The 143440-nt window shown below is 41.1% G+C and overlaps 8 protein-coding genes across 9 annotated transcripts in view; 6 read left to right on the top strand and 2 right to left on the bottom strand.

The window, feature by feature from the left end:
- Window positions 1–2999, bottom strand: part of LOC110966512 (synapse differentiation-inducing gene protein 1-like) — a 7510-nt gene extending 4511 nt beyond the window's left edge. The window contains exons 1-2 of the mRNA XM_022215903.2: window positions 2287–2999; window positions 82–575 (exon numbers count right to left, since the gene is read on the bottom strand). Coding sequence (XP_022071595.1) covers window positions 82–507 — 426 coding nt within the window. The 5' untranslated portion in view covers window positions 508–575; window positions 2287–2999. The remainder of the gene's footprint in view (window positions 1–81; window positions 576–2286) is intronic.
- Window positions 3000–22909: 19910 nt separating this feature from the next.
- LOC110966511 (RAS guanyl-releasing protein 1) lies at window positions 22910–42379 on the bottom strand. The gene is made up of 17 exons (XM_022215901.2): window positions 42026–42379; window positions 41247–41422; window positions 34870–34975; window positions 33255–33317; window positions 33038–33169; window positions 31476–31629; window positions 31128–31301; window positions 30197–30313; window positions 29838–30113; window positions 29367–29447; window positions 27571–27675; window positions 27283–27392; window positions 26761–26905; window positions 26605–26641; window positions 26085–26216; window positions 25118–25443; window positions 22910–24119 (listed from the first exon to the last, which is right to left on the bottom strand). Exons 1-17 carry the CDS (start codon window positions 42157–42159, stop codon window positions 23985–23987), a joined length of 2403 nt encoding a protein of 800 aa, XP_022071593.1. The 5' UTR covers window positions 42160–42379; the 3' UTR covers window positions 22910–23984.
- A 2381-nt stretch (window positions 42380–44760) lies between these two features.
- On the top strand, window positions 44761–48418 carry exd1 (exonuclease 3'-5' domain containing 1). The gene is made up of 11 exons (XM_051953544.1): window positions 44761–45060; window positions 45201–45266; window positions 45356–45389; window positions 45476–45552; window positions 45631–45710; window positions 45815–45901; window positions 46020–46124; window positions 46213–46299; window positions 46361–46540; window positions 46621–46812; window positions 47529–48418. The coding sequence occupies exons 1-11, from the start codon at window positions 44931–44933 to the stop codon at window positions 48153–48155; spliced, it is 1665 nt and encodes a 554-aa protein (XP_051809504.1). The 5' UTR covers window positions 44761–44930; the 3' UTR covers window positions 48156–48418.
- Window positions 48419–69267: 20849 nt separating this feature from the next.
- Window positions 69268–77103, top strand: LOC110966506 (delta-like protein 4). The gene is made up of 11 exons (XM_022215897.2): window positions 69268–69718; window positions 69817–70068; window positions 70631–70688; window positions 71202–71465; window positions 72869–72929; window positions 73598–73728; window positions 73861–74030; window positions 74287–74506; window positions 74602–75328; window positions 75439–75547; window positions 75679–77103. Exons 1-11 carry the CDS (start codon window positions 69665–69667, stop codon window positions 75682–75684), a joined length of 2052 nt encoding a protein of 683 aa, XP_022071589.1. The 5' UTR covers window positions 69268–69664; the 3' UTR covers window positions 75685–77103.
- A 1195-nt stretch (window positions 77104–78298) lies between these two features.
- On the top strand, window positions 78299–80219 carry LOC110966507 (glutathione-specific gamma-glutamylcyclotransferase 1-like). Its single transcript, XM_022215898.2, has 3 exons — window positions 78299–78680; window positions 78900–78935; window positions 79480–80219. Exons 1-3 carry the CDS (start codon window positions 78510–78512, stop codon window positions 79897–79899), a joined length of 627 nt encoding a protein of 208 aa, XP_022071590.1. The 5' UTR covers window positions 78299–78509; the 3' UTR covers window positions 79900–80219.
- A 20895-nt stretch (window positions 80220–101114) lies between these two features.
- On the top strand, window positions 101115–102263 carry LOC110966513 (rho-related GTP-binding protein RhoV-like). Its single transcript, XM_022215904.2, has 3 exons — window positions 101115–101343; window positions 101422–101480; window positions 101552–102263. The coding sequence occupies exons 1-3, from the start codon at window positions 101184–101186 to the stop codon at window positions 101999–102001; spliced, it is 669 nt and encodes a 222-aa protein (XP_022071596.2). The 5' UTR covers window positions 101115–101183; the 3' UTR covers window positions 102002–102263.
- A 1303-nt stretch (window positions 102264–103566) lies between these two features.
- LOC110966509 (zinc finger FYVE domain-containing protein 1-like) lies at window positions 103567–114203 on the top strand. The gene is made up of 11 exons (XM_022215899.2): window positions 103567–105036; window positions 105135–105639; window positions 107328–107542; window positions 107759–107865; window positions 107967–108075; window positions 108183–108280; window positions 108505–108622; window positions 108761–108931; window positions 109153–109333; window positions 109447–109560; window positions 111718–114203. Exons 1-11 carry the CDS (start codon window positions 104527–104529, stop codon window positions 111948–111950), a joined length of 2361 nt encoding a protein of 786 aa, XP_022071591.1. The 5' UTR covers window positions 103567–104526; the 3' UTR covers window positions 111951–114203.
- A 227-nt stretch (window positions 114204–114430) lies between these two features.
- On the top strand, window positions 114431–134812 carry LOC110966510 (zinc finger protein DPF3-like). 2 transcript variants are annotated; one of them, XM_051946202.1, is made up of 11 exons: window positions 114431–114547; window positions 120922–121082; window positions 122689–122796; window positions 125008–125135; window positions 126428–126523; window positions 126701–126761; window positions 127230–127271; window positions 127876–128016; window positions 128435–128548; window positions 128871–129626; window positions 132799–134812. In XM_051946202.1, the coding sequence occupies exons 1-10, from the start codon at window positions 114516–114518 to the stop codon at window positions 129029–129031; spliced, it is 1044 nt and encodes a 347-aa protein (XP_051802162.1). In that variant the 5' UTR covers window positions 114431–114515; the 3' UTR covers window positions 129032–129626; window positions 132799–134812. The 2 variants fall into 2 exon arrangements, with proteins under 2 accessions (XP_051802162.1, XP_022071592.1); XM_022215900.2 differs by having other exon boundaries at window positions 128435–128581.
- Window positions 134813–143440: the final 8628 nt, after the last annotated feature.

The following is a 143440-nucleotide window of genomic DNA, read 5'->3' as shown; positions in this document are numbered from 1 at the left end:
TCTTAAAATACCAACAAAGCACCGCACACTTCTATCTATGCAGACAACACATTCATATTTGGCTCTGGTGTGACCTCTGACCTCGTACTCAGGACCTTGCTCCTCCTCCACCTCGTACGACACCGTCTGGATCTTTACATCCTTCTCTCCTTGTACGCAGTCCACTGCGTTTTCCGTGGCGACGCTGTCCGGCACAGCGTCCTTACTCTCCGTGAAAGTGGTCTCAAAGCTCTCGCTCTTGGAGTCCTTGCTGTGAAGGCTGACGTCATCCTTGTACAGGATGAAGTTGGGTCTGTAAAAGGCCTCCACTGCTAGATGGAGGGAGGTTGCATCCAAGAATTGCTGAGTCTTATGCTTGCCAGTGGCCCCAGTGTAGTAGTAGCCGATGAGGCTGTCCTGATGAGGCTGACTCGGGTAGTCGCACTGGTAGCCCTGGTAGTCGTTTGGGACCACGTGTCTGCTGGTTTTGTCTAGCAAGGGGTTCTGGAGCTCGCTGAGGCTCTCCATGATTCTTTGCTTTAAACCTCTAGTGGATCAAAGGCTGGAGTTCCAAAGAATGTCTGGCAGTCTGGGGGCTGGAGAAACAGGTCAAGCAGAGTTACAGTTACAACTGATTTCCTCTTTCTTTTTTCAAAAAAGAAAGAAAGAACAAGCATTCCAGTTACATTAAGGCACATTCTTGGTCCTCAAACCAGTTTTTTTTAGTAATAAGCTGCCCTTTAGGACAGGATCTGAGTGCAGGATATAATTCATATCATTTGGCAATCAGCATTCCTCTCGCAAGCTCTCGCCTGCCTGAGCCGTAAAATCACCATCTGCTGTATGTTCAGACTGTTGCATCTCACACCTTCACTTTCATGTAAACATATAGGGAAAAATATATCTTCTCCATGTCACGGGTACCTATACTGGAAATCAGAGAAATTGCGGCAGGTGCTGCTGTATTTCACAATGCATACTGATGAAACCAGTCAGAGAGCTGGCCTCGTTGACTCCTTCTGAACGGTTTTGATTGCAACTCAAAAATGAGGTTAGGATCAAATAATAAAAAAAAAAAACTAGGGTATTATGTGAAATAAATAAAATAATAAATAAAAATCAGTAACTCTGTCGGGAGAGGCAGTCACTAAGGCAACAAGTCCTCCAATGAGAGGGAGCGTGATCTGAGCATGTCCAGGTTTTGATTTAAGAAAATTGACTATCTTGTGTTGCAAATCCAGCCCCAATGGTCAGTCTCTGTTGGCCCACTGAGACCACTTTTAGTGTATGACTAATGGTGAAATAAGACAACAGCCTCAGATGCAGATGCATTATATTTTAGAATCAGTAGAACGCAGCAAATCAAGTCAGAGCCATTTCATGCTTTTACGTTGAGAAACAAGCCACGGGGTTGAAAAAGGCAAGAAAAATTCAGTGATTTTCTACTGATTAGGAAAAAAATGAAGAATGTCAAGATTTGATTTATGAGGTTTGGGAGGTGAGTGACTTGCACAGAATAAAAGATGAACAACGGAGGCTGGACGAAATGACAAGAATGTCATCAAGTCTAATGGCTTAAAGTGCAACAACAGGGAAACATGCAACCTTCAGACTTGGATTAACGCCTCTGACACAGACTCAGTGAGTCCAAGTATTACTGCATGCATTACTTCCTGCATATGCAATGTTTTTGTGATTCCCCAGAGAAAACATGCAGATCTGCAGCAGACCTCTGGACCCTTTGACCCCCATGAGAACAAAAGCTCATGCAGCCACAGTCGGTTTCACAGTTATTTACCATTGCGGAGATGCATGAATAATGTGGGCCACTGGCTGAATATAAGCCCACATACACAGACACATACACAAACACACACATATACACACACATCTCCAACAATGTCCATTCTAACATGCTTCTGAGGCTGAGCAGCTCTCCAGATAACAAGGAATTCCATTACACACTACATTAGACAACAAAAACCACATCCCACATCCACAAATAATTCATGTGACAGTAGATGAAGTGCACTTAGCACATGTGAGTATGAAGACTCCACGATTATTAATGACCACGATCACACTGAGCGTCTCTACCTGCTCTTTGTCTGGTTTATCTACTGCACTTTATGGAGACTCTCTGTCTCTCTTAGACGCGCAAACAAAAACACCCCATTTTCCTTCTAATTAGTGGCATCGCACTTGTTTTTACTTCATGTAAAATCGCTAAACTTCATTTTCAAAGCTGGGGAATTCATTACATCTGATAGGATATTTAGATAGATAGGATAATATTGGGGATCTTACCTGGAGTAGAAAATCCTCCTGTAGGTTCGCTCAGCATCGTTCCTTCGGCGCAACTGAGTCGATGGAGACGGACCCACCTTCTTACTTCACATTATCAGTTTTAGGAAACCTGCCAGCGTCGCACAACATATGGCATCCCTTTATAAGGAAGTTATTCCGCGTGTGAGAGAGTGGACTTTGCTCGCTGAGCTCTGGATGCCATGGCACCGCCGCTGCGTCTGACAGGTGAGATTTTACGCACGGTATCTCACTGAGCTCCGGCTCCAAACAACTCCGACAGAGGCGCCGCAGCTGACTCCAGCCAACTGATTGGCTGTGTGAGGCGCGCTGTAAACTCTATTACCCACCACGGATTTGACATTTCCCCAACTCAACTTGCCCCTGCTTGGGCATCTTCCTCCAGTCAGCGTCTCGTGGTGCTGGCTTTAGCCCCCCCTCCAGCATCACTGGCAGTAGAGGTTCTGTTTTGCCTCGTTGCATAAGCAGACTCCGTTCCAGCCGGATCCTGAGATAGAAATATGCTTCAGATCACGTGAGGAAACACTTTGCAGACTCATTTAAAATAACTGTGCTGCTTATTGCTTTCACAACCTATTTGCAAGTGTTATTCTTCCCCACTGAGAACGCCCACTGAATGTGGAAAACACAGAAAACCTCACAGATCATTTTTATGAAGCCCTCCTTCTGCTACATGAATATTAGGCTTCCGTTTCCTCAATTGCTTGCTGCTTCTGGAAATCTACCTCAATTCTGCCTCCTGTCCTTTCCTGACAGTGAACATGACTCTAGATTCAGATGTAGCTCAGGAGTAAGCCACTAGTAAATTCATGGCACATTTATATTTGATTAATATTTCAGATTAATCCCATGCATTTATCATGAGCCTGCCTTAAACCCTACTCTGCTGAGCTGCTTATAATTATATGCTGCAATTTGTCATTGTAAACACTATTTACATAGCATTAATATAGATGTGTTTCCAATATAAGCACCATGAGTGACATAATAGATTACACACAGCAGAATTAGGCCTAATTTATTTTGATCCAATTGGAGAATAATGATAAGATGAGAGCTGCAGCGTTTTACAGGGATGCAGAATGTGATTTAATCTTATGTAAAACACACTGAAAACAACATCCATCAAAAGATTTTGATGCAACGCCAAAAGCTAAGAGACTGATGTACTGCCACTGAACACTGGACACATATCTTATTCAGAAGGAGCACTCTGTTCCACAGGCCCATAAAAATGTCTGGAGTTAATAATGTGCAAGCCCAGGCTCTGTCACTTTCACTAGGAGATGCATTAAGGTGCTGATGGACACTTTATGGGGGAAACATGGGGCTGCATTTATAAGACTGGGCGCACATGAGCCGCGTCTCTCCCAGAGTCACCTTGTGTTCACATGCACGAGGCGACGTGGCATAACAGCCCGGCCATCTCCGTGATGGATACCACTCCCTCAGGAGACAAGTATATTAGAAGAGGGGGTGAGCAGGGGAGCAGAACCTGAAAACGTTTATCCTCCTCTTCCTTCTTCCCTTCTTTCTTTTCTCCCTCTCTCTTCATTTGTCTTTATGGCAGAAATTACAGAGGAACATTTCCTAATGAGGATCGGAACAGCAAAGAGTGAAAAATCCAAAATTTTGAGACAAAACAAGTCGAGCTCAACGGTGCCACATTACGCATACTTTATGAGAAGAGAAGATTTCTGCTCAGACCGGGCTTTTGCCAGCTTTTCTGTAGATGGACTGTGAATATTTATGGTCCTCACTGTGCCCCTTTCTTCTGCTCCATTTTCCACTCTATATTTAGGCACTGTGTCACTACAGAGCAGATGCACTATCTGTCAAGCGTCTTTTCCTCAGAGTCTTGCAATTTTCAAGAAACAAAAAGGTTATTAGGGCCTGCATATGCAGGTGTGTGTGCGTGTGTGCCATTAACTGACTGAAAGCAGAACAGATTATGTTTTTACAGTTACCTCTCACATTGATTTTCCTCTCACCTCTGTTTGATATCGCAGCCAACTCTGACACCATGAACTTTCCTAAGGCCCATTAACCAGCGTTAATCATTTAAACACTTTTGGGAATTAATCAGCCTAATCCGATTGGCAGAGAAAGTATCAAACCACTTAATGTGATCTGGCCTAGAAAGAGGGGATTTAAGCAGCTTTTCCCACATGGTTGTTCTGCGCATTATTCCCTATTTGATTAAAGCGTATGCCAATAGAGCACCTCTGACCACTGAAACAGCCCATGGGACTAATAAGAGGGAAAATGCGCCTGTAAGTCTGTTAGAATATTTATTAGTTTAACTGAGACATATTTTTGCATTTGCAGCTCTAATCCAGACCAACAGTTTCACTCTTCACATCAAAAACAGACGACCGGTATTTGATTTTGTGGCTATAAATGATTTTCTGCTGCTGGTGTTCATTGCAGACATCAGGTGCTGCGTGAGGAGCTCGTCCATTTGGCCGGAGAGGTCAGTTTGCAGAAAGCAGTAGGACTTCAATCCCTGCAGTGAAGGATTCAGGTGCAGGAGCAGCAGGAGGAGGATACTCGGGAAGGTTTTGGCAGGAGCAGAGGTTGGAGCTCCGTCCAGACCTGGAGGCAAACTGCTGCTCAGACTGAAGTAGAACAGAAAGACACAGCTAAACACCGCCTCACATTCACCACCTGACTCAGGGAACAATGAGCTGGCCGGCAAGCTCACGACAGAATCGTGTCCTGTTATGGGCAGGGAAAGCGAGTACGTGAATTAGAAGTGGTGATGAATAGGAGAGTGGGTGGTGAAATAGACAGCTGCTGTTTCTTTCAAAGGAGCAGACTGAGCACAAGAGTGTACAACAAAAGCTCTTTTACACAGCTCTGTTTATTTACCAATAAAATGCTGCTATCAGGCATCCACAGAATTAATTTCTGAAAGCTGTGTTACAGAACTTTACTTTAGTTATTTGTTAAGGTCTAATGGTAATTCCAGGCACTGTAGGACATTAAAAGAAATGGATTTATTGCCCTCTTACATCCAGAGAAAATGAAAATGAGCTTGACTCCTACAGTAGGTTGTCATAATGAAAAACATAATAGTCAGTGAATGCCAACATTATGAGAGGCAATTTCATTAAAGTGTTAGAAAGTTGCACAGTATGTGACTTTTCAAGGTCCCTCTACAAATGTTCAATCAGAATATTAACAGTATGTGTCTGGAAGTTGGCCCACGTCTGTGTGCCAGTGGAATAGATGTGCTGGGAGTCCCAAGAGACCGGCAGAGGCTTTTGTCTTCACAATTATCTAGCACACAAATGCAATATGTGTCGAATTAGCTGAAAAGTGTTCCATCAGGAGGCGAAAGGTCAGAGTCTGTCATCCGCAGTTTCAGACAGAAATACCACTTTGTGGCTTTACCCTTCACCTGTAAGCACACGTCCCTTTGGCTGTGCATGGAAAATGCAAAGTGTGCAACTTGGGAGAAATCCAGTCAGGAGTCGCAGTTGTTAACGTCAATCATAATTGGACTTCCTCCCACAGAAGGAAAGTGAACGAGGACAGTGGGGAGTTTCTCATCTTCACAGATCGCTGGCAGTGGTACAGTAACCGACCGTTCCACTCCAGAGAGACGCTGTGTGCAGATTAATGGCATTCTCCGTGGCGAGATTTGAAAACTTCCATTAATGGAACACCAATGATAATTTATTTGGACAGCCGAGCTGCTTCTCTGTGAATAATGAAGTGGCCTCAGGATCATTAATATGATGGATTCCCTCTAATGTAGCGATGCTGTGCCAGGAGCAGGCTTAAAAGAAAAGGAAAAAATATCAAAGCTGTGTACATTGTTTGTATTATGGAGCTGTACACTGAATACATGCCATGCTTTGGTACTGACACTGCATCCTTCTTTAAAGGTCTTTTAGAAAGAAAAACCCTCAGTGGATTATCGTGTGAAACATGAGCAGTCCTAATGAGCAGCACACGGTTAGACCTGTGGAGTGTGTTTGCCAGGTGATGAGTCAGCCAGGCATGGCAGCTCGCTGTATGACTTACTGGGATGTGGTTTTATTCCCAGTCTATTCCATCAGTCCAATAAGAGGAATTACTAATTATGTGTGCTCAGCCCTGCCAGAGCGGTTGCCCATGATGCGTCCTGGGACCAGCCTGCATATGGTGGAGCTTTCCACTTTAAGAATTTCCATTAAAACTATGAAGCCATTTATTAACCAGCAGAGGATTTAGCATTATGTCTTCAATATGGCTCCCGGCAAAACAGAGCTGAGACGAAGCCAGATTCCCCAGTCTGTCAGCGGTTGTGGGACTGTTGGGGAAGAGTTATAAATAGGTAATCGTTTAGGAGCCACTGCAGGTTAAAGCAAGGGAGATCGCTGGGGTGAGTCATCGGCCTGTCTCCTTGCATCAAATCAGCAACCTGGTGTTTGCACCTGTCACTGCAGCCTGGACTCAAAAACATGAGTGGCTCACATAAGCAAGAGCTGAACTCTGAAAAACAGAATTTTTATAATTACAGTTGATGGAATGACGGTGTGGAAGGCATCACAAGACCATAGAAAATATCACAGAACCCTGCGGTTTCCTCGAGCTCCACTCAGTGTCTTGACATTTGAAGCTAATTGCTTTGGTTTTCTGGCCACAGCTGTACTATTTTGGTTCATGCTCAGCACTTTTACAGACTTGTTTATGACTTCAGCAGACAGCTATTTTCTGCAAAAAAAAGAAAAGTTTTAAAACCCACTGTGTGCTACACCAGCAGGAAGCAGCAACAGTATTAGTCGTTCAGTACAGTGAAGCGTTTGGAGCTAAACAGACAGATATTTCTCTCAAGGGTAGAGACAAAAACAGAGCTAGAAGGAGGTTGAATTTTTGACACAGCCACAACGAATTCTGTCAGCTTCGCGATCACAAGTTTAAACTGCCTCCAAGTCCCACAGCATCTGACACTGCAGAGAAACCATTATGTTGTGCAGTTTTAAAAGCCTAAAAGCGGAATTTTCTGCTTTATCTTAACTAGCAAGCTTACAGTTCCCCAACTCTACTGCGCCATCTGCACTTGTCAGGGCTGATAAAGATTGTGCTTTATTTACGAATGCCTTAGTGCATTTGATGGAAATAAGAATGTCCCAGGAAGACTTTATCAGTAAATTACGTTTTCTGCCACATATAAAATCATCTGGTGCGCCTTGAACAATAAAGCTAAAAAGCTGATGTAAAGATTGTCACAGATTGCATCATTTCCTGCAATCTGATGTGTCTCAAAGTCATATTCTGCTGAAGTTTAAAAAAAAACCCTGTAAAACTAATTATTTCACTTCACGATGCTTGCATTTGTATGCACCGTAAAACTCCTCCTCTGATTTAAATCAATAGACACACATTCCCTAATGTTCCTCTTTAATGTTCTTCTCTGCGCTGTAATTTCAGGTGGGTTTATTATCTGAGCCCTGGCAGACCGCTGTGGGTGCCCTTATTTAAAAAGCTATTTTCAGTGCTCTCTGTCACACCGGCTGATGCTGCGACTAATAAACAATATAACCCTGGGATTCCTGCAGATGTTAAAAGGTCAGGAAGGACTAGTTGTTTGTGAGCGTTGGCCTGTCTTTGATTTTCAAAAGGCTCTAATAGACCCTCAGGAGATGGGCGTCTTGTTTCCACAGTGAAGGACCAATCTGGACATAATTACAGGCTGCCAGAAATCTATGATGCTCTGCCATGCGATCGTTTTCTGTGTCAGTGGCATTTGAAAGGCCGCTCCAAGGATACGTGTTGACCTGGACAGCGTTTTAAAAGAATCAGTGCTCACATGTGTAACCCCTGGGAGAGGAGTAATCATCAGGATCTAAGAGGAAGAAAGAGGAATTTCTGTAACTGCTCATCCGTTGGAGCACTCCGGTTCCAAGGCTCTTTTAATGACTGGTTTCCTCTACTACATCACTTTGGTCATTTATCCCCGAAAGGACGTGTGCTGCAACAGAGTAATGGTCTGAAAAGCAATGCAACAGAAGGGGGTGTAGCTGATTGTGTCTGTGTCAACCTGGTTGTGGTCTTATTTCATGACAGAAATGATCTCATACCCCCTAATGAGAGGAGTAATAAGGCATAAAACAGGCAATAAGATCAACATGACGCTAACACGGCTGTTGAAAAATTACATTACGGAGAAAAAATGTCTTTGTTAGAAAGATTACTGAGAGCTTCTGCATGAGCTGATGAAACTATGGATGATACTTGACAACGTCTGCACGATAATTGACATTGCTTTCCCTTGTTAGGCTGAATAATAGATGCCTTGCTATGCATAATTCATTGAAATCCAGTATTTGTGGATTTATTTTTCATCTGCTTTCAAGGCCGGAGCTGTCACACCATTTGCCCGCATTGTTTATTCTTCTCTTCATCAAGAGAGAAGGTTTTTTATGATGGAATGAGAACATCACAACCACAACTGGAACAATCCACAAATGGAGGTCCTGCTTAGTTATGTTTTTGAAAACTCTTTATCTGAATTGTAATCTGAATAAATACACACCCACATGCTAACCTGTGCACCCTCTTGATAAATGTATTAAGGTACATTGAAAAGTGACTCTAGAGATGCTGAAGTTAAGTCAGTTTAACACTCGGGACTGCTGGAAGTATACATATTTTATTGGCATATCCATATTTTATTGAAGTACTCATTATGGTGAGTGATGGCTTGGATGGAGATTTAATCAGGTCCTCTTTAATCTCTCATTCATTTCATAATGACCTATTTTTTCGCTTGACATTGAGCCATAGGTGGACGTGCTGCTTGACTGCAGAACCACAAACAGTCAATAAGAAGATGTCACGAAGATTTCTGCTTTGCAAACAACTGATTAAAAAGACAAGGAAAGAAATGTGAGATTTTGATGTGTGTGTTGTCTTAATCGGAAAACCCAGGACGTCCCCTTCATTTCAAGCACTGCAACTGAATACAAACAATATTATTATTGTTGGAGATGTTTTGCTAAATCAGTGATGCATCACTAATTACCATTCTTGGGTCTGTTTTATTGCATTCATTGTACACCATCTCTCATAATATTCAGGATTAAGTTAAATCAAAACCAAGACTCTGCAGCCGCTTGGTGAGGCTGTACAGAAGTGATATATATTTAACCAAACACTAATGACTGCATGTTAATGTAATCACAGTGATGATGATAATATGCAGATGTAATAATGCAAATAACACTAACACGCAGATGCATTAATGCTAATAATACTAACATGCACTTGTAATAACACTAATAATACTAACATACAGGTGCACTATTGCTAATGCTAACATACAGAGGAACTAATGCTAAAAATTCTAACATGCAGGTACAATAATGCTAATCACGCTAACATGCATCTAATGCAAATAATGGCAGAGTACAGGTGCATTGATGCCAATAATGCTAACAAGTAGGTGTATTATTGTTGATAATGCTAACATACAGGTGTAATAATGCTCCTAATGCTAGTAACATTCCTAAATAAACTAATAATCCTAGAACACAGATGTAGTAATGCTAGTAATTCTAACATACAGGCATAATAATTCTAAAAATGCTAACACACATTTATAATAATGACAATAATGCTAACAATCAGGTGTAATATTGTTGATAATGCTAACACGCAGGTACAATAATGCTAATAATGCTAAGATGCATTTGTAAGAATGTAAATAATGGTAACATGCATGTATAATAATGAAAATGCTAATGTGCAGGTGTAATAATCCTGATAATGCTGACAAATAGTGTGATAAAGCTAATAATGCTAACAAGCAATGTAAAATACAAATAATGCTAACATGCGTGTAATAACGCTAATAATTCTTACATGTATGTAATAATGCTAACAAGGCTAATATGGATGTAATAGTGATAATAATGCTAATATGCATATATTAAAAATGCTGCTAACGTGCAGGTTTGAGAATTCTAATGCTAAGAAGAGGTGTAGTATCACTAATAGCGCTAGCATACAGGTGTAACTTGGCAAGTGTATTGCTAACTGTGTTCCCAGTCTCAATTTAGTGTGGTAGCATGTCAACATTTAGAATATTTAGGAGTATCTTTTGTTTGTTTTTTTACCTAGTCAAGATGTCCATATGGTGTTTCTTTTTTATGCTGGAAGGCACATCACGACTGACAAAAGCAGTCAACAACATTCAACCCACATTTGGACTTCCAGCATGAAACAGAAAAATATTTTTTCAGTGTTTGAGCAGTCATAGGTGAGCTGGTGTGCCTGAGGTGAAGCCTGTAGTGGAGGACTGGGTGGAGAAAGAGGTGGGTACATAATGGATGTACACATTTTAGAGGAGGCAACACTGTAGGGCTATGTATAAGGAATTTGCAGGTAGGAAGGGATTTTTTTTTAATGGAAAATGTCATTAATATGTAACTTTGACACACAGAGATGAGTTTTTAGGGTTTAATTCGCGACCACAGAGACTTCAGTAGCACTAAACACAAAGTACAGCCGTGTCTGATAAGGTTTTTAAATTTACATATGTTTCGTCGTATCTTAAGCACTAATATTGCAATTAATCTTAAAGGAGAAATTAGTGCCTATAGCAAATTTCATTGCATTCCATTCAGGAGATGTGACAACATTTCACTAAAACCAAAAGTCATTATGCTTCATCCTTTGGGAACCATAAAAACCTCAGCAAACATTTGGTGGTAGATCATATAGTAGCTGGGATATTTCGCTGGATTTCATGACACTCTTGTCACGAGAGGTGTTAATTTGGACCCACTGGTTGCAGTAGAAGTCAGAAGATAGCCAAAGATGTTCATCCTGCGAGCACTATAGCAATCCATCTGAAAGCTGTTAAGATATTTCCTTCAGAATTAAAGCAGTAGAATCCATAAGACCATCCTGCTGATGTGGTTAAACCCATAAGTAGAAGGTATAATTTGTTTATATGTAAACCTCCACTTGATCTCTGCGCAAATTGATGATAATCTTCATGACTGACGTGCACGGCCATCACAACACGGACTGGTGTTGTGCTTACACTGCATGTGCTATAAAGAGATTAGCAGAGTTAAACATTACATAACTGCAAGTGTCCGGATGACAAATAGAGTGGCTTCCTCCTACTATGTGTCTATTCAGGTGTGTGTGTGTGTGTGTGTGTGTGTGTGTGTGTGTGTGTGTGTGTGTGTGTGTGTGTGTGTGTGTGTGTGTGTGTGTGTGTTCTTGTACTTGCTACATTGTGAGAACCATTTTCTGCATTTAACTATCAAAGTGAGGACATTTTTACAAAGTGAGGACATTTTGGCCGGTCCTCACTTTGAAACAGCCATGTTTGAGGGTGAAGACTTGTTTTTAGAGAACAGGTATAAATTGAGGTTTGGTTAGGGTTAGGGTAAGGATTAAGTTTAGGCAATCAGTTGTGATGGTTAAGGTTAGGGTAAAGCTCTAGGAAATGCATTACGCCTATGGATGTCCTCATTAAGATAGAAGTACAAACATATGTGTGTGTGTGTGTGTGTGTGTGTGTGTGTGTGTGTGTGTGTGTGTGTGTGTGTGTGTGTGTGTGTGTGTGTGTGTGTGTGTGCGGTACTCTATATAAGGGATGATAGTTTCTTAAAATAGGTTGACAAAGTGACACAGGAGGTAACCATGGTTACCAAGTAGAGGAAGGGGAAAGGAGAGAAGGTGAATCTGTCGAGGAAACGCATAGGTTATCTGGGTTATAGTACAGCTAATTCACCAGAGATCCTTCCATTATTATGGCTGGCAATTTTCATATATTTTCCATTTTCCACTGCAGACACACTGCGTATGTGTGTACATAGCTGTAGGTTTGGACTTATAAACCCATGCAGAATATTAAAGTACAGAGTGCTGATATTAAAACTAAAGCCTCTGAATGGCAGCGTTCCATGTAAAGGTTCCTGTATCTGCAGGACTGTTCGCCAAGTTGTGTTGGCAAGCAAGTACATGACAAACAGGAAATCACAGAGACATCGTGTATGGAAGAGACACATTTTCATCGGGAGTGTTAATTTTTTTTTTGACAAATTGTCATTTGCTTTGGTAACACAGGATGAAATCTATCTGTGCAGTAACATCAAACAAAGGAAAATACATTCCCTTAAAGCTCGTGTCCGGAGTTTCCGTTTGTTTTCAATTTATGTATCATTTTTTAACAAAGCTTAAATGTGTTAGTCTAGTTCGATACTATAATATAATGTTAGTATGACGCGATATGAAAATTTGTTCATGAGCTCCGCCTTCCTCTCATTGACCCCCATGTTATTCCAAAAAGCGCCGGTCGCTGCCGACCAATCAAGTTCGAGCTTCAGCTTTGTCATGCTGTCAATCAACGGTTACGCGCACAGCAAGCAAGCCCATGCAGAGGTGGGCGAGCTACGCACTACGCAACCGCGCGCACATTTGTTTTGCTTGTGGAGGAGAGAGCATCAGGGCTCAGCAACTTCCAGAAAAGTTAGCAATCCCACGGCTTGTCAGGCCAAGAGACTGCAGGACGTTTTTTGGCTCGGGGTGCTCGCGTCGCTCCCCGACCACGGCCTCCATAGCCCGCCTGACGGATTCGTTTAGATGCCCGACCTCTGGAGGAAGATGTTGGGGCGTCTGGGACATACTCTTCGTCAGAGGAGTCATGCAATTCTGAACTCTAGATAGAAATAAATAAACAATGTAACACATATACACGCGTAAATGCACTAAGTTTGATAAACAACGTCATCGAGAGGGATACACGAGTGTAATCACATATTGAAACTTTACTCGTTCGTCCTAGCAGATTCATGTTACTTTGGTATTAGGACAAGTTAGACTCAATACAGAATTCTAACGTAATTCCTTTATTATTTACTAAATGTACTAAATGTAGAAGAGTGGAAAACAGCAAAACAGGCAAGATGCTGCAGCACTCCGGGCACTTCTCTCAGGTACTGCGCGCGTGCACAAATAAAGGGGCGAAATCAGAGGGAGGGTTTTGGGAGACGTTGCGATTCAAACTCCGGACACAAGCTTTAACACAGTAGAGAAGACTGATATTTCACTGGACATTCACAAACAGTCTGTCCATATGTGTGATCACACCACAAACCAAGCAACACCTGATCTCAGAACAACAATGACATGACAAGAAAGTGCAAAACAATCCATTTCTAAGTGATTGTATGCAATATCTGCAAAATTATGATACAACCCGTCATTTTAAAGAATATCTCAGTTTTTAATTGGTATTAAAACATACACTTTGATATATTTAATAATGTACTGGGTGCATTTGAAAAGTGACAAACTGCTGTTGGCCACAGAATTCTTCAAATGATACTCTGAACTGTGTCAGCTGCATTGTGACCTTGTTTTTGCTCATTATTTCTGTTGTCTCTTCTCTCCCTGTCCACCTCCTACTCCAGTTGTACAGTCTATGTAAGGAACTCTTGCAAGTAATTGCAACACTGCTCAAGTCCAAAGAAAAGCATCCTAAATATAGTTTTGTGTAGCATGGCACTGAGGTTTCACCAGGCAACAACAAAAACTACTTCAGTTTTGTGAGGCACAAGGGAGGAGAGGTGGACTCTTCTTGGATATGAGTAGCTTCATATCTCTACTCATCAAAATACCCCAAACTTTGGAGAAATGTCCCTGAGTTTGTGCAACCATTCACTGGTTCCTCTGGGACATGAGAGTTTGAAGTTTTCTGACATGTCAGGAGAGAGGTTCCCAGGCGATGTGATGTATAAATGACGAGCTGTGGCAGCAGCGGTCTGAGCTGTCTGCTCACATTATCTGTGGACTTCCTCCTCTCATGCAGTCAACGAGGAACAGGGAAGGTCGCGACTCAGTCATATTTCTGGATCTTGTGGGTCGACTGGAGGACTAGACCATGTGAGTGGATTCCTGCCGCAGATACTTCAGATGATGATGAACATCACAGCTATGTCTCTGTTTTTTCCGCTGATCCAGTCCAATCCAATTATACGCATAAAGAAACAAAAGATGACCATCGTTCACTCCTCATTATCCTGCTCTAAAGAAAACGGCTACAGTGCTAATGGTCACTCTCCAAGCACACCTGCAAGCAGGAAAGCATCAGATCACATTAATCTGAACAGTTGGCCTCTCCTCTGTGGGCCATCTGCTCACAGATGGTGGAGAGTTGTGTGTGATGTGTTTAACTTCTCTCAAGTTGACCCAAATTAACATTCGCTCATTGCACTGCTGACTCCGGGGATCAGCGAGGCGATCCTTGATGAATACAGTGATGTATGATGGTTGGAAGACGGTCTTAAAATAAAACGCAAGTCCTGCAATGGTTGTGCAACAATATTAACAGTTATTGTCAGGTGAATTAGAAAGGAATTTCTTTATTAAACCTTTAAAAATCCCTCTCTGGTGATTGATTTAACCCCTAAATACTCGTGTGATTTTTAGATTTTTTTTCATTAAAACTATCTCCTCCTGCCTGAAAATGGTTCGGACATAACGCTATAGAATGTGCAGATCTTTGAATCCTCTACCTCTGCTCCATCCTGGCTGCATGAGCACACCAGCTCACCTACAGCTCTGTTCTAATGCTGTTAAACTACTCAATGCTACACAGTTCTGCCAAATAATTCAACAATTGTTAGGTATGAAACCCTGAAAGTCTGAATCTGTGTTTGTCAGATAGTCATTGATACACTGTAGAACATCATAGTCTTTTCTGGTTTACTTAATGTAAATAGAGTTTTGCTCATTTCAGGTTAGCTGAGTTTATGTCTAATTGTGTAATTTTTGGGTTCTTTCAACTTGAGGCATTTTGACATAACATGAAAAGTTAAATGAATGAACCGCTAAGAATTAATTCAACTTGTTTAATTAAGTTTACAGAAAGCAAAACTAGCAAACAAGCAGACCTCTGAGGATACACTGTTAGAAAAAGAAAACCACTCAGACGCTCTTATTTTTGTAGTTTAAGAAAACAGACATGGTGGAAACTTGTTGTGTATTTTTAATTCATTATAAAGTTGATTATCCTTTCTTAAAATGATATAGGGATGAATAAAGTGATTCTATTCTATTCTAAAAAAAATCATGACAAAGATAAAAATGGAATGACTTTGATCTCGAAATGTAGACTTAACATTTATCTCAGTGTAACCAGGAGCAGCCCCACAGGTTGGGTTTGTACTGACTCTGGTCAACAATGGCTTCAACAACTCACACTACATGTTTTCGTTTCAGTTCGTTTAATACTCTCGTTTTATACTCTCCCGGCTCATGAGATTACTTTGAACTGATCCATCGACCAAAGCGCTGTTAGCTCACATCATTACGACAGCGGGGGAACTTGTGTTTACAAGCTGAATCAACTTACAGTGATATGTTGTTCACATTGCAGTTTTAGGATAGAAATCCAGAATAGAATTTAAAATCCTTCTTCTGACATATAAAGCTCTTAATAACCAATCTCCATCATATCTTAAAGATCTGATAGTACCATATTATCCTAGCAGAACTCTTCGCTCTCAAGCTGCAGGCTTACTTGTTGTTCCTAGAATTTCTAAAAGTAGAATGGGAGGCAGAGCCTTCAGTTATCAGGCGCCTCTCCTGTGGAACCTGCTCCCAGTTTGGGTTCGGGAGGCAGACACCCTCTCTATTTTTAAGACCAGGCTTAAAACGTTCCTTTTTGACAAATCTTATAGTTGGGGCTGACTGGGTGACCCACAGGGGTTCGGCTTGTGTCTTCATTTGCACAGCTGACTCCTTCTTGGACGTCCCTTCGTTCTGCCTCTAGTCATGCTGCTATAGGCCTAGGCTGCTGGGGGACTTTTCTTGACGCACTGAGCCCTTCTCTATCTACCTTTACATTTAATATGTATACCGTTATTGCAGTACATTCACTCTGTTTCCCCCTGTGCTATTTCTCCGAGTGTCCCTGGTCCCAGAGCTGGATGCTTCAGATCTGCGGTTGATGTTCCACCGGCTGGTCCAGTCTCCACCATGTCCACTGTGGGATGCTGCTGCTGACCTTCCTCCAGCCCTCTGCTTCCAACTCCCTTTTTCCACCAGTCAACTCTGCATTGCCTTCACTATACTGTTATGCTAACTTACATACTGTTTGAATTTTACTGCTAGCTATATATGGAGTATGTTTAATGTCAGAGCCGTACATCATAAGAGTAAACTATGAGTCAGTTTTCAATGTTAGCTTATACTTTGTCTGTGTCACATATCCTGTCATGCATGTATCCAAATGTGTGTTGTGTTTTCCGTGCTTTCCCACCCCTCCCTCTTCTCCCATCCCTCCCCCTTGCCCTCTTCTGTCCTTCTCAACCCGCCCGGCCAGCAGGCAGATGGGTCCCCCCTATATAGAGCCGGGTTCTGCTCGAGGTTTCTTCCCTGTTAAAAGGGTGTTTTTCCTTGCCACTGTCGCCTTTGGGCTTGCTCTGGGGGTCAGGCATTTGGGTTCTGTAAAGCGTCTTGAGACGAGTTGACTGTAATTGACGCTATATAAATAAAATTGAATTGAATTGAATTGAATTGAAATTCCCAAACATAGCATTGACTGCTTATTTTGCCCATGATGTGTCTTTTAGCATGCAAATAAAAATCCCCACATGAACATTTTACCAAGGTAAAGGGGGCTTGTAAAAATGCCCAAATGAAGCAGACATTTCAGGAGAGGCTGCAGAATGAATGCTTCCCTCCTGCTCTTTCTTCATTTGGAGGATTGTCAGCACAAATCAGCCCCCGCTACATACATCACCCACCAGCTCTTTCAAATCTCTGCAGACTAGCGTCCCTCTGTTTGGGTTTTGTCTCGTTCCAAGGCCACATAATAAAGCAAAAACAGCGGGGATTTCAACCAAAAAAATAAAAATGCTGCATTACAATTACAAGTTTCTTTCATCCGCAAGCAACAGTGCAGCCTCTACAGTACTGAGGAACTGACATTCAGAGAGAACATAGAGCAGACGTGGAGAATGAATGATACGACCATCTCTACTTCTGACCTTTAAGTGATGTATTGCCTCTGAGCAGTAAGTGATATCAATGGTTTTGTGACATTATGATGTGCTGGGCTCATATGATATGTCACCGTATTCTCCAGGCATTTAAGGAGCCCGAACACGTCCTTGCATCTCGGGTCACTGGAAAAACCAAGAGAAGGTGTTGAACCAGCAGCAACAAAAAGCAGCCTGCTGGCCTTCATTAAAGTCCTGTGGCTATTCCAGCCAGCAAATGGGTTGAATAAATGGACAGACTCACGCTGTCTCTGCAACAAACAGCTTATTATCCATAGATGCATTTTTCTGTGGCACAATGACACTCCATTTGACAAACTCGAGCACAGAGATTCAAAAGCTGTCGTTCCTGAAATGTGAAACTAATTTGGTTTGATGGTAGCATTAAAGTATCATGTGGTGAAATGAACATCACAGGCTCAGTGAGGTTCCCGGGTCGAAAATGTTAAATCAAAAGCCTGGAAATACTGCCCTCCTCTAAACATGTGCCTAATTAGAGAACTAATCAATCAGGGAGACGGAGCAGAATATGATCCACAGCTTGCTGCCAGTTTCCTCTAACTGTATTGTGTTGGATCCAATTTGTAGTTTCACTTGTTAGAGGGATGCGTTCAGTGGACAAACACGGAGCGGTTATTGCAGATGATCTATGTTATGTGCTATCACATGGTGTTAGACGTATTAATGTAAGAAAACAGCTCAAGTTATTAAATTTGCCCTCGTAGTTTTTATTGTATGTCTGCATTTATGAAATCCACAGTGAATCTGCTCCTGCTGGATCAAACATATTGGAGCAAACTGTGGCTGTTTGGAGACGAGATTTGCAAATGTACTGTCTACAAGCTGGAGAATGCAAATGGAGCGCAGCAGCTGTAAAGATCTTGCCTCAAGGAAAACAATAAAGTCCTGCTAGTACAAGAAGAATATCAGAGGAGGGATTAATTCTAAATTTAATAATCTCCGTTTAAGTGTACCTTGTGACTTTGCAATGAGGGGAATAGAAGCTCTAAAAGCTTGTACATAATTCTGTTGTAACACAAAGTCCCCAAAGACACATCTAAGCAAGTGTGGGATGATGTGGATTTATTGGTTGGGCAGTCTGGCACTTTGATCCTGACTGAAATTTCTCAACAGCTTTAAGTTGCCATGAAATTTTCCACTTACATTCATGACTTGCTGGCTTTGGTGTTCCCTTGACATCGGGTCAAACACTTCATCTTTCCAATGCTTTGGTGTCAGAACAAATAATAATCCAGCTTAGTGTTTAGTACTAATTAGCAAAAGTTTACATTCTTACTTGCTAAACCAAGAGGATTATCTCTACAGGGTAATCTATTATCAGTCAAAAGTCTGGAGACAGTTTCTTATTCAAATGTATGGCAAAATGTCTCCAAACTTTTGACTGGTAGTGTATATAAGTCAAGATCTAAATTCTGGAAAAGGGTTGAAAAGGTGCTTCCACAAGAAGCCCTCACAAGTCATTTGATCAACACAAACTTGGTACTTATGAAAAAAATTACTTTTATATTCAAATTTTCACATTGTTGTCTCTTTACCTGTTAAACACAACATAAATGTTAAATACAACATCAAGAAATTATTTTTTAAGGTGGTATAACTTCTGTTCGGTTCACTGCCTGATAAATTAACAAAGTTTGACATTTGGCTTTCCTATAACACATCTGACACTGTATGCTGCCTGTGTCCTAGCCCCATCACCGCGCATTAAGACATATACAAAATAGTCCCCAGAAAGTCCACTAGTGTGACGATTGTGATATGATTATTTCCAACTAATTTAGAACTGATAGGTTACTTTATGATCATTTATGTTTAAATTTCTGACATCTCAACAGTAGACTACAGGAGGGAGTGTCTTCCTTCAAAAATAATAATAGAAAAAAGATACAAAAAGCAAACAGCATTAGTTGTTTTTTGTTCAAGTAAATCGATAACCCTCCATAGGAATGCCATGTCAACAGTAAAAAATAGCATAGAGGCTTATTTAGTATTGTACAGATTTTAATGTTTTTTTTTTAAGATTTAAAATGACACTAAACTCAGACAAAAGACTTGAAATGAAAACCTGGTCAGGAAGGGAATTATGGAAATATTTACCTAAATATTACACCCAACTACTAGCATTAGAATTGCTCCAGTAGCATTTTATCATGCTGACATTAAATACCTAAGCCTAAATACAGCCTCGCAGAGCTTCTTGTTCGGTTCACATAGAGTTCATGTCGTACTTTTACTGCAATTTTCTATTAAATATCCTGTAGTTCTTATAATAGAAGTAAAAAAAAAAAAGATAATTGGGCTTAAACTGTTTTGCAGCACTTCAACATGATCAAGCTTGTGAGCTGTGCTGCTTTTAATGCATTAATTAATTTGGAAAAAGCAGAAAATTAGTTTTATAATTTGAGTATTTTATCAAATCTTTATTTAAAAAAAAGACTCTGCAAAACACAAGCTGTTCCCAATATCGGAACAAAATAGTGATCTGCACTTCATGTTCTGCTTCTGTATTGATAAGCAGCTCCATCAGGCAGGTGGGGAGTCCGACTGAGTCCCAGCTGCTCAGAGGAAACAGAAGGAAACGTCGAGTTTGGAGGCTTCTGATACAAGACCGGCTCAGACGAGTTCTTGATTTGCTCCAGCTTCATAGGGAATTCTCACTGGGGGAGACTCACTCTCCTCCTCTTCCCTCCCTCCCTCCTCACTCCCCTCTCCCTATCTGGTCCTCTGCTGTAGCCATTTTTTCGCTTCACTTTCCTTGATCTTGGCTATGAGTTGTTTCCCAGAGTTCTGCTGACTGTCGAAAGCGTGCTGGTTACTCCTGCACTGCAGCATCTGTTCTACACTCGGCTCTTGTCCGTCTGTCTTTTCCCTGCCTTTGTTTTTTTCTTTTTTATCGCCACCTGCTCCCTTTTTCATCAGTAAATCAGCTTCTTCTGCAGTATTTGTTCTGTTAGATAGTGTGCAGTGTAGCCATCAGCTCTTGGCATCAGACATCATGTTGAGGTTTGGCTTCTTATCATATTTTTTTACCTTCTAAAACATGAAACAAGACTTGGATTTTCAACAATCAGCTCCTCGGTTCCACTCAAATCGGAGCCAGTGTGAAGTGTTTATTTCGGGGCAATTACAACTTTTAGAGCTGCTCTTATTTTTTTTGTTTAGTCCTCCAACACTTTCCAGCAAAGTACAGCTTGAGGAGCAATAAGAGGGAATGAAAATCACTCGTAAATCACTCTGACAACTGCACTGGTGAACTGTGCATTAACATAAATCTCACATTACCTAAACAACATGTAACTCCAAGCTGTATCCTGTTTCCTTTTCTCTTATTGATGTCGTGACTAAGAATAGGCTGGAACACACTCTATGCAAACACGCACACACAAGAAAAGCAAAGAAAAAGATGTGCTTTTGGCTTTTAATTATATCATTCTGTTAGCTTGCGTCTTTATCTCCTGACAAAAAAATATATATACCTGTGCCAAAACATTGTCTGGTGTGCCAGCATGATGAATAATATGAAACCACTTCACTGGATATTTGCAGGATATGAATTTTCTGCACCCATAGATTGCTTTTTGTGTTTATGTGCACTGCTTTATTATGTGGAAGTCAGAGCCAGAAAGGTAAGCTGACGTTTCTTTGTGGGTACTTGCGCAGTCAACAACGCTGCCCACGCATTCATTACCCCTGTATCAGCTTCACTCTTTCCCTCTTCTCTCTCTATTCTACCAGGAACTGATAAGTGGATTAGTTTGTATTATGAAGCTCAAACTACACGATTGTTAAAGCCGCCCAAAAAGAAGGGACAGAGCCGAGCAGAGCAGTTTCTCTCTGAACTCTTCTCTCGTTACAACCCTCCACTATCATCAAGGTTAATTAAAAAATTTCACCACGGCTTCAATTTTCAAGCCACCTCCAGGAAAAATTCTGCAAAATGTTCTGTCTTTTTTTCCATCTCCAGCACCTTCACTTGGGTTTGTCTGTCTGCTCTTCCACAAGGGTCCTTTGGCCATCATTAGAACTTAATGAACTCAGCTTAATAATCAAGGGAATTAGTGGAGTTCTGCTGTGGTTTTGCCGTATCCTTAAGGCTTTTTGTTTGTGTGGCTGAAACGAGAGTCGACTTGTGTGTCAAATGCGTTGTGTTCTCTTTGTGTTCTCTGTGTTCCACTCCTGGTATCATGGGGACATAATGGGTTGTTCCACATCTTTCCCTAATTAGTTTTAGAGTGTGTTCATTAGACTTAGCAGATTTAGTTAACTTATGGGGATCTCACAATGGCCCGATTCCCCCAAGTACACCGATGTCTGGGTGATAAATCATCTCTGTCTGCCTGCTGTAATTAGGCCAACTTTTGAAGTGTCATATTTTGCTGTGAATGTATGGAGAGCAGAGTCATGCACTGTATCACTTAGCCTACATATGTCTTGCAATCTTCTTCAGGCTTAAATGCACAACAATTAATTACGTTTACACTCTCCGCTGGCTTTGTAAATGGATTTTAGTCTGATATATTTATCTTTATGATGACCATTTTAGTATGTCAGGGTAAATATATTTCTCCTCTCAAGCTTTTATTACAGCCATGATGGGGGAAAAATGCAACCTCTGCAAGGCCATCTTTAGTCGAGTTCAACACATGTTCTGTCTGTCACTTTCTGTCAGCCAGCCATGATATTGGAAATTATTCAGCATTAGGGTGCACAGAGCCTGGTAGACTTGGGGTGTTACTCCCCAGCAGCTGGGTGTCACATTCAAATAAAGTAAATTAGCTGTCACCAAGGCTTGGCTTGGGAGCCGCTGCTATGCCTCAGAGAGTATCCTGTTTCACTGCTCACTGCCAAGCCAGAGCAAGGCAACAAGTCATTATAGCAGCGCGAAATGAAGAAGCACAATATAATTTAAGTCGCACGGCTTTCTTTATCTCAGGATGAATTGCAGCCATAGTGGAAGAACTGCTGCGTCAAGAGTGCAGCAGTGTAAAATCACTGGCTGTTTACAGTGTGGCTTTGCAAAAATGTGAAGGATTAGGTGCTCGGTTTGAATCTTTACTCCTCCAAACAGCAGACAGGTGCCCTCTCATTATCTACAGGCCAACATGTACCGTGGAATTGGACTCATTACCTGCAGCAAAGCCCTGAGGACAGGGTAGCCTGGCACAATCTCCAGACAACAGGGTGACACAACTGTCTTTAAATATCATAAATCCACATTTCCAACAGTTTTTAGATGCTTTAAAAAACAATGTACTGTGCATGTCCTAAATTTACCTCTTAGGTTAATAAAAATTTAACCTAAATGTACAATACATACTTTATTATTTCAAGCAATCTCATTAAAGGTAACCACAGCTTATTAGAGAAAATGACCTGATTCTAACAATTTTTTCACTTTTTTAGTTGACAGAAATAGTCTTAAGTGTTAAACACACAGACAGCTAATTAGAGCGCAACATTTACAGAGCAAGAGCCTTTTGAGTGGATGGTAAACAATCATTAGGAAGGAGGCTTTTCGTCACAAGGCTTCAGTGACACCCAGTGGTCACATTGAGCAACACAGGAAATGATTTTTATATGGAATGTTCATTATTTATTAGAACAATAAGAGAACAATACTGAGAGAGAAAGCATGAAACTTGACATAACTGAGATGGCACTGCGTATACTTTGCATTTACAGTACATTACGCACGTTACAAATACATGTATCTTGACCCCCGTTCACAGTACAGCGCTGCTACAATGGACAATATAATAGTAAAATGACATGGCTGCACGATAAAAAAAAAAAGCATCAATATGAAGCCAACACACGTGAGCATAAATAATCCAATAAAAGTACCACTATACTGTACAAAATCTTCAGTTATCTCACTCTTCATACGAGCTGGGTAGTGTTTCAGACAATAAATATTAACAGAAGCACTGAAAACATCAGGGACGACGATACAAAGCAGCGACAGAGCACCCCAGCGTTCATCCTGCTGCTAGAATCAGTGGGCTCTATTCATTACGAGTAATAATAATAACTTACCTGTCATATGCCTTCTAAAAACTGTGCGGCTGGGCACATTTCACTGCAGCCTCCAGTTTCCATTTTATGTTTAACATAAATATCTAAGCTCGTTAACTGATCAAGAATTGATCAAACACATTCGGTTATATTTTTCGCTCTAAAATACTGCACTCTTTCATTCATGCGATGTCTTATTTTTTTACACTTTTGCCTGCAACTACCTTAATGGTTCACTAAATAAAGTGAGTAATGCTCATGCTAATAATCCTCATTGGGTAGAGGGGTTCGTTCTTCTCATATTAAACTCCTTTAAATACAACACAAGAGCCTTTTAGTTTTTCTTTTAAAATCAAATTGGTATACTGTCTGCGTACTGTAGCTGCTTTCAAAAAAATCTTCAAAAGTCCTCATTACTGGTTGTCTGACCTACTGTGTAACATTAGCATCCAAACACCTTGATTGTGTACTGTGTCACATTTTATATCACATGATTGCAAATTTCCTGGGTCTCATTATACTGACAAAATACCTGCACTGTTCATGACCATTAGATTAGGATTTGTACATGCTGCCATACGGGGGCAGCACCAGCCTCCCTGGAGAGTGTTCAGTGTATGTTTGAGTCTAAGAGGAGGAGTCCTCCTCCACAGGGTGGAGAGCATGTCTCTTCAGCAGTGTCTTTAGTATCTCCACCTCCCGCTCTGTCTCTTTCAGTTTCCTACGTAGTGTCTCGTTGGCTTTTTGGAGCCTCTGGTTGTCCTGCAGAAGAGACGTTAGATTAGTGTGACATACATTAGACGTGGTGCGTTTGAGCAGAGCACTACAAAAACCCAAAATCTTACCAAGTTTTTTTGTCTTATTTTTAGTCAAAATGTCTCATCCCACCATATTTAAGATAAATTCACTTAACAAGTGCCATTTCAGCAAAATGGAGGGACTTGTTTTAAGACAATGCATCTTAAATATCTTGTTAAGTCAAATAATCTTGAAATTACCTTGTTTTAACCCTCGTGTCGTGCTTCGGGTCAAATTGACCCATTTTAAAGTTTGAAAATGTGGAAAAAATATATTTTCACAGTGAAATCTGCCACATTTCCTAATTTTGGGGGGAAATTTTTGAACATTTTCTAGTGAAAAAAAAGAAATGTTAAAAGAAAAATGTTTCTATTAAAAACATTTAGAAAAAAATCAACCAAAATCCAGCAAAATTTGTTGGATTTTGGTTGATTTTCTCCCAAATGTTCTTAAAGAAAATATAACTGTAGATAGTTTTAAGATTTTTATTTATTTTTGAAAATATTTAAATTTTTAGATTTTTTTTATTTTTTTAATTTTTATTTCTTGCTAAATTTGGAATATTTTGAAATAAAACCGTTAAGTGAAACTTTTAAGGAATATTATTATTGTAGATTCTGCAAATTTTTGTAAATTTGGGGAATTTGTTGATTAATTTTTGGATTTTTTTCAGAGAAGGCAACAATATTTTTTTGAGGACAACAGGAGGGTTAAGACACCTAAGCTTGACAATCCTGGTAAAATACAGCTTAAAATAAGTTTTCCCAGCTAATTTTAAGATCTCAACATTCTAAATATCAAATCTTATTTCAAGAAGTCTTACCAAGTCATTTTTCACTTGTTCTATTGGCAGATTTTGTTTCATTTATTTCAAGGTAAAAATTCCTTGAAATAAGTTTTTTTTCCCTTGTTTTGAGAGGGGCATTTTTTCCAGTGAGTGTAGCAGCAGGCTTGATACTCACTGATTCCAAAGACTCATAGTTGGGTTTGCTGTCCTCCTCTGGTTCTTTAGGCCTTTGCACAACAGTAGCTCTGTTTTCCCACTTGGCACAGTGTCGCTGTTTCCTCTGGGGCACCGGGCTGGGACACGAAGTGAGAGGTGGCGGCGCTGGGACTAAGAGAGAAGGCTGAAGGTGGCTGGATTCAGCGGTGGTAGAGGACAGCAGAGGTCCATCTGTCTGGGTGCAGCTGTTTACTCTCCGGGGCCTCAAATGGGAGATGACCGGAGAGTCTGGGCTCCAGTCTTTGCTCTCATCAGGCGGGTAGGGGAAAGGACATTCTTCTGAACCTGGGGAGAGAAAGTCAGTAGTAAATATTGCAAATGAGATAAATGGCAAAAACCAGATGTTGCCTGTTCAGTCTTTTATCAAAATCTCAGCAGATCTAAACATTCCACTCAGTTCAGTATGTATTAAAACACAAGAACAAAATACTGCATCACTTTTAAGAAAAGCTGTCAAAATACAGCCCCCGTGTTTTTAAGATGTCTTTTGGTAAGTCACTTCATAGTAAGTAAAATCGAAAGTTCCCCTGCTCTGAATATAGTAGTTTTTATGCAGCAGGTGGGCAGAATGAGTATTACAGTAAGTGAAACTGTTTCTGCTGCCAGCTGGAGGGAAATCACCCTCAAAGCAGACCTTACTCTCCAAAGTTGTTTACTTCTCTGAAATCATGCAAATTCTGACTTTTATTGTTCTTCCTGGCCGGCAGTGATTACAGGAAACAGCACTGCTTGGTTGGTGGAGAAAAGTCTTTAAAAAGCCACCAGATGGCATATGTCAGAAATGTGGTAGTTTCTTTCCTGTTGTGTTCCTTGTTATTGTCTGCATGCTTCAGGTGAAACTGTGAGCATCTGTGGGAGCATATGCAAGAAGAAAAACCACTAGTGTGCACACAGCACCGCAAATTAACTCTATTCAACAAACCCACCCTCTGAGGGGCCCGTGGCGACAGGCGTGGAGCTCGGCGTCGGACTGTCAGTGGAGTTGCTCACTTTGGTGTTCTTCTTGCACTCGAACGCCACCTGATCCTTGCACAGCTTGTGGCAGTTCATCCCGCAGTCTGTGCAGGCCAAAAGAACACATAAGTCATAGCCGGAAATAGTCTAACTTTGACTAACTGAGCTTCTCGTCACTTCTCTTTGAACGCTATCTGTTCTGCAAATGCAACTCTCAGACCTGTGCATGCTTAATGTCAAGCAAACAAATACAAATTCTCAGATCTTCTAAAGGACGGGGGAGGGGGAAAACTGCGGTTGTGAGAGCAGACTCCTCTTTTTTTTCACGTGCTGCAAGGTTTAGCTAGCAATATGCAACTCAGAAACCACACTTCACTTCACCTGCTCCCCACAAGACACTGTGTGTACCTCTGCTTGTTTCTGAGCGTGACACTGACTGACATTTGGCCAGAGATAGGCACGCAATAGCAAAACTAAGAGCGCAATAATTACCTTTGCATCTGTAGCCTTGCTTGATGACGCCCCACAACTGAGAAAGGATATAAAGAGAAAACTTGAGTTCGTAAGAAAGCGAATCTGATGAAGCTTCAGAGACGTTTGTAAATTTGATCGCACACCTACATCCTGTGCGTTTGTGCGTCTACTTACAAATCCTGAGCAGTTGTCACAGAAAGTGGGTTTCATGTAAGTGGTCTCCTGGAAGTTGTGGACAAAACCGAGACCCAGTTTGGAGCAGATGACACTGGCCCTCATGAAATAAGCCGTGATCTCTTCTCTGCTCACGAGGCCCTCCCTGCACAGCCACAACAAATAAAAAATATACCGCAGTTTAATAGAGGAAATATGATGCAATATTTGCCAAAATAAATATTTAAAAGGCATTTTAAGATGTTATTTTTGTAATTTATTATTCACTCATCGCTACACTGATTTATTAATAACTGCACCCACTCATCTACCCAACTATATACCACTTTGCCATTGTGTAATCTGAAAACTCATTAACATCAGCTGTGTTGGTTTTCATGTCAATATTTAGAGGCGGCTTTATGGTTAGTTCTGCAGCTACTTCATGTTTCCTGTTGCTACACTACAAATACCACTTTTGCTTCCTTCACTCTGAAGTCACAAATGAGCTCAGAGCGGGTGCGTGACCTGTCTAATACTCACTTCTCTTTGTCCATGACACAGAAGGAAAAAGGAAAGCTAGCAGCAATTTTCTCAAAGTCCTCTTGAGAAATGAAGCCGTTCTCATCGTGATCGTAGTTCTTAAACACGGACTGTGAGAGACAAGAAGCAAACACCATTCTTGCTTGACTATTAGCGAACAATAGCTGCAAGAGCGGGCTGTCAAAATGGCAGCATGCAGAAGAATAGTGAAAATAGATGATTATGATTATATAACAGCATTACTGAGTAGCTATGCGGAGGCCACACTTGAAAAGAGGAAGCACTTACATCCACCATCCTCTGCACATGTTTGCTGATGGTTCGAGGATCAGGTTTTGGAGCCACACCGGATGCCCAGTCCACAAATACTGCAGGTCTAGAAGGGGTGGCTGGCTGATAGAAAATAAACTTGTCATTAAAATCAAGCCGGAAAAGGCAGATAAACAAATATAATGTTTTCTTAGAAATTATCTTTCCCAACATCTCTGCATAACTGTCATACAGACTGGAAAGCTGGGGGAAATGACTAACATCCAAATATTCCTTTGTTGCTGTGGTATCTGATCTGTTACATGTATTACTTAATAAGTTAGTAGAATGGAATCTGTTTTGTTTGTTCTAGTATTTGATATGAGTTGCTTGTTATATGTAGTGTCTGCTCTGGTGTCTCTGACCACAGATGGAACCTGCATTATATTCTACCCATGCCATGGGAAAGTGTTCTCCTGTTTACAGAGCCCTGCTGGAGGTGTTTTTATGAGGGTTCTTCTGTCTAAAATACTGATTTAGGGATTCTTCAGCTAGATTCCATTCTACTAACTTATTAAGTAATACATGTAACAGATCAAATACCACATTGCAAATATAAAAGTTTTACAGTTCAGTTTTTATATGGTTGAAGCAACTAAGTTATTCCATGCTAATTAGCTTTAGAGGTATGTGTATATATTTTTTTACTTTAGGGCAGAGCCCAGCTTGCTGTTTCCCCATGTTTCCAGTCTTTGTGCTAAGCTAAGCTAACTAGCTGCTCGCCTTAGCTTCACACTGACATAGCTTACAGACATGAAGATGACCTTTGTTGTACTCTAGACAATGGAAAGATCCATTTCCCACGATGCTGAACTTCTCATTTATGGATTACTCAACTTTGTGGAAATTTTGATTCCAAGGAGGTTCCCTATTTTCAGTCTTCAAGCTAAACCAACAGCTTCGTAGATGTGATAGTGGTTTATCAATGTTCACAACTTAGCACAAAAATAAAAGCAAACAATCCTGTTTTTTAACCCTTTAAGCTGCAGTCAATTCCAGTCATTTTCAGTACAAAAAAATCGCTAATATTCTATTTGTAAATAAAAATATGACGAGAAATACAGGGAATATTGGACGCACATCGCGAGGTGCATTTCCTTGAAAACGACCTATTCGTGGATTATATACCAACTTCAAGACATGTTTTGGACAAAATATGTTACTGGCTTGTTTCGTCTGGATGTCCAAGGTTGGATTATGGCCGATTTTTGTGGAATATTTTCATCTGTGTGTAATAATGAACCCGGAAATGTGAGTCGCGCTGTGTGCGTTGAAGCCGTGTATAGAGAATGGATGGATGGATGGATATTCGTTGTTTGTCGGACAAATGTGTTTATATTACCCGCTGTGGTAATCACATCTGAAAGTGGTTTATACCGGCGGATTCATGAGAATCTAAGCTTTCCATCGGCGTATAGTGTTTATATAATCGAGTTTGCAGCGTCGGTCAATTAAGCGAAATACTTTAGCACATCTCAAAGTGTACTGCGGGCGGGACACTGAAGCGCACTGAAGCGCAAAGGGTTAAGAAATGTTGAGGAGTTTCTTTGAGCCTTTACCAGCTGTGGTTCCACTAATTTTGACTGTTACAGCCAACAGAGTAGCCATTTTCCAGTCTTTAGGCTAAATTAAGCAGCTGCTGCCTATGGCTTTGTATGTGCAGTAGACAGAGCAAAGAATAAAATGAACAAGGGTATTTCCTAAAATGTCAAAAAAAATTATTGTAATTCCAGCTGATAAACAGGTGTGAAAGTGTTTTTGTTTCGATCACTCACAGGTGCTTTGCAGTTCTTGGGTTCCCGTGCATAAGACAGTTCATAAATCTCATCCTCTGTGTAGTAAAGGTCCAAGGACAGCTGTAGGAACAGAGAGAACACGTATCAGCACATGGGAAGCAAATACAAAGAGCTCGTTGTGCCTCTAGATTTCTCCTTGAAACATGTTTTGATGAGGGCAAACGCAGGTTGCGGGCTAACTATTATCTCTTCATGGGCATCTGTCGTTCAAGTATGATTAAAACAACGCACACAGATAACACAATGCTGCAATCTGAACTCACTCTCATTCACATTCAGTTTGTCACCCACACACTCATAGATCATAGGCTCTCATCACACCCACACAAGCACAGACAATCCGCATGCTGGAACACACTCATTTGCATCTGTGTTTGTGTTCAATCACATGAAACCACGTAATAATTTTAAAAGAACCCATAAACAAAGTGGCGCTGGAAGGTTCACTACCGTCAACAGATGAACCAGGTCCTTGTTAGCTTCCAGCCTGGGTGGGATCTGCTGCAGCAGGATCAGCTCGTTGATATGGTTATAGAGCGCCTGGAGCTTCTGGACATTCACCTTGTTGTCCTCCACGTAGTCTGACATGGCCTCATTGACCGAAATCAGGTCTTTGAGGTGGACGCCAAGGATTGGGATTTTAAAACCTGTACACCTGTGGTAAGCTTGCCTGTAGTTGTCATAGTTTCTGCAGGAGGACAGCAGGTCTGTCATCTCGTTTAATACCTGGGGAGGGAATTTTTTGTAGTGAACAACATGTTTTGATCTCTGACTTTGAACTGGATCTTTTGCGATCACTTAAATTTTACCTTGGTGACCTCACTGGGTACATGTGAGGTGGTGTCCTTCAGTCTGGAAATGGAGCTGTGACATAGCCCCCCCACAACAGCCATTAGTGTGTTGTAGTTGTGCATAAGATGTAGACTCTGGTAGACAAGCACAAAAAATACACATATCAGTCCACTGACGCACACACATATAAACACGCACAATTAAACTTGTTCCAGGTAGCCCTGGTTATATAATCCACAACACTGGCGTTACATAAGCCACTTATATTGTTGGCTTTTTCTTACTGCGCTCTGATATCTCACTCTTTTTGGAAGTGCTTTTCCCTCTCTTTTCAGTTCTCTGATTCGTGCTGTCACTAGAGCATTATGGTGTAAAATTCTTTTCCACACCCGTGGGTTTTGAGGTTGACAGCAGTGAGCAGCAGCAGACTGGTGCATTAGTGTTACAGTGCAAGAGGTCCTCCAGAGTACAAGCCTGTGTAACAGCTCCCTGAAGCCAGTGTATCACTTCTCAGCAGCCATGCAGCGTCACACTGGAGTGGTTTTAACAAGCGAGGCCTGATCTGTGGCTACACTTACAAGTCATTTCTGTCTTTTCCACTCCCATAAACTCCTCAGTGTTTAAGTGCGTTTCACTTGACGACTCCATTAGCTTGCATTCAGTTAATATGTTTCTATTGGTAAAATCTTTGGATTGGCTCAAAGGCTGCAGCAGGCTCCTTCAGAATCATTACCTGCTCTCTGTGAAGATGCATTATGCCACGGCCAATTATACAGGATCTATAGTGCTCTTTAGAGTGTCACAATAGTCCCTCTCTTATTAGTTAGATAAGATGTGTGAAAAATAGTACGTACACATTAGGCAAGAGGAAATGTGCTGAATATATTTTTAGGCTAAAATAAGAACAGAAACTATAAGTGTAGTGGTGGGAGTAGATTTAACCACTACCTGAGCCACGTGGATAAACTTTGTGAAAACCTCAGCTCTCAGCTGAGCGGTTGGCCGGCTCAGCACCATCAGCTGAACCCACTGGGAGATACCATTACACAGGGCGATGGAACGCTCCATCACAGGGATGTCCTTCATGCAGCAGCTGCGAATGTAGTTTTGATAGTCTACAAACTGGCAAAGAGAGCAGAGAGAGAAGTGTAAACCGCTGCACGGAAACTGCAAGGCATTTCCTGCATGGAGGAAATACTGACTGGCTTGTGGTTCATAAAGAAGTATTTCAAATGAACAAAGTGCAAAACATACAGATGAATGCTCTGGTAAGGTGACATGAGTGGGTATACTCACCGATATTCTGCAAAAGGATTTAAACTCCAGGAAGGTGAGATGTTCAGCCAATTCAATGGGCTCTAGGTGATCGAAAAGTAGAGAAACCTTCCTCTTTTTACTGCTGTTAGCTTTAATCTTCTGGCTGGCCTTCCATGACCAGTCCCGCTCACTTCTATACACACCAAGATACATGACATGACCCCATCAGAAGAGGATAAGTCACTGAATCACTTCATGAATTAAAGCAATAAGACCCAAGAGGCAGCCATTAAAGAGATATTAGAACAACTAAAGGCACTTAAGGCCTCGAAACATCTGAAAGGAAGCATAGTCTGTGTAACTGTCCCTGCCTAATAGCTTGTCTTTTCCAGCTCTTCAGTTTCTATCTCATTAATTTAATCATGTCTTCTGTCAATTTATCTGTCTCCTCCATCCGTCTCTTGTCCATCTTTTTGCCAGTGAAGATTCTCAGCCATCCAGGAATATCGAAGTGCTAAAACGAAGGCATCTGTACTTGCTGGAAAAGTCTCGCACTTAGATATCTCTTCCCACCACTCATCCACACTCATCCCACCCAGTAAATCAAAATTCACAACAAAATCTGTTATTTTGGAGCAAATTTGTTATCATACTGACATGATGCAGTCACAGGTGTGGGTTTGAACAAGTCTTAGTCAATCATAATCAAGGACCGGAATGATTGATTTTACATTTTTTGTTAGGTATGTGGGTGTTGTTTTAGTCCTAGTCAAGATGCAAACATTTACAGAAATCGTGCTGAAATAAATATGAATGTTTTGTACGCATCACATTTTCCAGATGACACAATAGTGCTTCCATTAACATTTCTAAAGATTCTCCACACTTTGAAAAAACTTCTTTTAAGTCAACAGTTAGGAGGTTCCAGCTTGTCAAATGTGAATATTTCCGTTTTTTATAGTCTTCTATGAAAATATGTTTCAGACAAAACAAGCATTTAGGCTGTGAGAAACTATAATTCCCTAAGAATATATGATCAAACAATCAGCTGATTGATTATGGCTGAATTCTATGATGAAAATTACAGTTTGCTCGGTCCGGTTCACACTGAATTATTTGGTCAAAAATTGAATTACAATTTTTCTGACAGATATTGCATTCAAAACACAGCATCCATGTCCGAACCACGTAGTATACACCGATCAATCATGAGCATAAACAAGCCCTGACGGTTTCAGTCTGCTGGAGTTGAATACAATTTAATTAAAAGATTAGTCTCTGTATTTAATAGCGGCATCTTGTATATTCTAAGGTGCACCATTTGCAACTTGCTAATTGCATTGTTTCAAATTGCGATTTCACACAAGAGTGACACATGGCAACATGAATGAAAAACTGGAACAAGATGACTCAGAGTTGGAGACGATATGAAAATCAATGTTTGCTCTGACTTTGCAGCTACTTTATAGCTGTAAAGTTACAGTGTCCTCAGTTCAGAGGCTGTGTTCTTGATCGTGACTGATTTCTGTACTTTTCGCAATTGAAACAAACAACTAAGAGTCGTGTCTCAGTTGGCCAGCTGGTCAGAGATTAACACTTACATCCATTTGGTCTCTAGGAGCGAGCAAAGACGCTCCTGTCCCTGCTCTCTGATCAGATCTCGGAACTCATCCAGGCTGTCTGTCAAGCTGTGGTGCAACCGGAACATCATCCAGAATTCCTGGATCCAATGCCTGGAGGTCGGAGAAGATACCATTGAGACTGATACATACAACACAAGTTCAATTAGATCCTCAAAATGATTGGTGTGGAGCTGACCTGATGAGGTAGCATATCCTCTGGCACTCTGCTGGCTGCTCACTGTCCACTGCCGTTTTAAATGTGAGGACTTCAGTTAAGGAGCTGATGAAAAATGAATACCAACTTGACTGAAGTGTGCTTTAATTGTCTAAAAGTTAAAGCTGGGATTCCGATCAGGATTCGGAAGCGTTTCAAGTTTGGCAACAGTTTTGTTTACTTTATCTTTCCAGAGCATCTGCTGATCTCCAACATTGTTCAAGACAGGTATGTTTTGAGTAAATAATGAACATATGGTTGATTTGACTGCGGAGCGTCTTTCCTGCAAACAACTCATTAATAAAAACTACAGCAACTAAACTAAAAGGCAAACACAAGTGACATTTGGTAATGTGGGAGGAGGCGACTGCATGAAGCAAAACTCTGATGAGCACCACTGAATGAATCATTCTGGCATACAGAGGTAAGTGAATAACAAAATGTACAAAGAAAACACACAATCAGTGTCTCAAACGCTGCCGAACAACTGTTCATGTGCATTGTCTGGTGGCAGGACTCTATAGATGTTTTCGTCAATGCTGTCAGCCCGCAAGAACACTGTTGGTTTCTGTGGTCACTCTGCCCTCCATTTTGCACCATGCTCGTGAAAACACTGCCCTATGAATTTATATACGGTACACACAAAAGCACACAAAGCCCGTTTTATAAATGGACTAACAGTATGGCTCTCAATTGCTAGAAATCGGCTTGAAGTGATGCACATAAAAAGGCTAATTGCGTCACGGGAGCAGAAGAACTGCCCACGCAATCCCAAGGCCAGACTGTGGTGAAGATTGTTAATGGCCCTGGTGTCTCTTTCCTGATCCGAACCCACACACTGAATTTATCTGATGCATCCTTTTGGGTCTTCGGCTCAGAATGAGAGGGTTAAAAATAGCAGAGGGGCCATTGGGCTGTGCGTGCTCTGACGTGGCTCTGTGTGAGCAGGGCCCTCTTTAAGCAGTGGAGAGTCTGTGTTTATATATAGTTGAAGAGGACTTGTATGTGAAAGAGGCAGAGGTAATTAACACCTGAAACCCTGAGGCTGCTCACCGGGCCTGCAAGCTCCTCTAAGGGGCTTTGTGACGCCACTGCTGTTTCCTGAATGGAAGCCTAGATTACAGGCCCTCCACTCAAGTCACAAGACATCACAAAAAAACATGCCTTTTTTTAGGTATGAAGTAGGGAAAATGAAATGCACCGAATCAAGCATTTTTGAAAGAGACCAGAATAGTAATAGACTCCCTGTTATTGAATCACAAAGAGGGCTCAAAGTGAAGCGAAGCTGCAGAGTGAAACCAAAAATGGTTAAATGATATAATAGATGTGAAGGGTTCACAGAGACTGACAGTAGGAGTAAACACGAACTGCCACTTGCCTATCACATTTTACACTGACAGCTACAGGCTGCATTGTGAGCCAAGTACAAGCTTGACTGCGCGTTGCTGTTGACAACCGAAGGAAGGGAGGACACAGCAGAGCCAGCGATCTGATCCCGTGTTCCATTTGCTGCTCAAAATTGGCCGGTCCTTTGTTTGAATCACAAGGCTGTGTTGTGAAAGCAGTTGCGGCTTGAAGATGGACTGTGGAAGGATATAGATCGATGAGTTTGTCCAGCAGATCACTGGAGGAGATGAGGAGCCGGTGCATGGTGAGGGTGATGTTCAGCAGGTGGCTGCTCCCACGTACACAACCGTCTGTGTCTGCAAAACAAAAATTGAGTTACAAGAAAACTAATTTAAGTGACATGAGAATTCCCCTGTTTGTGTTTTACCAGACCAGAATTAGCCACGATGCTACATGTTTGTGATGTTTTGTGCTGTTCTAATGTATGCGATGCTTGTGGCATGTTTTATGGATGTATCTTTTGACAAAATGAGGGAGAAACATTAGTAACTACATTCAGTGATGACCAACATATACTTGGTTGTTAGTTTTTAAAGAGTAAGTTTAATATAACTGGAATGACACAGTTTCAGCTTGGCAGGTTTGGAAGGAGCATCATCTGCAGAGCTGCAACATGTAGCTGATTTGGTCAGACTGAGTATTCGACAACAACAAAAATCTGCCATTTTGATCATCAACGGATCATTTATATCATGTCTATAAGAAAGATGCCACAGAATTCACTGCTTTTAAGTCCTCCATAATTATTGGCACCCCTGGTTAAGATGTGTTCTTTAGCTTCTAATAAATTCAGTTTTTTCTAAATAATATAGGACCACAAAGAAAATAAAAAAATAAAAATCAAACCTTTAATTCAAGTGCATTTATTCAGTCGGGGAAAAAAATCACACATTAAGAAATTTTTTTTTTTTACATCAAATCATGTGTGCCACAATTATTAGCACCCCTGATGCTAATACTTTGTACAACCCCCTTTTGCCAACAAAACAGCACCTAATCTTCTCCTATAATACATTTTTATACAATTTTCAGAGTGAGAGTATGCTTCTAAATAAAAATTGAATTTACTTTTAAGGTTTTCAACACATCTTAACCAGGGGTGCCAATAATCATGCAGGGCGCTGTATGTGTTTACTGGTTTGGATTGCTAACTGCACATCAAGACATTTTACTGTCAATCTAACCACAGACTAGTGTCTCTGTGGTCCCCAAGAATAAAGTATTATAATAAAATTACAACTTATATCTTCTCTTGACATTATGAGTTTTGCAATTAATATCATCTGGAATAAAAAACCCAGATTATTAACAAAGAAAATTACAGCTAATTTGCATGTTTGTTAAAAGAAAACACACAAAAACAATAGATATGTTTCTTTAATACAAATTGCAGCTTTTTATCCCAACTCCAGTCCCCCTTAATTCTTAAAAGCTTATTTACCGGCCTTTGAAGCTGGTACCAGTATATTTGTCCTCATTATTTTCTGACTGCATGTCAATCATATACATAACTCTTTACTTACCATGTATAAGAGAACATAAACATTAAATTTTACAGCCAGAAACCATTTTATTATGAAATTATGTATTGTGCTTCTTTGAACATCCTCTTATCTTAGTGAGAACAGTATTTAGGGTTATAGACAGAGCACATGAGGAAATCTGTGTCTGCCCCCTTCAAAATGATTCACAGAAAACCTACTAAAATACTAACAATCAGAACCCATGGCAACATGACCTCAATTAATATTTCCTTCTTTTAAAACTGCACGGGTGGAATTGGGTGCTTTTGACTGCAGCCCCACGGGACCCCAATGCAGTCATATTTTTCAAAAGCACTAATTAAAACAGAAACAGAAAACAATGATATTAGGTCACTATGAAAAAATTGATTTAAAAAGACATGAAAAACTGGAATGAGAGAACAGAACAAATCTGACATAAAGTGCAGCTCTGGGGTCTGTGTGTAACCCAGTGGGTAGGATTAATGTGAAATCGATCTACTTAAGCTGGGGGACACATTTTAGAGTGGACAACTCGATAGAAAAATAGGCAGACTAATAGACAATGAAAGTAATAATTAAAAGAAACACCCATTTCAGTCCTCATATGGACCAAGACGAATTTTAAAGTGAAAATTTAACATTTTCAGCCATAAATTCCCTAATGGACTGACTATATCTTGTAAATAAAACTATGTCCCTGGATAAAGTGCTTTTATGAGCTCTATATAATAATTTTCTTAACATTTTACTACAAAGCACATTTGATTTTTTTTTAATCAAAGGTCACACTGAGGTGAAACGTAAAGGATATTCCTCCTTTAACTGACAACATAGAACAAACCGCAAACATTATCTTGAAAACCGTAACATAGATGTACCATAGATAATTCCATCAATGGGGAACAGAGGCTTAGGTTAACCAAGTGAAACACCAACTGATGCTTTTAGTCACACTGTCGGCAGTCTGAAGATTTACCTTTTCCTCTGATTGTGTGAACCTCTGCGACTTGCTTCTCTCACTACCTTTTACGCTTCCTTTTTCCTTGCATGTATCTGACTTCCTCTCTTTGTGACCAGACCACCTCTCCTTATCTTGGCTGTTTGACTCCGTGCCACAACTGGCATCTTGAGACCCACGCAGACAGAGAGTTTCTTGTCGACCGCTTTCACAAAATTAGATTACATGTGTGCAAAACATTACATAATGTCACAACGGCAGATCTGACCCGTAATTGCAGAAAACGGCATTTTCCTGCACACTCAAACAAAGCGGCACACCACTTATCTCCTGCGAAACTTCAAACCACTGTAACAGGCAGTGAATTAGAGGTTGGCATAAAGAGGAAGAGCATTTAATTGCAGCTTTGAAAACATTATTTATATACTGTGGGACATTTTCGGCTGTTTTTATCTTTCTTCCCGCTCCACAGGCTGTAGAGAATGAATGCACCGTGCTGAAAATGTTAAAAACAACATTTGCAAATTCTCGGGCTGAATATTGTTTCCCTTTAAGCTTTACCAGTATCTTGACACCATCAAGGACATCAGGCGTCTGAGGACCCACTTTTAAACCGTATCACCTTGGAAATACCTCAGACACCATGGCAACATGTTTTCTAATCTTTGTTATCTGTAAGCAACTTGCCACTCCTGCTGCAGCTGACTAATCCAGCCCTCATATCCTGCATGGGGTGTGTTTCTGTTTGTACCACACAGCCTCTACCATGTAAACCCAGTGAATGTTAATGACCTCACCAGCCAAGTCATTAGGAGAATCAAAGAGACAAGTGAAACAAAGTCTTGTTTTCAAAATGACATACATGACAAAGATAGCAAAGCTTTGGTGCAGTTAAAACACCATACAGCAATAATCATGTCTTCTTGGCATCTCTGGTTAATGCAGCTTTAAGTTTGCTTTAACATAATTATCAGTCCACGCTCCTGTTGTGATTGTGAATCAGCCAAAGTCAGACCTACGGTAAATGCACAACAGGAAGTCGTGACTCTCCATCAGGTAAACAATTGCTCCATCCTATTTTTCACAACTTTCCAACCACTAACCCTCCCTGTGCAGGGTTAATTACAGGAGGAAATCCCCTCCGGACTCTCTGGTAGTGACTGGAAAATTAGGAAAGCTGCCACCCGCTACACTGGAACTGCACGATACTGGGCGGCGATAAACATTGCCGAGGGCATGAAGCACCTGGCCTAGTTTTAAGGTTATCTCAGACATTCATCAGCCGCTCCAAACCAGCACGTCACTTTTCCTTGTTTTGACAGAGCCTATCAGATGGGATGGTCTCTTTGTTTAAGAGGAATCTAAGTCCGATGCAGGATGATAGTTATCTCTGTACTTTGTGCAAAGTTCTTCAGAATAATCGGGATTCACAGCAACTTTACAGATAACAAGTTTGCATTCATACTTAACAACAGTGGTTTTCAACCACGGGTTTAAAAAATAGTTAGCAAGAGGTCAAAGAAGTTGAAACAGGTAATAAAAGATTGACAAAGGTAAAGAAGATATGAATAGATGAATAAGGTGGTTAAAAAGAAAACTAGAATAAAAGTCTGAAACTGATAAATGAAGCAACAGCAGTAATGGGGACATGGACAAAAGAGCTAAAAGTAATGAACAAACAAAAGAGCAAAATGTAATTGCTACATGTGTGAAATAGTTTAAAGTAAAACTAGCTAAAATATTCAGCTTTAAGTAATGGGTAACATAGCTAAAATGGCTAACTGTAAGTAATGGATAAACAACTAAAATCGCTAGCTTGAAGTAATAGCTACATAGCTAAAATAGTTAGTTTAAAATAATGGATAATTGGCCAAAATAGCCAATTTGAAATAATGAATAAATGGCTAAAACAGTTAGCTTAAAATAATGGAAGAAAGGCTAAAACAGCTAGTTTGAAGCAAAGGATAAAAACTTAAAATATTTAACTTAAGGTAATGGACAAATGGCTAAAATAGTTATCTTAAAGTAATGGTTAAATGGCCAAATAATTAGCTTAAAGTAACTGATATATTGCTAAAATAGTTAGCTTGAAGTAACGGATTAAGGACTACAATATTTAATTTAAAGTAATGTATATGGCCAAAAGAATTAGCTTGAAGAAATGAATAAATGGCTGAAATAAATTAGCTTAAAGTAATGACTAAATAGCCAAAAAAAATGAAATGAATTTTTTTTAAAAAAGGTTAAAGTGATTGATAAATGGCTAAATTAATTTGCTTCATGTAGTACTGAAGTTGTTAAAGTAGTTAGCATAAAGATATGGGTAACTCTTTAATTAATTAAGTCATAGATAAAGGATTAAAAGAGTAAATAAAGTAGAACTGGTGATTTAATGATTGCAAGGTCCAGCTTCTGTCACTCCATGTGCTAATGGTATGTATGCAAACAGTTGGAATAAATAATTACAATTAAAGGAATATTGCAACTTCAACTATTATATCCATGTTTGTGTTGTTAATTAGTGAATGTTTAAATAACCTTTTTTTTAAAGACACACATTTGTTGAACGATATTTTGTGCTAACAAAGATGTAGACCTACTTAAGTTGATCTGACACGGCTGTGGCAAGTATGTTTGACAAAAACAACAAAAAACTGCCAAGGCCGAGGCTTTTCTGTCAGGCCAACAGACTTCAATAAGGAAATCTACAGTAAAGAAAATGGCAAACATTTAGTGCAAACTAAATGTAACTTGTATCATTATAAATCAACACGGGCATGTCCTGGACACGGCCTGGTGCGGTGTGGTCTAGAGAGAGCGATGATGTCAACAGCTATTGATCCACACCTCATAGCGCTCTGCATTTCAAAGGTTGGCCAGCATCTGAGGACTACTGTTCGGGGAGATGACCTTTCGGATCAGCCAGGCTTGAAGCTGCCATCAGGTAATCCTTCAAATAGCTCTTACGTGCACTCTCACATTTGAAAAGGTGGCAGGACTCGCGGACCTCAGGGGTTCACCTGTGATGTGAGCCAGGAGGAGCAGGACTGTGCTCCATTTTATCAAGGAAAACCCCCAGTCATAACACACTGTATTTACAGCAAGATAGCATCTCATCGCATGTGCGCATGATTCTCATGTTTTGCATAATGACACTGACTTTCATTTATAAAGTAATGTTCCGAGCAGCGTATTGCTACTGTACTAGGGTTCCTTCACTCTTCTTCTGATTAATTCTGTTTCCTTCATGAATCTACAATGAGAGGCAGACTGTCATTAGTGCCCGCTCCTACCTCTCCACAGATAAATGTAGTTATGGGATGTCATTTTATGTGCAGCCCATTGTAACACTTCTCCACCGCTCTTGCTGCATTTGCGTAACCAGGCAACAGCAATTTGAAAGCTTGTCTCTTCAGAGACGCAATCACCATAACTCTGAGAGCACTCCAGACAACTTGATGGAGCCAATGATCTTTGCTTGATTGATCCAACTACAGCCTACACAGTAACGGCTGTGCTTTTTATTTCTCTATTTAAATAAACACTCCATATACAGTATCTTTCATCCAGTGAAAAACTAAAGGATGAAATACAATGTTGCTTGAAACAGAAGTGATTATGTAAAATTAGCAATCATGAAACAGGATTGTTTTTTCAAGGTTCACACGAAGTAAAAACACAAAATCGGACTGGCAAGCATCAATGGGAGGGATTTCATCTTCAAACCACAGCATCCTACACAGAGCAAAAATGTACTCAGCCAAGTTAAGACAAAGCATTACACTTGAAAATCCAAAGCACTCCCCCTTCATTTGTTAGAGGCCTGTCCAAGCTTGTTGGAGTGTCGCAATATGCCAGAGAGAGTGGTGGGAAAAAAAACAAAACTCATTCTAAGCTACAGCCGTATGTGATCTCGTATGTCTGTGTTGGTTTCTAGTGAAGCTCCTAGGCGTGTGTGATCTCACTTAAATTACCGTCCAGCTCCTTCAGACACCCATAGAATTAGAATATCTCTGTGTTGCACCACCTGTGGCCCCACTTTTCACTTGGCAGCATGTTGTAAAAACTCATCACTGGTGTTAATGCAGGTCAGCTTGTTCTTACCGAATAACTGCAGGCAGGCCTGGATGAGCTCCTCCCAGCTTGCCCCTTTGGTGAGGTGACCCAGAGACATCACAGATTTACCCGGGGCGGTCTGAGCCGGAGTGGGTTTGTGGAACCTGTGAGGGCGGCCTGGAGGAGACACTCTAGACCTGGAGGTGCATCCTGGCGTCATTCTCCTTGAGAAACACCAACACAAGAGGAGTGAGGGGGAGGAGGGCTTGCTGTAATGAAAGTGTGCCTTTCTCTGTTTGCTTTGAAGATAATCAGACTATGACTGTATGTACGTTACAGAAATCAAACCATGATTTTAAGAGAGCATAGCTTATCAGGCTGCATATATTAAATGATTGGTCGAATAGTCACAAAAACTGGAGCTTGTTAAGAACGCCCTATATGATTCTGCTATTCATTGTTCTCATTTCCTTCCTTTACTTTAGGGAAATACCAGCTGATTGCGGACATCCAGTTCAACCTGTTGAGTGACCACTAAACAAAAGGAGAATTAGTTTAACGCATATGCAGTTTAGGCGCAGCAGGTCAGAGAGAAACCATCCACCAACGAGAGCGCGTTTGTGCGTAAAAGACTTGGAGAGGCAATTTTTTGGCACAGTTTTGGCACAAATTGAGACACGCCTGTTTAGGGACTAGAATTAAAACAACTCTGATATCTGAAGCAATCCAGGTACTTCTTTAAATAAGTGTGCACAATTTCGGGCAAAACCCACTCCAGAAACTCCTCAGCAAAAAAAGAAAAGCGTGAAAAGATGATCTCGACTTACGCATCGTCTTTTCCTTTTTCGTCCGGCGCTATACTTTCGTTCTGGTTTTCTTTTGACTGGCATCCCATGGCGAGGTACTGGGCGACGAGCGGCTGAACTAGGCTGTCCATCTGTGTTCTCCTCGATGGGAGCATTTCATCGCTGTGCTCGGTTCGGTGCGCCTCCGCGGTCTCAGCAGCATTGTGCTGACTCGTCAATGAACATTACACAATTAAGATTCACCCAGCTTGTCTGTGAGTGGGCGGCCGCGCTGCTGTCGGGCTTGTCACTCACACAGAGTGGGCTCCGCACTTCACCAGTCATTATGACGTGCGTCTGAAGTCGTGCTCAGGTTTATTCTTTACAACTTTAATCAACTGGATCAGTCGGAGGTCGCCCAAGTCTCTCGCGATGATATGAGCAGGAGCAGTTTAACTATCCTCTCGTTCATTTGACTCCGTAATAAGCATTAATAATCTAATCATTCACTTTCCACACTGTAATCTGCACGCCTGCTCCTCTCTGAATCCCCAAATCTAATTATATTCAGCAAATAAATGTCATTATGTTCACATAAAACCCGGATCCATGTCTCCTGGGAATCCTTGACATAAATACATTCTGGATAATCTGTGGGGTGTGATTCCTCCTTTGCTTTACCAAAACTCTTTGTTTGTGCAGAACAGGAAAGGGTGGATCTTCCTTTAAAGATAACACTGGTTGCAGATTCAATCACGGTTTATATCTCAGGGATAAAGTTATTGTACTGTAGGTGGTCCAAAGATGAGTCTTTCTACGTAGTCTGACGAGTATTATCACAGTCATCCAAGAGAAGGTTAGGATTCATGTAGCCTCTTTAGCATTTTACTTCAAAGATGATTGTTTTACTTACAGTTGCTGAGCTTTTGAATATCACCATCACCTAAAAACTGCTATTTTCTGCTGTTTTTGAACATTTTTCCTACAAGAAAGAATGGAAAACACAACAGAAAAGGCATCTTAAACATTCTCTTTCTAAAAATGAAGACATATGCTTTCCCCTCAAGTTGAGTTCCTTATAGTTTTACTCTTAGTTTTACAGATAAACCAATGCTCTGCCTAAAAATGCATCTCATCACAGCTTTTCTTTGATCACAAAACATCGTTTGCTAAAAAAAAAACAACATGTTGTTGAATTAGCTCTGCAGCTTCCAATTTTTATACTTGACTATAACTGGGCATAACCTCAGGAGAACAAAAACACCACAGAACACAGTCTGTGATCAAATCTGAGACATCCCTGAGCCTCCTGCACCCCAGAACATCCTTCCTTTGATTAGGTGGCACCATGTGTGGTGTCTACCCCTGACCAGCAGTTTCATGTGTTGCCACAGGCAGACTGAAGTCATGAGAACCTGTGTATTAGCAGCTGGCTATTTGTGATAAGATAAGCACGTCTGTACCCTTTTCTGAGTCACTGCTGTTATCAGAGCAGACAGTGGTGCCTTAAGCCGGCCCCCATGTGGCTAAAGGCACACCAAAATCTGATTCCTTTCAGGTTTTTGTTAGAATATTGAGCCAAGAGCTTCTTATGGAAATGTACAACTTAGATTTTAAAAAAATCCACAGTTTGTATTGGTGTAAAAAGTGGGTTATACTGTGTTACTGTTTGGGATTTGTGGTACATGTACCCACTACCTCAACGTGAGCCTCCACTTTAGCTTTAGATAACCGCAAACTAAACCCTGAAAAGGAAAATTAAAAGGAAGAAAGGCAAAGGACATGCATTTCTACTTGAGGAGGCGCACTATTTCTGACACTATATGATTTGGGTGGATGATATTTCTACATCTGCATCCCAAATGAAAATGAGCAAAACTAGAAGAAAAAATACTTTAATGGTAAAAAAGAGAATAATTGTGGGTGGCATTTTCAGACGTCACCTTACTTTCTATGTACTGTAGACTATGTATATTGTCATTCTTATCATCTTACAATTAGCAGTCAGTCAGTCTCTGGTGTGGGTGACACACTGGTGGTGTCTTTCAGGGTTCAAGAGAAAGTGGCAGTGAAGGATTTGTTGCTCAAGAGCACATTAGTCCCAATATATATTCCTCTAAAGTTCTGCTTGAGGTCAACAAAGTGCAGTGACATATGCATACACATATATACTTCCCACATTTAATGTAACGTTTATAGAAACACTGACTTCAGAGATGGAAAATTACCAGACTTTCTTATTCAAGCCAGAAGAGTCAAAGACCTTGGACTAACAGTTCAATACTTGAGCTGTGGTCACCCCCTGGTGGATATATTGAGTTACCTGCTGCCTTTCTAGGAACACTCTGGTCTTTTACAGATACTGTGAATTAGCTGCTGCAGCCTTTATAGGAATACATCGATCAGTCAGTGGTGCATAAATGAGTAGACAGTACTTACTGCACAAGCTCTGCCTGCTCCTGTTGTTTCCATCGCGGGCGTCACTCTTTCGTCTCCGTCTATAAAACAGTGCTATTCGACAGCATTTGGTGTTTATGTCCGTTTTTTTTTTAAAGCAAAGCACTTAGTCGGAAATTTTCGTATTTGCCACAGTTAGCTTTACACACAAAATCACTAGCAGATTAGCGTTATACGAATTTTCAAAAGTAATATAAAGTTATATGATGTTATAATTTGCCTTTTTAACTAATTGTAACTGCATTTACTGTTTAATTAGATATAATCTGACCGTTTTTGCCTGAGAAGGTACAAATAAGAACTGTATTTGAACGCAACATTAAATTCGACTGTTTAAGATCAAGGCGAAGGTGTGCGCTAACAACAGCTAGCTAATGTTAGCTAAATGGCAACTCGCTACTGTTGTGACCAACGGAAAACAACATAGAGCCCGATATTTCTGAGCTAGCGCTGTTTTATTTCCTCGAAACAACTCTTACCTGACTTTAAAATGGTTATAGACGACGTCCAGTTCTTTTCCATCTTGAAAGGAAAACGCATCAAACTGACCCTCAGGACTGGGTCGTATTTGGGAGTAGTCCAACGCATCAATCCCAACAAAACCTTGGTTTTAGCTAACGGTTAGTAAGTTTTTATTAAACTTCGTGACCTTGTTTATTTAGCTTTTTCACAGTTCAATACGCTAAAAAATAAAGTGGATCAAGTAACTGGTTTCTATCTAAAGGCATTTGCTAATTCTGTGTAACGTTTGTTTTTGTAGTAAGTAGCAGTGATGGCTCCAGGTTCCCTGGAACAAAAGTGTTCTTTGGTCATGAGATTCTGAATGGTGAGTTCACTTGTAAAGACTGAGCTTTGGAACACTTCTTGTTTTCAGTTTTGACATCTGACATAACATTTGTATAATTAACCCAACAGTGGAATTTACTCAAGAAGCAAACCGTGACGATGGGTAAGTAAAACAGAGGTCAGCACTGTTGACAACACTGTACTGACTCAAACTTACAAGTAATCTGCAACATACAATATCCTGCACAGAAACACTCATCAGCACAAACTGAAAGAGCAACTGAAAGTAGAAAAGTTTCAGCCATACAGGAAGACAATCACATTGGGTGAGTTCAATAATACATTACAAACAATTGTTTTGAAATAGAGATTGCTTGTCACTGTCACGATGATCTTCTGTGCAGATGATGATGATGATGATGATGAAGCGGAATATATCAACTTTGAAGTCATCGATGAGATTCATGAGAAGTTTATACCCGCTGTGAGTTTATTTAACATTTTGTATCTGCTGCTTAAATCATGTAGATGCCCTTTTATGTATGTGTTTCAGTATGCAGATTGAAGTATTATGTTGTTCTCTTTTAGGTAATGCACATCAAGAGACAGCATGTGATTGGTGTGGGAGCTGAAGGAGTTGAGGTGTTTCAGAATGGAAGACTGTGTTGGCTGCAGGTGAGAAGATGTGATTTTATCATTTTGAGCCCTTCCTTTCCTTTTGATCCTTACTTTAGAACTTCCTTCCTCGCCACAAGAATGAAAAAAGTAAATAACTTGACCTTCATTCATCTAGATTGCCACTAAAAAGAAGGTGTACCTATTTGATGTCCTTTTACTTGGCGCTCGAGCATTTAAAAATGGGCTCTCCATGATCCTGGAAAGTAGGCACATCTTAAAGGTGAGTAGTATAAACACTTTAGAAATGCTCACTCACAGCGATGATTATTATTACTATAGCATCCGTATTGATTTTACATTTTGTACAGGTCATTCATGATTGCAGGGCCATTGCTGGATGTCTGATCGCTCAGTTTGGAGTGAAACTAGCCAACATCTTTGACACTCAGGTACATGTGCGGTATCTTAGAAGTTACATCACTGCATCTTTTTGCATGTTCTGTAAATTTAGTGCAGTGCATTCATTTCCTGATTTTATTTGAATGTTTTAAGGTGGCAGATGTCATGAGCTTCTACTCAGAGACTGGAGGTTTCCTTCCCGATAGAGTCAGTAGTCTCCAGGAGGTGGTTAGTCTCCATCTGAAGGTGCCGTCCTCCCAGCTCTCCACTCTTCAGATAAAGTCACAGCTCACCAAGGTGCAGCACACAGTCACAGTCATGATGGTTTTCTAAACTGTATATCTGGTATGTGTTAATCTGTATGTGTGTTTTTACAGGATGAGAGGGAGATTTGGTACAAGCGGCCCTGTCCTGTACCCCTGCTGAAGGTGATGGCTGTGTCAGTGATTCACCTCCAGCCTCTCAGACTGGTGCTGCTGGACGCGCTCATGACCGACTACATGGCTCTGGTGGATTCCTACCTCAACAGCAGCCACTATGAACCTGATGAAGTGGAGCATGTCAGCATGGTGGGTAATATAAAACCAATCCATTTTTTTGCTTTAATGAAAAAATGAATCGTCAATCTTAGAATGCAAATTTTAGCACAATTTTTTAGTTGTGGAAAAAAAAAATCATGTAATTGCCTGTACTATATTAAAAGTCGATAGTGTTTTTCCATTTTTAATGTACAAGTGTCACCATATGCACTATAATCAAATAAGTAAAAGAAAAACATCTTTTTTTTTTTTTGCCTGTGACAGCAAAACTTATATATTCCTTTCTGCTTGTGTACTTCACTAGCCTAACACTGACCTTAGTTTTTATTAAATGCTTCACACAGTGCTTAAATATGCATGCAGAACAGTTTTAAATGACTAATAGAATAAAAAAAGAAAAGGTATAAAAAGTACATTTGCTTGTAAAAAACAAAACAGCCCTGAAATTTCCATTTTCTCAGCCCTAATCTGCTAAAATAATTTTTAAAATTTAAACACTGCATTTCTAGCTCACACCAGTCTAACTGTAGTCTTGCACGGGTCTGTCATTTTATTTTCTCATGAACATTAGATAGGTTTAAAAACTGCATTGGTGTTTTGCTTTGATATGAAAAACAAAAAATGTATTTAAGTACGTGAACCTTTGGTTAGCACCTCTGTAAGAATCAGTCTGTTATGTGGAGTCAGTAATGTAAAAGCATGTTGGTGAGCAGATAAAGCTCTCATTTACCTGCCTGCATTTACAGGAAAGTGCTTTGGAGTTGCCCAGAGAGCTCAGGCAGCTGGATCTAATCCGTAGCGAGCGGCAGGAATGGGCTGCGGGCCACTATCCTGTCACAGAGCAGGGTCTGCTAGCTCGCTTCAGCCCCAAACCTCAGTCTTCATCCCAGACCTCACCCGCTGGAGAGGAACGTAGTGAGACACGACCAGACGCCCTTGAACCTGCCACTGTGGAATCACCCTCATCACTGCAAGTGGACCTTGGTATCACCCAACCAGCCATGAGCCCTTTGAAAGTCGCCCGTGTTTCTTCTGTGGATGTCCATGCTTCTTCCAACCTGGAAGCCCAGCCTCTGGTCCCAGCCACTGTGTCAGACCTCAAGAAACAAATGTCTCCGTCTGCAAGTGAGGACAGAGGATGCACAGAAGTACTAATGGATATGATGAGTAGAGGAAGGCCTTTTGGGAAAGAGTCATGCAACCCAACTTTACCTTCAGCAGGAAGAGGCTTCCTTCTCCAGATGCCACCAGCTCAGGTCCCCTTCTCGGATCCGAGGCATTTGCATTGGGGGCATCAGAAGTCCAGCTGGGATGAAGATGTTTCCTCCAAAGCCGAGACGTACACTTACACAGGAAACAATGCAGTAGTCTGACTGCCATGATGATGACCTTCCCAAGGACAGTCGGTCTCCTCTTCACTCACAGACATGCTTTACAGATGTTTGCTTTCATACTTTGGTATTCCCCAGAGTGACCAGTAGAGGTCAGTAAATATTCTATTTTTGGAAAGGTTTGTTTGATGTCGGGTGTTTCTTAAGTCATTTATGTTGAAACAACAAGATTCTTTTGTTTGTACTGCAAGTTTAAACACAGGATTTGTGTTGTTTGTTATAAAAGCTGTTCCTGTCTGTTCCTCTATGTGTGTTGCTCTTTGTGTTCTGCCACTAAATCTCTCTGACGTGTTCTGATTAAGTGGTAATTGATTGTACTTTTAACAGTAATATCTGCGTAATTGAAAAGAAGTGGTCGGCTCAGATCCTTAGATTAAAAAAGCAAAAATCCAAATGCCTGTTATTTTTCTTGTATAGTTTGTGTTGTGATAGGATGTCGCAATGTCTCAAAAGTGCCAGGAATTAATAGCTCTGGCTGGTGGGACACAAACTACAACCAAAAACAGCACAGCATACATAAATCGTAATGTGCTAAGCTAAGCGTGATTGATTGCCTGTACAGCTTGGCTTCTGTGTTGCAGTTAATTGATTGTGAAAAGCTGAGACGGGCATTAATGGATCTGCTGTTAATTGAGCAAAAACATTGCTAGCCGACACTTCTTTTGATTACTGATGACAAAAAAAAAAACATCAGACTTGGCACAGGCTAAACCGTGATGCTGACTCTGCAGCAGTTCAGATGTACTTGATCACAGGTGGGCAGCACCTGCCGTGTTCTACAAAAGCCAATCTTATCCAATTAATTTGCTGCTTGAGGTGCCATGCAGAGTTTGCAGAGGCAATACACAGCAATTTTTTGTTTTGTTTTTTTCCTGGATCATCGGCAGTAGTGTCTGAGATCAAAACAAGCCGTGGACACAACAGCAGGGCATCGCTGCAGCCTGCAGTGCAAATGGGCCCCCCTGTATTAATCAAATGTTATTGCTATGGTTATCTATGTGCAGAGGCTTGGGCCCTTTTCCAGAGCTTTCTAATTGAAAGCATGAAACAGATAATGTAGGATTTTAATTAACTGGGAGGCAGCCCGACACAAAGCCTTGCATCTCTCTTAGCAACCAGCTCCTCCTCAGCTTCTGCTAAACACAAGCAGGGTGGATCCGACCCATATGCCTCCCTTAACCCTTTGAAACGCTGCTGCTGCTCAGTCTGTGTGTAGGTGGCTTTAGCAGGGGACAAAAGGTGTAACGTATCGTCCTAATGCCGAGTCACTTGATGTTATCTTTGAGCTAATGCACTTAAAACATTTGAAAGTTAATGCTTTCCCACAGCAGGAGAGCACAGGGGATTCATTACACTCAACAGTGCTGTGTGGCAACAGAATGGGTGCGTGTTTTCTATATCTCAGCGGTGAAGTTGTGACGGGTGGGCGGATACAAGTCTCAGTGGGGCCATGGAGGACAGGCTCCTGTCAGTGACCACCAGATTGGAGCTCTTTTTTTAGAGGACCTTGCATTTCCTCTCCGTCACAATAATGCCTTATGTGCAGCACTTCCTGTTTCTCAGGCCTGGGAGGAAGGAACAGCGCGCTTGTCACACGGTAGTCACCGTTTCCTCCCTCCCTCCCTCCCCCTGCCCCGCTCCCCCACCCCTCCTCTACTACCCCCCCCAAACTTCAGACAGTGTTGTGTCCTTCGGAGGGGAAAGATGACTGCACCTTCAGCATCACGGCAGGATGCGGCCGGGCTATTTTTAGGGCTCCAGTCGGAAAGGTAGCGCACAGACATAAACACAAACTTTAGGATGTCCAGCTGTGTTGGTTTAGCATCCGAAAATGGAGGTTCGGCTGTGGAAGGCTGGTTATTGTTTTGACTGAGCAGCGAGAAGGCCTTGAGGTGTCTTAGAAATCAGCCGCACATAAACAACGATTAAATATCCGAACAGCTTTCCTACTGACAGTTACACACAAAATCAATCAAGGGGTGTCAGATTCTGTGCCATTATTCAGACACACGGAGTATCAACTGGCAAGAAAACGTCCCAAACGCGTGCCAGACTGCATTATTGATCGCCTGAGCTCGTGGCATCCCTGTGACAGCACCCTAAACAAAGGTGTTGCGTCGCCCTCCACCCCACTGCCTCACAGCTCCACAGAACAGGCCGGTGCTCCTAGGCAACCCTCCCTCCCTCTTGATCAGTGTTGGGCTGCAGATTTGTTCATAATTAATAGGCTTTCTTTAATTATTAAAAACGGAGGGATAATTTACTGAAAACCACTCCCTTTAAATGGCACCTTGTTAGAATTGTCATGTTGTTAGCCGGTTTGCCCTCCTAAGCACATCATTAAAATTCATAGATGAGTCTGCTGATGAAGCGCGTGCTCAGATCACGGCACGTTTCTCTGCCAGTGCTGAAGAGAGGGAAAGAGTTCAGACCACTGGGTTGTCAATAATCGAACTGTTTGTGAGCTTTTCAAATTTGCTCTCATGACTGATTCCTGCCACAGAGACAGTTTTCGGCCAATTATTTCCTCTGGGAGTCGGTTCTTCCTGAGGTGGCAGACTTGGCCTGAAGCGACTTGTTTGATTGGCTTGTTGAGAGAACATGATCTGCTGGTCTTACCTGAGTAGTGCGGTACAAAGAAACACGCTGAGAGGCAGCTCCACAACTGTGCCACAACAAATTAGATGTATGTCAACAAAATAATCTCAATTTCATTATTCATGTTACCACATGTAATCCCTTTGTACTTATGGGGAGGGAGGAATATAATCAGATATCGGGTTCCACCGCTGCCACTGAGCTGTGTCCCTGCAGTCAATCCTCCATCTGCTAGGAAAAACCTATTGTTGAATCCTGCTCAACCTCCCACCACCACCACCTCCTCTCTCCCCCTTTCCTTTTTCTCATGTTACAAAATGACCCTCTTTTGCTCTCCCCAGGCCATATTCAACGGGAGAATTAATATTTAACGTGAGAAAGGCCGACCTATCCAGATGGCCTCTCAAGTACAGCAAAAATGGGAACAAAACACAGCATCAGTATTTCAGCCGGCCTCACTAACGGTATGCATGTATCGCCGCAGTCAGGAAGCCTTACTCAGGAAGACCCCTCAGTACGTACGCATTCATTTCAAACACACACATACACAGATGCGAGGCACGCAATGCACATCTTTATGAACTGCTGTGCCGTGTTTACTCGGGCAGCATGGAGCATCGGGACCTGGAGGGCCTCTCCAAAGGAATCAGCCATACTGTGACCTTCAGCTGGGACAGACGAGTGCAGAAAGCGTCTGAGTGACAGGTGACAGAGGAGAGGAGAATGTGGTGGATGCAGAAAAAGCAGGACTTAGGAATGTCAGACCTCAGCTGGAAAGAGTAAACACATCACTGTGGTCCAGTCTGAAATATTTCACTAACTATCAGATCGATTGCATTAAAGTATTCATGAATCCTAATAACATTCCTAATGACTCTCCTATTCACTATTAAATAGCCCATCATAAAATTTGGCTTGCCAGAGGATATCGCTTGATGAATTTTGTGTTTTTTTGTGACTTTTCTGAGCACTAAAACACTCTAATCCAGCCATTCTTTGTTGCAAAATCGGTATTCTTCCAACCACAATCTTAGTCCAGCACGCAGCAGGATTTAACCGCAGAAACTTTCCATCACATCAGAGGAGCAGCTGAACGCGTCTCAGCATTTTGGCCGTCACTTAACCAACCGCAGAGTAACTGGCCTGACCACAGTCCCCGGGGCTCAGTAGCCGCACTTTCATTCACGGGAGATAATGACAAAACGAGCAGGATGTTAATGGTTTGTGCAACGAACGTGGACATGTGTCAAAGACAAGCATGCAAATTAATGATACAAGCCCCCCCGTCATGTCTCTAATGTGCGGGAATAATGGCGTTTTTAATTTCATATCACGTTGAGATCTAAATCATTGGCAGTATTTCAGCTTTGGACACATCTAGGTAAACGTGTGATTGATCTTCCCCAGCAGTATAAATCTGGAACACTCTTTTCACTGTTGGTCAACATGAAGGAAGATATGTTTTTAAAGGTGTTGTTAATACAATACTGGCAACCCCCTCGACTAAAAATGTCTTTGAAAAGATGGGCGATTAGGTTTTGGCAAGTTTGTCACAATTAAAGCTTGCATTGTGTACTGTTTATGTGTGTGTGTGCACAGATGAGGGGTGGTTCTAGCTACAGGGAGGAACTGGAAGAAGAAGGGGTGGAGGAGGCTCCCTGTAGCTGGCTGAATTAGTGCCCGATGGTTTGGCCCGGCAGCTGCTCTCTGGGCCTGGCACGCTGACAGCCGAGCACTGTGGTGTTGTCAAGGCCAACCAGCAGATAGTTAGGAAGGCGGCAACGCCAGGCACACCAAACCCGAACTCTTTCACCATGGCGGGCTTTGTCTTCCAACCGGCCTTGCCATACTTGTGTTACTTGTTATGGCAATATCGCTGGATTAGTACGAGATTAAGTTGGGTAATTAAAAAGGGCAAATTACGCTCATGTCATCAGGGGAAATGTAAATGCCACACTAAGCTGCTTCTGACATTTAGCTGTAATGAAAAATGTGACCGTTATGTATTTAGAGCAGCTGCTGGTTCAAAAACAGTCTGTTGTTGCATTTGCTTCTCTGTGTCCCGTCCAAGAGTGCTTGAAGTAAAGTAAATGTCCATATGATTCACTCAAGTAAAATTTGATTTAAACTGCTTTGTTAGGAGGCGCTCCACAAAAGCCCTAAATGGTAAATTAAATGTGATATACAAAGCAGGGCCATCTGTTTTAACACCTGTTTTTAGCTGCAGTAATATGAAGACCGTCTTGTCAGCCATATGCATTTTATTGATTTACAGAATTCAAAGTGTATGATGTTGGAGAACTTTCACACTTTGGTTCTGTTTGAATAAAACATTACATCTGTGTTCATTCTAAATCTAAGGAGCCATTCTCTTGTTGTTTCCAGTGCCATACATCCAGCCTCTTCATGCCTCTGGTAGGGACATACTGAAAGTGTCATCATGTATCTGCTGCAGGCTGCTAACGCTGTTTATTAAGTCTTTGACCACTCTTGTGTAGTAGAGGGTGTCACTGGTGGGATTTGGGCAGATTCTGGGGCCTGGATGGGCTTGCCAGGGGCGGCTGGGGCTGCCTTGGCCCAGATGCCGCGGCTTCTGTCCAGGCATGGCACTGGGATATCTGTGGGGCCCAAGCACACCAGCTGCTATCTCCGTGTAACAGACAGCTGTATCTGAATATTCATACAAAGTGCAGATTAATGTGTGTTTGTCTGGCCCCACATGGCGTGCCGTCAAACAGACCACAATGTGAAACCTCCCAAAGAAGTCATAGGTGTAAAAGCGCTACGTCCTCTGCAGCGTGTGAAACTCTCAAAACCCGAACTTCTGCCTGAGATGGAGGATCAGAACGAGGGGTTCAGAGTTGATCCAGGCAGCTTGGCCATTTCTTCCGTGACCATGGCGGACTGGAGAGCAGCTGCCCACCTTTGTAACCAGTGGCTACTCCTGTGGCTGTTATGCCTCAGCTTGTGTTGCGTCCAACTTCTCCTTTGGCTGATCCCATTCATGTCCAGCCAGTAGGAGACGAGGAGCAAAGACTCACCAACCCACACATTCACATTCAAAGCGATAGTCACTGTACCAAGCCGTGGCTTGATCAGCCCTGGCCTTCTTTGAGTCGTGTTTTGGAGGGAGTTTCGGTGGGTGTTTGGTCAAATAATCTGCTGGCTGATGGCAATGGAACTGGTGAATGTGCATTAGTGAATGTTTTGAGACTGAAGTTCCATAAAATGAGCAGATGGTCTTTACTTCCCTGCCTGAATAAGTGGTGTGAACCAGTGGGCACACAGGGGGAGATTTGTGGGTAAACTGTTTTAGCTCCCCTCTCTTTGTTTTGTAATGGGGAAGGCAAAATGGTTGCTAACTGCTGACAGACAATGACTTGGTCCTAATGAGCGCAAAGTGTTTTGGTGCTGCTGGTATAATGAGGATGAAGTGGAGGAGCTAATTATTGGAACCGTCTGAAAGTATCAGACCCAGATGAGCTCATATTTTATTTTCACTTTAATATAATTCTAACTTTTTGTCCAATATGTTTTAATTCCCCACAGTCATGCATTCACATGATGTTGAAAATGCATCTTTGACTCCACACCAAAGTTAAACTATTGCAGCCGGGGAATCCAGGGAGTAAAGCAAACTGAAACAGAAAGGAGTCTTATCACTACTGTAAACAGACTACTGTATGTTAATCCATCACAGAGCAATAAACCACAAGGTTAATAGTAGTTTATTCACTTATGCAGGTGTGATATAGCTCATATCTGCTGTCTGGCCCCTGGTTGACCCTGAGAACTTGTTAGGCCGACACAATAACACCAGCTGTAAAACCCACAGGTTGGGAAAGCTCTGACACTTACTGAAGAGGATCTCCTTGGCAGCCATGTTTGCCTGGTGGCTGTTTTGGTAATTTATGGAGGAGGCAGTGTGTGGGTGTTCCTCTTCTATTCTAGCCAGCGTCTGTGCACTTTCACAACTGGATCCAAAACTTTCTGGTAGTCTGCAGGTACACAAAATGATTCATGCATAATTAAAATATTTGAAAAAAGCAATAAAAAAACATCCTTTCACTGGGCCAAAGCTCCGACCTGTGCCATTTGTGAACTGTATTAGTCTGACGGTGTTATCCAGAAAAAATGTAGTTTGTGATTCACAACATCATTCCACTCTAATCACTCCATAATAGTCTCTGATAATGAGCTGGATTTTCCCTCTAGAACACGATGAACTATTGGTTGATTGCAGGTTTACAAGCAGAATACGGTCCCCTCATCAACAACAAGTGATTGCTGCACCGGTGTCCTGGCACAGTCAAACTGGAAGGTGGTGATTGCCCTTGCAGAATGGGTGCCACACATAAACAGCTCATTTATAATCAAAAGGGGCAGTCAAATGCAAATTGCCGGAGATGGCAACATGTGTACAGTAACAGAAGATGCTGAATTTGTGTGGCAACAAAGCAAAATAATATTTAAGAAATATTTTTTAACCATTCTATGAATATATAGGTGTGAGAACTGCAAAAACTAGCACTTCCTCATTCAAATGTGTCTGTAAATGCATAAATGTGTGTCTTTTACACTTTATGAAAACATAATTTGACCACTTGTGGTACACTCACAGAACAACAGGAAAACAAACAGAAAAAGTTTATTATAAAATTAGTTCAACTCAACTTCCTCCATGAGAAGTTAGGGCTTTCTAGGCTCTAGAGGTCACTTTTCTATTTTCCCTTACATAGAAAAAAATTCTTTATATTGTGTAAATAGAGATAAGAGCCACATGCTATTTCATCTTTTGAAATTTATGGTTGCACAGTGTGGGTGTAACAGAGCTCACAGAGCCCTAAAAGGAGAAATTTATGCAGAGGCTTACAGTTTTCCCATCAAGTCTGTGCCTTTGCTCTCTGAGGCAGCGGGGCCAGAGCACTTTCCTGTCATTAGGAGGGCTCCAGAGGAAAAAGAGAAGCAAAATGGTTTCCAGGTTTTACTTTAATCTGGAGCGGGAGGGGTGATAGGAGGTGGGGGGGCTCGGTCACAGGTAGCTGTGTCAAGCGCAGAGACACGGCGAGCTGTGGGAAACCAGAATTAACAAAAAGGCAAAGGAGGTCACGGTGACATGACATGACACAGAAGATGCTCTTTTCTGGCTAGTCCTGGTCCCAGTCAGACAAATGTGTAACACAGAAAACACACACACACACACACACACACACACACACACACACACACACACACACACACACACACACACACACACACACACACACACATGCTTAACCAAAAAACTGAGTGGGGACCGAGACACACACACATTGCACTTTAAATACAGAACATATTTCACTTCTGAGAATATCAGTCATATATCAGTCTTTCATTATTCTCAGGTTGTCAGCCAGAGGCAGCCATTAGAACAATGCACATTGTGATGTCTGACAGCGACAAACCCTTGCAATTCAATGAGTTATACCAGGGGATGATACCCATACTGGGGGGAAATGGGTGTAGATTAGGAAGGAAAATGACACAATTTCCAAATTTAATTGTGTCACAGACAAAACTTCAGCAGGGGTTCTGAGTTTCTCTGGGCTTCATGTCAGCAGCTTTACATTATCAGCCTTTTGCTTTTTAGTTTCTCATGCTACCCAGTGAAGACAATTTTTTGGAAAAGATGTCCCATTGTTAAGATAATTATGGCAAAGTAATAAGTAATTTCTGAAAGGCTGATATTTAAACTTCAATTCAGCACACTCAGCAGGTAAGGTAGATTCTCACGTTGTCCCATATCCAGAGGAGAGACTTATTGTCTGAGGAGGAGCCATGTTGTCTGCAGAGGGTCCCCATTCTCCTTTGTGCCCTGATAGGTTTACCAGCAGCAGCATAGACTCAGGGGCCACTCTCTCATAGGACAAACAGGAACCAGCCTGAATGTTCTCCTGATGCTTATCTGTGTCTATACTGTCTGTGCCTTAGAAATTATAAGCCAATACCTCCATTTTGACAAAATAGCATTGTTGAGCAGTTTGTCAATTAGGGAAATGTGCTTTTCCCACTTCCTCACAGAGATTTAGATAAGATTTAAATAACTATCATATCCATGTGTGGATATAAAACTCTGGGTCCTCAGATAAGTGTAAGAAGATGGTAGTTCAGTATTCTCAGTATGATGGTTGCCACTCGCCATAGAGAGATAGAGAGAACAAAGAGGACAGTGATGGAGGGACCTAAGAAGAGAAAAAGAGAGAACGACCAAGCAAGAGGCCAGAAAAGAACAAAACTTAAACACAATGTCCCCTCTTGGGCCTACCCCATGCAGGGTGAGTTCACAACATGAAGAACTGAGGGCCATTTGAAGTGCTAGATGACCACTACCGCAATCCCAAAATAGAATTGAGACACCTTACTCTATGAGGCAGTGCACAAAACGCAGAAAAAGAGCCATGTGATAGGACCAAAGGGATGAAATCAGGATTGGGCCTACATTTCAGAGTGGCTTTAAGTCAATGGTAAGAGCTAAAAGGTTGCAAGACAGACGCCAAGCTGATGTTCTTTCTGCAAGGACTAGTTAGTTCTATTAACTGGTTTTCTGAGTTTTGATTGGCTGCTTGACTTGCCATTTTTGAACCTAAGCCTTCAGCCCATTTCAACAGATGTTTAGCTGCTATTTAGACATCTTAGAAAGAGAAGACATCGGGATGACACACAACTTCTAACACTAACTTGCCTGCCGTTGGTGATTTTTTTGTCTGCTGTGGTACATTTTACTGCTTGAAAATTGGAGTCCAGCAGAATTTACTGCACCAAAATCTTAGAATTTCTCAGAAAAAGTTATGTTGTGTTGCTTTAACTTTTTGCAAGAAGGTGTACAAATGAATGTATTGGGCGAAAATGTCACATTTGTGTTTACCTGTGAAAATCTGCATTGAAAATCTTGGAGGTTTTACATTTTCTCAAGCAAGTTTTGGCTAAGATTACGTTCTTAGTTTAGAGTTTGCATCTGCAGCGCTTTTGATATCGGGGCCAGATCTGACGCTTACAAAACATCCACCTGACACACTTGGGATGTCTAAAGCAAACTAAGGCAAACTAGAAGTCCTGTTTGTTTCATCGACAGGCACACCTGCTGAAAAATAGGAATAAAGAGCCAACAAATGTTGTTTTGGGCTTGCAGCGTTATCCAGCATCACACAAAACATCAATCGCTTTAATGCTGTCATCCTGCCATCTTCCCCTGCAGAATAGAGGGTGCCATGGCAACAGCTATTTAAGGAGATTGATGATGGGTCAAAATACGCCTGGCAGGAGGGACCACAGGGTTACCATCTTCTCTTCTGCTACCAAGCCAGTATTAGACATCCTAGTCAGTAAGATTGGAGAAAATAAATATTTGAAATGAGTCAATTTTCACACCAAGAGCCTACATTTTCTGTTATTTCTTGGCATTTTCTGTCTTTGTGAGTTGACAGAGATCATGGGAGGCAGACTCAAACTGCAGACTCTGGGATCAAACAGTATCTGTTGTAGACTGCTAGTCAAGCAGAACAACAAGAAAAATAAAAGTGAAAGCAAAAATAAATGAGAAAAGAGCTAAAAATATATTTAAACAGCAGTACTAGTGATGACCTTCAATTCATTGTTTTTCATGTCCCTAAGGGTTAATCTGTCCTGGTAAGGAAATGAAGAAATGCAGAGTTAAACAAATGCACACTCATTCCAAATGAGGCATGCAGTATTTGTTCCTGTGCAAAACCAGAAGCACTTCTGTGATACATTGTGACATAATTTAAAGCAAACATGTTTAGCTTTGCATAAACAATCAAACTCAGAGAACAATCCTCTTTCCTATAAGGGAGGAACTTCCCTCTGATTTCCCCTACACTTGCAGGAATACTGTTATTTTACAGTGAGGGAAATTGTTTTCATACTGAATTGCAGTAATTTTTCATGCTCCTGATGATTGTCAGGGTCTTTTTCCCTTCGCCTTGCCACATTTCCTTATCAAAGCAACTTTGTAAAACGGTTACTCATTTGGCTTTATATCAAAAGCAGAGTAAGGTTCCCCTTGTATCAAGGGCTAATCTCAAGGCTGTGTGCTTAACTCACTTGGTTCCCAGCATAGTTCAGCCTGGCATGAGGTAGCAGAGTACGACTCAGCTGCAAACGGAGCCTCATGTATGACATGGCCCCGCAGTCCTAGGGGGAATGACTACTGGCATAGTTTGGGGTGGGGGGTTCCCATGTCACAGCAAAGGTCACACTGATGTTGTGGGCATGCTTTACAGCATGTTTTTACTTTTGCTCCTCTGGCTAGCCTTTTGACTCTGCAGAGACCTTTAATTCCTGGTCCCACTCTGCTCACTGTCAATCTCTGCATCCCCGGGGGTCATTTCCATCCATGGGAACATTGGTTGTGACAGTAGATTTGCCCGAGGGGGATGGTACAGGGTAGATCTTGACAGAAAGACATAGTTCTGTCCTTCAAAAATTCTCTTCCGCAGCCAAATTGAGGCAGTTTGAGGTTATGGGGAGCTATTTTATAAGGAATCAACTCTCAGGCAGCTTGCAGCTCCCTGTATAGCCGGGCCACTCGCCCCTTCAAGGTGGCCTCAGGAATAAAAGGATGTTTCACCCCTTGCTAGAAAAGGTCAGTGTTGCGAGACCCCGATGATATTGGTGAGCTCATGAGGGTTGATTAAGAGCCAGGATGTGCGTTAGACATCCTCTGATGTTCAGGAATTCCCTCATTAAAGAGGGTCATGTTGATGGTCAACAGGAATCAACCGGCGGAATAAACAGGGGTGGCCCCTCCTGCATTTTCAAATAAACGCACTTTTCATTTACTCAACATGGAAATGGTGCTCACAAATATGTACATGTTTTAACTGTGCCATTTCCTTTGGATTAGGTAAAAAAAAAGTGCAGGTTTCCCTTTTGATTGACAGGGAGAAAATTACATGTATTACACCTATTTATATAAGTCACCTCTCATTTTACTTCAGTTTGTCATAAAATGTGATGAATATGAAAATGCCATGAAACTGATACAGCATTAAGCAGTCTGAGCAAAGCGTAAAATTAGTCAATTTGTTCCAGTTAGCCCAAAGCTGAGTGTTCTGGACAGTATTTTTCCTAATTGCCTGAATGGCAGCAATTAGAGAGACTATTAACATATTTGTTCAGTGTATGGTTCAATGCTGGGGCCACATCATGGCCCTGATTTTGTTGTTGTTTTTTTCCCTTTCCTGGCTCTCCCCTTTCTCATGTCTGACAAATCGTTTCCAGCTAATTTACGATGGTGAAACTGTGGGAGAACAATACCTCATGGACGTAACACGGCGCAAGCTCTACCACATGTCCTGGAGAAGAGTGAGGTGCTTGCAGGAAACACTTGCTGAGATAACAAGATAGTAAGGAAAGCAGGGCCACTGAAAGGCCATGCAGGGGACCGCAGAGACCTAGAGGAGGGGCCCTGACAATGGAGATAAATGTCAATGGTGAGGGGGTCACTAAAACTGAGCATCATATGAAAATACTGTCACATGCTCTCTTCTTTAGTTCTAAGAAAAATGTTAGCAGAGCAAACTGCTCTACTGGGTCAAAACTTACTAGACTGGCACATGAAATTATGAACATTGTCTCCACGCTTATGATCCACTTGGCTGACTATCAGAGACTGTGACGTCAGACCAGCTAAGGCCTTGCCAGGGCAAATACTGCAGATCTCCACCAACATGAAGGACAGCTTTAGGCTACCAAGCTTGGAGCCGCTGACATATGGGCATTTGCACACACAGTCACAGAACGTGCACACAATGCTCAGCCCTCCCTCCTGGTCACAATAGACATTTCATGAAACTGTTTAGATGTGCATCTGCAGAGGCTGATTATATGTATTTAGCCCAGATAATCATTTCTGGACCTCATGTGCACTGTAATTACAGACAGCACCTGTGTCTGGCCCACCTGCTGTGATTACTCCGAACACCAAGCAGCAATTTAACCGTAATTATATCAACAGAGGAAAAGGAAACATTCAGCAGCAGGACAACTCAATAACTTTACTATTAAAAATGCTGCTGCGTTTTCATCTAGAGAGGAAAAGCGCTGTCTCAACAGAATTCCTGCACTAATGAAGTACCAGAAATAAGCACGTGAAGATGGTTAAAAACCCTGACCCCCCCAGGCAAGATCAGTGCTTAAATCTTCACGGCTGGGTTAAGGTTGAGCAATACAGGTGACACGGAGGACAGCGGGATCAAGGTTATCAGTCAGGCTAATTGATGAGCCTACTTGTTTTCACTGTGACCAAGTATAGACAAGAGGAGGAAAAGGAAGGCAGTCTTCAAGGCTGCTATGTTTGTGTTGTGAGGACAGAGGTGAGGGGTCAGGCTCAGCTTAGAGTTTTTAGCCTATTAAACTAATCTATTTGCCAATAAGCTGCAGGGCGGCGAAGGGTTGGGCTTTTCTCAGTACAATCATTCTGGTGGGAAAGGAGAAACAAGAAAGTGGCAAGCCCTCTTAAGATCAATGAATGTGGTGGAAAAAGGAGTGGTCCAGGGTGGCCAATAGGGGCTAGGCCACAGGGAGCTGCTGGGAGATAACGTAAACAAGGAAACCACCTGATGTGAGCAGGGTCAGATAAATGCTCAGCTCTCTGTGCAGGCAGGTGCTTCCTGAGTCCTGCTCTCTCAATCAGTTAAGCCTTTCTGCCTTTCTCGCTCGCTGTCCTCATTCTTTTTCTGTTTTCTCAATCTGCTGTAGAGTTTTACCGAAGTACAGTAAAAGCCCAAACATGACAGCAAGTAGATCGACCCACAACCTAAAGCCTTTTTTTTCCACACAGGAGCCAAAAGCAAACATTGTGGGACAGTAAAAAGCAGAGTGCTGTGAGATTCACTGAAGACATGACAATCATACAGGCAGTAAAGATAAGACCCGCTTGCTGTTTGTCACCAAGATAGCATAATGTGTATAATGGTAGGCACATTTAAAAGGGGTCTGTGTCTGCAGATAAAGGAGGTTTACCTTTGAAAGGGGCAGTCAGGTGATTGCTGGAGATTGCAGAGACAATCTACCAGTTAAACCTACACAACCTGCACGGACTGACAACACTTCCAGAGCTCACCTCTCTTTCTGCGCTTTATCCTTCTCTTTCTCTCTCTTTCGCTTTGCTGGTTGGTCTGGGATTGTTTTGCGCTGTCCAATGAGGAAGGAAGTCGGTGTGAGAAAGTGCCTGTTTTTTTGGGACCAACAGGAATTGGCCTCATCACAAGCGGTTCCTTTTTTTGCCGGTGGAACAATGCACTGGCGTCACACCCCTCAACTGGACCTCGGCATTTCACATGGAAAAATGTTCCCAGAATTCCGCTCCCAGGCTTGGTGTAAGGCTGAGGATGGGGTGAGGGTGAGAGGGCGGGAGGTGCAGGGCGAAGGGTAATGGCTGCTAGTGGAGCGGGTGACACAAAGTGACCAATGGACGCTTGTCACCAACGCAACTGGGGAAACAAAAGTACCACTTTCAAATTTTGGTATCAGAACAGTAAAATTTCTTATTTCTTTCAAACCTTAAACATAACAGTCATTACTGAAGTCTTCTTGCATGAAATTTTTCATGCTTCACACTCAAGCATCAGAGCTTTACATCTTCAATTGAGGCCCAGCACAAAATCATAAAAGCTCACGTTTTCCTCCATTTTCCTCCTTAAGTCACACCTGATCTAACTGTGTAGCATCAACCCAGCGTCTGACCACACAGATAAAAGGCTCAGTGAGTCGTATTGTGTGTCCAGTCAGCTGATTGCTCCTTGTGGGGTTACATAAGCTTCTCTTCGCACTGTGTTTGTAATTACTGTGAGAGGGTATATGCTGCTGCTCTCTCAGACCTTATCAGCTCCAACACATTATACAAGCATTTTAAGGTGTAAATTCATTATATGCATTACAGCATATACGCAATGTAACTTATGAACAGACAGAGTACTGTAGTTTGATTCACTTTTGGTCAATTTTGGAAAATATATGTCTCATACTAACCAATGGATGATTATGCATTTCCCTCACTGCAACAGTGATTTTTTTAAAAAAGAAAAAAGAGCCACTACCAAGACTGGCACAGCTTAGAAAAAGTCAACATTTTTATATGATTTCCTTTGTAGATAGTGAATAGTAACTACTTTCTTAATTGTAAAACACTATGTATAAGGACAAACTATGTACATGCTTAAAAACAGTAGTAAATCTGGGACATACAGTTGGCATTGTGGTATTTTGTTCACCTCCTACAGCACAGAGCTGCAAGATAAACAAATTACTGCACAAATGTGCTTAGTTCTGCAACTATACTATCAGTGCCATTCATCATTCTGACTAATAAATCATTGTGGAGAGTATGAGAACACCAACTCTGAACGGAGAGATTAATTTGCATGGCACAGTAAATGATTCATCTAAAACCATTAGAAATGTCCCAGGGTTGAAAGAAAACATCACAAATCCATATGTGTGCTTTTGAGAAAGGCATCACTCTGTTACTATGCCATTAGACAGCAATGAGGAATAGCTACTTTTACACGCTTGTTTTGCATATTTTTTCCACATATGGCAGAAATTGGTTCATTTTTGAAATGAGGTTATATTCAAAGTATGACATCTGGGCTATGAGTACAGTCTGGAAGGCACAGAGTTCTTGAGAGATGTCAAATATTGGATGGCGACATGAAAATTGGCTATGAGAGTGAAATCAGAGGAGCATGAACTGGTGGCACTTGGGACTCATGGGGTCAAGCTGGAACAACACTCTACAGCCATTAGGCCTGGCAGCGAGGGAGCTCCTCCTGGGTTACAGGGCTGACTTTAAAAATGAGGTCGAATGCATCACTGCAGCAGCCCATTTAGGCCCTGTGAGAACATATTCATCACTGTAAACATGAAATCTTTTTACACAGATTCGTCGGAGAAGATCCGACCTCAGTGAGCCTTTACTAGACAAACAGGCTGCACACAGACTCCTCACCACCACGCTCCCACTGAGAGGATTAATCAAACAGCACCCAGTCAGGCCCTGCTGTCTCAGTGAGGCTGGGTAAGCATGGACAGAGGCCTAAATGATGTCAAACATGGCATGACGCCCACTGTCCACAGGAACACAAACTGGACGTGCAAATGTATACATCTACAATCTGTGCAGCGCACGGCTGTTAATATCACGGCCAGGCCTTAAGTTGACATGGATAACAATCACTTCACACAAAAGGGTTTGCATCTGTTGTTTGTCCTGCAGAGTGGAGATGGGTTTGTGTGTATGTACACAGTGAAGCAGTTATGAGGTCAACTACAGTTCACTTAACTAAATGGAATCCAAACAAAAGGTCACATTTCACTCTGATGACAGCTGATGATTCTTGGTAGGACAAAATAAGTTATACAGACCTCACATAGGTAAAGAAAAAAGGATTTCTGAGAGTCCTGGCCCTCGCTGTGCCTTTCACCTAATAAGACACACGCCCCCATGTACTAGTCTCAAACATAACACTCCCATACACAATGCCAGTAGAACCAATTCCCAAGAATCTCTCTTCATGAAATCGGAAGGTAGGAAGCTACTTCTGCAAAAGGGAAAAGGGCAACTAGGAATTTTAAATTGTCAAAGGAAAAAATATCGGACCCTCCTAAAATATTTCTGGGTCTCTCTGTGTAAACAAACAATAATACAGAGTAGCGTACTGTAGAGGTCATGTGCCCCCGACTCAGGAAGTGGAGGAAGAACAGCAGATAAGAGATCATTAAGTCTCTGGATAATTAAACCAGAGCCACAGGCCCTTATCACACCAGATCACTTCATCTAACAGCGTAGCATGCCAAGGTGAAATTACTAGACGCTAATCACTGATGGTGTTCAGTGATTGCGGTGACACTGAGGCCAAAACCCTTTTAACTTTGAAGATTAATATTGGCCATTATTTTGATGGAAATGTCCCAATTCTCAAAGCAACTTCAGTGAAAAGCCCTAATGGGTGCCATTTCCAACTCCTGTGGTGCGTCTGTGCTGTCAAAACCACACAGACCCCCGCTGCGAAGCACATAAAGCAAATGCACCTGTTCACACCTCCTGCTAACAGGTAGATTAGCGTGTGAATTGCAGTCAAGCGATTCATAGTCTCAGGCTGGTCTTCCTTATTGTCAAACTAGTGTGGCTTTAACAACCCTCTTCACACCAGCACGCTCTTCCCTCACCTCCATTTATCTCTTTCCTTTTCCTGCTGTGCAGTTTTGTCTTGCGTAAAGCAATGATGCTTTGACTCTGGCAGGGGAGGATTTCCTCAAGGCTACAGTAGCTTCTTCCACACAGACACACACACACACACACACACAATTAGCCTTGCACTTCTAATCACTCAAGAACTACTTGGACACAAAAACATGTTTGGCTTTTATGTGCTGTGCCTGGAAGTGTCCTTCACATATTTATTTTCTGTTCAAGAGCGACACAAACAGCAGCAACTGGAAGACAATGACAAAAAGAGACTATAAAGGGAAATGCATCTGCTAAAATGTAGCCGGATATGACATTGTTCTGTTAAAGTGACAGATGTGGTGATGTCCAACGTCCTTGCTGACAGTCTATGAGTCAAAGGTGGAGCTGTTCTGTTCACTAGGATCAATACTGAGCGTTGAGGGGGTGTTTGGAATAATCACAAACCCTTCCTGGTGGGAGGGAGTAATGTACTATGCTGTCTCGTGGCATACTGGCATACAGACAGCTGTTACACACACGGTCCCCCTGATCTGATTTATGCGCTTCAACCTGAGAAGGAAAGGTGTGCTGTTGAGCCATAAATTACACTGCAAGCCTAAATGATGTCATGCGGCTGCCACCAACCAGACGTCTTTTCAGGAGCCCCAAATCTTTCGGTGCAGCGACACCTGCATGCTTCACGACATGGTGTCAGTGACCAAAGTGTGTTGTTGGTTGCGTCGTAAGGGTGGAGGAGTGCTGACACGGCTGTGTTTTGTCAATAGTTTAGAAAGAGGGTGGCTGGAAAGTTCCACAACAGCCCGGGGCTTCTTATTAAACAGGCAACCACAATGTCAGGGGCTTTGAACTGAAGCTGAAAGCTGAAATTGAGCGAAAACAGACATAACAGCTCGCAAACATTTGCAGAAGCCGATCACAAATCATTTCTAGGTATGAAAAGTGACACATTAAATCAGATTCATTTAAACTGAAGTTGTGTTTTTAATCAACTCATAATGTTAAAACAATTTATCGCAGCTCGCTTTGGACATGCACGATCATGTTTTCTCCTTCACAGTGGGAATTCCAGCATGTAATCCTTGGCTTAAGCACATGAAATCTTTCTGAAAATTCTGCAGCCCTACAACCCCCTACACTCACACTAATAGTCCAACAGTCTTGGTTCAAACAAACACGTATTTTCTATATCTGTATGAAGACAGCGTGGTGCTGTGAGAGAATGAATCACCCCTTGTCTTTCTAATTGCAACAGCAGGTGATTTCTCCTCCCAGGGCGACATGCTTAGATGCCTCAGATCCATTGGCAGCACACATCAAAAGCCCCATTGATTGGCTGGACAGATTGGGGCATAGAGATCAAATGCGCTGTAAAGAAGTGTTAAACTGCTGCACATTAAACAGGGCAGATTTCTGAACTAAAAGGGGCCATCTGTTAGCACTGTAGCTAATTTCCTATTGCACTTGCCCAGATTGTTGATTCTATTGGAAGACTGACCAGAGAAGGCCCAAATCAGGCCATGCAGGACAGTGACACTGGAGCTTAGACAAAGGCGACAAAGTAGTGAGATCAGTCGTTACGCTGAAAAGATAGATGAAAAAATCCGGCACACAACCAAACAGCACTTGATGTTTTCTCATGCTAGCTTGTCTTTATCAGGTGATTTTACATTTGTGTCCTAAGGTTCATTGTTTACGTACACTCCAGAGCAAATTAACAGTAAATACATATTGCCATTTCCAAGAGGGCAACTTAATTAAAAAGGTCTTTGATCCCGGCTATGTTTATGAGGGACACAATAATGTTCATGTGTTTTGGAAATACGTATCAGCAGTATGTTGCTGTGACTGCTGTCAGACATTCTACGCAAATGTGTTCTGAGTCATCAGCTAACATTTAAAATAGCACATGCCCAATTGGATTATTATTTGATTGATGAGATTTCAAACATCTTACTAAGATCCATAACTTATGAGCAAGCATTCCTGGGAACAAACATTAGCCTGCCAAAGAACCAAACAACTGTATCAGACAGTTTCTCATAAATAGCAACTTTCCTAATAAGTCCGAGTCTAAAGGCACTTTCATACTCTTCAATTCCCAATCAAAATGTTATTTTTAGGGTTTGGATGCCAGCTGAAAAGACATGGAACAATCAGAATTCAGCTTTACAAAACGCTGTCACAAAGAAAAATGATGTTCTATACAAGGCTGCAGATGGAATTGCGGTGGGGCTGATGTCTGTTTCCAAGGCTGTGTTTATTCTAGAGCAACACAGCAGAAAAGAGCTTATTTTAATATTGTTTGCATTGGTCAAAAGTAAATAAGCCACACAGCTGAGAACTTAAAAGCTTTATTCATTCAGGCCAGGATTTCTGTCTATTTCCATAATAATGATGTCAAAAGACTAATAAAATCACAGAAGATTAATATGTAAATATTAAGAAAGCCTGGTAAGTGCATCACCAGAAAGACGCTTGTCCATATCTGATCCAGGCCAATGTTTTCATTCATGCTGCACCAAGATGTTCCAATCCAAGCATCACTGCTTGTTTAGCACAGTCCAATTCCTTAACAAGGAATTGAAACCTGAGCTACAGAGAAACCTTAACCACGGTCCATCAAATATTAAAGTGTATGGATATTTTGACGTCTATGAAGGAAAGACAGGAGCACCATTACACTATACCCTTCTTCCTATACAAAGAGATTAATGAGCCTCTAGAGTCTTTGGCAGCCATATAAACTATTGAGATGGCACTTAGATAAGTGAATTTAGGTCATTTTTAGACATAAAACAGAACCAGAATGCATGGTTGTACAAGGCTGCATTGATCCACCACAGGATCTGTGTAATTAAGTCAATGGTGGGAACGCCAAATACTTCAATACAGCAGAGGTATGAGATGTCCGGGCCTCTTACTCACACTGCTCTAGACTCAATAGTCCATTGTCTCTGCCCTACTGTGGAACCTCAAACCTATAAGTCAAAGGTGGGGGGTTAGAGATGAAGTCATCTAGGCAGGAGCACTGTTCTGCCCTTCACCTTCATGGCGAGGGAACAGTTCTTAAATCCTGTTCCCTCACTGTAAATCCTCCCAGACAAGTTGGCCTGCTGCAGGGGTGATAAAGGTAACAATGCCTGAGCCCAGCGTGAGTTTTCATGTGATAAAAATGCACATGGCATTTCAATTTATTTACATAGCAAGCTTCATATACTCTTTTGAGTTCATTTTTCTTTTCCCTCTTGGAACAATTATGCAAACACTTGAAAGGAGAAGTGTGTTTTTTCTACCGGTTATCCTGGATGTTAGTTCAACAAACACTGCTATGCCACATATAGGATACAATCTCTACTTTAGGAATACAAATGTGCTTTCAATTGCTGGCATTGTAACATGTGGGGTAAAATAAGGAGCCTGGACATGTTGATGCTTGTGCTCCTTATAGGCTTTTCATTAAACATAATAAACGACTGTAAGTAACATATATGGGCTCTTTTCCTGTGTGCACACGTGTGCATTTCTGTCCTCATATAAACTAACCAAATGATAACAATCCAATTATAGAAATCATAAAAAGTTTATTTTGGAACTGAACTGTAGACATTTTCCAAGAAACACAGTTACATTCATATTAATGTCAGAGCTTTACAGTAAGTTTTGGATGGTCTTTTATTTGGTTACGCGCCATTTCCTTTACTAAAACGCGGTTTCTCAGCTGATTTATGAGTGACACAACGTGTTTACAATGTGAATCCATTATCATGCACGGCGCTGTCTCCCGCTCCATCTCCTAAAATAAACACAAGGGACAAAAAAATGAAGCCTGGGAGGTCAGATGTCTGGGGGGCAAAATACGCACAGAGAGGCAAAAAGACGCACAATTAGTGTACACTAAAAAAATTTTGATTTTTATACCTGACTTGGCTTACGGTCATTTTTAGCGACAGTTTTAATGTTTTTCAAAGTCACCAGTGAACCTACTGACTTTTCCTGTTTCATCTCTACATGTACAATATTAGGCTACTACAATATGGTTTTAGATATACCTCTGTTTATTTTATTTGAGGGATGGGCAATCTGTGTAAAAAGCGCACAAACGTGCAATTTTTTCCGGATCTCAAAGAACGATCTCCTCCAAATTCATAATGACACTCAAAGCACAAGAGAAGGTGGAGGGGGGAGTGGGCGGTGTTTACTGGGCGACATTCTCTGTAATGACACTACACCGTGGTATATAAACTGGGAGGGACGTCAAACATCCTTCACTGGGAGTCACTATGCGCTGATGCTCCGCCACATGCTCGCATCACTGTTGGCAACACACGGCTCGCATCAGCAAAGCAAACTCAAACCACATCTGACCGGCACGATGGATGGGCAACATAAAGACCGCAGAATGACTCACTTGTGGATATTGACGTTACTGATACTTGTCTAACCTCTAGCACTGGATAACTCGGTCTTTTCCAAACTTCTTCTTCTGGATACGGATTGTGGAACTGGATCTTGTCCTACAGGCTTTGGAGGAAGGATTATATTTATTCCGACCACTTTATTCATCATCACTCCACTTGGAATAGAAGCGTTTTGTGGGAGGACAAACTGATTTTTTAAGGATACGCACATAAAACTCTAAAGGATGGCCGTTTGGTTCACCTCTATCCTTGCAATAGTTATAACATTATTTACTCAGGTATATATTTTAAAAAGAAATCTTTACAATAGGAAAAAAAAATATTCTGAGAAAAATGTTGCGTTCTTCTTCTGTGCTCACTGTTTATGTTCTTTTAGGTTTTGGGATCAGGTGTGTTCGAGATAGATCTCCATCATTTTCAGAATACTAAAGGTTTGCTGGCAAATGGACTCAGTTGCAGCATGGCTGGCTGCAGGACTTATTTCAAGGTTTGTTTGAAGAACTTCCAGACGGAGGTGTCCCCTGGAAAGTGTATATTTGGCAAAGCAGCCACACCTGTTCTGGGCACAGACTCCTTCAGCATCCAGCAGGACACCAGGCTGCGTCTGCCGCTCAACTTCACCTGGCCGGTAAGAGCTCCTGACACGGCTGATTTCTCATACATACAACAACTTGTACGCACAGCAAATTTAATATAATATCACATAACTTTTTTAAGAAATAGATTATATTTTTTTGGGAGGGGGAAATCTGACTAAATCTCTAACGTTTGAAAACATATTTTGGATAAAATCACGTGTCAGATATGTTTCGCAACAAAGTAATGCAAAATCCCTTACTTGCACTGATAAATATTGATGTCATATATATTTTAAATGTTCGTTGTTGTTGTAGTTGTTTTTTTGTTACAGTAAGATAAATCAGTTATTTTAAGTTGTATAATGCATTCTTATGTTGTCTAGTCTGTGCGTAAAGAAAGCAAATCGTGCGTCAAAGCTGCCATCCATTCTGTGTTTCGGGTTATTTCTAGGGAATTAAATATAATTGCTCCTTTAAAATGATAAAACTCTTTCAAAGTACCCCACACCACTATTTGAGTTCATCAATGAGGGATATTGATTAAATAAATGTGCCATCCATGCGATTTCAGCATATTTTTGGTGACGTTTATCTCCTAATTTGTCCCCACAGGGTGCTTTCTCATTAGTGATAGAAGCCTGGTATTCTCCTGCAGCGGACCAACCTGGAGGTGAGGAGATGTAAACTGTTTGTCCACCACTGGAGGGAGACATGGCGCATGTAGCCCGCATGACTTATTACCTATCACACACTGTAATCAGTAACCCTCGATGAACGAGCGAAGTGCTGGCAAATGCGTCTGGCTTTTCCAGCGTCATGGATTCGTGTTTGTTTAGGATGCCTTATGAGTCACACGACAATCTTTTACAATCAAAATCTCTCCAACACAATTGCACTTCCCTTGTTTTATTTTTGGCATGCATGGGAAAGTGTACATGGCTCAAGTGAGAATATGAAGCCTTGCCAAAAAAATCCCATGACAGCCTTTTCCTGGATTTTACACCTTTTTTGTTAAGTGCTTCACAACAAAGTGAAATAATGGTCACACATGTGAAGGAAAGAGGAAATATCAGATTGTGTATTGTCTCAAAAGAATAATTGCTAGATTCATTAACTACAGCAGAACTTGGTGCACATTTCAAGCAGTTATGTGGCTCACATCTGACTTTTTTCCCCTCCACAGATACCACCAACCCCGAATTCTTGATTAGCTCTTTTGCCATTCAAAGACAGTTGGGAATAGGGCCTGAGTGGTTCCAGGATGTGCAGAGCGGGACGCAGACGGAGCTAAGGTACTCATACCGGTTCATCTGCAATGAAAATTACTACGGGGACACTTGTTCCAAAATATGCACTCCGAGAGACGACCATTTTGGCCACTACACCTGCAAGCCTGACGGGCAAATAGCCTGTCTGCCTGGATGGAAGGGAGAATACTGCCAAGAACGTAAGCACGAGTAAAAGACACCATATGGACACTTTTGTTTGTTTGTGGTAGAAAATGTCAGACTTTAAGTAGCCCATTTGGATACTAAGCAGAAAGTGAGGGGTGTTTGTGTGCAGTTTTGAACAGGACTTGAGGTGCCTGCCCTTGTTTTTCCTGTAAACACCATTTTTCCAGGAAGTAATGCTGTTCTTGTGGCCTTTAATACAGCTACAATATTATCATAGCGTTTTTTGAAAAATAATAATTTTTTGAACTCTAAAAAAATCTTTAATGACTAAAATGACCTGTTACGCGACCACAGGTGTGTGTTTTCGGGTGTGGCGCAGCTGAATTGACGATGTTTCGTGGGGGTGAAATGTGACACACCGACAGCCGGGTTTTACTTTTCTCGATGGGCGCGTGCGGTTTTAATCCGGGGCGGTGGTCGCCGAGCAGCACGCGCCGGGGTTAATCGCGGCATTATCGCCCGCCACGCGCCGCTAAATTGCAGGCTCTATTGTTAAAGGCGGTGCAGAGCAGCAGCTGCAACCGGGGCTCGAACCGGCCACCGGCAAACAATGGGGGCAGCTGTCGTGTTTTTTTCTTTACTGAGAACAAGCATCTGCTCAGCTCCCAACCCACTCCGTGTACAACCCATGCAGAATCGACGTCACATTTACAGCAGCTACAGGCAAAGCAGAAAATAGACCCCCCCCCCCCATTTCAGCGGTCAGACAACAGGTTTTATTGTGAAAGGAACACAATTTAAAGGCAATTAAAGCCTTATTAACAGATTTTTAACACTAAGTTATTTGAAGTTTGTTCAACTCAAAAGTTTGAATTATTTTGACTTAGTATAAATAATTACTTCAGTGTTAAATCTAAAATTAGCTGAGTTTAGTCAGCTTATGATAATAAATTGAATAAACTGCAGTCTCATTACACACAGACTTGCTTTTCTTTTACAGTTTTTTTCATTTTTTTTTCATTTAAGATCATTAGATTAGTTCTTGATTTGGCATGAAGAACTATTCAATTTATTGGCTAGCATGTGCTTCATAATACTTTGTTTTAAAATACATTAACAAAGTTAGACACTGAATTTGAAACTGGTTTGCACCGTTTTCATGGGAACAAACAACCAGGACTTAGAACACGTTAAATGACAAACACAAGTTTTCATTGTGAATGCGAATGAATGAGTCTCAGGGGAGTTTTAGCTCAGACAATGCATGCTTGGAAGTCTGCTAGCATTCTAGTTTTGTTTAAAACCTTGAGTTAATGACTTGATTGAATCCTCAGCTGCAGATTAATTTAATCATCATTTTAAGTCAAAAGACCTTGAAATTAGCTCAATATTTGCAATGTATAGATGCCAAACTAGACTTATTAAGCTTTAAATATCCCCATGTTTTTCTTTACAGCGATCTGTCTTGAAGGATGCAATGAAAGGAATGGAAACTGCACATTACCTGGAGAGTGCAAGTGAGTATTTACTTATGTACTTAGATCTATTTACAACGATCTAATTAGATGCTCAGTACTGCTCACTGGCATGCGGGGATGCACAGTCTGCCAAAGCACAAAGACGAATATTTACAGAACTTTCCAGACATAATAATTCGTTATGAGCTTGTCTTTCATATTGGGCTTGATTGATTAATGGGGTGGCCAATTATCTGTAATGATATTCACTATTTTTTCAATTCTTAGTGTTGATTCCCAATGGAAGCAAATTTATCTAATTTTGTGAACTGCTACTTCACCTCTGATCTTTATCTGAAGTCAGTGTGTGGTCTTGAGAAATAACCCGCCCACAGCACTCTCTGATTGGTTACACATCACAAATAATAGCCTTTCAGCACGAAAGGATAAAGCTGGAAAGGTCACTTTTAGTAAATATATGTTAAACATAAATAGAGGATTACTGGTATTTATGCTATGCAAATTTTTGATAGCATTGAACCTGAAAATTGTGTATCAGTCAACCCTTACCTTCTTTTAAAAATATTCTCATGTCATGGTAGATGAAAATGTGTACAATTTTAAAACTTTCCTCTCTGTTAGTAGACTTAAGACTGTTGTTTGTGACAGAACAGAACATGAGTGTGAACTTGTGTGTGAGCCAACGGTCATGTTTTATGTGTGAACAGATGCAGAGAAGGCTGGCAGGGACTCTTTTGTGATGTGTGTAAACTCCATCCGTCCTGTAAACATGGTACCTGTGCAGAGCCGTGGCAGTGTTCCTGCAAAGAAGGCTGGGGAGGCATCTTCTGTGACCAAGGTGTGCAACTGTGTCTTTGTCTAAAAGAGTAATGCAGCACATTTGAAGTGATTGAAATACTGGGTACATTAAATGAGTGTTGGTGCCTCATTTTTGGCTCCTCTAGTAAGATTTTCACCCTTTTCTTTACAGATCTGAACTACTGCACCCATCACAAACCCTGTGCCAACGGGGCCACGTGCTTGAACACAGGCCAGGGCAGCTACACCTGCACCTGCCTGCCAGGCTTCACCGGGGTTAACTGTGACTCGGAGGTCAGAGAGTGTGACAACCAGCCCTGCCACAACGGAGGCCGCTGCCTGGTGAGTCCGGAAGTCTCTCTCTCTCCTTTCCCACAACACAGGCTTTCCTGTTTTTGTTTTTGCCTAAGTCTATCTGCTGGTCCAGGAGGATGCTATCGATTGTCAAGTCAGTAGATGACCCAGTTCACAGACTAAGTACTGTAAATAGACTTCAGACTGAGGATAATGGGGTTCGTTGGGGCAGTCGTGAACAGGATACGATAAAAACCATCTGACACAGAGGTTGTTGATAAACTTTATATCTTTTCCCCTGCAGGACTCTGAGAATGGGTATAGGTGCGTGTGCCCACGGGGGTTTGAAGGACCACACTGCGAGCACAGGATCCCGATTTGTGTGGACACGTCGTGCTTTCATGGCGGCAAGTGCAGAGAGAGGGATGACGGGCTGAGTTACATATGCGAGTGTCCAGCAGGATACACTGGACTCAACTGTGAGAAGAAAGTGGATAAATGTACCTCGCTGCAATGCACCAATGGTAATACATCAGTCTCGCTGCATCAACAATCATTTGGCGCTTTCTGTAGGTCTGCATCAAAGCTAATCCGTAATGCTGGTGTGTGTTTTGCACAGGTGGACATTGTGTGGTCCGCGGTAACCTCAGACTCTGCAGCTGTCTCTCAGGCTTCACAGGACTGCGCTGTGAGATCAACATCAACGAGTGTGCCAGGAACCCGTGTGCAAACGGCTCCACCTGCATCGACCGCATTAACTCCTACACCTGCACCTGCCCCCCAGGGTACACCGGCCGCCACTGTGACAAACCCACAGACCGCTGTGCCTCTCAGCCTTGCCTCAATGGCGGGACCTGCACGATAGGAGCCAAAGGCCAGCCTACCTGCAGTTGCCCCGCTCATTACAGCGGCCCCCAGTGCCAGTTGAACAATGAACCTTTATCCAACACTCCCAGCCCCAACATAGCCAGCGACAAGCTGGCAGCCATCTGCTTGGGCGTAGGCCTGGTGGCTGTTCTGGTGCTCCTCTGCATGGTAGTAGTGGTGATTCGTCACATCAAGAAGCAGAGGAGTACGGAGCAGGACTCAGAGACCATGAACAACCTCTCCAAGGTTGACTTTCAGAAAGAGAACCTCATCTCTACCGTCGAGCTCAAGAATACAAATAAAAAGATCGATTTGGAGGTGGACTGTCCCAGGGAAAAGTCGAACCACAAATACATCAACCACTATCAGCTGGACTATAAAACCTCCGCGGGGTACAAGGACGAACTGTCCCTTCTGGACAAAGATGAAAACTGTGAAAAGATAATAGAAGACAAAAGGCATTTGAGTAGAATGTACAGGTCAGTATACAAAGACCAGTGCTGGATAGATCTGAATATCACACCATGTGATTGACATGAGATGTTCTTGTTGTGCTCAGTAACTGATGTGATGCATCTTTTCTTTACAGTGAAAGGCCAGAGTGTAAAATATCCACGATATGTTCTTCCAGAGATTCAGTGTACCAGTCTGTCTTTGTAATAGCAGAGGAGAAAGATGAATGCATCATCGCAACTGAGGTAAATTTTTAAATTTATTTTCATGTTCATGTAAATCTGGTCTGCTTATATCATGGAATATAAACCAACAGTTATTGATATTTGTCATTATTTCAGAGATTGTCACTGACTTTTATTTGATCTTTTTCTAGGTATAATAAATGGAAGACATCATTCATTATCAACATTGGATTTCTTGTGGACTGTTTACAAGTGTGGAGAGACTGGGATTTATTTAAATGCAAGTTGCTGCTCTTGAAAACTTGATAACTGGATGGAGCTCTTGTGCTCTCCGAATGCAATAGAACTGAAGCTACTAATCCATGTGAGAATGTACAGACTGAGAAAAAGACAGTGGGAAATAATGAGCAAAAACTGGCTCGAGGCGCCTTTGATGTTTTCGACTCAGACCCTTGTCTGCTCCGTCCAAGTTCATCCAAGGGCAACAGGCCGAGATGTTTAAGCCTGCGTGCTGATTAGGAGAAGAGGACTATCTCCATGGGCTCCTCTCTACATTATTGCAGTAATCAGCAATCAAATGAATTAACTTACTGCCAACAAGACTTTGGAAGGAGCAAGCCTTTTCCATTTCGTGTCACCTGCGATGCGCTATGCAAACAAAAATCAGCATTGTGCTAAATCAAAAAGAGACTCAAAAACTACTGAAAACGGTTCATTTTTGAGGGATATTTAGGGTTGTCAGTTTTGTGAATTGAATCCGTTTTTATGAAGAATGTATGCAGCCTAGATCACAAAGCCTTAGATATGTATTGAAGAAAAACATTGTGCCCTGCCTTACCTTGATTCCTTTGCACAGCAACATGGAGGTAACAATGAAAGATCAAAAAAATGCAATATGCTATAGCGCCATGCAGGGAAACTCATGATAAGGCCTTGTTTTACTTTATGCAAGATCACCCTTAAATAAAGACAAATAAATACATGAAGTGACTATCGTACCAAGAACGCCTTCAATGGAAATTACTGAACCAATAATGTTATTTTGTAAGATTAGTATTTCATTAGTAATTTAAGTATATGAAGCACTGATCTTTCTCTTTCTATGTTTTATAAGATTATTTTGTATATACTGTATATTTATATGTTGAGATTAGAAGTATGACTTGTACATCTGTTTTTGAGTCGATGCCCCAAAAAGGTGAATTTATTTTTAAAGTGTTTTTGGTGTTTTATTATTATTTTGTTATATAAAAAGAAGAAGCAAGAAATACATATCTGGTACACTGTTTGTTTGTCAGTCTTCGATGGTTGAGTGTACATGTGGTCGAATAGAGATCGTATATTTAACACCTAAAAACTTTATTTGTGTCAGCGGGTGTGAAAGTGGCTTCATTGTCTATAGATACAGTAATATTTGGCCTGGTAGCATTTTTAATGATTCCATGTCTTATGTCCTTGACATCTGTGTCGGTGTGATGTGAACTCCATGTGCTAGCAATCATTCAGTGGACAGCATTGTAATTGGCAGTGATGTAAGGGAAATACTCAAACAAAAATATATATATTTAAAGCATCTGTATGTGACAATAAAGAGTCCTTGTGGTCTTTCTACGGAACTGCTTCTCTGAAAATGCTGCTGTTACAGATATCTGGGCCTGAGCAGATGGACATGCCACTGAGAAAATCTGCATATGCCCTTTTGCTGCTGGAGTGTGAGCACAGCAAAGGAGGGTCCCCACAGCCAAGAACACACAGACCGTAACAAACCAGCACGTTGTAGCTCTTTACTCACTGAAACTCCTCCAACCAATACCAATCATCAGGTTGCTGTTGAAGTCTCAAGACTAGAGCTATGGCATTCTTAACCACTTGGGGGCAGCAGGTTTTGTGCAAAGTTGCAAGCATCTTTCACCTGGTAGCTTCTGAAACATGCACAGCGGATGACAGGCAGGGGACAAATGTCAGTCATTTATTACAGGTGGTGGCCTTCATGCAGGACACAATGATGCAAGACGCAGACAACTAATGAGCTTAAGAGAGCACAGATATAACAGTCCGGCTATTTATAGGTAATGTGATTACCTGCTGGACGCTCACCAACTCTTTGGTGCTTTAGAACTGGCTGTAGTTAGTTCTGTTACGCTTAAAAAATGAATAAAATGGTAGTAATAATAGGTGCATACCTTTTATTATTCAGTCAAAAAAAAAGAGGTCAAATTTTATAATAATAATAGATGAGCATCTGCCAGGAGGATGTCAAAGCTGAAGCAAACTGTGTCTCCTGTCAGAGATTCATTGCCTGCCACACCTTTACTACCAGTGTATCTTTACTCCTGTGGACTAACAAAGGTACCACAAAGGCCAAAAAGTAATCTTAAAACTAGGTGAATATATTTTAACTAAATATAGGCACATATCAAGTAAAAATGAGTTTACATCTAAGAGAAAAAATGAAAGCAACCAAATTTGTAAAAAAAAAAAAAAATTAAAAAAGAAGGGAAAAAAGCAATATAACTTTTGAAAATGAGACTAAACAAACAAACAAACAATAAAAAGCGACATAAGCTGCATGTTTTCATTTTTCAGTTTCGTCAGGACCCCCCTGCTTCCTTTACATTTCTTCTAACAGCAGCTGATGTGTTTTCCAAGTCTCTCAGGCTCCTAAGATCGGTGTGCGGTGTCATTGAAGGAGGAATTCTGATTGGTTTATCCGCCAGCTACGCCCGCCCCATCTGTGATTTCATTGGCCTACAGCGTGCCGCTCTGACTCCCCTGAAAAACAAATACACGTGTTCGTACATCCGGAGACAGAAGAGAAGTGGACAGTATCTATATTATCCTGAAGGCATGACTGTAATTAAGGGTTTTCGAGAAACTAATGATGACGTGGAAGAAGGTTTTTACCGCCTGTAATTTATAAGTAGGATTCAGATAGAGGAATGCAGAGGACAACAGCTACCTGTTGACAGCAACTTCAACGTCTTTGTCTCTTTTTTTTAAAAAACACAAACAAGTGACTACAATGAAACCTCAGGACATTGTAAAGGAAAAGAGCAGCCTGTGGGTATTTGGGTATGGATCTTTAGTGTGGAAACCCGATTTTACATACAAAAGAAGCAAAATCGGCCACATTAAAGGATACAAAAGACGCTTCTGGCATGGAGATGATTTCTATCGAGGGGACAAGGAAAAGGTGAGCTAACTGAACCTCTGGGACATCAATTTATTGTGAAGTCATGCTGCCCACAACCAGGATCGAATATTTACTGATAAATCCATTAGCTTATTAATTAATTTTCATATTTATCATTTATTATTATTATTAAGAATTAAAAATTTTGCTGTAGTTTATGATGCTGTTACACTGTTCAGTTATTTGAGTTCTCACAGTGTGTCTCTTTGCTTTCTCCAGCCAGGCAGAGTGGCAACACTAGTGGCAGATCAGGAGGTGAGTGTGTTTTTGTTCTGAAACTACCTACACCGCATGCACAGATAAATTCATATTTTTTATTCTCCAAACATTATCAGCAAGTTTGTGACAAACAATGAGCATAGCAGTTATCCCAGAGAATCAGTCTTGCATAGTTATTTCTGATATTTATCTGATCCTGACCCACTTTATGATCTTATGCAATAACCTACCACTGCACTGTTATTATAGTGGGACAAACTGGGTAACTGTATCATCCAGACTTTCCATCAGGGACAATTTTCGTATTTTTCAACATGTTTATTACAACAAATGCAAAGATTTTTTTTCCTGAAATTTGTATGTCAAGCAATAAAAAAACAAAAGGACCATAACTAAGATTCAGTCTGGTCCACCATGATATTGTCCATATCACTTTTATTTATTACTTCTGTGTACATTTGCTTAGTCAGTGCATGTACCGATATTACCATGTACCATGATATAATCTATTTGCTCTTTCAAATCAAATTCTGCACACTACTGTTTGTTTGACCCCTCCACCTCCTTTTTTTCCCTGCAGGCTAGCACATGGGGAGTTGCCTATGAAGTGACTGGCTCCCAGATTGAAGAGTCTCTCCAGTACCTGAACACGAGAGAGACTGTTTTGGGGGGTTACGTAACGGAGATGGTGGAGTTCATCCCTAAAGAGAAGGGACAGGGTCCGCTGTTGGCGCTCGTCTACATTGCTACCTCTGACAACCCCATCTACCTCGGCCCGGCCTCGGACAAGGAAATCGCCGCCCAGATTGCCATCTGCAGCGGCAACACGGGCCACAACATCGAGTACCTGGTTCGTCTGGTGGAGTTCATGAGGCTCTGCTGTCCAGAGGTGGAGGATGAGCACCTGTTCTCAATCGAGGCGGCTCTTCTGAACATTTTTCGTGAGGGTGGAGGGATCAAACCTCCAGACCAAAAATCTCTGCTGCTGGGAGCCGTATAAAAGACTGCACAAAGCACTCCATACCACTCCATGAACAATATTTATACTGATTGACACATGTGTAAGGGTATTTGGTGTTCATAGATGGAAAACTTGATTTGGTTTCCAGTAAAATGAACAAACCTTTAAGGAGTTTTCTTTTTAATCTCATGCTTCTACATTTGATCTCAGAGACTTGAAATATGTGGATTTTGCACGCTGTACCACAGACTGTGTACAAACGGGGCCACGTGGTGCTTTTAAAAAAGCTACACTAATGAATTTGTAAATCTTTATAATCATTTTTAAATGTGTTTGAATAAAAACTGTGAGGAAAATGGTGTTCAGGATTTTGCTTGGCTGTTCTCACAAGTCTCCCAGACATCTCTTATATAATTATGTTTGTGGCTGAATGCATGATACATATAGACCCTCTTGCCTCATGTTCCCACATCACCTGGCCAAGGAATGTTGACTCTGGCATAGTGGAAGTGCTGACTTTTCCTCAGAGAGCTGCTAAATGCACAGGCCAAGGAGCTTTTAGACATCGTTGTGGTTTTACTGCTATATGTGAATTCACTCTACAAACTCCAAACTCTGGATGTTTTATGGCCTTAAGTATTCATGTCACAAGCAGCAGGCTGTAATAATATTTTCTGGTTTGACAGGGTTTTGAATGCTGCAAACTCAGCTGAGCACACCGGTTGGTAGCCCCATTTTAAAATTCCTATTTTGCAGCCAAGCATTCCATACCACAACACACAAACCTTTACACTAAAATCTAGATGAACTTCCAACTATGTCACGGTGTCAGAGGTTACACAGCAGTGCACATGAAGCAAACCAAGTTAAAACAAGCAAAAATCATGCACTGCTTGCACAGTGTGGTGTCCCATGGAGCTGGTGTGAGGAGCAATTTGTTTACGGGAGTGCTGGCTGACAGTATAGGCAGAGCGTTTATGGGCTGAGCTGAGGTGGGGGTGCATAGAGGGTTTCTCCTCCTGTCTGTGGCATGATCACATTGCAGCAACATGTGCACATGGCACATTCCAGACTGAAAAGGAGTAGTTTCATCCATATATTTTCCTAGAAGCCAGCCTAGAACTGGGTCAAAGGTTTGAGACTATGAAAGCTAAAAAACAGAGTGCTGGAGCACACAGTTCAGGGGAAGCTCACATGGATAGCACATATACAGAGTGTCCACTGATATGGGTACACCGTTATGTAACCAGAGGTCTGTCTCCACTGGTTGGCTTTACAGAAGAAATGAAAACTGATATATGACGAAACTGTTAATGATCACTGAAAGGGTTTAATGTAGAACACCAGGATCCCAGAGCTTTGTGAGACACAGTGTTTTGTCTTCAGTAAAACTAATGTAATCACGCAGATAGGCGTGCCGACATACAGCGGTGTGCCAAAAGCACAAATGCTTGTCTGTGTTTTCCAACAGCATGACATTCTAACATGTGGTACACCAACAAGTTCTGGTACTAGATGTCCTAAACAAAAATACCTGATGAGTCAGATGTACTTTCTGCCTTCCAGTCCACACCCTGGTTTTAATTGTTTTTAGTTTCATGTGAGTTCACTTTTTGTCTTATGATTCATGATTTACTATCAACAACAGCATTTCAGCCTCAAACGCCTTTCACTGTATAATGGCCGATTCTAATACGTTTTTGACACCTAAAATGAGTGTTGATTAGGTGTGTTTCCTGAAAACATTATGATTTACAACTCACTTCGGTGTCTCTCATTAGAGCTATAACAATAAAGATAAGTCAATCAATAAATGCCTCTTACCACACTGTTAGAGCTCTTAGGTGAGGTGCAGAGGGAATATGAGACTCACAAAGATATGTGCAAACATCTCCATCTGTATGAATATTTGCCATTTGTTTTGTATTCCCAGTATTTAGAATTCAAAAGTTAGTCTAAAAAAGCTTGTTTAACCTGAAATTAAAAAGTTCACCATATGGACACACTGTGCTCCTTGAATCCCTCACCCATATTTTTCTCCTTCATGAGGTCACTCCAGGAAAAGATGTCCATCTCTATCTTTGGAACAGAACGTACGCTGACAATAAGGAACATACAAAATGCCGTGAAGTGTAGGTTGAGGTCGTGTCCTCAGGATGCCACATTTGGAATATCACCACCCAGAATAGCACTCAGACATCCCCATTAACATGATTTCCTACTGATGCTTTCTGGAGTCTCCACCTGCATGCTAATGTGTACCCAGTCTGAACCCTGACCCTTGACCGTGGTTTAGTCTGTGCAGGGCTGAAGGTCACTCTAGAAGTATGTTAAAGAGAAAGTGAGTGGGCCACTAATGGAGTCCATCCACTTTAGAGCCTTCTCCCTCTTGCACCGAGAGGTTAGCTTAGTCCGCTGAAGGTCACCTCTGGGCTCCTGCCAGCACACATGAGTGCTGTTCAGTCATAGAGGCCACTTCACCACGAGAGGAAGACCGTCCATTAATGAGGCACAAACAATAACTAATGATTGGGCAGTAAACCACATGCCTTCCTTTAGCCCTCCATCAATCAGCAAAGTAGAAACAGAAGCTAATATTCCATATGTTGTGTTTTACTATAAGAGCAGCTCTCTGAACACTCAGATCAAAAGGCTGATGCAAGGTTTGGGTGTGAGCTGCTGTTCATCTGATTCTAAGCCACAAAGCAGAAAAACACAGTTCATCAATCATCATGGCATTATAAACACTATTCTTTAATCCATTCATCATCACTTGCGGTTGATGTAAAAATTGTTTCTTCTCATGCAGGCAGAACATGACTCACACCCACTGGATGTTTTAATCCAGTCTGTTTGGAGCAGGACTGGGACTGAACCAGGCTTGACAAAATTAAAGCTGCAGCCAGAGAGCTGCCTCCTACTTCATTAGCCTCCTCCGTCCCTGAGGAACGGCACTTTTGCTGCTCTTAATTTAATTTCCCCAATCTCATTTACACCCGAACCCACCACAGCTGCCCAGGCCTGGCTGCAGGGTGTCAGGCCCTGAGGGAAAATGGTTCTGTGAGCTCAACCTTTCAGTTTTAACTTGAAACACTGCAAGTATTTTGAAATCACACATACTCCATGTTGTTCTGTGTGATGTATAATCATGAGGGGCGTCATTGTGACACTGATATGTTTATGTCAGATAAATCTGAGATCCTTACCAGAGATATTGAAAAAGTACATCCTGGTATCTAGTCTTCTTTTGGTGTCCTTTAAATCCATATTAAATCATATGTTAAGATCCTTGGTGTTCTACAATATGGACGTCCAGTCATGTTGCTACCATTTGAGAAACACTGCTAAGATACAATCAATACCGAGCTTTACTGACACTCGCTTGTATTTCCTCATGGTCAGACAGTTTAAATGATATTTCAGCAACGTTACAAAATGTGGTAGCAAGATTTCTTCCACTTTTACACTCTGACTGCATATTTGTTTTTGGATTGATTTTAAGATATTATTACTTTATAGTACTTCAAAACCTGGCACATATAAAACATATAAAATTACTATCCTGTTACCAACCACAGTCTGTTTCTACCGGCATGAACCTGCAGACTGTTGTGAAATCACTTTTAATTATCAGTCATCTTTTTTTTTCCCTCCAATTTGTAGGTCAACATTTGTTCTCAGTTGTTGAGTTCCGCTGCATGTTATTCTTTACTTTGGACTTGAGTTGCCCCATTTTAAAGTTGAGATTTAGTCATTGTCTCTCAGTAATTTGTTTGATTTCATAAATGATCATTATATTTACCATTTACTCCTCTTCTACATGACTGTATGTGTGTTTTTTGTGTGTTATTTATAAAATATTTTGGAGCACTGGATTGGATAAGTGCCATATGACTAAACATTATTATCGTGATTACTACGTCCAGCAGGTACAATGTCATGTTTACCACAGTTGCCATTGTTGTGTTTGCATGACAACATTTGCTAATAAGCACTAAACACTCCCTCCGACAGTTGCTTAGACTTGTGGCGCTAGAAGCAAGATCACAAAATGCGTCACATCTGGGAACCATGTTGTTGTTAATCAGTGAATTTTCAAAGGTGGTAGTTGGTGGTGCTGACTGTAATGTCGTATTTGTAGACATGAAAGTGGTATTGAGATTTGTGACAAAAATATAAAAAATAGCAAGGGTATATCTCAAAATGTAAAATCTTTTTGGGATACAACAACTTGTAGTAATTGTATAGAATTCATTGGTAAAATCTGTGAAATCCAGTTTTTTTTATTTTTTTATTATTCCATCCAGGATTACAAAGTCGAAAACTCCCAGGGGTTTATTGTGTTTTATTTTCAGCTGCACTGTTTATGAGGCATGACACCAAAAGAAACCAAAAGCGTATCAAAAGCATAGTTTCACTGTGAATCAATCCTCTCACAATAGTGTTATTTGGAGTGGCGGTAGTGGAATATGTCTCCTAGTCTGTCAGGAAATATCTTAGTCTACATCAATTAAGCAATGTTTGCAAAATTCCTTACTTCTGCCAATGGCTCCATATGAGCATCTGCAGATGTAAAGGTCAAAGTGAGTTAGTCACTAGAGTCCCGCTCTGCTTTGGCAACATGTATATGAAACACATACTCTGAAGTTGAATAAAGCTTTTGTGGTGTTAACTTTGTGGACCTAGAACACTGACAAGAAGCAGATGTTTCTTTTTATTTTCTCTTATGCTCAATGTATTACTGCAGTGCCTCAGTTATATACATTTATATGTGTACAATGCTATTAAAAGTGATGATGTCGTCTATTTTTGCATATTTCTCCCACTGTTCGCTGCAGAATAGTTCTAACTGGGCTACATTAGATGATTTTCGGGCTGCACAGTGGTTTGGTGGTTAACACCATCACCTCACAGCTGTCAGATCTCCGGTTTGCATCCCAGCCTGGGCCTGGGATCTTCCTGCATGGAGTTTGCATGTTCTCCCTGTGCATGTGTGCATTTTCTCCGGGTACTCCGACTTCCTCTGACAGTCCCAAAACATCCATCCATCCATCCTCTATACACCGCTTTATCCTCATTAGGGTCGCGGGGGTGCTGGAGCCTATCTCAGCTGACTCGGGCGAAGGCAGGGGACACCCTGGACAAGTCGCCAGTTTGTCACAGGGCTACATATACAGACGAACAATCACACTCACATTCACACCTACGGGCAATTTAGAGTCATCAATTAACCTCAGCATATTTTTGGACTGTGGGAGGAAGCCGGAGTATCCGGAGAAAACCCACGCATGCACAGGGAGAACATGCAAACTCCATGCAGAAAGATCCCAGGCCCACCCTGGGATTCGAACCGGGGATCTTCTTGCTGCAAGGCAAAAATGCTAACCACTACGCCACTGCGCAGCCCATCCAAAAACATGCTGAGGCTAATTCATAGGTGTAAGTGTGAATGTGCTTGTTTGTCTCTGTGTAGTCATGTGATAGACTGGTGATCTGTACGAGTTGTCTCCTCCCTTCACGCTAAAACAGCTAGGATAGACTCAAGCCCCCCCCCGCCCGTCCCCCCGTGACCCTAATGAGGTTTAAGCAGTGTATAGATAATGTATGGATTTCAAACACAAACTGTCCCTTTTACCCTTTGATGCGCAATATGGGTTAAAAGTGACCCAAATCCAATGGAAAATGGGTATCTCCTGACCTACACTGACGCATCAAAGGTTTACGGTCTTGCCACAGCATCTTAATTAGATTCAAGTCCAGACTATATCCCAATCACTCCAAAACCTTGATTTTGTTCTTTTTGTGTCATTCAGAGGTGGACTTGTTTGTGTGCTTTGAATCATTTTCATGCTGCAGAAACCATTTCTGTTAAGCCTCAGGTCATGAACTGATATGTGGATATTCACCAGGAGGGTCTTCTGAGAGAAAGCAGAATTCACGGCTCCATCAGTTTTGACAAGTCATCCAGATTCTGTGGAAGCAAAGCAGCACCAAACCCTCTCACTAACACCACAATGTTTCACTGTTGGTAGCATGCTCTTCTTGTTCAATGCAGTATTAGTTGTACACCAGATGTAATGGATCCATGCCTTCCAAAAAAGTTCTACCTTTGACTCATCAATCCATAGGGTGCTATTACCAAAGTCTAGATATTTTTGTTTGCAAATGCCAGACGAGGGTTAATGTTGTTTTTGGTCAGGAATGGTTTGGCTCTTGCAACTCTCCATGCCTTAATTCTCCATGGCATGCTTTCAACAAGGTGTTGGAAACATTCCTCAGGGGTTTGGTCCATATTGACATGATAACAGGATGCAGCTGCTGCAGATTTGTCGGCTGCACATCCGTGATGCCGATCACTTGCTACACCACATCCCAAAGGTGCTCTTTTGGATTGAGATTTGATAATTTTGGAGGCTGTTGGACTACAGTGAACTCATTGTTATGTTCAAGAAACCTGAGATGATCTGAACTTCGTGTCATGGTGCATTATCCTGCTGGAAGTAGCATCAGAAGATGGTCCACTGTGGTCATGAAGGGATGGACATGGTCAGCAACAGTACTCAGGTAGGCTGTGATGTTTAAACAATGCTCAATTGATACGAAGGGATCCAAAGTGTGACAAGAAAATATCTCCTACTCCATTACACCGCCAGCAGCTTGAACATTTGATACAATGCAGGATGGATCCATGCTTTCATGTTTACGCCAAATCCCGACCCCACCCTCTGAATGTCACAGCTGAAATCAAGACTCATCAGGTCAGGCAGCGTTTTTCCAATATTCTATTGTCCACTTTTGGTGAGTCTGTGTGAATTGTAGCCTCAGTTTCCTATTCTTAGCTGACAGGAGTGGCACTCAGTGTGGTCTTCTGCTGCTGTAGTCCATCTTCTTCAAAACGTGTCGTGCATTCAGGGATGGTATTCTGCATGCCTTGGTTGTAGCGAGTGGTTATACCAGTCTGTCCATTCTCCTCTGACCTCTCACATCAACAAAGCACTTTCATCCACACAACTGCTGCTCACTAGGTATTTTTTCTTATTCTGACCATTCTCTGTAAAGCTTAGCCCAGTACATGAGCAGTTTCCTGAATACTCAGACCAGCCCATCTGGCTTCAGCAAGTTGTCTTGACCACATCTTTGCACTGAGTTGCGGCAATGTGATTTGTTGATTAGCCACACTAGCTTATAAAAGTTTGGGGTCACTTAGAAATGTCCTTATTATTGAAAGAAAAGCATTTTTTTCAAAGAAGATAACATTAAATTATAAACAGTTAAATTAATATAATGTTATATATAACATTTTCTGAAATTAAATCAAGCAGAAATACAGTCTAGACATTGCTAATGTGGTAAATGACTATTCTAGTTGAAAACAGCTGATTTTTAATGGAATATCTCCATAGGGGTACAGCGGAACATTTCCAGCAACCATCACTACTGTGTTCTAATGCTACATTGTGTTAGCTAATGGTGTTGAAAGGCTCACTGATGATTAGAAAACCCTTGTGCAACTATGTTAGCACATGAACAAAAGTTTGGCATGAAATTGTCTGGGTGACTCCAAACTTTTGAACTGTCGTGTTAATGTGTTAACAAACAGTTGAATATTTGTACCTAATGAAAAAGGCTAGTGAGTGTGCTTAGTGCACTTAGTAAACAGCGTGCCAAAAATAATGGGAATTCTCAACATGTCACATGACAAGGGCCACTACAGAAGCAGTCTGTCCTGTTGGTAAAATGTACATGGTGACATCAAAACGAGCCGTGACGTGTGAGAGGTGTGGTGCTGTGGTGCTGTGGTGTAAATGTTTTCCATGAAGTTGGTAATTAAATGGACACTTAATTATAGTGTGCCAACACTTTGCATGCCTCAAAATCTGCCTGACATTTGACAGATCCAGTTAGAGGATTTCCTCTTTGTGTGAAAATCAGTAAGTCAATAGAAATGGATTTTCTTGGTGGACTAAGGCCTGAGCTGGAAGTGAGGAAGGCGAGGTGTGAGCCTCCAGCCCCTCCTGTTGGCACATATGAGCTGTATTTGAAGTGCAAACTGACACATTTAAGTTTGAAATGTGGAGAAATGATCATGTACACTGCAATGACAAGTCATACTTGTGCAAAATCGAAGTCTGCAAAAGACTAGCATCATGTTTTATGATATGTAGATGTTCTTCATGTTTGTAGAAAGTTCAGGTTAATGCAATGCATCGGACCCTGCTGGCACCTGCAAAAAGATCTGATCGCAGATGACTTTTTGACTTGTCACAGTAGATGAAATTAATGATGGCTCACTGCCCGTATGCATTCCAGTGAGCTCTGTCAGTCAACCAGCATTAACAATGGCCCTACGTAGAGCGCAGCTTCCATTAATACACTCAGGATTTCTGTACTGTATGTCAAACTGCCTGCTGTGATAACATGTGGATGGAAGCAGACCTTGTGACTCACAACTGTATGGAGGATTTCCACGCCTGCTGGTTAGCTTTGACATTTGACATCAAAGGTGGCCCTGACATTATGAGGACTCCTAGCTCTCAGGTACTCTGACTCACGTTCTTAGCCTGAATCAAAAGGCCCTGGAGGCTTCCTGCCATTTTTCTCTGGAGTGTTTTCTCTCAAAGAACAGGAAAGGCAGCTCTGTTTCCCACACACTCACAGAGGTCCCATATCAGTGCCATTTTACAGTTTCACTGTAGCTCACAGGCAAGCAGCTGCACGGTCATTGTGGCAGTCTCTGGGACTTTTGTAGCAATATTATACTTAACTAAGGATACTGGTCTTGATTTTGCTGAGACAGAATGGTATCTCTGGAACATTCGCCTATGATTTGAGCCTCTTTTTGTAAACTCTAGCTACGCTCGTGAAAAAGACAGACGCTTATCTATGAACTAAAAATCTCATTGCTGTGTGGTTAAGCATTCTTGGTCTAAATTGTTGACCATCAAAAACAAATTCCACACAACACTTGAATTAATGTTTCATGTGTTGAGTCAAATGCCTTCTAATCCGACGTAGTGATGCTCTGTGTTTGTTTGGAACGTTTTATCCCTTTGGAAAGATCATGTTCTCATGTTAATCAGCCAATTGCGGCAGAGTTTCCTGTTTAAATAGATTCTAATCAGGCTGTGCGAGAACATATGCCGCTGTGTGGATTGATGTGGAGCCAATTGAAACTAAAATCAGAAGAAAACACAGATGCTTCAAAGGCCAAAGGGTGAGACCCCTGTTGATAATGTTATCAGTTCCCTGTAATGCACTGGATCAAACATTCAGACACTGAGGCACTGATGTGGATTCCTATTTGTATTTAGTTTTTTATCTGAAATGCTCAGTGGCTTCAACAATGACTCGTAACATCTTGTGCGTTTCATGCTGCTGAATACAGGTTTAGATTACACTTATTCTTGATTGTTGGAAAATCACACGGCAAAACGACATCTGTGTCATCACACCTCTTACTTGGAGACAACCAGCTTCAGATATTTCCATGACATATATTTAGTTGTAAGTGGCTCATGTCGCATTCCATACTAGTATTGTAATGAGCTGCACAAAATAACGACAAGAGATTAAGGCAAGTATGAATTCCGAATGACCTACTTTCAGTGGAGATGCTTTGCAAAGAGACGTATTGTGAAAGTTATCGAGGATGCACCAAAGCCAGCTGGCACACCTACATGAAAGGGTAATCTGTAATTTTACAAGTTGGTGGAAAAACACACGGGTCAAAAAAAAAGAAAAAGAAACAAAGATGAAGAAAAAAAGAACGGAAACATTTACAAATCTTTTGATTCATTCTGGAATCTTGACTTTTGTCTTATTTTTATGATTTACATAGGGCGTAAGCTTTCCTTAAAAGAAAGACTGAAGTCAAGAGAAAACAACAAAGCCCGCAAAGAATCTGTCATAGACCCGCACAAAACCATGTGTAAAACCACAACACATCCTGTTTGCAATAAATAGATATAACACGGTAATTATCAAACTTTATATGTGCTGGTAGACAGATTTTGTTGGCATTTGATCGAGCCAGGCTGTTTTTATTTTCTTCCATTCGTTATGCTAAGCTTGGATGTAGCTTTAGATTTACTATAAAACATGGGAGTAATATCAATATCCTTTTTTAAACAAAAAAGAAAAGTCATTCATGATTATATTGATTAAATCCTTTCCTTTAGGTACATTGCCCATTCCATTTAACCCAAGTTTTAGCTGAATACAATCAGATGACCAGACTGGATTTTGCTTAACTGAGTTCAGTTGGTATTATAATTTATTATGTTTCTGTGGCTAATAAAAGCATACACGGCTGACATTAAGTGGGTCTGAAGACTCACACAAGAAGAAAAATGTTATTAAAAAGCCCTAAAATATTATTAAGATGTGCTTCTGTTAGAAAAGAAAAAACAAATTCATATACGCTATCAGTCAAAAGTTTGGACACACCTTCTCATTCAATGCTTTTAATTTATTAGTACTATTTTCTACATTGTAGCTTAATATTGAAGATTAACATTATTTTTACAACATAATTCCATATGTATTCTTTTTATTATTTTGATTTCTTCAGTATTAATCTACAATGTATAAAACAATGAAATAAAATCCACTGAATGAGAAGGTGTATCTAAACTTTTGACTGGTAGTGTATGTTAACCTTCTGACCTCTAAACCCACTGCCAGATTTAAAAGTCACATTTTCTTTCAAAACTTCCCCCAAACCATATCAGATCAGATTTAGTGCAATCAGACATTGTAAAAACAGAAAGAATTTTGTGATTTGTAAGTTTTCGTTAGTCTGTGAATGCACGACGTGGTTCTATCAGGAAAAATCATTAAAGACAGGCTTAAAGTTGCGATATTTAATCTAAAAATAATCCCAAAACTAAACAGTTTACATGAGAGACTGGAATAGAATATACGTTTTTAAAAGATAATTTAAAAAAGCTGTGTCTTGGCACAATTGAAAAGGCATAATTGGCTAAGGTGCAACCAACAACTGAAAATTTTCAGCTAAACTGCAGGCTGTGTTCACACGAAACACAGCGAAGACAAGAAAAGAGCTTGGGAGGAAAATAAAACATTCTTCACCAATAAAAAACAGCAGCACAGTTTAAAAATGTTTTACAATGGAGCAAGTTGTCAGAATGATGTTGGGAGATAAATTTGTCTGAATTCGGTGTGCAGAGTTGTGTGAAGCATGTCTGGTTTGTGAAGAATGTAAAAATGAAAATAGGTGTAGTCAAGCAGCCTTTAATTTCTTCCCCCAACTTTAAACATTTTTCTTCCAAGTGCCCACTTGGAAAAAGTGGGCACTTGGAAAAAATATTATACAGAATTCCTCTTTTTAAAAAAATGTAACAGAAAGAATTCCATTTTAGTTTTTTTTCTTTTTTATGTTTGCTTTGGCATTGAACCTTGTCATGCAGAAGAATAAACAATTATAAGTTTTCTTTACTTCTTGTTGTGGCTGTACTGTTTCCACAGAAGTTCAGGAAAAACATCAGTGAAAAACTCCCACAGTGAGTAAAAACGTGACTGAAGCAGAAAAACACCCAGAAGCTGAGTCAGAGGCTTAACTGATACAAACGTTTTAGAAAACCTTCTGCTGTAAGCTTTAACATTCAACCACAAATCTGCTTCGTCAGACCTTCATGAGTACACAAATACTCATACAACAGAGAATTCAGTGTTGCTTAATTCTAACTGTCTAAATGTTACATAATATGTTTACTAATTAGCTGTACCCTTTTCAGTGGAAAATAAATCATCATACAAGTATTCGTCCGTGGAAATAACCAAACAGTTTCCAACTTTGCCCAAAGCAGCAGTGTTCATATAGAGTGTCACCATTCACGGGGAGAAGAGGATTGAGAAAATGTATTTAATGTCTCTTAAAGCCAACCGTTTATTACATTTAGCACATGTTCCCATGGTCACATCAACCAAGCTGATCAGCTGAAGGATCGTTTTTGGCAGGTTTGGAGCAGGACAACTGTATTTCCCACAAAAGACGGAGGACAGACCCCCTGTGATGCTCTCTGGAGGGTAAAGTGGAATTAGTCCGCTGCTTCTGGACCCCCGCCAGGGTTTAATGGAGCAGGAGTAACTAAACTGACAGGGATGCTTGGTGGCCAACAAAAGCCCCAAAACACTTAAGCTTTACTTAAAAACTGGGACAAGCTGACTTAACCTAAGCTGGTTAAGATCCGAACGTTACAACACTGGTTATAATGTTAATTCAGATTAACTGCAAATGCACTGATCCAAAAAAAAAAAAAGGCACATCAGTACTGTGTAGCACAAGAAGTCGCACGGTTATGGTGTATTCATAGTTTATGCTTTCCTGCAATGACTGGCCACAAGTCAAGAATGTGAACAACAGGGGTCAGCTGGGAGGTAGTGCAGGGGAGGGGAGATATACAGGTCTGAATTCCCATGAATCACTTGCTAGTATTTGAGTTTAGAACAAGAAGAGGGCTGTATCCTGTTGCTAATAAACTCAAGAGATGCATGTATAGTCTCTTACTGAGCACGAACCCCACTGAGAAACCAGTGTTCTGGCTAATGTGAGGACAAAGCTGTGCACACTTATCAACAGAATGATCCAGCCTATAGTATCTGGCACATTCGTGGCCCTCTGAGGAAGGATCCTAATGACTTGTGATCACCTTGCCCTTTTTTTTGGAAGTGCTAAATAAAAAACAAAACTTCATTTGCAAGGGCCTACACCATTGATTTGAAGCTTGATTGTTTATTGGATGCAAATAATTATTATGTTGGTAATGACTGGGATGAGCTGATATAGTGTGGGGGAAAAGTTTAGTTGGAGATCAACAGTAGCTCCTAGGCTGGTGGACCCCCTAGGAAAAGGAGAAGACAGGAAAAGGAGGCAGAAGTATAGGGAGGGTGGTTGGGGCACGAGAAGCAAGAACGAACAAGTGAGAAGGGCAGAGTGGTATGTATAGATGTATGACAGGAAGAGGGGTGGTTGAGATGTGGTCCTGCTTCTGAACCTCACTTAAAAATATTTATCTCCATTTAATCCTGAAAAAAATCTCAGCACAAAGATTTGCACAAATGTTCCACAGGCATTTATGGTGCTCTGAGGTTAAATCCTAACAACTGGTAATCCACTGGCCTTTCTGGAAGATCAACAACTGCTAGAAATGTTCACTTATCCTGAAAAATGTCACAGCAGCTACTTAATAGAGTTGCACAGAATCTGGTAAAGATATTCATGGTCTTCAGATGATGACTCCTAATGACATAAGTTAAAGGTGTTGTTTTGAAAAAGTCTCACCAACCATTATTGTTGATAGTTTTTTATTATATTTAGTACAAGTTTATGTTCTCAGTATGACTTGCAATAACTCGTCTAGCGCTATCGCAGGTCAAGATTTTTGTTTTTCCCACGTCTTTGCAAAACATTTCCGCTTGCCTCTAATTAGCGAATATTAGCATGCTAATATGCTAATCCCCTGAACTGTGATGGTGAAAGTGAAAAACATTGTACTTTCTTAACCGGTCTGTTAGTTCAGACAGCATGCAGTGCTGTAAGAGTCTAAACTGATCGACTAGTTTTTGCAGCTTTTGTGTCATTTTCAGTTGCAAATTTAACACAAGGTAATATATAGTGGAAGATCTCATTAACAATATTAATATAAACTTAAATAAATGACAGCAAATTACAAATGAAAACAAGACTTGTGATCAACAGCAGCACATGTTTTGGGTGAGATTCAAGCTAGCAGGTCAGGACCTTTAACATTAAGCTGCCAACAGCTTCATGGAGATTGCATTCAGTTTATGTATACCAGTGACAATGAAACCTATTTGTGACCCTGAAGTCACACCTAGGAGCTAGAGAGGGAGCAGGGAAGCATTTTTATAAAGTGGGGTCTCTGTGCTATGGCTGCAGCCCTCCTGCTCTAATCCTCATCACTTAAGAGCCCAAGTCATATCTACTTAAAGAGATATTATGCAGGAAATGCTATGCAAATGGCTTGTTTATCACAATGTCAGCCACTTGTTTTGTGCCCTGTCTGCAGTGTGCCATGCTGATCTCTGGCTTAGGGAGGAACATAATCTTTTAACGCCTATCTGACAGATTTCTCTATTGTTGTCAGATTTGCTACGCGACAGCAACGTCAGGCAACTTCGGTGTTTACTTCTTAAATACTAAAGCAGTAGTTCAGGGAGTCTGTGAAGTTTATCTTTATATGAACTCTCAGGCGTCACAAAAGGAATCACCAAATGTATCATTTCATAATGAAAAAGTGAAATTTGAAGCGTGCCGCATGCATCCCGTGGGGGGGTTCTCCTAAGCTGGACACACTTACTAAGCAGATTACCTCAATAAATCTATGTCAGGATACATTTCTGCCACGTCTAGTCCTGCGAAGAGAGACCGTGAGAATGCAGACACAAAACATGTTTACTGTGACAGATGTATCTCACTGAGTCTAAGCACGCTGCTGACATCTGCTGCACGGTTTAAGGTACATGCAAACACTGCAAAGACCTTCTCAATTAGCTGCAAGATGCTTGTATCTGAGCATTAAAGAGCAGCCCTGTGCTTGATCTGTGATGATAAAAGAAGCCGCCACAGGAAAGGAATCTCTGGATGCAGAGATATTTAAAGAACTTTTCCTGTGTTTGACATTTACCTTGGTTTAAGGAACAGCATTGTGACTCACAGCTGTCTGAGGTGTAGCTTTGGGAGTCAAGCTGGCAATGCGATGTGTTGTGGGGGAGGAGGAGGTGTGGAGGTGTGTGTGTGTGGGGAGGGGGGGACCAGATGTTGCCCTCCTACCACGGGGAATAAACTCTATCACTCACACCACAGGTGGTGGGAAAAAGGGGGGAGAGAAAAGGGAGAAGAGAACGAGTAAGTGACAAACAACGGCAAACAGGAAGCGGAGACCTTACAACACAATGCTCACAGAGTTTCCTGCAGGCTCAGACAGATAAGGAGCAACACTTTGTGTAAAGCTGCATTTTCACCCACAAACGTTTCCCGTTCTCCAAAGCCACATCTTACAATGCATGTACGATTCTCCCGCAGTACAGCTGTGATACTGTGGAGTAGAAAATGTGGCTCGTTGGTCGTGAAATAAGAAAAATCCTCAACCCAAATTCTGCAAGATGATATAACCTCAGTAGCTGATGCAAAATACAGTAAAACACCGTCTCATAAGGTCAGAAAACAAGCAACAAAACTACTATGTGAAGATGTTTTGAAAGCTTTATCATGAGCAAATATGACTGTAGATGCATGATATATTTCTCATCTGCGTGAAGCCAACTGTAAATCTTTTGGTTGTGCATCAAACTATTTCCATGCAAAAGAGGCAGTACAAGGTAAGGTGTTGTTATTTTGATCTAAATTGGCTATTCTGATGTCAGGCTAATAAAAGGTATCTAAGGATTGACAGCATGACATTGTTACATTGATAATTTGGCTTTTTTTTGTGCATGAGAGAAATTTTTCACTAAAGTTATGAAACAAACAATGCAAAAATACACTGAACAGACATCCTCTCATAGGTCGTCACATTAAGATGCACATCAGGTTATAAGAATACTAGTGAAGCAGTGTATTCTAAGCTACATATGCTATTAAAACCAATATATCCTGGAAGGGTTTGTAGTTTTTCCGAAGATATTATGATCAATATTAGAAGCAGCAGTAATAGTAGTTGTAGCGGTTGTTGCAGTTGCAGCATTGCAATGCACTCAGAAATTAGAGTTTGCAAAGGGGAATAGTACAGCTTTTATTTACAGTAAATATATCACATTATCTGTGTGTATTCATGAACCCGCTCACCCTGACAAAGCAGACAGGATGAACCACGGCAGATGACGTTGCTACTATAAACTGCGGCTGATGACAGTCTCACAATGCGCTCCCAGCTGTGCCCTTTGCCCTTTAAATGGAGGGGTAAAAAACGGTTTGATCATCTCCAGAAAACCCAGTTTATAAATTGAAATGGCATGAACAATAACACAAAGTGGCAACCTATTCTGGGTAAAATAAACATGTCATACTGAAGCTACTGAGCGAGGATATCATGGCAGCCTGGATAGTGAATGTTATGCTGACAGTTACAGTTAAGTTTGATCTGGCTTCCCCACGTTTGGCCTGGATTGTACTTGTATATATATTTATATACAATCCAGGCCAAACGTGGGGAAGCCAGATCAAACTTGTGCAAAAATATTTTCATAGTTGCATTGGTGCAAAAAATGAAACATGATTATTACACACGTGGACAAAATTGTTGGTACCCCTCAGTTAAAGAAGGAAAAACCCACAATTCTCACTGAAATCACTTGAAACTCACAAAAGTAACAATAAATAAAAATTTATTGAAAATTAAATAATCAAAAACAGCCATTACTTTTGAATTGTTGATTAACATAATTATTTAAAAAAACAAACTAATGAAACAGGCCTGGACAAAAATGATGGTACCTCTATAAAAGATTGAAAACTATTTGACCAGAGTGACATGATTAACTCAGGTGTGTCATTTAATTGACATCACAGGTGTTTCCAAACTCATAATCAGTCAGTCTGCCTATTTAAAGGGAGACAAGTAGTCACCCTGCTGTTTGGTGAAAAGGTGTGTACCACACTGAACATGGACAACAGAAAGCGAAGGAGAGAATTGTCCCAGGACATCCGAAAAAAAATGATAGACAAACATCTTAAAGGTAAAGGCTATAAGACCATCTCTAAACAGCTTGAAGTTCCTGTGACAACAGTGGCTCATATTATTCAGAAGTTCAAGACCCACGGGACAGTAGCCAACCTCCCTGGACGTGGCCGCAAGAGGAAAATTGATGACAAATTGAAGAGACGGATCGTTCGAATTGTATCCAAAGAGCCCAGAGCAACCTCCAAAGAAATTAAAGGTGAACTCCAAGGCCAAGGTACATCAGTGTCAGATCGCACCATTCGTCGTTGTTTGAGCCAAAGTGGACTTCATGGGAGACGACCAAGGAGGACACCACTGCTGAAAAAAACTCATAAAAAAGCGAGACTGGAATTTGCAAAAATGCATGTTGACAAGCCACAAAGCTTCTGGGAGAATGTCCTTTGGACAGATGAGACCAAACTGGAGCTTTTTGGTAAGGCACATCAACTCTATGTTCATAGACTCAAAAACCAAGCATACGAAGAAAAGAACACTGTCCCTACGGTGAAACATGGAGGAGGCTCAGTATTGTTTTGGGGCTGCTTTGCTGCATCTGGCACAGGGTGTCTTGAAAGTGTGCAAGGTACGATGAAATCTGAAGACTATCAAGGCATTCTGGAGAGAAATGTGCTGCCTAGTGTCAGAAAGCTTGGTCTCAGTCGCAGGTCATGGTCTTCCAACAGGACAACCATCCAAAACACACAGCCAAAAACACCCAAGAATGGCTGAGAGAAAAGCGTTGGACTATTCTAAAGTGGCCTTCTATGAGCCCAGATCTGAATCCCATTGAACATATGTGGAAGGAGCTGAAACATGCCATTTGGAGAAGACACCCATCAAACCTGAGACAACTGGAGCTGTTTGCTCATGAGGAGTGGGCCAAAATACCTGTTGACAGCTGCAGAACGCTCATTGACAAATACAGAAATCGTTTAATTGCAGTGATTGCCTCAAAAGGTTGTGCAACAAAATATTAAGTTATGGGTACCATCATTTTTGTCCAGCCCTATTTCATTAGTTTGTTTTTTTAAATAATTATGTTAATCAACAGTTCAAAAGTGATGGCTGATTTTGATTATTTAATTTTCAGTAAATTTTTATTTATTGTTACTTTTGTGAGTTTCAAGTGATTTCAGTGAGAATTGTGGGTTTTTCCTTCTTTAACTGAGGGGTACCAACAATTTTGTCCACGTGTGTACATAAAGAATCGCTCATCAGAATAGAAGCTTTAACATTCAACATTCAATAGAATAGAAAATTTAAAAATTTAAATTTTATTCAACAATTTTTAAAATTTACTTTTAAAATTTAATTATAATAATAAAAATATATATTAGATTTTATTATATATATACATATATATATGCACATATACATATATATCTAACATGTTAGAGCAGGTACCGGAGGCTCAGATGAAAGGAAATGAACGAGTAGACAGATTTGCAACAACAACGAATTTATTCACAAAACCTTTGACTTTTGTGGAGCATTTTGATAACTTTTCATCAGGAAGGACTGTTGTTGCATATACTGGCCAAATTTGAGGTCTCTCGGTTTTACCCCTGATGAGTTATTAATCAGAAAAAATTTACAGCTAATTCAAGATGGCCGACTTCCTTCCTGTTGGGTTTAGGGCATGGCCGTGTTTGACTTTTTTGTGTGTCCTGATGTGCTGCATATGCCCCCCAAATATTGTGGCTGTAGATGAAACACTGTGGCAGTTGGCCTAATGACCACTTTTTCAATTTTACAGGGGGCACTATGGAGCCATTTTGCCACATGTGTGCAACTCCCATAAAATATAAATTTTTCACCAGCCCCGATGTGCATGCAAAGGTTGACGCATTTTGGGGTATGTTTAGGCCGCCAAAGTGGAGGTTGAAAAGAGGGAAGAAGAAACCCAAGGGTTTCAAAGGGTTTCAATATGGTCCTTCAGTACCATCGGTGCTCGGACCCTAAAAATGGCTTCTGCAGGCTCAGTATTTAGAGTGACCTTAGCACATCTTGACCTCTTTTGAGGATTTCTTAAGTCTCCTTGTGTTACACCAATCTTCATTCAGCACCTCCCATTGTTCTTCTTTAGGTTCGGGCCGTCTTCATTTCTTCTTTGTCTAGAAGATCTCATTCTAGTTTTATAATATTCTCCCTGGTCTTGATTGTATCAGCTGTTGTTTTGCAGTGTGCTTGAGATTGTGATTGTGCTGAAAAGTAGACTTTTTTTCCAAAAGTAATAGCAGATAATCAATATTTCCTTGTATTTTTCAGCAGTCATGGTTCCATCAGTTCGGACAATATTCCAACACCACTGGTAAAAATGTTTCACTTAATGCCACAAGCACTCTCAATTCTGATACATTCTTGTCGAATGGACATCTTAAACTTTGATCATCACTCCACTGTACTCCTTTCAACTGATCTTTACTCCAATTTTTTTGCAGCTTTTACACATTTCAAAGTTCTTGCACTATTCTCCCCTTGAAAAACATTGTTCCTTGGCTGCCATCTTTCCACAAAGGCCGTTCCTGATCAGACTTCTGCAAGCTTTAGAAGGATCAACTTGGGATCTAGATAAACTGAAGCAAGTTCTTTGCTCGACTTCTCCTGGTTTCTCAAAGAAGAATCTCTAAGAAACTTCTCATCACACACTGAAGAGTGGATATTTTTCTTGGCCAAGCACTCCTTGGATTGTCCTTCACCGCATTTTCAAATGTCTTTATTACAGTTTCAGTTTCACTCGATGTCTGCCGTTTGTTCCGTGATTTGCCTCTCAGTGAAATGGCTGATGCAAAAGTACAGTTTATGTCATAGTGTGTAATCTGGGGCACTTGAAAAGAATGAAATGATTAACACATGGTCCTATATATTAGTGAGCTTCCAATGAGTTAAACCCTTACATCTTGTATGAGTACTGCTCATCACACAAAAAACAAGAGAAACATAAAACCAAAACAAAAATCAATCAGTCATATTTTATTTATATAGCAGGGTGTCATACAAATAGAACTAACTTACAGAACAAAATAAATAAAAAAAAATATAAAAACAATACCCCATCCCCGCTGCCATTAATACTATACGGTACAGGAAGAACTCAGAAAACAAGGACTGAGGAAACGCCATCATAAATAGATTATTGTAATGAGGAAACACCAGATGCAGGAAAAAACATCTAAATAAGTAGAGAAACAACTACAATAAATAGATTATAAATAGTAATAATAACAAATAATCTCAACTAAAGAAAGAAATGAAGTATAAAGCCAGATTAAAACGGTAGGCATTGAGCTAGCCTTTAAAAATAGCAGCACTGTTCTGCTCGCAGGTTTTATGAAGGCTGTTCCAGACACATGGGCCATAATAACAAAAGGCTGCCTCACTGTGGATTTCTGTTCAGACGTTTGGTTTAATTAAAAGACCACTAGCAGAATGGTCCGTGGGTTCTGGAGAGCTCATAGGATAAATCTGATGAATAGACCAAGACCATTCAGAGCTTTACAAACCAATAAAAGGTTCTAAAAACTGATTCTTAAGCAGACAGGTAGCCAGTGCAGAGACTTTAAGGTTGATGCAACGTGTGTTCTCCTTCTGATAGTCGAGTCAACACATATGCTGCTAAATTTGGAGACCAGATAGGAGAGCAGTACAACAGCCAGTCCTAAAAACAAGCAGAGGAGTCACTGCACTGGAAAGCAGCTCGGTCAGTAAGAAATTTCTGGCATGTCTTAAATTAATACACCCGTGATTAGTGCAGTGAATCTCATATTGCCAGCTCAAAAGACATGTCATTCATGAGAGTGGCGTGTTTTTAAGTGGTTTGTATTTTGGTTATATCTTGATACACAGACTGAAAAAATGTACATTTGTGGTCCATTATAACTTTGTTAAAAAAAACAAACCTAATGCTGAGTTTGTAAAGTACGATTCAAGAGTCATTTATGTGTCTAACTAGTATTAAATACTTGACCACATCTGTTTCGCTGACCAACCTTTAGTTGTGAAATGTTATGAGGTTCAAGGTGTCCACAGAGGAAGCTGCTGGAGCAACACTCCTCTCTACTGATCTACAGTGGTTACTACACCCTGTTGCTAATTTGATGAAGAAAGGAGTTGTAGGGTTAGCCTACTTCATAACCCTACTTCATCCAATAATGACTAATTATTCATCCAATAATGACTAATCACATTTAAAAATTTGTCACAAAGGGCCATCTTCATGTTTTAAATCTTACTACAGTCTCTTTATTGTGCAGCATCCTAAAGAAAGCAGCTAAGTTTTTCTGCACTTTTCCTCAAAGCCTAATTTCTGAGTGCTAATTTAATTCTGCATATTAAAAAACAAGATGCTTGCAAAGAAAATAAAGATTTCCGTAATAGTTCTGTTCATTACAAAGGTCACATCAACTGACCTTCCCTCAGTGGGAGTGACTATGTAAATATGCATCAAAGGAAACAGTCAAAGTGTTGAGAGGGGAGCATCTGATTGGGTGCCTTTGTTCTTTCAAATGGAGGTGGTCTTGTCCCTCCTGGGGCAGAGGGAGGCCATGTTTTACAGTAATGCTGCTCTCCTGCATGGCCTCTCACACTGCTGGGATAATGGAGTACTAATGTAAAGGAAAGATGGACTGTCAGAGGTGTGATAAAGCACACAGACTGAGAGAGGAGCTGAGCTGCATGCTGGTGGGTGATGGAGCTGTGGGGAAGACCAGCATGATCATCAGCTACATCTTCAATGGCTACAACACAGAGTACAGACAGACGGCATTTGATGTTTTCACTGGTGAGTGAAGCTTCTCTCTCATTTGTAAGGTCTGCTGTTTTGCTCAGGAATTCATCTTTATTTCTGTCTAACTGACAGGTTTGGTTCATGTGAATGGAATCCCAACTCGCATCAAACTGATAGACACTGCTGGACAGGTAAATATCAACATCACGTAGAGAGATCAGTGCAACCTTTGTTCTTCATCACTCATAATATGATCTTTCAGGAGGAGTTTGGCCACCTTCGCTCTCTGTGCTATGCCCATGTGGACGTCTTCATCCTCTGCTTCAGCCTGGTCAATCCTGTCTCCTTTGACAATATCACCTCCAAATGGATCCCACAGATCCGAGCAGGGAATCCGACTTCTCCCATCGTTCTGATTGGAACTCAGTCAGACCTTTGCCACAATGTGGACGTCCTCATTCATCTGGCCCAGCGGAGCAGCAGACCGGTGCGGTGCAGACAGGCTAGAAGGCTCGCACACAGGATCAGAGCTCACGACTACGTGGAGTGTTCAGCTCTGACACAGCACAACCTCAAAGATGTGTTTGACTGTGCTGTATTTGCTGCAATTATGCACAAGCACAGTGGAGCTAAATCCAGAAAGCTCAGCCTGCTTAAACGTTTGAAGTCTTTTTGTGATTCTGGATGGAGGAAATTCTTCAGATTCATTTGACGAGAAAGCTAAAGAGTGGAGTGAATACGCTCAGCCTGGTGGTCACTGTCTGTGTTTGGATTACTATACATTTTTTTTACCAAAGTATTTTTATGCAAAATATGGCTTGTGCACCAAAAGAACAAGACTTAAAACCTGCGTTGATATTTGACAATTGGTGTCAAACAATCACTGAATTCATTCCGCTACATATTCTGCTCTGTGTACCTTTATTCTTTTTAGCTTCACAATTAGATTATTGCTATCCGTGTTCATATTTGTGTGTGTGTGTGTGTGTGTGTGTGTGTGTGTGTGTGTGTGTGTGTGTGTGTGTGTGTGTGTGTGTGTGTGTGTGTGTGTGTGTGTGTGTGTGTGTGTGTGTGTGTGTGTGTTTTGTAAGTTTGTACATTTTGTAATAAATGCACTACACTGTGGGACACATTTAATTGTCAGCTGTTGTGTTTTGCTCTAATGAATAATTCTGAACTAGAAGATTCCTCTTTAGAAGTTACTGTCAGTGCAGAAATGGAGGGAAAACACAAAGTGCCATTTGGGACAAATGGTCACCTGCTGACACATTGAAGTGCTACTTTACAAGACAAAGGCCGTTTTAAATCCATCCTCTGTTTGAAAGCTTGTGATGGGGCATGTTTCCAACAATTACTTTCAAAACACCCACCAGCATTTTCTTTGTTAAAGGGATGATTAAAGATGGATTTTTAATTACAGTGATTAAAGCTTTCCCAAAATTGTTTTGATTTGACAAGAAAGTGTCTGCAATTTGATATAATAATTAAAAGGCATTGTTGGTTGGAAATTGCTTTACAGTTAAAAAAAAAAGAAAAAAGATTGGTGGTACAAATAACCTGACAAGTTTTGGGACTGATGTTAAAACCCTACAGAGTTATTTGTGTATTTGCGTGAGCAATTTCAAAACTGTATGTTATACTGAATATTCAGTATAACTTAAAGCCTTACCTGATTCCTGATTCCTTCCTATTTATATTACAGAGACAGATAGAACTTTTTTCAACACCAGCTTATACCACAACATCTATGACACAATGTTAATTAATCTTATTATTTCCCGGTATCTTTTTTTTGTCAGGATTTATCTTTGTGCCACAGATGACTATAGAAAAAACACACAATAAATGAAAATTGGGTAGGTAAAGTACAATGGCTCTGTACATGCAGGACACATACACACCCATACACAACAAACTGAGCCAAACAATTAAAAGAAAAGGTTGTTGTTTTGTTTTGTTTTATTTTATATTATTGTCATAACATCATTTTAAGACCTTATTTCAACACCGACTCATATAGTGAAAACGATGATGTTAATTAGTCAACATTGTTTTTTAAATATTATATTATATTATATTATATTATATTATATTATATTATATTATATTATATTATATTATATTATATTATATTATATTATATTATATTATATTATATTATGAATGTTGTAAGCTTTACAGAATACAAACATGGCGGTCTGTGGGTCGAACTACGTTTCCCGTCATGCTCTGGCTCGTCGCCCTCCTCTGACCCTGTGACTGAAAATAATCCGATCAGCTGATCTGACCTGGCAACAAAATAACGTAGCTAGAGAGATCTGCCAGGGAGGGGGCTGAAGAACAAAACAATGACACTGCTCGGAAAGATTCAGATACAGTAACACTTTTAAAGACTTTTTAAACAGAACCTCGCGGATTTCCCTCCCGGTTTAAAGTAAAACAGTCCGCGGAAATCCGAGCTTTTGCCATCAACTGGCTGTTGTTTTTGTTGATATGTTGTTCCAGCTCAGTTGACAGACTGGAGGCTAGCTGCTTGTTTGGACGGCTATGAACTGTTAAGGTTTCCTGACCCTCTAATTACAACATTTCTTAGGAAAAAGTTGAAAATATCCGTCGAAACTAGCTAGCCGTAAGCTACGTATTCCTATTTGGATGCCAAATTTTCTGCTGAATTTGCCAGCGAGCTATTGAGGGTCAGTTTGCTAAGCTAGCCTGTTGTTAGCATCAACATTTGCACATTCATTGTTTTTTTCAGGGAGTTCATTATTTCGGTTGGTACTGGCTACTTGTACATATTTCTGGATTATTTTACAGTTTTCTGATTAACCGTGTATACATTTTAAGTAATATTGCCGCTAAATGCTAACTTTAATGCATGAACAAGCTAACTGTTTAGTGTTAACATACAAGGCGTAACTCAAGGAGACGGCTATTGCTACTTCATCACTCCACTGTTACTTGCACTAAATCACTTTGTACAAAAACCGTTTTAAGTGTTTGAATATCATACAGCGAAAACAACTTCGATAAATTGTCGAGAACTAGTCGTTCCAACTAGTGTATCACCAGCTCCGTTAACATGCAGCTGTCTTAACTTGACTTCATTGTATTTGCTCATTTCACCCCTCAGTATTACTGCACGTCCTGCGTTTTTCATTAACTGCTGTTGGAAATAGTTCTTGTACAAGCTGTTCCAATAAGCACCGGTCTGTATTCAAATTCACCTTGTAAGAAACGATGAGTGGGCATGGCTCATCTTCAGAAAAGGGAGTTAATACCAGTCTAATATGTCAAGAGAGTTATTCCTGTGGTGGCTCTGAAGAGGCTGCATATGAGTGTGATGAGTGTAGGAGCCTGCAGTGTGTCCGTTGTGAACTCGAACTCCACAGCCAGGAGCGTCTGAAGAACCACGAGAGGGTCCAGATAGGTCCTGGACATGTCCCTTACTGTGACAACTGTAAAGGAGGCAATGGGGATAATGGGAAACGCCATAGGTCTGTGGTCCGCTGCCAGAACTGCAAAGTTAACTTGTGCCAAGACTGTCAGAAACGCACCCACAGTGGAGGCAACAAGAAGAAACACCAGCTTACATCTTACCCTCCACCACCGAAACCAGCAGAGGTCAACTCTGTGCAGACGTCTGTCCAGCCTGCCATTCAAATAGCTGATGAGACCAAATCTCAGAGAGCAAAACTTCTGGAGCAGGTGTCCAGTTTTCTCTTGGTTGATGAGAATGAGGAAATGCAGGTAAGTTGCAATGAAATACCAACAAAATCAATATTACAGAAACTCTAATTTCTTGATAAAAACTATTTTTCACTATAAACTCCATTATTCTCCCTCAGATTAAAGATGAGGCTTCTTTCATGAAGAGCCTCAGCTGCGAGCCCGACCAGCTGCTGAAGGTGGTGTCCATCTTTGGTAACACAGGAGAGGGCAAATCTCACACCCTGAACCACACCTTCTTCATGGGCAGAGAGGTGTTCAAGACTTCTCCCACACAAGAGTCGTGTACGGTGGGCGTGTGGGCCGCATTTGACCCCATCCATAAAGTCGTGGTCATCGATACGGAGGGGCTGCTTGGCAACAGTTCCAAACAGGGCCAGAGAACCCGCCTCTTACTCAAGGTGCTCGCCATCTCCGACCTGATCATTTACCGCACCCATGCTGACCGTCTCCATGACGACCTCTTCAAGTTCCTCGGCGACGCCTCGGATGCCTATTTGAAGCATTTTACCAAGGAGCTGAAGGCCACGACAGCCCGCTGTGGCCTGGATGTCCCGTTATCCACCTTGGGCCCTGCGGTGATCATCTTCCATGAAACGGTCCACACTAAGCTGCTGGGTTCAGGTAGCACATCTACACCTATTAATGGGTTCAGTGTAATAATATGAACAGAACCTAATTTAAAATCTTATTTTAGAATGGTACATTGGGATTAGGTCATTGTATACATAATCCTGGATCAGTGTACAGAGTGAGAGATGGGTACTTCAGAGGAGACGAAGGGTTAAGCACAGCAAGAGTTTATCAAATATTAGCCTGCAGTGTTTTTCTCTTTGTCATCCGAGTCACTGGAGGTAACAGTTGGCATTCCAGCTTCATGAGAAATGTGGAGACGCTGCTTTTGGACTCCAAAGAAAACAGTCAGTGAAAAGATTTATGACCTTAGTCAGACCAGTTTTAGCACATTTACATCCAGTTTCTGCAGTTTTTACAGTTCTGTGTGCTGTTTTGCTTTGGATTTTACCCCACCCCAATTTTAATGTGTTTTTTTTATTACTTCTGAGGATGTCCCTGTTTCTGTTCCTTTGATTAAGGTGTGACAGTCAACCTGCAGAGACTTGCAATTTGCTTTAGTGAGATAAGTCTTTGTAGTGAGTAATTGTGTCTTCTTCTAATACTGGATTTAGATTTGACATCATTGCTAAATGCTGTTAATGCCGATCACTTTTAGAAGTGTCTGACAGAAATAAAAACACCTTGTGCTGCATTGCCTCACTAGAGTAAACGGCAAATCTCTACAAGTTGTTTTCCACACTAAATAGATATTTATGGGAACAAATTCCTGCTTTTGAGGGAGAGGAAAAACATACTTAAAATACATTTGTGTTGTAGTGCCCAGGACACATTCTTTGTAGTGCTAAAACGTGACAGAACCCCAGTATGAGCTGTGAAGAGGTAGGGCAAATGAGTAAGCTATGTGTGTTTTAGGGTGGTACATCATATTGTTCCAGCCTTTACAGGGCGAGGTGCTAATATTCAGTAGTCACATCACAGAAAATATGATGTAAAACAAAATGATAGTTAACTCAAGCATATCACAGTACAACCTTTTTTGCTGCTTGAAACAAAAACATACATGGTTAATTCTGAGAGTTTGTCTAAGTTTATTTCCAAGTCGTGGAGAGGCTTAACATGCACAGAAACATGAGTGAGGGATGTGAGAAATGGGAAGAAAACTTTGAAAACAAAGATTTGGTAGCAAAACGAAATATAACATCAGTTGTATGAAAGTATTTTGGCGACCAAAAGAATGACGTTGACCAAAGACTTTCCTTTCAGCAACATCTGGCAATTGTTGCTGGTACAAGAGACAACCCAACTAATTTGTTTGACCATTCAAATCATCCCAACAGAGCTCTCTATGACAGGGACAAAGCCAGATGGATGCATTTAGGTTTCAAATGTCTCTTTCCAGATTTTTTTGGGAATATATATTTGAATTTCCTGTACAGATGCACTACCCTACAAAATTACACCATCATTCTGGAATGATTAATTCTCTCCAAGTAGAGTAATTGAAGTAATTAGGTGAAAATTCTATATTTTTTCACATTGCAAGAAACAAAAACTATCATAATGCCTTTTTTTTTCCAATATTGCATACTCCCAGTGTCTTTGTGTTTTGTTTTCTTGGTTTAACTACTTTTCAACCACAGATTTTACCAAATGTCCAAACACATGCTTATGGTTTATGTCCAGTATCTTGTGATTACAGTCAGTGGTAACCATTCCACATCTTTGTCCTCTTATAGAGAAGTCATCTGAGTCAGTAGATCGGCTGCTGATGGAGCGCTTTAGGAAGCTCTCCCGTTTTCCAGAAGCCTTCAGTTCTGTCCAGTACTGGGGAACACAGACTCTCAGTCCCCCTACTGACTTCCGTGGCCTGCAGAATAAACTGGAGCAGCTCCTGGATAACAACGCCACCCGCTCCCCCCGCACCCCGGTGGTCATCTTCAAAGCGCTGCAGGTAAAGTTCAAAAGTCAGCTGACTTTCAGCTGACTTTCAGCCTGCTTCAGAACGGTCGTAGTGCTGAAAACACGACGGTGAACTGAACAAACGATACTGACTAATACAGTTTCTGCTGATTTATCATTAGCCATAACTGCATGTGAATCTTCATAGCGTCAGTTTTAATTGTAGAAGTCTAATGTTAATACTGGCTGGTCCTTGATTTCCCTGCAGGCACTGAGTGAACGCTTCAATGGGGAAATTGCAGGTGAGCTGGTCGCGCACAGCTGCTTCTTTCCTGATGAGTACTTCACCTGCTCCAGCTTGTGCCTCAGTTGTGGGTCAGTACTTTGTCTCTTTAAACAAAAAATTACCATTTATTATTTGTCATTCAGCTTATATTTTTTACTATTAGCAACGTGAATCCTTGCATTTCCCACAGATCTGGCTGTAAGAACAGCATGAACCACTTAGGAGAAGGAGTGTGCCATGACGCGAAGCACCGCTGTCGTTATTCTGTTCAGTATGATAATCGCATTTACACCTGTAAGGTAAGCATGGCTATCTCCTAGCTTTTTCTTTTTAAAGGCACTCTAATTTATCTTGTTCTATTGTGATGAGCCTGAAGTTGAAGTAATTTCGTGGTGCATCACCTCAGGCTTGCTATGAAGGGGGAAAGGAAGTCATAGTTGTCCCAAAGACCTCAGCTTCCTCAGACTCTCCATGGATGGGCCTCGCCAAATATGCCTGGTCTGGGTGAGTAGCCGAGGAATGATCTGCAGGGGCACTCATAACTAGGTTTGGGTTAGGGTTATGTTACCTTTCCTCAGCTTGATTTTAGCACTGGTGTCCCAGACGCTGACCTAAAATCTCATTTTTCTGTTCCTTCTAACATGCATGTCCCACAGCAAATGAAACAGCAAATATACACGTGTTGAGATGTATTAGAAGCTGAGTTATGTTTTCAAATATATGTTCAGGTATGTCATTGAATGTCCCAACTGTGGAGTGATCTATCGGAGCCGTCAGTATTGGTACGGGAACCAGGACCCTGTGGACACAGTGGTCCGCACCGAGATCCAGCATGTTTGGCCAGGAGTAAGTGGAAATAAAAGTGTTTCATTTCTTTGTCTGATGCAGACAACATTTTCACAATCATCAATAATTGTACAGACCTACAATTATAGTCACAAACTTGAATATTTGAGTCATAAAAAAATTGGTTGTTTTTTGCAGTCGGATGGCTTTTTAAAGGACAATAGCAATGCTGCACAGCGGCTTCTGGATGGAGTCAACCTAGTGGCCCAGTCTGTGTCAGAGCTCAGTGTCAAACCTGCCAAGGCCGTCACCTCTTGGCTGACAGATCAGATCGCCCCAGCCTACTGGAAACCCAACTCCCTCATCTTGGTGAGTGACACACACAGCCCCACCCTCTGCCACCCGCCACCAACAGCCAAGTCAACACTTTCATGTCCAGAGGGATGTTTACTGTCTGTGGTGTTGTGTGCCAATTACACAATCCATGTTTGCAGGTCACAAGATAAAACTTGGATAGATTCAGGTTACGTCCTCTTCTCTTTAGCTCTTGGTCAATAACATGAGCTGTTATTGTTTTTCTCTCGTACAAGGGGTGCCATAAGTGTCACACAGTCTTCCAGGATAATGACACCAAGCATCACTGCCGTGCCTGCGGGGAGGGCTTCTGTGACGGCTGCTCTTCCAAAGCTGCACCCGTCCCTGAGAGAGGCTGGGGTCTTGCCCCTGTCAGAGTCTGTGATGTCTGCTTTGAGCAGAGAGCTTCATATGCAGGTACACACATCCTCTCTCACAATAATGCCAGTTGTACTCTATATCCGTATTATGCTTCTATTTAACATTTATGTGAGAATGACTTCAGCAAGGTATTTTTTTTCCTTATGCAGAAGTACTTGAGGCAGAGCTCGAGGAGGAAGAAGGTGGAACTCTGGCTAGGAAGGTTGGAGAAGCGGTCACCAACACTATAGGAGTTGTTGTCACTGCTATTGACATCCCACTTGGTGAGCATTGCCCAAAACAAAACCTCAAGAGGATTGTTATGTAACAGGAAGAAGTGACCCAATAAATGTGAGAGCATGGCTGCAATGCCCTCTGGTGGCAGAGGCATATCGTCCTTATTTTCTGTAAGAAACTCCTGTTTGTAGTTTGGACTTTATGCAGGAGTCCAGCCAACAAAGCTCCTCTTATAAGGAATATTGGATGCCCTATTGGCCTAGTTGTAACAGAGCTTATATTGTTACCAAAAGCCTACATTTCTCTGATAATTCAGTGTAAATCAAGCAGAAATGCCTTAGATAACAGGAAACAGCTGATCTATCTAATGAGTGTTATTATGAAGAAAGAGATTTAGATAAATAGCAATAAAATGATCAAGTTTTCTTTGTTTATTCAGAATTAACATTTGTCTTTAACACAAAAAGTGTTAAAAAAAAAAGTTTAAAAGTCCTTCTACACTGAGTTGCCACAGAACCTAAAGAACTTGGCTCAGACATTCTCCTCAGGGTAAATCTGTGACGACATTGCCATGAAGAAGTGTTTTACAGTTTAATGTTTATTGTAGACTTTCAGTTTGTGCAGGTATTGGTCAGTCTTTTTGTTCATTTCATCTGATGAAACTTCCTGCTGAGAACTCACCTTTGCAGTTAATGATATTGATGTTCTGATGTTTATTAATATTCCCTGGTGATTGCTCAGTATTATAGATCGGTCCATAAACCTCTCACTAACGTCTAGAATGCACTTTGGTCCAGTGTTTCTGAGAAGATCATTTTTATAATAGCTGATATGACACATTTCTGTCAAGATGATTCAAATGATATTTTAGATTAAGAAAACTGCCTCTGCTGCATGAAAAGAGTTAGAGAAATTCAAATAAAGGCCACAAACATAGCCTAATTTCTTTATTCCAAAGCCTAAATTGATTGTTCATACATATATTAGGCTATTAGATAAGTGTACTGTTGGCATGTATTTAATGTTAAAGGGCACAGATGAATATGTTTCTGATAACCTGATCTGGTGCTAAAAATATTTCTATATCCATGACCACCCCCAAAATACCCCACAGCGAGTCCTGCTCCAATCACAACAGAATTAGCCCACTTACTTCCCAATCCAAATCTTGTTTCAATGTTTCCATGGTAACCCCAACCTAGACAGCTCAGGACTTCATTTTACTTGGCATTACAGTGCACTTCAGACAGCACTGAGGAAAAAATAATCTTGGGCAAAGCTCAAGTGAATGCAAATAAATGTAGGCACAGCAGCATAAAACAGCGTTTTAATTAGGAGGGATGGGAGGAATAATGGCAGAGACTTAACGTGTGTGAGTACTGTGCATCTAAATTCTAGGAATCATTGCGAAATATGCATTTTGGAGGGTGATAAGTGCTGGACTGTCTTGGCTGGGAGCAGCTGCCAGTAAGCCAGCAGAGAAACTCGACGTAGACAGCCAAGAAAATGTGTGGAACGTAGCCCCCATGAAACAAAACAAGTTGTTGATTCTGCACTCAATATTTTGTATGAGTTAATTTAAAGACATAAGATGCTAAATAGTGGTTATTGGAGGTTCCTGTAGGTGGTAGTTTTTACTTTCAGACAGAGTCGAACTGCCTTTTCCCTGCTGTTTTTAGTTATTTTTACGAGACAAAGTTGAGGAACAGTTGGCTGTAGCATCATGTTAACTTTCCAGACATATGAGTGTACAGCCATGGCCATAAGTTTGGACACAGCATGACTTCCTATGTCTGTTTTGATGTCTATTACAGAACATAACTAATATTTTTTGACAGCACCAGTTTAATTAGTCAACAAATCAACAAGGGATATAATATTATCAATAAATTCCAACAATTGGAACAACTTTGTTCCCAAAACATAATATTAGAAGAAAATAACAAAAAAAATGCAGTACTTTCACAACCGAATTTGGTAAGAATAACAAAATGACACCAAACTCTTTTGATGTTTTTTTTAAAATATGAAACTTAATATAGTTCTCAGGAGTTGTGTACTGTATTGTAAGTGACAATTTTGTGGTATTTTCTAAGATTCACAAGCGTCATGGTACTTGTGTCCAAACTTATGGTCATGGCTGTATGTGATACACTTGTTAGCATGGTGTCGATGTGTGTATTCATGCACTACCTTCCACTCAGGCCTCGTGAAAGATGCGGCTCGTCCTGCCTACTGGGTGCCTGACCAGGACATCCTGTCCTGCCACAACTGCCAACGTGAGTTCACTGCCAAGCTGTCCAAGCACCACTGCCGCGCCTGTGGCCAAGGAGTGTGCGACGAGTGCTCCGCGGAGCGTCGAGCCGTTCCGTCGCGTGGCTGGGACCACCCCGTGCGAGTGTGCACCAGCTGCAACCAGAAACCTGGAGAACTTTAACAGGGGCGGCTTTCCTTCCTCAGAGCACCAGAGAGAACCACTCACTCACTCACTCAGCTCGCAGTCTGTCACTGCTAAAGTATACCTCCGTTACTCTAATGGTTCTATCTTGTAGCTGTGGGAAGGAAGTTTTTAGGATTATGTAGGACAATTAGCAGATTTGGGATTTCAGAGTTCCTGTGGCCTTTGTAGAACAGCCAGAACATGTGAGTTACTTGACTGAGTGTGAAACCTGCATTTCCACTCTGATTATTCACAGAGTGAATATTTTCAATCTTACTGACACAAATCCCTAATTTTACGTTCAATGAGGCTGTTGAGCTATTTTTCTACTATCAGAAAATATAAAAAAAATGTATCATTTCAAGAATAATAGTTAGCTGAGAATGCTGGTGGTTGGTGTGATTAGTCTCCAGCAATTCTTATTGTTGAGCAACATTTCTCTGATGTCGTATGTGTAATGGCAAAGAGATATTTTATATCTGTGCAGGTTCCATTGCATGCATGTATTGCAACATTTTAGTTTTTGCACTAAGCCTTTTTCAGCTGTTATAGGCTGTCGCTTACCTTGGCCAAAAGCCAGATATCCAGAGGAGGAAGTAGCCTGTCCCAAACTGAGTGAATGTCTACTGCAGTAGGTCTAGACTGGATATCTGGCACGCCAAAAATCATTCAGGTCACTGTGTCTGTGCTGGTATAATGTTTATATTTCATCATGTAATTTGTGGTTGTATGAAGACATAGAACTATGTTAGAGGAGTGTGCGTCTGAAATTTTGAAAATTATTTATGTATTGAAGCTAAAAAAAAAAAATCCGCTTATTAGCACTCTGGCATGCATGAGAATCCGAGAGTTCCATGGCCTTTTAGTTGTTCAGAGGACGGTCTCTGAATAAACCTCACTATCTCTTTCCTCAAGCGGCATTTTAGTGTATTCATGTTACAAAATGTATGTATTTCATGTTTAAATTTGTTTTCTTGACACTTTCATTTTGTTGTTATCTAAATATTCGATTGGTTGTATGGATGTTGTCTTTCAGGCCTGAAGAATATCCAGATTTGTCTTCAGACTAGTTTTATGTGTTACATTCACGCCTCCAGGTCTCTGTAGGCTTCAGTCCGACAGCACAAGGACGCCTGACAAAGCTCAACACGATTTGTGTTAAGCTCATCACAGCTTGTTTTTCTGTTCCGTTACATCCGTTATTGAAATCTATTGTATATTTTCTTTTGCTGGATTTTGTTTGACACTAGTTACTGTATGGATATTTATATACTTTGTAGTAGCAGTACGTGAACCACCTTCTCTACCATCTCGTTTGTTTTTGTCTTTCAGCATTACACAGAAATACTAGTGCTCAAATGTGGCAGTGATGAGACGTTGAACCATATTTAGTGACCGAGAGCTTTAACTTGTCTTGCTTCTTTAGTTGTTTTTGTGTTTTTGAGCAGCGAGACCATTTCATGTGGATATCATGCAAAGCACAAGGTGATGCCTTTTAGACGTATGCTTGTATTTTATTGATAAAAATAAGAAAAAAGGGGTGTTTGTCGATTGTAAGCTTTGTAGATAAAGTTTATTCTCCCTTTTGCTCCTAACGTGGAACTTTTTGGTTCTGATGAGAAGATGTTGTGTCTGCCTTGTCTCAAAATAGATTTATCTGTCTGAATGCTTCATCACACACCCTCCTCTGAGATGCTAATATTGCACAGGATAGAAGAGGAAATACATCCTGTCAGATTACTGGAGTTCATTCCCATGTGTATATGTGCAGTCTGTTTCTGCAAATATCCTTGGTGGTGTTTTTAGAGATACATTTTGTCCAGTTTGGGTCAGGTGCTGTTATCAACACTCTCACCCACAGACTGCAAATCGAACAGGAACGACTGACTTTAAACTGTTGGACACTAACTTGAACAAATGATGTGTGAACACTTGCTAAACTGGTGGAAGATTTGCATAAGATTAAAGTCGTATCAGCTCCCGTCTGTCAAAACATAATCTGGAACTGCCTCCATGTCTTTAGTGTGTGTGCGTGTGTGTGTTTGTGTGTTTTAAATCTCCCTGTGTCAAACCACTTACTGTACTGTATGTGGGAGGAATAGATCGTGTGCACGCCTGTGTGTTCTCAGCCTTGCTTCCACTCCTCCCCAGCACTGCAGCTTCAGATAAAGTGAGGGAAAAATTATTTGCTTGGTGCTTATTGATGATGATGAATGATTTATAATTATTTTAATAAATAATGAAACACAAGCTTCCATGTTGATATTCTGTGCCATTTACACTGCATGGTGTCAGTACGCCAGAGGGGGAAATTGCACTTGATATCTATCCAAGCTTACAGTAAGGGTCTCTTTAAAAGTGCTGTTATTCAGTTGTGTACAATATAAATACAAGGGAAAACCCTTTAAAATAATTTTGACAGTTTACCCCATTAGGCCACGCCCCGTCCGCTTATGCTGCAAATGTATTGGTCCACGAATTCACCCCGAGCTCTGATTGGCCAATTCCCGTAGGTTTCCCTCAGAACTGCAAGACGCCGATATTGCGTTACATTGTAGCAAAATGGCGGCTGTCATTCAGAATCCACTAAAAGCGTAAGTAATTTAGACATTGAGGAAATTGTGAATAATTACTTTGTTGCCAACTGGTACGTTGAAAGCGACTGTTCGTGCATGTCATTTCCAGCCGTGTGCATGTGGCAGGTTAAGCTGTCCAAATTCATTTTATGTACTTCTTGCATGGCAAAGTAGCCTCGTATAGTTCTTTTATTCCACTAGATTCCAACATTTAGTGTTAAACCTGTAACGTGGGGCTGCCTGACATTTTCTCTGCACTGGAGGAGCTTCTCGTCCACACGGCTTTGCACACAACACCGGAGAGTGTCGTCTTTCCTGGGCTGTAAATTTATTTGAAAACTGTCGACAACGTGCCTTTGCGCTGCAACGAATAATTAAAAGCCGATTTTCTTCGTGCTCGGTGGGACACAGTGGCGGAATATCATCTGACATTCCGAAAGTCGTTTATAGTTGGCGTGAATTGTCGACATGTCAACTTTGGCTCCTCCGAGCGCAGACGTGGTCAGGACCCGGTAAAGCAAAGGGAGGAGGCATTTTGTATTTGCATGCTTGCTGGCGAAATCGACAAAAGTGACAGCAATTTGAGTCCGCCGCTGAAAATAGACTGTCACTCCGAGCTCAGATAGCCCAAGACGTAGTCGTTTTTAGCAGCTCAACTTCAAAGAAATACTCCACCTTTTTCTCCATTTTTCTCCTTTGTTCTTCTGTATTGTTTCAGCAATTCCACTGGTAGACATGTTACTGTAAGTTAAGGCTCACTTAGCCTCGTAGCTTCTTGACATTTGGTGTTGAAACTACTTGATAATTCGGTTTTTATGTTGAAATGCACATTCAGGTGTACGTGACAGCAGCAGCAGTCAGTCTGTATTGATGGCTTATAATCATCATGGCTCTTTGGGACTGTGGAGGTAGAGCAGGCACTCCACTGTGCCTTTAAGTGGAGGAGTGCTGGAGATTAGCTTGGTCCAGGATCCTGGGCCCATCTGTCAGAGAGATGCTCCGACAGAGAGGAAGTGTTGGGCACAAGCAGGAGAACCATCTGCTCCTCCACAGAGGTACCCTGCCACCTCCGTGGACTGTAGCACGAGGAGTGGACCTCCACAGCTCCTTGCACATCACCCACACTGCTGCTATTGTTGTTGCTATACCTTGAAAAGGGGATGCAGCATCATGTTTTTGCACCTCAGTGTCCATTTCAAACTATTTCTTCCCATTGAACATTTCACAGGGGCGTATTTTTTGCAAGTTAATTTTAAGATTCCAGGCAGAGGCCATGCATCCTCCACCTGCACGCTCGCTGGATGCTGATCAAGACTGTTAGCTTAATGAGAAAAAAAAATCAGTTGAATCTGTATTTACTCATTAGTCGACTGAGCGTGCTTGCACTTTTCGCACAATGCCCTGCTTCACAGTTTTTGCTCACTGGGGAATGGCCCGGCACAATCACAGCTTCCCTCAGCTGGCACCTGAACAGCTCAGTGAAGCTGCTTGATGTTAAAGAGTTCAATGTAAATGTTAAATAAATAATTCTTCCACGCAGCTGCCTCTCATCTGTGTTATTCACCAGAGCAGGATTATTACTGGAAAGTACATTTCATTGTTGACTCTGTCTTATGTCCCAACAAGCTTCAGTGTGCGTCTGCTGTCAAGCTGCTGTTTCATCTCGGAGACGTTTTAGCATTCTGATGTGGAATGTCTCCTTGCTATAAGCTGTGCTTAATGAAGTGTTTCAATCTGCTATAATTAGCCTCTGTCTCGGGTTTCTGACTTCATTTCACACGTTTGTCAGATTATAATTAGTCACACTTGACACTAATTGGATGTCGCTCCTGTGGACCAGTTTGACCTTTTTTTTGTATTAAGATGATTCACTTTAGGGAAATGAAAGCGCTGGTTTGACTTTGTTGTAGAGGGATGTGGCGGATGGAGCTGCAGCCTGCAAGCCTGCGCACGTCTGTGTGAGGTCTGTCCCTCGTCTGAGCATGGGACGGCAGTAATCTCCAGAATCTGCTGATTAAAATGGAGTCTGGAATATTTAATTAATAAAGAAGCACATAAAGCTGCTCATTAAAATTTGAGCCACAGCTGGAGTTTTCTGTGGGCTGGACACGTCTTCCGTCCACAGCTCTCCTGATAACAGCCTGATCCTTTCTCCTGGTTTGTCGGCCTCCTTGTCGCTGGCGTTGAGTAGACTTTGAGTGAGTCAGGCCTGCTGTTTATTGGCACTGCAGTGTGCAAGGTGTACGGTCTGGTTTTGCTCCTGCCCTCGCCCAGACTGTGTAGTTCTGATTGGTGTACTGCGAGGTTGTTCTGAGGATGCAGTCTCTCTGTAGGCCCTCCCCTCCCTTCTTATGTGGTAGCTCTAGCTTCCTGTGAAGCAGCAGTGCACCTGCAAATTTGAGACACCCTCCAAACACAGCACAGACTTTGTGCATTTAGGTTCGATTTTTTTTTTTCCCCCTCCTACATTTTACACATAAGCCTGATCTCTCGAGGCCATTTTAAAGTTTCGTCATGACCGCTGATCACTTTTGTAAGCTGCTCTCTTGCACGCTGTAGTTTGTTGTCAGATATGCAAAATGTGTGTTGACACATGCTCACATTACGGACGCGGCCATGTGACACGGTGAACCGTTGACAGGAACACGCTGATAGCGGAGGCCCCACTGGCCACAAGATTTGCTTTTGTTCCTTGCCCTCTTTTGCACATACTCACCTTCTCTACTCAGCTGGAAGACACTGAGGATGTGTAGCTCAGACCTCTGAGGCCTCGACACGGCACACAAGTTTCTGGTGTTTCTAGTTCACTCCGAGTCTCTGGGACGTTGCCACCATTAGGCAGCTAGACTCAGAAGGATTATCCTGCTTTAGTGCAACTTGGGTTTTATTTTTGTCGGTTTTGGGAGAACTGTTTTCACCAAACTAATTGCTGAGATGTGGGAGAGCAGGAAAATTAAAAGTCCAGTGAACAAGCAGTCAGGCAAACAAGCATGTTGTAAACAAGCCAACAGTTTAGCTGGATTATGTAAACCAGCGGCTCCCAACCCTCTCAAGCGGTTGCAAGATAAATTTGAGGGGTCTCATGATGATTAACCTGAGAGGAAAAATATATATTTATCCCTTATGTTCTAATGATTTGTTTTCATTCTTCAGGCCTGCTTCAAATATTTACTTGTCTGTAAATGACTGTATAAATGTATTCCAAAGGGGCTCAGCAGCATTATTTGTTAGCAAAACTGAAAATGTTTACAAAAAAAAACTGTGTGAACCCAACAAATGCAAGGATGTCAGAGTTGGTCCAAGGAGCCGGTGTGTAAAGTGTGATGGATCTTTACACCAGACAGTTTGGGGAGTAATTTCAGCTTCCTGGGTTTTGTCTGATAGTGTATATTTTTTTTGCATGATCAGATATCATAATCAGGGGTTTTCCTGCAGAGAGGAAGTTTTAGTACTCCTCAAAGATATTTTATGTGCCCCTCTCTAAAAGGTTTCAGTGCTAAAGAAAAATCGCCAGAACCAAACTGTTATCAGTTAGAACAGAGCAATATATATGAATGTTATTTTAAGCTAGGTTTGTTAATTGGGGTGCACAGACACATCGCTTTTATTTTATCATGCTTGCTATCGTGTAGTCCACCCCTAAAGATCCACTCTGAGCCTGAAAAAGCCCGATAATGTTTCATTTTTTGATCCCAGCAATTCTCTTGCTCCATTTGAAATGATTGTAACTGATGGAAACGATAGCATAAACAATAAATGCAGCACCTGAGTCGTAACAAGCTAGAGTTATCCTTCAACCACTGCTAGATTTCATCCAGGTCAACATATGGGGCGCAAACACAAACATGTACCTGAAAGAGGGGGAAAAGTCAGAGTGCTGACATAAAGGTGGTGTATGTGTGAGAGGTCTGACTCTCCCCTGTGCTGCTGCATGCGTGGGTCTTGTCACTCATTACAGGTGTTGGAAAGATCTCTCACCTAAGCCGGTGCACCTGCTGCTCTGGGCGGCTGATGGGGAACGCTGCACAGACGAGCTAGCATCCACCACGAGACTTTCACCCACTTATTTGTTCCGTCACTCCCCCCGCCCACCCGAGCCCCCTCACATTTCACTTGAGACTGATCAGCATCCTCTCCTGGTCTGTTTCGACTCGAGTAATCACAGGAGTTTCTTGGCACCGGCAGCGTGCGCTCGTGGCCGACTTCGGGGAGCATTTACAGCTGGTCTGCTTTTAGTAAACTGATATGTCACACTGAGTCCCATCACAGCTGTGTGTTGATATCAAGGAAGGGCAGTGAAGCACACAGGTTAGTGTGACGGGGATTTACTGCTGGAAACGGTACACCGGCTCCACATGTGGTGCAGATTTGACAAACACAGTTTTTTGCATTTCATTACACAGCTGTGCGCTATTATTTTTTATTAGCCAAATATTTATCCTAAGCTACTGGTTAAGATGTCAAATCTGTGAACTTGAGTGTTCAGCTTCGTGGCGAATCTGTTTTCAGTCTGTCGCTGTGTGATTTCTCTTGTAAAAATTCCTGCATCTTAAAGCCCGAGGAAGTTCTGACAAATCAGTGTTGTTTTTGGCTTTATATGCAGTAAGAAACCTTGTATAAGGTCTTTACAAGGCACAGAGAGGTTTTGATGTGATTATTAACTGCAAAATAGGCACTATCATGGTACCATGAGAACACAGGGAGGGAAAATCATTCCCAATTTTATTAGTCATGGTCTGCTTGTTAGCTGTTTTGCACCCCCCCGTCTTGCTTTTTACTTTTCCCTCACCTCTCTTCCTGACTCCTCTCCCTGCACTCGCTCTGTACCTGCAACTGTTTACTCTTCTCAGTCACACTGACACGAAGCCTCCCTTTCCCTGAAGCCTTGCACACTGTGGCTTTGTCTCCACCGCAGAGCCGTGGGCTTTGTGCGGGACAGCATTCCTAACACGGCTGTTCATCTGCTGGACGTAGGGGCAGAGAAGGAGGGCAGGATCTGGGAGACGCTGACAAATCAGCCTCCTACCTCCTCCAAAACTAGTTTAAGATTCCAGGCTCAACTCGCAGCCCACAGCTCATTAGTTTCACTTCAAAATGGCCGTCTTCCTAATGTTGTAATTGAGAACACGTGGAGGAACTTCATTATTCGGATGTGGGGATGTTCATACCAGAGGAACCAGGCTACTATTTGCCCTGTTGGCCCGGTGATATAGCATACAAATGTAGAAAACACATACAAAGTACCTTGTCATGATGTCAGAGTTGCAGCATTTAACCCCATCTTTGATATCGTCAAATTAGAACCTGCCCTTGTGCTAGGCACTCTGAGATTAATTAAGTAGGCTAATTACCATACCAGGCGTGTGGCAGCGATTGAGGGCTTGAATGTGAAATATCCTCCCCCATTTCACTCTGAATATTAACATTGAGACCCTGAGGGAGTGCCAAAATCTCAGTGGCGCTAAGAAAAGTGGAACTAAAGTGTGAGAGTCTTAGCCGCTTGCTGGCCGGAGGAGTGACTTCATGTCAGACCTCAGATTCACTCACAGTGTCGCTGTGATAATCTAACTCCGTTAGCACCAACGTAGCTCTCAGTCTAGCTCAAATCAGATCAAACAAAGAGCCCACAGAGGTAATAATGTGTTTAACGTCAGGAGTGGGAGCAGTGGAGCTGTTGAACTGTTGTAAATGGGTTGCATTATTTTTCTTTTTTCCTTCAACAAATTGTCCCCGATGGCAAACTGGAAACAGGAGAGAGGCTCAGCTGTCAGTTTGATATTTGGATCGAAGCAAGTTGATTAGAAGTTTGAACAGACGCTAACAGCATTATTTAGGTTCAGGAGGGCAAGTGGAGTTTCGTATATCAGACGGTGTTAAAAGTTCAGCTTACCTCTGCAGATTTGCACTTGTTTTAACGAAGCAACTGGTTCTTCATTCTTTATGTGGTATTGATCTGCTTTCCACTATCTTGTAGCTGCAGCAGCTAGTTTCCATTTATTTATTTATGCATATAAATTTTTGCATCTGTATCCGTCTACTCAGCTACAGTACAACTTTGGTATTTTGCAGATTGAGATTAGAAATTCAGAACATCATCAATAAATAAATTAGAATATATTATTACAGATAAAGCAAGAGTTTATTGATGCCTGAAGCGAAAATTCACACGCTTGTCTGCAGTATGTAACAAAATCAAAATTAGTCCCACCAGTGTCTGCTGCAACATTAAAGTGACTCATCAATGCGCCACTAATATAATTTGCAGAATTAGAACTTTAACTTTTGGTACTTAAAGTATTTTTGGGTAGTAATAATAAGTAGTTCTTCCCCTGCTGTGTTTCAACCACGTCCTCCGGCGTCGTTGACCGCTCCTGCTAACGTTCTCTCTCCAGGTTGGGCGACCAGTTCTATAAGGACGCCATTGAGCAGTGCCGCAGCTACAATGCCCGCCTGTGTGCTGAACGCAGCGTCCGCCTGCCATTCCTGGACTCTCAGACCGGCGTGGCCCAGAACAACTGCTACATCTGGATGGAACGCCACCACCGCAGCCCTGGTGGGTGAACATACACAGAAATAATGTGCTTTGGGAGGCTTTGAGCTTGTATGAAGGGTGTCTGCAAAGAATTATTTTCATTACTGATTAATCTGTAGATCGCTTTTTGTTATTGCTGCTTCACTGATCAGTCATTTAGTCAATGAAATGTCAAAGTGCTTCTTTCATCTCATCTTCAGACTGCTTAATCAGCAGCCAAAAACCCTAAACATATTCAGGTTTAAAACTGTTTTCAGCCTTTATTTATTACAGGAAATTACCTTGAATGTTTTTAGCTTTGGGGCCGTTTTGATTCAGATCATACCTGAATTATGAAGCAGAATAAATTATTTTAAACATGAGTTTTATTGAACAAATTGCACACAATTACCCAACCATTCAAACAGGATATATATTTAAACAAGATAAGAAATTAACGTTTAATTTCCCCAGCTCTCTTAAAACTATTTTCCTCTTAACTCGATAGAAACATTTCATGTAATTTTCCTCATCTTTCTCTCCTTAGCCATCATGCGAATAATCCTTAGTTAACACAAAATTGCCCCCAATTAATCTAAGGGTAGATGTGCCTTCATCTGATTGGTGTGAATGTATGGCTCATGTATCCAGGGCTCTAACTAATAATAGGTCAAATATGTGCATAATGAGTGTGAATGCAGGGCAGGTACACCACCGTTTGGGGGTCACCCTGACAATTTCATGTTTTCTATGAAAACTCACACTTTTATTCATGTGTTAACATAATTACACAAGGGTTTTCTAATCATCAATGAGCCTTTCAACACCATTAGCTAACACAATGTAGCATTAGAACACCGGAGTGATGGTTTTGGAAATGTACCCCTATGTAGATATTCCATTTAAAATCAGCCGTTTCCAGCTAACATAGTCATTTACCACATTAACAATGTCTAGACTGGATTTCTGATTGTCCTCTTCATTCAAAAAAATCTTTCAAAAATAAGAACATTTCTAAGTGACCCCAAACTTTCAAATGGTAGTGTATATTTAAAATTATGTATTTTTTATTCATTTAAATTATTTAGGCTCCTTGTGATATGTTTATTTAATCAGCTAATCTAAAAATATAATTCATCTGTTTGGTATTTGAACACATCGGTCTTTAAAACTGTTAATTTTTCACTGTCGTCCAACTTTTTGTAAACGCATATAATCGTAAAAATGACTCATGTACTAATCTGTGATTAAATAAATCACTTCTTGCGGCACTGACTCTAATAAAAGCAATAAATCTTTACATTTTCGACAGTGAAATCAGTAGATGGATTTTATTGCTGTTAATAAAGTACTAAAAGTCAGTTTTGTTGCACAATAATTTTTTATCAACAGACTATTTCAGTGGCCTCAATTATCAATTGATTTGAGTAATGTTTGAGAAATGAAAATTGTGTCAAACTAAACCAATATGATTGCTGTTTCAGTTTGTCTAGATCTTTGTGTGTTTCAGAATATACCTTTGTTATTTTTATCTCCATAAACTGCAGTAAGACTGAAAAATAGAAAAACTACAGTCTGAAACTTTAAAAAAAAAAAAAATCATGGTTCAGCAGCTGAATCCATCTTGTGGATGACTGTTATTTTGCAGGGGTTGCAGCAGGGCAGATGTACACGTACCCCGCCCGCTGCTGGAGGAAGAAGAGACGGCTGCACAACACCTCAGATCCACGTCTGGGCATCTACGGCCTCCAGCTCGGTAAGACCCTCCAGCCTCTCCTCCATCAGCCACCTGCCTGTCGTCGCTCTCCGCTCCTCTCAGCTTCTCCTCCCCGCTCAGCCTCTCCCTCCCCCTCCGTCTCCACTCACCTCCTCCACCTCCTTCAGCTCATGTGATTACTGGTGATGATCTGGAATAATCTCGCTAAAAGCATATCACTCTTTCTCAGCGCGCTGAGCAGAACAGGCTGCCAGTCATTTTTCAGAGGATGAAATGTGGCTGTGTTCGCCCCGGCTGGTAAACTTGTTTTGTGAGAAGTAGAACATGTAATTAGATTTACCACTGCTGGGAGCAGCGAGACAGAGTTCGGCCACTGCAGACAGTATTTAATAAATGTTATGGAATGGAGTTTGGCCTTCTCTGGCTGCCACTTGAAACAGCTCACTCAACACATTTACCCTCTCCTCTATATTCTCGCTCTATCTTATTTTCTACTTACCACCTCCCTTGCTGATTGGTTTTGTCTCTTTCTCTCTGGCAACTCTTTCATCTCTCCATCTCTCTGTAGTCTGCCATGCAGTCTGTGTGTGTTATGTGGTCTGTGTTCCTGAGCTCAAGTAACTGGTCCGTTCTGTGCCCAAAGCTTTCGTACCCACTGGGATGTTACACTATCCTGAGGAATGATCGCAACGAAGGAGAGAATCCGACACAGAAACATGTTATTTCTATTCTTTCTAGTGGTTTCTGTAAAACGCCGTGAGAAATGATTGTGCTTTGACAGAAATCTCCAGGAAGCCTCAGTTCAGATGTAATTTCTGCGTAGCTCGTTAGAATGGCAGATTTATGGGAGGCAGAGAGAGACCGAGAGCCTGGAAAGAGAAAGCAAGATGTAGCGATAGCATATGAACCAAGCCTTTGTTTCCCCAACACATCCCATTGTAGCCTATTGTTTTCCACTGAGCTTGTCCTCACTAAGACCTCACCACCGTCCTGCTGTCCCTTCCTCTCTCCAACAACAGTGAATTGTATGTGCTGTCTGAGCGTGCCCAGCGGAGGGGAAACATACCCTGATTTAACCTGGCGTCTCTTATATGGAGCACGTTGTGCAGCTGGCCAGAGGTGGCCAGCACAGGGCAGCAGCCAGAGTCTGTCTCGCTGTCTAACTGATGCTGTGCTAGAGAGACTGGGGCTGCATGCAGAATCAGCTCCCTGCTGCAGGCTGCTGTCGGCTCTATTTTTAGCCCCCCAGCTCCCATGGGTTTGGGGGGGGGGGGGTTGTCTCGTCGCGGAGAGTTGAAAGTCAACGTGTGCAGACACAATGGTGAGGGGCTGCCGCCACATGGTGGAAGGGCCCATTTCAGAGAAGCATGCTAAATCTGCTTCTCACGCCTACCTCTCCTATCTGCCTCTTACCTATGCAGCCTTCTTCAGCCCTTCATGCTCAATATTCTGCAACAGTCCTTCTAGTGGGCGCAACGGTAAGATGAAGGGCTGATAGAAAGCTGGAGTCAGGGGGCTTTGAAGTGTGTCCTCTTGTCAAAGATCCACAAAGCAACTGGATGATCATGAAGCTCTCTGTGGAGAAGAGATTGTGTAAATAAGATGTGCGGATCCGACTGACTGTCAAAGCTTTTGTTTGTCCTGCTTTGTCTGCTCAACCTGCTCGCCTCCCACACTGTTTGTTTAGATCTTCGCTGTAGGAAGAGATATCTGCATGATGCGTTCAGGTTAAAGTGATAAGCCACTTAAGTACATTGTACCTCAGAGATTCCTGTGGAGGAGACAGCCTAATGTCTGCACAGTGCAGCATTATGGAGGGCACAGTTACAAGGCATTTTCAGTGACTGTGCAACATGCATGTATTTACTTTCTTAAAGCAATAAATAGTGAAAATAGTTGCAATGACACATTTAGTTGCTGGCAAGAAAAAAAACCCAAGATGACAGCCACTATAACAAACAAATGTCCCAGCGAGTTGCCACATACTTTAATTAGTTCTACTGAGAGTGAAGGAGAAGAAACATAATGGAAATATGGTGATAGAAATCCATTTACTCGGGTCACAGTTTGGAGCGCTGGTGTTCCTGTCACAGTTGTAGTGCTTGATGGTGACAAACAACACATGCTAGAGAACTGTAACATTTTCACCTCAAGTCAACAGCAGACATGTGTTAGCATGCCACTATAGTACAAACACTAAGCTGGTGTTGTGATGATTCATCGTGTTTTTCTTTCCTCCTCTTTGTGGAGACGGTGGCCTCATGTCCAAGGACACTCTGCCGACCCAGAGCACGACTCTGGAGGCTCTGCTGCGAGGAGAAGGACTAGACAAGAGGAACAACTCCAAGAATGACGAGGAAAGTCTGCTGGAGATTCAGGTGGGTTCACTGTGTTGTCTGTGTGGTTAAGAGCATCAGCTAAACGTTTTAAAAGTGAATGTGGTCTTCTCACTCAAATGGCTGAGGGCCCTGGCACTCAGAGGGATGTGTTGCGCCCCAACTGGTTGCCACGGCAACTTGCCAAGTTTTTCCAGCTGACCTGCAGGACTCGTTAGCTGACTGCTGTGTCACTGAGAGGCATTTTAGACAAGTGGACCGCCTCAATGCTGGCCGTTTACTGGCCATTAAGTTTGGTGATGATGATGCTAAATAATGCCCACGTAATGGCATGATTAAAAACATAAAATATATGAAACTCCAGTTTAATTTCAGTGCCAATAAAAAGGCTTATTTACAGATAGACTTGGAGCCAAATGACTCCTCTCCTCAAGACGAAGCAGCAATTCAATAAATTCAAATGTCTGTGCGGTCTGTAAGCATTTCAACATTGCATTACAACATGAAGTAAGGCAAGTTAATTCGAATCATACAACTTTTTTTTGCCCCTTTGATATAAAAAGAAGGCTTGCTCACTTATTATTTTCTATGACTAATCTACAAGAGAAGTCTGTCTTCTAACATAATTTGCTCCTTTTTAAGGCCACTGGGGGATTTTCATTGCAGAACACAGAGTTTGTTGACATGCAGGCTTCACATGCACACAGGAAAATGAGTTAGAGGCAGGAGGAAAACAGTATAAAGGAAGATTTGGTTGTAAAAAGAAACACAGCATTAGTTGTATGGAAATATATCAACGTCTTGCAATTGTTGCCATTGCAGCAGACATTTTGTTTCGGTTGTTTGGCCATGTCAGTCAGCAACACAAAACTTTGTAGGATGAGTCGAAAGCCAGATCTGAATGTCATTAAAACATATATATATATATATATATAAGTATTTCAATGGCTTTGCCAGTGTTAAACCACATCAAGGTTTGAAACGTCTTTTCAGCTTTTTAAAAAATGTTTCTATTTTTGATGCACTCCACTACAAAATCCCCCCAGTCATTCGAAAACAATGAATTAATTTCAAATAGAGTAATCCAAGTCATTGGGTGAAAATTCCTATATTTTTCCAAATTGTGAAACAAAATATAGTGTTGTCAGTTTTTCCAGTATTGTGCAGTCCAAATAGAGAATATGGTACAAAAACAAAATGTACCCAAAACAAGCTTGTTTGTGTAAATAACTGAGAATAGGATTTTTCTTTTCTTGCTTCTTCTCTGTGTTTTGTTTGTGTTTTCTGGGGAGTTGTGTTGCGTATTGAAGCAGCCTATGCTCTGTGTGTCTCAGAGGGTTCTGGAGGCTGATGCAGCCGAGGACGCTTTCAATGATGACGATGATTATGAAGTGGACACTCCCAAGAGAAGACATCGGGGCAAAGGAAGAGTAAGTGACTGGAAGGACAACAGTGATCATCTGATTAACTTGCAGTTTTACACCATAATTACATCAAATCACATTTAACTCCTCAGTGCAGTCTGTTCTCTGGTGAAGCGTTTGTGTGCACGTTAAAACACAGGTTTGATTTCAGGTCGTTAACAAGATGTTTTTTTTCCACCTCAGGGTCGGGGTTCAGGCCGCAGGAGGACAGATCTGGATGATGACAAGCCATACGTCTGTGACAGTAAGTAGAGAGGAATTACTAAATGTTGTTGGGTTTTTTAACAGCTGTGTTCTGTGTGTCCAGTTGCCTTTATGCAACCTTATGCACCTTTTTTAAACTTACAAGTTCTTTCTTTAATAACATTATAGATCTAATTAGACATTTTCTTGTCCGTCTAATGGAAATTTTAACACAATATTTAAGCTGTTGTAAATGAATTGCTTCCAGGATCTTCCACCCAGAGACCCAGTGTTTGTCTTAGCCTCTTCTTTTGTATTACTTCTTTTGTATTTGGTGTATAAAACACCAAAAAGTCAACCTTCTGTTATGAGCATAGTTCTGCAAAATAGAACTATGGGAAGAAACCAAGTGTTTTAGTGTTACTGGAATCTCAAGTAATTCTGTAAATGCAAGTTGTATGTGTAAAATCCAAGGAGGGGTCATTCTCATGTTCCAACATTTCTTTTCACTTTGTCTTCTCCATTTTAGACAGATACAAACAAAAGCAGAACTCAAAATCTTCGACCTCAGGTACGTTGGATTGTTGAACAGCGCTTTTTAAAGATATTTGTTTTGATAGATTGTTGAGTGCTCGTGTTGCAAGTGCTGTGATTATTGATTTACCCTTATATTATCTTACTTTTCTGAAGCTAAAAGGGCCCTTGGTGCTGTGAATGTGAGCCATGGTTATTATGTTGTCTGGGTTGGCGTTTTATTTGAGTCACTACTGTAATCAGATCTTAAAGCGCTTACTTCTTTCCCTTTTGGTGCTGGAAGTAAAAATAGTTATCTCTATTAGATGCCCCTGGCCATTTCTTCCATGCTTGTTGATATCAACATTCTACTCTTTTCTTGTCATCTGTAAATGCACTAGGTGCATGTAAATATTTGTAGTTATGTGGCTTTATAACTTGCAGGCAGCACTTTCCCACCAGACTCTGGGTGGGTGTTTGACTCACAGCTTTGTGAAGGTCTCATTACAATCAAAGCATATTGGAGCCTTCATCCTAAACACTACTGGCCAGAAAAAGAGGGGAAAACTGTCTTTCGGACTGGTGTGCTGCCAAAATCAGATTTATATAATGGAATTCGGCCTCAGTAGTGAGACGGAACATCTGTGCTCCGTGTGTTGCAGTCTGTGCAAAGCGCTACAGGAACCGCACAGGACTAAGTTACCACTACACCCATTCCCACCTGGCAGAGGAGGGCCGAGCCGGAGAGAGGAGCACGGTGGCATCCCGATCCCCCTCTGCACCACAGACGGACAGACACAAACGTAAGCCACCTGACGTCTGTTAACAATGCCTTATGGTGCTCTGTTTTTTGTTTATCACTACATGATATATGGACTCTAGGGGTGGCCCTGAATATCCGAATATTCAGTCGTGACGGTGGTATTCGGGTCAGCCCTAATGGATTCATGTCCCATTAGATTTCTCCACTCCAATGTCTTGCCAAGTACAGATTGCTTTGTCATATTTCAGGTCCATCTTATTCTTTAATTTGATACGTTTTTTTTCTGTAATTGTGTTTTTTGTGCCATTTTGCATTGAAAGCCTTGCATAGCTGCAATGGAGCTGTTTTCTACTTGTAGAAAAAGACTCTCACTTACGCTGTACTTACATTTGTGGGCTGTCACGTATGTGCCCAAGGTTAAATCAACTGTCACCAAATCTTTGCCTTCTTTGTTTTAGGTCCTAAAGGTCCAGGTGGGACCAGCATTCCCAACAACTACTGTAATAAATGCCAGGGCTCAAACAAGAAAACGGGTAAATCTGGGTCTCCCTGCTCAGCCTGCCAATGCACAAGTGAGTTCGTTTCACCTCCAGTGCACAACAGAAGTGAGTACAACCACACAAAATGTCACTTCAATGGCAAATGCTTTAAATTGTATCACATTAGTGTAACTGCATTATTTCTAAGTTGACGTGATTTTTCTTCTTTTGAACAATCAAATGCAAAATATGATATGCTATAGACCTAAATACTATCTACTCAAATTCATACTTCAGCATGTGTGAATTTTAAAATGCAAACTATCATGTCTGAGGATTTCCCCAAGACTGAAATGTTTCTGCTTGTTATCGCTCTCCTGTTCACTGACTGTCGCTTTTCTTTCCTGTGTGCCAGCTGACTGCGGAGAAGAGAAGGAAGACGGGACTTTTACTGGAGCCGAGGAGCTCTTCGGCACCACTTCGGAGAGCGACACTTCCACCTTTCACGGCTTTGAGGACGACGAGCTGGAAGAGCCGGCCACAAACAGCAACGGGATCTCCGGCCGTCACAGATAGAGCGGAACTATTCAATTTGAAGAGACGATGTTTTTATATGGATTAACCTCTGGCAAAATCTGCTGCTTCTTTTTCAATGTTTTTTTGTTTGCAGAAAGCACAAAGTGATCATTTCAGGACAGAGATGCAAGTGGTATTTATCTACTGAACATTGTTGAATAATTTATGAACACCTTTTTTATATATAAATATATATATATATTAACTTTTAAGGCAACGAACGACTGTCAGTGTTTCCTGACAAGTGACTCCGAGCAAAACAGAAGATGTTTTTGGAGTGTTTTTTTTTTCCTCACTGGAGCAGAAGGAGCTTAAAGGTTATGAACAAAAAACACTGGAGAAATTGGAAAATTAAACAACTGAAAAATGTAAAGGCATGAATGATAAGTTTGGATAGATGACTGAATGTCATTGCAGAACTACTGGATGTTTTTGAATCGGTAGTTGGTGGAACTATGAAGGCCTCTTTTTCTGCTCTAACTTACACATGTATGAACATGAAGGAACCAATGAAAGGACTGCCACCGGCCACTGGAAATGTTTGGATGAAGAAGCCTTTATAGTCTTTACAGATAGGGGAGAAAACAAATGAAAGGTAAGCAACAAGAGTTAATAAGTAGCCTTGTAGTGCATCACTGGGTGTGTGTCAATATAAATATAATTAGGACTAAGTACAGCATTGCCTATTTAAAAGACACTCAAACAGATTCAGTGTATGACAGTAATTCTACTTCCTGCTTCTTTTTTACGCTGCAGACATTCATCTGACAAATCTAAAAACCAGACAACTGTTGTGTGATAACTTTGAAATTTGGTACAGCCTCTCAACATATCGCAGGCACAGTTGTTTCATCTCAATCAGAATGATCCTGAATTTGGAAAGCCTCTGTTTTGCTATCCAGGATAACTTAATCCATTTGACTTTTCTGCTGGTTTTTGAGAGCAGCGGTGGACTGAGTCACCCTCATCCAGATGCAAATGGCATAAAGTGATGAATGATTGTTAAAACTAAATGTATATATTGTTTTTGTTGATATTGACAGCTATTTGAAAGATTCCTCTTTTGGGGATAATGGCATTTTTGTATTACTGTACTTAATAGATAGCTCTGTAGCTTAGACATAGCCTTATGTCTACTTTGCAGTGTTGGGCAAGCTACTTGGAAACTATAATGAGCTAAGCTACCAGCTACTCCGTGTTAAATCAAGCTTTACTACTCTGAAGCTATGACCCACAGAAATGTAGCAAGCTAAGCTACAGCAATATGGCCAAAGTAGCTTAATACATTCAAGTTACTTTTTTTTCTTACCAAAACATTTCAGGGACTAATGAATTCAGTCAAATGGAGACAAGAAAATGCTGACTTGTTTATTATTAAACCATCATTTTTGTTCTCAGTGCTCCAAACTTAGTAAGTTGATACACTGAGGAATATGTGGAGCTATATTTAAAATGAATCAACCTTTTTACATTAGAAATCATTGTTTTGATTTTCTTTTTAGTTTGTATTGCAGACATAATGTATCTGATAATTAAGTTGCAGTAGCTTATATTAACACACCACTTACATTGGTCTTGAGTGTAAGATTAAGATATTTAATCATTTATGCCATCACTTTTGTTACCCTTTCTGTTACTTTTTTCAGCCATTTACTCATTGGTGTTAACAGTAATACTGAAGAAGACAGATTTTGGTTTTACTGTTAACTCGTTTTCTCCCATACCTCTTCCCTCCTATATGTATCAGTTTAATTATTTAATCCCCCAATTTATACACATTCACACACTGCCACCACAACCTTATGCTTAATTGAATTAATTTACTGCCACGCGAATTTTAGATGTTGAAAAGTAGCTCGTTTGTGTGTGCATCTTATACTGTGGTTGACATGTGCTGGTTAGCTAATTGCTGCTGGTTGTGCATATTCGGTAGTCACCTGTATATGGATTCTCATATTTGTATTTGACGTCTTTGAAGTGAACAGAAACTTCGCCTTGGGCTGGCACAGTAGGCATCTGAAAACAACTTTTCTCCGTTTTTTCACAAAAACTCATAACTATTTAGGTAGGGCCACGGTGACTCTGACTCCTTCGGTTGCTCCTCGTCTTCTCCCTCCTTCTCTGCCATCTCTCAGTGAACTGAAGCGAGCGTCTGTGTGTGTGTGGATCCAGTGAGTCGCAGGAAGGGACTGTTGAATGACGACATCAACAGTTCCTCCGCTTCTATTGGTCGACACAGACATGTCGGCATTTGGAGATGATGTCACTGTCTGATCCTTAAAAGTGTGAGATGAGACTGCAGCAGAGCAGAAAGCTCCGCTTCAAGCAGTTCAACATTCATCATTTTTAATGTAGCTTTTGCGTTCGCTACCGCGCTACATGACCAAAAGATCAGCTAAGCTGTTGAAACGTTTTTTTGATTTTGTAAATAACGACGCTATCACGTCGTTACAGAAAAATGTAGTTAAACTACTAACGACGCTATTTGTAGTGACGTTACTGCCCAACACTGCTAGCCTAGCTGCGGTAGACCCACGTTCTGAAGGCACAAGGGTCTAGGGCTGCTCGACAGGGAGGGAGGCGGGCTAAAAGGTTGTCTTTCAAATCACTCTGCAGCAATTGGATAGGTATACAGCCAATCAGCGCAACGAATAGGCTGACGGAGTTCCTCGAGCGCCGGCGGATTGTGGCTAAGTCCCATTAGCTTCCCAACCAGCGGAGCCAACTGGTATATTAAGGATTTGCCATATCCCGTCGGCATAAGTCCAAATACGTCTTTCTTCTCAATGAAACACTTCAGTGCCGTCCTTTGTTTATCTTTCAAGTTGAATTTTAGCTTCAAATCTTTAAGGGCTGTGGCCAAAGCCGAGTCGAAAGATAACTGTTTATTGTGCGCTGGTTGTGTCTGTCAGAATTGTCGCGCCTCTGTCGTCACTTAGTTACACCCGCCTTCTGACTCTACACTTCATGGTGATTGGTCCGGCCAGTTTTAGGAGAATCCAGCCTCGAGCCTTATGGAGGGTAACTAGACCCACCCTGGCAGAGAATTAAATTCGTTGCCGTGGGTTGTCTAGCGCGGCTAGGCTACAACACTGCTACTTTGTTACTGTGATGGCTAAAACCAATGAAGTTCCATATCTAAATCAATGTATACATGATACAAATCCTGTATTTTTGACCAATTTAAAAGTTTTATCACATTTTGTTCTTGTATCCACCCTTCTGGTGGTAACAGGATAGTCTAGAATTTTTATTTTTGGGTCGCATCTATCATATCACACACTGCAGGTTTAATCCAGATCAACATTAGGACTGTTTAAAGAAATTTATAGAGTGTGTTTTATTTTAAACAACCCATTTTCCAAATTTCCTCCAATCTGACATTTAAAATTTGATTGATTGAAAATGTGCTTCTTAACAACTGGGTGCAGAAGGTGAATCCTAGTGATGTTGGTGGAGCCATGATTTTTCCTGTGGTACTACCATGAGGTTGACATTTGAGTCAAATATCTCAATAACAATTTGACAGACTCATACAATTTCTTACCTCCTAATATTTCACATGATTAGTGCTAAATATCAAATGTTAGTGTGTTAATAGCATGCTAAATATTATACTTAACATCAGCGTGTTAGCATGCTGACATTAGCATTTAGCTCAAAGCACCAATGTCCCTAAGTGCAGGCCTGCTAGCATGACTGCAGACCTTTAGCTCTGGTCAGACATATTCTGTGTCAGTCTAACCATTATTGTTTGTGTTATATAGGAGCACACTGGCATGTGGCCCAGGGCTGGGGGTGACCAGTGAAGAAGAGGATTTAACCCTCAAACTAATGAGCCTTCATGTCCCTCCTGATTTGGGCCTAAAATAACTGACTGAAATGGATGCACAGACATCCATCACTTCTACAGGCCATGTGGCTTAATTGAAGCAACTGCTCCCTTGACAATATGTATCGACCCCTTGTGAACATTTTGAAATGTGAGTATCCAGCTTCGTTTCATCCTTTCTGCACTGTGCTGGAGCTCCTCTCTGAACTATGGGAACACTAAAGGCCAGGCCTTTGGACTGTTTGTGCCCAACGGGTGCATTTGGGGCCCCACGGCCCAGCCTGCCCACTCCTGCTCTGTGACTGTGTCTGCTGTGTGATCTGATGTGACACTAAGACGTCATTATCCTCATCACTGTGCCAGCCTGCCGCTCTGCACTGGAAACCAGCTCTGACAGCCATGACCCTCCAACCTGATTGGACCAGTGACCCCCTGACCTGCAGCCATAGAGATGGTGCTCACATCCACCACTATTACATGCAGACCTCCGGACTACTGTAATAATACTCTGACATGGACACAAAGGTTTTCTGCTTCTGTCCCTCTGTCTGTTTTTGCTCCCTGTTTCCTCAGCCTCTCTGATCTCAAATGGATCGCAGTGATTTAGCTCACTTTTTCTCGCATCTTTTCTCTGTTGTATAATATTTCTATGTTTTGAACTCTTTAAACTTTGATTAGTACGACTTCTTGGCTTTGTTCAGACTGTATTAATACCTCTGTCCTGATCAGGTGCACAATAGCCACAACTACTCAGGCATCTTTCATTTCCTCTGCTGTTGATTGTTCAGCCACTCAGCCCAGATTCATGTGATTGTATTCAGTTGGCGAGGAGGGACAATGACACCCACACAAGGATCCCATTATAATCAACTCCCAGGAGGGATTTGGGATACTGCAGTCTCATGCTATAGGAAAACATTGCAATAACAAGCTTCAGCTTCATCTGTTCTCCGCTGGTTTTTGCTGGTGTCACGCTTGCAGTGAAAAACCTCTCCGCTTTCTGTTTCAAAATCTGCAGTTTGAGCGGGTTTTGGCAACAGCGAGATTCATCTCAGATGCATTTGGAAACAATACTGTTGCTCGACAGACGTGACTCTGCTCCGATTCACATACTTAATGAGGAGTGAAAACTGTAAATCCAAGTTTCTGTGACATTTCCGTTGAGTGCTTTAGAGGGCCTAATTGCTTTATGACATTTAGCAGGTGCTTGAAGTACTGTATCAAAAAGCCTTTTAGGTCTATAGGTTGCACATACTGTGTAAGAGGTCTGTGTCCTTCCATGTGATTATTCAGTATCGCTGCAATGTAAGCCGCTCCGTTTTTGAAGCTAACCATTAATCCTATGTGTCTGTTAACTTGCATAAAGTGCTTGTGCATTGGAACCATCTTTCTTCACTTCCCTCAGGGACCCTCCACACAGCAGTTTATCTCCACTGGACAAAGAATGCATCCGAGACATGTCAGTTATCCTCTCTTGTATCAGTTATGTGGTGTTTCCATGGTAAAACGCGTCTGTAATCTTCCAAAGTCATGCCAGTAAGTGAAAGCATGTGTCATGAGTCCTAACCTGCTACATGTTATCTACCGTATGAACAGGCCTAGTGTGGTGCAGTTCTGAACAAAAGGAGAAGCTCCTAAATGCAAAAGTTAGCGATGTCTGCTTCAAATAACGTGTCACCAATCGTTGAATAGCCTGTATACCTCGTCAAAGACACAGCAATAGGCCCTGGTACTCTCTTGTGAAGCCTGCCGGGGGTGGAGAGGGAGGATCAGGGTAGGAACAGAGCCAAGAGGAGATGAAATGGACGTGACCGGGTGTTTTTTTTGTTTGTTTTTTTTCTTTCATCTTCAGCTGTAAATACAAGTCAAATGGAGAGAATGAAGAAGTCTTTGTTTGTTAAACTATTTTTATTGTTCTGAAAAAAAATAAAGGAAAAATAAAGAAGGAATATTAGTGCATGATGTTTTCTTCTGAGAAGGGGTCATTTTGAAAAGGCAGCTGATAAGAATCGTAGACTGGATCAGTCAGTGGGAGTGATCCTCAGACTGAGCAGACAGAGGGAAAAACACCACTTGAGCTGCAGTAGCTCTGGATTCTAAATAAGAAACAACATGGAGAAAAAAAAGTTGCTCACAGAGATCTTATTGATCGGTAGGTGCTTCTCTGCTTGAGAAATCACAAGTGAGTCTGTAGAAGTCAGATGAGCAACAGAGTCTCTGCAGAAAGACATTTACTGTTGGCAATAATATGGGACCTGAATGCTAACTGCAGGTATAAAGAATAGTTTGGGAGTCTCAGGAAAGATTGAGGACAAATGTGTCATACAGATCTTATTAAATGTGTCAGACAGGAAGCATACTGTAGTAGCATTTTAAGCAAGAGCTGGAACCCAGGTGACCAGATGGAAAACATTTCATTCTTGGAATTTTGAGAGGTCAGTATAAGAATTTTACTATATGATTAGCTGGAAAGCAGTGAATGGTTCAAAAAAGGTGTTTATTTGTTTTAAGACTCCATCCATCCATTCTCTATACACCGCTTTATCCTCATTAGGGTTGCAGGGGGTGCTGGAGCCTATCTCAGCTGACTCGGGCGAAGGCAGGGGACACCCTGGACAGGTCACTAGTCTGTCACAGGGCTACATATACAGACAAACAATCACACTCACATTCACACCTACGGGCAATTTAGAGTAACCAATTAACCTCCGCGTATTTTTGGAATGTGGGAGGATGCCAGAGTACCCGGAGAAAACCCACGCATGCACAGGGAGAACATGCAAACTCCATACCGAAAGATCCTGTGTAGGCCAGGACATGAACCGGGGATCTTCTTGCTGCAAGGCAAAAGTGCTAACCACAACTCCACTGAGCAGCCTGTTTTAAGACTCACATAGCTTATTTTATGGGTCTATTTTTGGGGCCAACACAGGCTGAGGTATGTTAACTTTACAGTTGCTACAAAGAGAAACTCATATCTTTTTATTTAACACTCCACCTCCTCATAAATGCCCTTAGCTGTGTCTCAAATCCAAAGTACATTATAATTACATGATTACCGAATACCTCAGTTTGTGCTACACACTACTTGCTGTGATATATTGTCTGGCTGTTATTTTGCGAAAAATTAAACACTGGTAATGAAAAGGAAATTTTTCAAACAAGCCGATAAAACATTTGAAAAAACAATTAAACATTAAAAAGACAAAACATTTCAAAATCAAATCAGACATTAGAAAAGAACAAAAGGTGAGAAAAGAGCAAAACTAAACATTTAAGAAGACTCAAACTAAAGACAAAACATTTGAAAAGACACCAGTTAGACTTTAGAAGATCAAATTAAACAGAAGAGACAATAAAATGATCAAAAAGAGCAAAAACAGATAAAGGTCTTAAAGCATTGTTGTTTCTTCAAACATTTCCTCTTTCTATGCTCTTGGGTTGATTGTGGACAGATTTACTAAGACCTCATTTCAGAAAACTGCTTTCCAGATAGTTGAAGGCATTGATCAAACTAATGTTACCTTCTGATCTCCATAAACTTTACTGCTCAGTGAAGAGAATCAAAGTTTGTTCAGGATTTCTAAAGAACCCACAGGTGAAGGTCTGAGAAGAAATCAGATGCATGGTCTAAATGTGAAATCAAGACTCATGGTCACAAGTTTTAAGGCTTCTGTTAACCAGAAAGTTCAAACTAACATAGAGGTACTGAGAAACTTTTAAGATTTCAGTCCTCAGACTGTCTGAAGGTTCAAACTAACAGAGGAACTACTCAGGAATTTAGAAGATATCAGTCCTTGGACTGTCTCAAAGTTCAAACTAACAGAGATCTACTGTGGGACTTAGAAAATTTCAGCCCTCAGGCTGTGTGAAAGCTCAGGTCCTGAGAACTCAGGAGGTCTGGAGGCTTTGGAAAGTCTTGGAACTGAGGGTTCAACCCTCCAACACAAAGGCTGAAGTCTTTGTGTTGGAGCAAAACAGTCGAGTCGAGACTCGAGTTAAAAAAAACAACTCGAAAACGGCAAAAATAGATGATAAATCCGCAAAAAAAAGAAGCATTAGTATCTGAGTGAGTAGCTCAGGGGGATAAGAGATGACCAAGTAGAAGGTAGTAGGTTCAAGACCCACCACTGGCCTTTTTCTTTGCCAGGATTTTCAAAAAATTTAAGGAGAGTCTGTTCTTGAACCAGCAGCCTGCAGCACCATAGGCAAACCCTTAGCTCACTTAGCTACAGATCAGATAAAAAGAAATAAATTCGTCGTCCCTTTGACATCGAAGTTTCCAAGTGACAACATGGGTGGAGCCAATGCAGAGATGGGTGGAGTCAGGGTGGAGTCAGAGTAGGTGGGGAGGTGGGTGGCGGCCTCCCGCCTCTACTCCCCCACATCCCCCACTGCCCCCCTCTACTCCCCCACCTCCCCCACTGCCCCCTCTACTCCCCCACCGCCCACCACACCTTCCCCCGCCCGTCGAGTTTTTCGAAAATCCGAGTCTCGACGAGTTTTCCCGGGTTTCTGGAGTTTCCACCAGGTCGGAGGCAGAACAAGTTGTCATGAAGAGGTGTTGAAGTCAGCAAGGATGGAGTGACTTTTTACAGCGACTAGAAGGAAGACGACCAGAAGAGCAGGGGCCTCATTTATAAAACATTGCGTAGGATCCATACTAAACTTTGGGTATGCCGAAAATCCAAAATGGACGTATGCTCTTCGCCCCTGAGTTCTAAAACTGTGCGTAAGCACAGCTGCACGCAATTTCCCCTTTATAATCACACACCAGCTGGAAGATTGCGCAGGTGGATCCACCTCACATCCTGCCCACAACACACCCACATTTTACCATAAATGGTCAATGCAAAGTAACTCATGAATGTATCTGTATATAAATAAGCTGCTGATCCACGGCATTTTACGCAGCGCCGGCCTGCAGTCTTTTCCCTACACTGAGCGTGGTTGTGGTGTGACGCATGTGGGCCTGCATGCCTGTACAGGGCTGATTAATGGTTGGACGCGCATCCCATTCGGCCGCATATGGATAAATAAACAAAATAATTCACTTTTTCTTGCCTTTTTACTGTGATAGTTGCAGTGAAGAGTGACAGAAAATTGATTGATTGATTGATTGATTAATTAATTGAAATGTTTATTTCGAATAAAACAAAATAAAAAAACAATTCAGAAATTAAACTGATTACAAAACATATGACAGACAGACAGACAGACGGACACACAAACGCCGGGTGTCACATAACCTCCTTGGTGGAGGTAATGAACCAATCAACGCACCTTTATAGGAGTAATTTACATGTGATTTGGTAAAAATACATAACGTGCACATGCATAACACATACCTGTGCTCAGCATAAGGTCATTTTTACCTCCGCCAAGGAGGTTATGTGACACCCAGCGTTTGTGTGTCTGTCTGTCTGTCTGTCTGTTAGCAAGATAACTCAAAAATGCCTGGGCAGATTCACATGAAATTCTGAGGGGATGTAGACTATGGTAAGAGGAAGAGCTGATTTAATTTTGGTGGCAAAATTAAAAAGGATCCTGGATTCTGGATCACTTTGACTTTTTTAGTATGTTTTAGTATGTGGTCCAAAATATGACAAAAACATCATAGGTTAGTATGTTGTCCAACAAATTAGAGCAAAGTGTCCAGATAGCTCAACTGGTTAAGAAGGTGATTGGTAAATAGAACTGTGTCAGAGACGCAGGTCTGAGTCTAGCTTCTGATCCTTTACTGCATGGGTTTTCTGTTTTCCTCTCTATCCTTGGCGGAGGTCTGCACTCTCTGAGTGCTTTTCTACACACGTGGACAAAATTGTTGGTACCCCTCAGTTAAAGAAGGAAAAACCCACAATTCTCACTGAAATCACTTGAAACTCACAAAAGTAACAATAAATACAAATTTATTGAAAATTAAATAATCAAAATCAGCCATCACTTTTGAATTGTTGATTAACATAATTATTTAAAAAAACAAACTAATGAAATAGGGCTGGACAAAAATGATGGTACCCATAACTTAACATTTTGTTGCACAACCTTTTGAGGCAATCACTGCAATTAAACGATTTCTGTATTTGTCAATGAGCGTTCTGCAGCTGTCAACAGGTATTTTGGCCCACTCCTCATGAGCAAACAGCTCCAGTTGTCTCAGGTTTGATGGGTGTCTTCTCCAAATGGCATGTTTCAGCTCCTTCCACATATGTTCAATGGGATTCAGATCTGGGCTCATAGAAGGCCACTTTAGAATAGTCCAACGCTTTTCTCTCAGCCATTCTTGGGTGTTTTTGGCTGTGTGTTTTGGATGGTTGTCCTGTTGGAAGACCCATGACCTGCGACTGAGACCAAGCTTTCTGACACTAGGCAGCACATTTCTCTCCAGAATGCCTTGATAGTCTTCAGATTTCATCGTACCTTGCACACTTTCAAGACACCCTGTGCCAGATGCAGCAAAGCAGCCCCAAAACATTACTGAGCCTCCTCCATGTTTCACCGTAGGGACAGTGTTCTTTTCTTCGTATGCTTGGTTTTTGAGTCTATGAACATAGAGTTGATGTGCCTTACCAAAAAGCTCCAGTTTGGTCTCATCTGTCCAAAGGACATTCTCCCAGAAGCTTTGTGGCTTGTCAACATGCATTTTTGCAAATTCCAGTCTGGCTTTTTTATGAGTTTTTTCAGCAGTGGTGTCCTCCTTGGTCGTCTCCCATGAAGTCCACTTTGGCTCAAACGACGACGAATGGTGCGATCTGACACTGATGTACCTTGGCCTTGGAGTTCACCTTTAATTTCTTTGGATGTTGCTCTGGGCTCTTTGGATACAATTCGAACGATCCGTCTCTTCAATTTGTCATCAATTTTCCTCTTGCGGCCACGTCCAGGGAGGTTGGCTACTGTCCCGTGGGTCTTGAACTTCTGAATAATATGAGCCACTGTTGTCACAGAAACTTCAAGCTGTTTAGAGATGGTCTTATAGCCTTTACCTTTAAGATGTTTGTCTATCATTTTTTTTCGGATGTCCTGGGACAATTCTCTCCTTCGCTTTCTGTTGTCCATGTTCAGTGTGGTACACACCTTTTCACCAAACAGCAGGGTGACTACTTGTCTCCCTTTAAATAGGCAGACTGACTGATTATGAGTTTGGAAACACCTGTGATGTCAATTAAATGACACACCTGAGTTAATCATGTCACTCTGGTCAAATAGTTTTCAATCTTTTATAGAGGTACCATCATTTTTGTCCAGGCCTGTTTCATGAGTTTGTTTTTTTAAATAATTATGTTAATCAACAATTCAAAAGTAATGGCTGTTTTTGATTATTTAATTTTCAATAAATTTGTATTTATTGTTACTTTTGTGAGTTTCAAGTGATTTCAGTGAGAATTGTGGGTTTTTCCTTCTTTAACTGAGGGGTACCAACAATTTTGTCCACGTGTGTAGTTTATTAAAGATTTCATCCGTCGGAAATGATGCGTCAACTGATCAGCCTTAGCGGAGTACTGCGCTCTCTGAGTGCTTTTCTTGTTATGTTGTGTCAACTGCTGCACAATAAAATGTGAATTGAAAACATTATATTTTCTGCATTTATTGTTCAAGTATTTATCAGTAATACAGTGAAAATGAGAAGAAATGTGAATATTTACTTTGCAAGTCGATTTTGGTGTGTGCCCCTAAATTTTCTGCTTGCTACTAGGAAAAAGTTACTCTGGGGCCCTGAAAACAGAACTGCAGACAGTTAAATCTGAGCTGTCGGTCAGTATTTCAAACAACAAGTCCAACCCGGGTGTCCTAAAGCACGCTGTGGGTGAAACGGAAACTTCACTCTCCACATCACCGACGACATCGTCACACTCCAAAGCAGAGCACCTGTCTGCTGAACTTTTAAAAGCGGACTATAAAGGTGAAGACTGTGAGCAGTGGAACAGATGTGATCAGAAAGAAGTCATTTTCTTTTTTCTTTTCTTTCTGGTTGACTTGATGCTGTCAGATGCAGATGTTGGAGCTGATTCTGATCTTTCAGGATAAAAAGTTGCTTTTCCTTCATAGACTTTTCAGGAAATTATTCTCTCAGGTTTTCTCTGCTATTTATATTTGTATTATCTGTGATTATTTCATTATTGTAAAATAAAGTTGGAGGCATAAAGACTCATTTAGTTATTTTATTCCTGAAATCTTTGACATAGTAGAACTAAACTTCCATTTTCCTTCTTGTACTTCTGATACTAGAACTAAACGTGTCTTCAACACAGATCATCTGGTATTATTGAATCAGCAGCAACATCACAACAAATGAGACAATTTTCAACAAATTCATGAAACTGATGCCATTTAAAACTATCAGAGTCTGTTTTAGTGTCAAATTAAAGCTGATTACTGACAACTAGAACATTAACGTTACTGTTTTAATGACATTTAAGTTTCCTGAACGTTACATTAATGTCAGCCAGCCACAGTTTTATAAAACTTAATGAACCACATTACAGGAACACAACACACTTCAGCTGCTGACAGGAAACAATGCAAACATCGTTAGCTTGATGCTACATTTAGCTGCTAATCAGGACTGGTCAGCTAGCTCGGTTAGCATGGCTAATTCACGTTAAAGCTAATATTCACTGGATGCTAACTCTCTTCTCTGGTCAACACACACAAATAAACTCCACCAACTCCTGGGGTTCACTGCTCACATTATATCTGACTGTAAAGTTGAACATAAAGTTCATTAAAACCGGCACCGATCAGTAAATTATCACTCATTATTTCATTAATCCTTCAGTGTCTGTTGGTCCAATCAGCTGAAGGACCGAATTACTGAAAACTGATTAAAACTAGACAATGGACAGTAAAACTGTCTGTGGAAAATGTGCTGCTGCTCCACCGATAAATACCAACAAACTAAAACTAACTGGAAGTATTGCTTTTAGTCATAAATAGCAAATATGAGGCTTTTATTTTTCTAAAAGTAAAAGGAAACGTTGCTTATCCGTAGTTTCACTAACTTAACTTTAACTGTACTTTCACCAATGTTCTAACTTAGCCGTTCTCAAATGGGGGTACGAGTACCCCTGGGGGTACTTGAAGGTATGCCAGGGGGGATGTGAGATTTTAAAAAAAAAACATTAAAAACTAGCAACAATTCAAAAATCCTCCAAAAAAAACGCCATAGTCGAAAAAAAATGAGATTTTTTCAACATGTCGTAAAAACGTGCCATATGATGAAATAATTTAAAGTAGGCCGTGAAAAACACTATAGAGCAGTTTTCTTTGAAAAAAAATCATTGTGAAATTTGTCTAAAAAAACGACATAGTATACTAAGTCGAAAAAAATGTGATATTTTCAACATGTCATAAAAACATGCCATATGATGAAATAATGTAAAATAGGCCATGAAAAACACTATAGAGCAGTTTCCTTTGAAAAAAAAATCATCGTGAATTTTGTCCAAAAAAAACCCACCATAGTCACCATATTGCATTTGCTACTTTACTTGCACGCAGGTTAATACTGTTCCACCGGAAATCAGACAAGGCACCCTCATTTTCACAGTGGTTAAAAGAGGTGCTTTCTTTCTTACCAATGGAAAAGCTAAGGTACAGATTGCCACCGTCACAACAGAAGTTTTCTGTGACGTGGAAGCCTTTTGTTGAATTTGTCAAAGGGTTTTCCTTTGATGTTTAACTATACAGCATTGCTACATTTTTACTCATGCCTCTTTTTGTTTCTGTTTAGTTCTATGTTTTGCTTTGTTTTTGTTTGGGAGCCGAGGGTGGGGGGTGGTGTGTAATTTCACTGTATTATCTTGTACAAAATGACTGTCATAATATTTTGAAAATTGAAAAATAAAGTTTTTGATTAAAAAAAAACCCGCCATAGTCTACCAGTGGTTCTCAAATGTAGGTACGAATGCCCCTGGGGGTACTTGAAGGTATGCCAGTGGGTGCGTGAGATTTAAAAAAAAAACATTGAAAACTAGCAACAATTTAAAAATCCTTTACAAAATATATTTATTCAATAATTCTTCAACAAAATATGAATGAAAGTTCAAAAACTGAATTTCATATCAAGTAGGCCATTCCATTTTATTACCATAAACCCAGTTTATGGAAGAGTTTATTTTTTAAAATGCTGTTGAACCGCGGTTCAAAAGCAATGTCTGATTTTCACTGATTAATTTTCATAGAATTTTTTTTATAAACTTTTGTCAGATTCAAATTATTTCTGTGACCATTGTGGGTTTTTCTTACATTAACCAAGGGGGACCAATAATTTTGTCCATGTGTGTAAGAGGACACTTTACGTTGATGATTATTTCTGTGTAGAAATCTTTATTTACAGTTGAATCAATTATTTATTTTTCAACAAGTCTTTAGTTTTTTTCTCCAAGTAGTTGAAGAAAGACCACTACAAATTAGCATTTTTTTGCATTGATATAAAATTTAAAATATCAGAAACTGATGACGTAGTGCTGTATTTTATGTCTGTCTCTTTTTGTCAGCCGAAAATGCTTTGCCTTGGTTAGGGGGTACTTGAATGAAAAAATAGTACACAGGGGGTACGTCACTGAAAAAAGGTT

The sequence above is a fragment of the Acanthochromis polyacanthus genome, chromosome 1, assembly GCF_021347895.1.
Source record: "Acanthochromis polyacanthus isolate Apoly-LR-REF ecotype Palm Island chromosome 1, KAUST_Apoly_ChrSc, whole genome shotgun sequence".
Classification (NCBI taxonomy): domain Eukaryota; kingdom Metazoa; phylum Chordata; class Actinopteri; family Pomacentridae; genus Acanthochromis; species Acanthochromis polyacanthus.
Note: the sequence above shows the minus strand (reverse complement) of the source record. Positions and strands in the feature narration are given on the sequence as shown.

Excerpts from the sequence above, each read along its gene's own strand:
- LOC110966511 (XM_022215901.2), bottom strand. The coding sequence starts at position 42,159 with ATGCTCCCATCGAGGAGAACACAGATGGACAGCCTAGTTCAGCCGCTC. Across the intron at positions 33,318-34,869 it reads CTGGACAAACTCATCGATCT|ATTTAAAACGGCAGTGGACA; the intron begins ATATCCTTCCAC and ends TGAAGTCCTCAC. Across the intron at positions 30,314-31,127 it reads AGTTTATCCACGTGGCTCAG|AGTCTACATCTTATGCACAA; the intron begins GTAGTGGTTAAA and ends CTTGTCTACCAG.
- exd1 (XM_051953544.1), top strand. The coding sequence starts at position 44,931 with ATGGTTATAGACGACGTCCAGTTCTTTTCCATCTTGAAAGGAAAACGC. Across the intron at positions 45,267-45,355 it reads TGGTCATGAGATTCTGAATG|TGGAATTTACTCAAGAAGCA; the intron begins GTGAGTTCACTT and ends TTAACCCAACAG. Across the intron at positions 45,390-45,475 it reads GAAGCAAACCGTGACGATGG|AAACACTCATCAGCACAAAC; the intron begins GTAAGTAAAACA and ends TATCCTGCACAG.
- LOC110966506 (XM_022215897.2), top strand. The coding sequence starts at position 69,665 with ATGGCCGTTTGGTTCACCTCTATCCTTGCAATAGTTATAACATTATTT. Across the intron at positions 69,719-69,816 it reads TTATAACATTATTTACTCAG|GTTTTGGGATCAGGTGTGTT; the intron begins GTATATATTTTA and ends ATGTTCTTTTAG. Across the intron at positions 74,507-74,601 it reads CTCGCTGCAATGCACCAATG|GTGGACATTGTGTGGTCCGC; the intron begins GTAATACATCAG and ends TGTTTTGCACAG.
- LOC110966507 (XM_022215898.2), top strand. The coding sequence starts at position 78,510 with ATGAAACCTCAGGACATTGTAAAGGAAAAGAGCAGCCTGTGGGTATTT. Across the intron at positions 78,681-78,899 it reads ATCGAGGGGACAAGGAAAAG|CCAGGCAGAGTGGCAACACT; the intron begins GTGAGCTAACTG and ends TGCTTTCTCCAG. Across the intron at positions 78,936-79,479 it reads CACTAGTGGCAGATCAGGAG|GCTAGCACATGGGGAGTTGC; the intron begins GTGAGTGTGTTT and ends TTTTCCCTGCAG.
- LOC110966513 (XM_022215904.2), top strand. The coding sequence starts at position 101,184 with ATGGACTGTCAGAGGTGTGATAAAGCACACAGACTGAGAGAGGAGCTG. Across the intron at positions 101,344-101,421 it reads GGCATTTGATGTTTTCACTG|GTTTGGTTCATGTGAATGGA; the intron begins GTGAGTGAAGCT and ends TCTAACTGACAG. Across the intron at positions 101,481-101,551 it reads TGATAGACACTGCTGGACAG|GAGGAGTTTGGCCACCTTCG; the intron begins GTAAATATCAAC and ends ATGATCTTTCAG.
- LOC110966509 (XM_022215899.2), top strand. The coding sequence starts at position 104,527 with ATGAGTGGGCATGGCTCATCTTCAGAAAAGGGAGTTAATACCAGTCTA. Across the intron at positions 105,037-105,134 it reads ATGAGAATGAGGAAATGCAG|ATTAAAGATGAGGCTTCTTT; the intron begins GTAAGTTGCAAT and ends ATTCTCCCTCAG. Across the intron at positions 108,932-109,152 it reads AACCCAACTCCCTCATCTTG|GGGTGCCATAAGTGTCACAC; the intron begins GTGAGTGACACA and ends CTCTCGTACAAG.
- LOC110966510 (XM_022215900.2), top strand. The coding sequence starts at position 114,516 with ATGGCGGCTGTCATTCAGAATCCACTAAAAGC. Across the intron at positions 126,762-127,229 it reads CAAGCCATACGTCTGTGACA|ACAGATACAAACAAAAGCAG; the intron begins GTAAGTAGAGAG and ends TCTCCATTTTAG. Across the intron at positions 128,582-128,870 it reads ACCTCCAGTGCACAACAGAA|CTGACTGCGGAGAAGAGAAG; the intron begins GTGAGTACAACC and ends CCTGTGTGCCAG.